We start from the raw sequence: 142,920 nt of genomic DNA on the forward strand, positions 1-142,920 counted from the left end.
GGCTAAAGTTTAATTTTTCTGCTACCAGTAACATGTAGAAAGCTATTTAACCACTTAGGGGCCAGTTACACATCAGTAATCTAACCCATTGGGAGCAAATTAAAAAAATTAGATGTTAAAACGCCAATTTGTTTTTTTTTTTTTTGTTTTTTTTTGCATACCAACATCAAGGCCCCATTAACTTAAATGAATTAGTGCCCGGTTTTTAAAAATACTATTAAAAACAGGGGCGCTTTCATTCATGAAAGTTTACATTGCAGCAAATTTTTACAAATACTTGGCTCTTTCTTCAGCAAAGCCAGATCAGCAATCCCCTGCCCGCTTCTCATGCTGTACTTACACAGCAATGATTAAATAGGCTTCGTCCAATCACTGCGTGGCCTCATGAGATGGACCCTCTGGGGGCGAAGCCATGATTGGCGGAAGCCTGTTTCGTCATTGGTACAGAGGAGCTGCAGGCGGGGGATCGCTGGTCTGGCTTTGCTGATCTTTCATGAATGAAAGTGCCCCTGTTTTTAACAGCATTTTAAAAACATGAACAGTTTACATTCACTTATTTTTCTAAAAAAAAACAACAAAAACTTAAAGGTTAAAAATATAACACGACTAATGCAGAGGTTGCTCACTGTACTACCATTTTTAAAATGTGAGACAAAAGGGAGTGGAGCTGGCTTTTAAACTGCAGTATTACAATCAATATCCTACCTGTAAGTAAATATTAAAAGCACTTACTACAGCACTCTAACAATGAAGTTGACTTAAAAGTTTATACCTGCAGCATAATTATTGCTAATTTCTACAGTTAATAAGTAAAATACACTGAAGGTAGCATGGGAAACCAGGATGGCCATGTTTTTTATTGCAGTGAGTTTATAATTTTATAAAATTCCATACATATGTTCCAGATCATGAAAACTGGATATGGCTTGGCTCCATTTTTGGCTGGATCCTAGACTTTGAAAATATTAAGCTGATTTAAGGGAGGTCTTAGACATACACCATGCAATGCATCTCACAAATGTTTCTTCTTTTGCTCTGATCTAAGGTTTTTGTTTTTTCCCCTCTGTGCAATAGTGGGGCGACCATAAATGTTGGAAACATTATACATTAATGCAGCCAAGTGTTTACTTTTCATCCCCTTCAGCGATGCAGCTTTTTTAAAATTCATGTTCCAAGCTTGCTGTCAAATCAACTGCGCCATTCAACTTTAATGTAGCTTGCTCCTGCGCTGGGTAAAGCTGTTGGCTGATAACATCTGACTGCATAAATTTCTTAAGTTTTTAAATCTCTTGTTTTATTTTTAAAAGGCTATCCTTATGATACAAAATTCTGCACATAGTGCGTAATTATGTAAAATGGTTTTCAGTGTTGACTGTTTTACAATCCTTTTACACTTTTTGATTTTTAATGTATGACTGCTGTGGGATAGAAGCTCACAGGCTAACAAGGAATACTCCCTTTGTTTGTTTTTGGTGGTCAGTGGCATGCCCGGCAAGCATGACAAATATATTAATTGTTGCCTTTTTTAAAAAAAAACAAAAAACTTTTAGATGCCACAATTTAATTTGAAATGAAACCAATACCCAGTATCGTCAGTTAAGGGCCAGTCTAGTCAAAGTTATTAAACTTTCAAACAACTTTCCAATTTACTTTTATCAAATTTTCTTTGTTATCTTGGTTTTCTTTGTGGAATTGGAAAGCTAAACCTAGTTAACCTCATATGCTAATTTCTAAGCCATTGAATTGCCTCTTATATCAGTGCAGTTTGACATTTTTTAAGTTAGACACTTAAGTTTGTGTCATATAGATAACATTGTGCTCACTCCTGTGGAGTTATTTAAGAGTCGGCACTGGCTAAAATGTCAAAAGAACTGAGATAAGAGGGCAGTCTACAGAGGCTTAATTACAAGGTAATCAGGTTAACAGTATATTAATATAGCAGTGTTGGTTATGTAAATCTGGGGAATGGGTAATAAAGAGATTATCTATCTTTTTAAACAAATTCTGGAGTAGACTGTCCCTTTAAGCGCTGCATTGCAACAGATATTCTGTTCTGTGTTGCAAGATTTGCACTAAAACAAAATTCAGATGTATTTTACAGCAAGATATTGTGTATTGTAAAGTTTAAATTTTAACTAAAAATGTTATGGGGGGGTTATTAAATGTAGAGTTTATAGCTGCTTCAAAGGAATTGCCCAATTTTATTTTTCTTTGTATGTGAAAAGGGTATTAAAATGCATAACATTCCTTCCCTTTTAAAGCATACAATTTTTATTTACTTCTGAGCACTTGCAGCATGGAGCAACAGCCTCCATGTGTGTAGTCTTCCTTGGACCCTGCAATCTCTCTGCTGAGGACCCATTTAGTTGCTAAAGGGTGTGACAGCTTGTTGTGATAAGTCTCCTACAGCAGTGTTTTTCAACCACAGTCCTCAAGTACACCCAACAGGCCATGTTTTCATTATAGCTGCGCTAGAGCACAGGTGAAGTAATCAGCTGATGGGTGAAAGTAGGTTAGTAACCATGGCTACTGATCAGCTGATTATTTCATCTGTGCTCTAGTTCAGCTATAATGAAAACCTGGCCTGTTGGGTTTACTTGAGGACCGTGATTGAGAAACAAACTGTTGGCATGTGCAAGAATTCACTGTATAGGTATTATTATTTTGTGATTGGCTAAGTGATGTTGATTGATATAGGGGTTAGGAAATGTAAGTACATTTTGAAATTGACAGAAAAACTGCTCGCTAGCACTTGCTCTGAATTTCAGTTACATTGTATAAAATATTAGTATAAAATATTGGAAATTGCTCCTTTTTAAAGTGATGGTAAATCCTAGAGTTTGTGAAACGCTAGGATTTAACCTTGGAACAAATAAAGGGGGCTTTCAGTCATGAAGTGTAAAATACTAAATGCTGAAAGTTCTGTTTGTTTGAAGTGTTCGCCGCCCCGAGCTTCTCAAGCAGCCCACGGCAGAATACTATTTTGCTAAAGGTGGAAATGTCACCTCTCAGCAAAATAGCGTTCTGCCGTGGGTTGCCTGAGGCGCTCAGCACAGCGAACGCTTTATACAAATAAAGGAACTTTCAGCATCAAGTATTTTATACTTCATGACTGAAAATCCCCTTTATTTGTTCCAATAGTAAATCCTAGTGTTTCACAAACTTAAAGTGGATGTAAAGTCAATGGTATCGCACAATCTGAAAATGTTTATCAATAAAAATTAACTTAAGTTTAAGTCATCGTTTATTTTAAAAAGTTCAATTATATCGATCTATATACTTATTTAATGTGAATCTTCTTGCTTGCTTCCTCCGCCTGCCATTTTGGACCGCGTTTATTACCTTGACACTGTAGTCAACTAATAGGTCATACCTCGTGGCCTCCAGCTCCTTTTCGTGTACGTCACTATTTATGCGCATGCGTCTTTCTGTATGCGCATGCGTAAACAAACTGCTCTTTGATTTAGAAGCGCTGCACGTCCACAATTAGGCAGTGGTTGTTAAATGCATGCGCAAAAGAACAATACATCTTGAACGACCATTTCAAATGCATCATATAGCGGGTGGGATCGCTCTAAGTTATGAGGAATAAATAGAGGAAGTAATGGATGGGAGGAGCTACAAGCGAAAACGGAGAAGTTTTAAAATAAAATATATAGTGATATTTTGCAAATTTGGTAAAAAAAATAATGCATTTTGACTAATACACTGACTATGAATAAATATACTTTAAAACTGCAGAATTTACATTCACTTTAAGGATTTACCATCACTTTAAAAGTTTTTGTTTTGTTTTTTCTCATCGTTGAAATCTCATGATCGTATGCACAAGAGCATGATTGCAGTTTGTTTACATAAGAACGTTGTTCCGATTTAGACAAATTAGACCCGACATGAAAGAGTTAATTGGCTTAGCTTGTAAGCAAACAGACAAAATTGCAAATTACCATTTTAGCACCCATTTCCCACACCTCTACTGGACATGATTTCTTTGGCTTGTTCACATAGCTTTTCTTTATCCATTACTGCTGTACTGAAAGTTGTTGTATAGGTGGTTTCAACAGGAAAAAGCTGTTATTTCAAATAATAAAAAAGTAAACGATGAAACGGGGATCATATTAATCCTTTCCCGCCTTTAGGACGTTCCATGTCGCCCTAACTGAGCTGGGCTTTAGTGCCATTAGGACGGCATGGAACGTCCTAGTCATTTGGGCTGTCCTGAAGCCATAGCGGCTTGGTAAATAGGATCGTGGGCTGGAGGGCGTGCCTAGTGTCAAGGGCACTCCCCCCTTGACCCAATCCCATAATTGAAATTACGTGATCGCATGACTGCGTGATTTTCAATTTTACATTGAAATTTAGTTCAGATGTTTACTGTTTAGTCCAGGCAAGAAAGGGTTAAAGAATCTTACCGTAAACTGTTGCTTTAATGCCAAGTCACCCGTCCCCCAGTTTCAAACCCAAACTGTGTGCAGTGTGAGTATACAATAAAGTTTTTAACCTCTTTGTGGCCATACACTAGTGTTCAAATCGGAACGAATTTCTGATGTAAACACTTTGTTGATGCGTGATTTCATTTTTACAATCAGTGTGATTTCAAGGCCAGGATCGGATCATTGGGGACTACCTACACTGCTAGGGACGACCTCCAGGCCAATCTTTGCCTTATTAAAAGGGAGAAACTGCAAGACACCATATATGGTAGGGGGTTTCATTCCATCCGAACAGCGTTAAAGCCCAGCTCTGTTAGAACAGCATAGAACGTCCTTGTTTTGAAGCCCCTCTTGATTAAAGCTGCTGTATAGCTTTTAATAGCCAGGTGATCACACTAGTAATAGTGTTCACCTGGTGTAAATAAATGTGCATCTATTTGAGTGGAGGTTCATGGGAGCTCCTGTGAGGATAAACCTTTTCTTTGATTATAGATTAAAAATGCACGCTGTTTACATACAGCATTGCATATTTTTAGCTGAATTGTAATACTTTTTTTTTTTTTTTTTTTCACTTTTTTTTTTTTTCTTCTCGCATATCTATCTCTCGCTCGCTCAATCTTACCGATTAGTTGTTGCAGCCCTAGCTATATCATAAAATGTGAGAGATCTGCAACAAAAACTGTGAAAAGTGTATATACAAAATGAAGATTTAAGCTAAAGCATTAGTCTGCTGAATAACCATATATAGTTTGTGTGGGTTTCTCATCACAGTAATTAAAGTGCCATAAAAAAAGAATACGTGCTGTAAAGGGGTTACACACATGGCACTCAGGACCGGAGTTGCCTGATGAGCAGTGCCAGTTACACATGAGACGGACATGCGATTAGCACTGTTGATTGGATCAATCACAGGTTCTGCTTGGGTTCCAGTGCTCTGCAGGTCCTGAGTGGCACTTCTACTGTGTGTTTAACTCCGTTGTAGTGGTTAAACACATGGGGCGGTTTATCAAGCTGAGGCGGACAGGGGAGCACATACGTGCCCCTGTCTGCCACAGCTCGCCTCTGGCAGGCTGAATTTCCCTAGCGGAATTCAGCATTGCACACGAGCGCTATATTGTGTTTGTGTGCAATCCCACGCACAGCCAATCGCGGGCAGGAGCTCACTAGACTGGGGATATTGAAATTCACCACCTAAGAGGTAGGGAAGCAGCGGGTCTGACTGCTGCATGTTAAAGGGACATAAAACCAATTGGGATAGACAAAATATATGTACTTTAATTACTTTACCTGCAAAGTTATACTGCTGTGCCTCACCATTAGCCATTTCTTTTTAGTTTCTGAATTGTAAAGCTCTAACTCCCCCCATACAAATACTTTTATGGCTGTATCTGTTTGTTGTTCTTTTGGTAAAATGCAAAAGTGAATAGGGATTATCTGCTGGAGGCATGCCTAGCTGGGCACTCAATTGAAATACAATGTCTGTGTCTAAACACTGATAAGAGGGGTTGAGTTAGCTGCTCCATTCAGTTTAACTATGTAATTCATTTTGCTTAATTTTGAAAATACTTGCCAGCATTTTTTTTTATTCAAACTATTTTAAATTATCCCTTTTTAGGATATGCACAGATCGCAACCTGTCTTATGGCACTTTAAATACAGCGTGCAGGTTCTTTTGTGAGAATCTGCAGTCGTAGGCAGGCTTCGTCTGCCGAAAAGTGTTTATAAAATCGACCCCAAAGTAGTTTGTCTAGAGTTGATGGTAAAAAAAAAAAAAAATTACATGCTCTAATTTGTTAGCGTATAATTTCAAGACTGTTGTGGCAGCATCTGAAAGCTCCAAAACATTAAAACCACCTTGCAAATAAAACCACTTTTATCCTAATTAGTTTGACAAAGCAATTTAATATTTGAGCCATATGCTGCATAAGGATCTAGATTAGAACACGTCCAACATAATTCAATTTATTTTTTATTTGGTTACATCAGATTTATCTATTTCCCTGGAGAAAGTGAAATAAAAATGAATTTACTTTTACCATTGCCCTATTTCTTGTATCCGTGTCTGGTATCTCACACTTTGCAATCAGTGATGCCTTGTTCATAGGGTTGTAGGGTACTAGTTTATCTTGTCCCACTATCACCTATTACCTTACCATCAACAGTTTGATGCAAATAAGGGGTAATTAATGGTGGTGTGTGTTTTATCGGTTACAGGAGTCCTATGCTTTCGAACAGGTAACAGAAGTCACTGCTAAAAAAAAAATTTTTTTTTTTGTGAAAGCCTCACTTCGCTCATGTATTTTATGTAACACAAAACAATGAATATTTGGGTTACTGCTTATTGACACTTGTCTGTTATCCCAATAGTACCTTGCTTGCTGAGGGGGGGGGGGTTAGCTAACAGACAAATTGTTTTTAAATTAGAGGTGTGTTCATAGTATGTTGAAACAGTGTTGTAGAAAATTTTGTATTCAGCTTTTATATATGGCCATTTTAACTTTTTTTTTTTTTTTTTTTTTTTTTTTTTTTTTAAACTTTTTCACCTTTTTAGGTGGTGATTACAAGACTAAAACTGGACAAAGATCGCAAGAAGATCTTAGAACGCAAGGCCAAATCTCGCCAAGTTGGCAAAGAGAAGGGCAAATACAAGGAAGAAACTATAGAGAAGATGCAGGAGTAACACTCTAAATAAAAATGCTGTTAAATTTCTACCAACCATGTGTCTGTATTTCTTTCAAAATATATTTTTATAGCTTACAGATTCATTTAAAGGGGCATAATACTCCTACTGTATCAGTTTCAAGTGATTTAGCATATAACTGTCAAAAGCTAACAAGAAAATATCACCTGAGCATCTGAGGTAAAATCTTTTTTACATAATTTCCTCAGCTCACCAGAGTAAGTTCTGTGTAAAAAGTTATACTTCAGCTGCAGGTAAAAAAAAAATTGAAGTAATGAACAGCAGCCAATCAGCATCAACGGATGAGTGCACAAAGCTCGCTCCTTTGCCTGTCCTGGGACAGACATACTGATTTGAGCTCAGAAGTCCTTTACAATGGAATGTGGCTACTGAGGAATTTTTGAGGTAAAATATCTTTCTTTTTTACATAGAGATGTTCAGGTGCGATTTTCTAGTCAGATTTTTACAGCGATGCTGCATCGCTTTCAAGTGTTTCAACATTTGGGTATCATGGCCCTTTAATGACACCTTGGAAAGTGAAGGCACTTCTGAAGTTGTTTGAATTATTTTTGGTGGGAGGCATGCAATTCAGATTTTTTTTTTATTTTTTTTATCGCATGTCTATTATAGATGTTGGTATACATGTACACTACATTGATTGTATTCCTGTGATACAAGACTTTTATATGGCAACAAGAACTGTATTTCTTGACCAAACAATGCATTTGGCTAAGCAGATATTCAAAGTGTTAAAGTGAATGCAAGTGCTTAGGTTACCCTAATGGGTTTTTTTTTATTATTAAGGTTCTTTTCCAAACAAAAAATTAGTAATTGTCAAAACATATAAAGGTAAAGAAATTGTTACAGGGTAGGCTGTCAACAAGTACACAATACAGTTAAATGACGAATTACATATTAAATACAAACATTAAGCGCTGTTCAAGCAGTACACCCACCATAAGATTTAAGCGGCCACTCTTGGACCACAAAGATGCTGTAAACATAATATAAAGCAGGTAAACTGGTGTGACAGGAGAACCTCTTTTTCTTCTACAAGATATGACGAGTCCACGGATTCATCCTTGTGGGATATTATCCTCCTGCTAACAGGAAGTGGCAAAGAGCACCACAGCAGAGCTGTATATAGCTCCTCCCTTCTCTCCACCCCCAGTCATTCTCTTTGCCTATACTAGTAATAGGAAGAGGTAAAGTGAAAGAGGTGTTAAAATACACTGCTACAACATAAAAATAGTTCCCAAAAATTAAGTAACCACATATAAACGGACTTCAAAAACGTTCTGAATCTTCTATATATAGTAGGTGGAGGGTGCTAGGAAATAATGGCACTTCTGAGGAAAATATTCCAGTAAAGTTCCAATACATAGATTAGAGATTGGTATGCAAACACCCCACAATCACGGTCACGCTAAACCCCAAACTTTTAATGGCATCCTCTATGCGGAACAAGGGGTACTTGAAACTCACCCTACTGCCATCCGGATACACCGGTTACATGTATATCAGCTGTTGGAACTCTTCGGAGTAGAAACCACAGCGTGGGGATTAACTTCAGCAGAACCGCCGGATCTCTCATGCATGCTGTCTCCTCTTCGTTCCTGGATGCTGAACGACTTCCGGTTTCCTACGTCGTGACGGACATCATCCTAGGGGGGCGTGTAAAGAATAGAGGGGGGGGGGTGTTGCGCTGGACCAATCAAAGAGCGGGAATCCTGATCCTCCGTCCTAGTACTCACAGCCACCGAAGTTAAAACAGAACGTGAAGATCCACTGGAAGTAGCTGCCAAAATGGGGGACTCCTTGTAATCCCGGAGATAAAGGCAAGTTCAAAAGATGAGGCAGCAAACATTCCTTCAATAGCATAAAAGTATAAATCTATATTGCCCACAATTTAAAACATCTCAGCTCAGGATAAAAGTTGCAGGTAGTCTGACTAGTTTCGGCAAGCCATAATTATAGACCTGAGGTCTATGATTACGGCATTGCCGAAACTAGTCAGACTAACTGCAACTTTTATGCTGAGATGTTTTAAATTGTGGACAATATAGATTTATACTTTTATGCTATTGAAGGAATGTTTGCTGCCTTATCTTTTGAACTTGCCTTAGGTGTTAAAAGTTTTTTTTTTTTTTTTTCAATCAATAATTTTTTATTTTAATTGGTACCAGTGAGTACTATTTTCCTCAGGCAGCATCTAGAAGATTTCTGCCCTGGAGAACTTTCAGACTCAGGAAATGTGTTGCCTCAGACAGATTCGGACATGTCCTTTAAATTTAGGCTTGAACACCTCCGCCTGTTACTCCGGGAGGTTTTAGCGACTCTATTGTGATACCACCAGAGAAATAGTGTAAGATGGACAAATATCTAGAGGTGCCTACTTACACTGATTTTTTTTTTTTTATTCATCAGGGTTTTCTTTTACAACCTATAGCTTGCATTGTTCCAGTTACTACTGCAGCAGCTTTTTGATTTGATGCTCTAGAAGAGTCTCTTAAGGTTGAGACCCCATTAGATGACATTTTGGATAGAATTAAGGCTTTCAAGCTAGCTAATTTTTATTACCGATGCCGCTTTTCAAATGGCTATATTAACGGCGAAAAATGCAGGTTTTGCCATTTTAGCACGTAGAGCGTTATGGATCAAATCTTGGTCTGCTGATGTGTCATCAAAATCTAAGCTTTTAGCTATTCCTTTTAAGGGTAAGACCCTATTCGGGCCTGAATTGAAGGAAATCATTTCTGATATTACTGGAGGTAAAGGTCATTCCCTGCCTCAGGATAAGGCTGTTAAGATGAGGGGTAAACAAAATAATTTTCGTTCCTTTCGAAACTTTTAAAGGAGGACCCTCTGCTTCCTCTTCCGCCACAAAGCAGAAAGGGATTTTTGCTCAATCCAAGTCAGTCTGGAGACCTAACCAGGCCTGGAATAAAGGTAAACAAGTCAAGAAGCCAACTGCTCCTGCCAAGACAGCATGAAGGGGCAGCCCCCGATCCGAGACCGGATTTAGTAGGGGGCAGACTTTTTCTCTTTGCTCAGGCTTGGGCAAGGGATGTTCAGGATCCCTGGGCATTGGCAATTGTGACCCAGGGCTATCGGCTGGAATTCAAGTATTTTCTCCTAAGAGGGAGATTTAATCTTTCACGTTTGTCTGTAGACCAGACAAAAAGAGAGGCGTTCTTACGCTGTGTAAAAGACTTCTATACCATGGGAGTAATTTGCCCAGTTCCAAAACTGGGACAGGGGTTTTACTAAAATCTGTTTGTGGTTCCCAATAAAGAGGGAACTTTGAGAAATTTGTTTAGGCATTTGAGATCTAAAATTGGTCTGAGAGTCCCATCGTTCAAGATGGAGACTATACGAACAATTTTGCCAATGATCCTGGAGGGTCAATATATGACCACCGTGGACCTGAAGGATGTGTATCTTCACATTCCTATCCACAAGGATCATCATCAGTTTCTAAGGTTTGCCTTTCTGGACGAACACTATCAGTTTGTGGCCCTTCCTTTCGGGTTGGCCACAGCTCCCAGAATCTTCACAAAGGTTCTCAGGCCGTGGGGCATATAGCAGTGGCGCCCTATCTGGACGATATTTTGATCCAGGCGTCAACTTATCATCTGACCAAATCTCACACTGACATAGTGTTGGCATTTCTAAGAACTCACGGTTGGAAAGTGAATATAGAAAAGAGTTCACTAGTTACACTAACAAGAGTTTCATTGGGAACTCTGATAGACTTGGTAGACATGAAAATATTTCTGACGGAGGTCAGAAAGTCAAAGATTCTAAATACTTGCCGAGCACTTCAGTCCATTACTCGGCCATCAGTGGCTCAGTGTATGGAGGTCATTGGATTAATGGTAGCGGCAATGGACATCATTCCGTTTGCTCGCTTTCATCTCAGACCACTGCAGCTGTGCATGCTCAGACAGTGGAATGGGGATTATGCAAATTTATTTCCTCAGATAAATCTGGATCAAGAGACCAGAGAGACTCATCTTTGGTGGTTGTCACAGGATCATCTGTCCCAGGGAATGTGCTTCCGCAGGCTAGCATGGGTAATAGACGGACGCCAGCCTCTTGGGCTGGGGTGCAGTTTGGAATTCCCTGAAGGTTCAGGGTGTTTGGACTCAGGAGGAGTCTCTACTACCATTCAATATTCTGGAACTGAGAGCAATCTTCAACGCGCTTCGGGCGTGGCCTCAGTTGGTTTTGGCCAAATTCATAAGATTCCAGTCGGACAATATCACAACTGTTTCATATATCAATCATCAAGGAGTTCTCTAGAGATGATAGAGGTTTCAAAAATAATCCGATGGGCGGAGGCTCACTCTTGCCATCTATCGGCAATCTATATCCCAGGAGTAGAGAACTGGGAAGCGGATTTTCCAAGTCGTCAGACTTTTCATCTGGGGGAGTGGGAACTCCATCCGGAGGTGTTTGCATCATTGATTCGTCAATGGGGCACACCGGAATTGGATCCGATGGCATCTCGTCAGAATGCCAAACTTCCTCGTTACGGGTCCAGGTCAAGGGATCCCCAAGCTGTACTGATAGATGCTCTAGCAGTACCTTGGTCATTCAACCTGGCTTATGTGTTTCCACCATTTCCTCTCCTGCCTCGTGTGATTGCAAGAATCAAACAGGAGAGAGCTTCGGTAATCCTAATAGCGCCTGCATGGCCACGCAGGACTTGGTATGCAGATCTAGTGGACATGTCCTCTCTGCCACCGTGGAAACTTCCGTTGAGACAGGACCTTCTCATTCAAGGTCTGTTCCAACATCCAAATCTAAATTCTTCAGCTGACTGCCTGGAGATTGAACGCTTGATTTTATCTAAGCGGGGATTTTCTGAGTCGGTCATTGATACTTTGATTCAGGCTCGCAAGCCTGTCACCAGAAAGATTTACCATAAGATATAGCGTAAATATCTTTATTGGTGCGAATCCAAGGGCTACTCATGGAGTAGGGTTAGGATTCTTAGGATTTTGTCCTTTCCAAGAAGGATTGGAGAAGGGATTATCAGCTAGTTCCTTAAAGGGACAAATTTCTGCTTTGTCAATTTTACTACACAAGCGTCTGGCGGATGTCACAGACGTTCAGGCTTTAATCAGAATCAAGCCTGTGTTTAAACCTATTGCTCCGCCATGGAGTTTGAATTTAGTTCTCAATGTTCTTCAAGGGGTTCTGTTTGAACCCATGCATTCCATAGATATTAAGCTTTTATCTTGGAAAGTTTTGTTTTTAGTTGCTATCTCTTCTGCTTGAAGAGTTTCTGAGCTTTTTTGCATTACAATGTGATTCGCCTTATCTTATATTCCATACAAAGCCATTTGTTTGGCGAAATGCGCATCAGGCGCTCACCATGAATGCTTTAAACTTGCCTTATGTGTGTTAACTTGATATATGGATCAGGAGATACGATATGTATATATGCATTATTGGTCAGAGACGCTTACCACGTATGCTAGATACTTGCCTTATGTGGGTTAACACTATATATGGATTAAGAGATATGTATATATGCAATTAGACTGATTGTCTGGGACTCTGACAGGGCTTGGCACCGCACTAGTATTGCACTAGCAATAGATAATTTTGTGTGAGGTCAATCCTCTTTGTAGATTAGCAATCCGCAAGCATTTTTGGGTGCTTTCCTGCCAGACATACCCACTTAACACTCATTTCATGGTACATACCTGGGCATGCTAGCATTCATTCTCTATTTTAATTGATTTTAAAATACACGTTGATAGTGTTACTTTTCACTACCAAACTTTTATTATCAAATATTAAGTTATGTTTTATTATTTACTGGCTCTAACCAAGCCATTCTGCTTACACATCAAATTAACATAATTTAGTAGTTACTGTGTGCTCTGACCATATCCAATTTTCTTTCTCCTTGTTTTTGACTTTATTCTGGAAGACGTAGGGGTCAAAAAGCTACAGTTACCTCTTTCTTTTTGGCTGAAAAGCATCATCCGCATGGCATACGAGACTGCTGGACAGCAGCCCCCTGAAAAGGTTACGGCTCATTCTACTAAAACAATGCTTCTGTTGAACAGATTTGTAAGGCTGTGACTTGGTCCTCCCTTCATACTTTTTCCAAATTTGATACTTTTGCTTCTTCTGAGGCTATTTTTGGGAGAAAAGTTCTTCAAGCAGTAGTGCCTTCCGTTTAGGTATCTGTCTTGTCCCTCCCGTTCATCCGTGTCCTGTTGCTTTGGTATTGTATCCCACAAGTAAGGATGAATCTGTGGACTCGTCGTATCTAGTAGAAGAAAAGGAAATTTATGCTTACCTGATAAATTGATTTCTTCTACGATAGGACGAGTCCACTGCCCTCCCTGTCATTTTAAGACAGATTATATTTTATTTTAAAACTACAGTCACCTCTGCACCTTTTAGCTTTTCTTTTCTCTTCCTATACCTTCGGTCGAATGACTGGGGGTGGAGAGAAGGGAGGAGCTATATATACAGCTCTGCTGTGGTGCTCTTTGCCACTTCCTGTTAGCAGGAGGATAATATCCCACAAGTAAGGATGAATCCGTGGACTCGTCGTATCGAAGAAATCAATTTATCAGGTAAGCATAATTTTTTTTCTGTTTAGAACTATAGTTGGTAAGATATGTAATAATGTTGCATGGAATTCAAGATTGTAATTGAACTAGTGTGAAAAAAAAAAAAGTATGGGCATATTAGGTTGTGGTATAAACAGGATAGAAAGCAGAGTTAGCCCTCCTAAACTAAGAGGTTCATTATGTAAAATGGGGGGAGAGGGTGATGGGTTAGATGCAATAAACAAGGTTTATCAGAGAGTTGTGCATTTCCAAAGAATACAAAATATGCTACTATGTTCTAACTCAGGAGACACGAGCTACAATAATACAAAATGTAAGCTAAAAACTATGTCTAGTATTGTGAGACCTAAGGCTTTAAGGCGATATGTTACAGGGGTCATGCACCTCAAGTATGATGGTATGAATAGAGGGGCTGTACATTAAGACACCAGTGCAGGTCCAGCCTGCATTCGGTCAATAGTAGCACTTAATTTTTTTAGTCGTATGGGGGCATAAAGGTGTTCTCTGGGCAAAGATAACAGGGAAAAAACAAAGACTAGTATCAATTAATTCCTCAGTATACAAATCTAGAACTCTTGTGTGAAGAACTATTGAAACATAACCATCCTTCATATACACATAAGGAGTTTGGGGAATTGATGCAAAGCAACACAAGTGGAAAGCATAGGCCACATGTTCCCTCATAAGGCTAATGGCATCAGCAAGAATAATTTAGGAATACAATTGTCTGTGGTCTTCAAGTGAGAAGTACCTAGGGAGAGGGGGCGCAGCACAATACTTTATGAGCTAAAAAACAGTCCAAAAAGTTTATATAAGTGTTAATTAACAAAGAGAGTAGTATAGGTTGTAGAACATCTGGAAGATCTCACCAGGGTGCATAGATCTGTATGGGACTGCCCTGTGTCGAGTCATAGCCATGGGGTAGCCACTGGATGAATCTGACTGTATCTATACTAGTGGTGTTAAATGTGGGGACACTAGATGGAGTACAATTGATAAAGCGGCAGAATATGAATGTAACACAATTAGACCGAAACTAGTCAATTATCAAATAGGCTCAGATCAGTTTAATAGGCCTTCAGTTTATCCTAAATGTCTGCAGCTATAAAACTATCACCCCTTAACATACATACTGGTTTATTAATCAGTATGAAACTATTCGCTCGCTTTCATCAAATGCCAATAAATAGGGTATCTGTAACTATATACAAAATAGACTCTAATAGGACCCCCCACTATGTATCTGTTGAGCTTGTAGATATACTCCGACTAGACAGCTCAGTTCAGTTTAGGGCCTATATAAAATACAGTACTCTCCAATATGCACCTATTACACTTATAAATATATTCTAACTGAGCAGCTCGGTTTAGGACCATTATAAAATACGATGACGGTATTAGTATGCACATTCCCAACATTAAACTCTGTACTACACCATTTAAGCAAGCTAAAAAACTAATAATTGAATATAGAGAGGAAACCGTCCATCCAATTCAAGATATATATAACATGTTTAAGGGTATAGTTCTCCTGTTGTGAGTTCCCTTATTTAGGAAAATGTGATAACAAATAGTCAATTTAACCCACTCCTGTCTTGCTTAATGTCCAGTTTGTTTGGTGATGAGTTACTCCCAGAGCTTCAGACCTAACCGGGGAGCCTCTGAACGATAAAACAGAGCCAGAAAATAGCAGAGATTTCCAGGAATATGAGCTCACATCTCGGCAGCTGGATACAGTTAGTCCGCTGAAATGCCGCGGTTGCAGAGATGCAGGTAAGTTTAAATGAGTATCTACCTTGGCCCTGTTCGGGATGTTCAGCTCACGGGTGACTCCTTTACTCCTAAACGGCGTGGCTCCATCTTGTTCGTTCTTGTTGGAGGTCGGCTCAGAGTTCTCCCAAATGGTGTCAACGAAAGGAGGATGTAGCTCCACTGAAGGCCCTAAACAGTCATCAAACAGAAGGTTCCTATTGCGGATGTCCAGAAGAACCGTCCTCAGCTTTCAGAACTGTGCATGTTACCGCTGCAGGATCTCCTCACTCCACGAGGCAGTCGCCATCTTGGATCTCAGCACGGATCACCCGCAACCACGGAGTCCGTAATATCTCACGGATAGATCTTCAAAACCAGTGAAGACTGTTCCAACCGTTACTTAGGTAGTATTTTTCAGCAGTTTATAGCTCCCCTAGATTTCTGGCTGTAGCCCTTAGGTTAGTTGTTTGAACACATGAATATCCAAATGTGTTGTTCAACTGGTGCAGTTATTCTCTCCATATCTCCAATCCACTAGAATTCTCTGCTGATGAATATCCATCTGTTTATGCAGAACTATGATAGCTTTTTTATTCTGCAGGTAGAAGGAGCTTATGAGTAGGTAAAAGTAATAAAAAATTTTTATAAAGCTGTAATATTGAGACGGAGCTCTTGGAAAGCACGTCTGTTCTCTCTGGATGCCAACTCCGCCCCCCAGATTTTTACCTTTTTAATGCTATAACGATAAACGCTGTTCCTCCACCCAACATATTGATCAATGAAATGACAATGACGAATCTGCAATCCACTAATTGTCGTCTTCCCCCCCCCCATAATTCTATCCTATGACTTGAGAGAGTATGCTCAAGTTTAAATTCACTTTAACCTTTTTCCGGGGTGGAAAGATATTTACTAGTCTGGTTAAAAACGACTATCCTAGGTGGAAAATGCTATTAGTCCACTTAAAGGGACACTGAACAATATTTTTTTTCCTTTCGTGATTCAGATAGAGAATGCATTTTTAAGCAACTTTCTAATTTACGCTCATTAATTTTTCTTCGTTCTCTTGCTATCTTTATTTGAAAAAGAAGGCATCTAAGCTTTATTTTTGGTTCAGACCTCTGGACAGCACTTTTTTATATTGGAGGATGAATTTATCCACCAATCAGCAAGGACAACCCAGGTTGTTCACAAAAAAAGGGCCGGCATCTAAATGTACATTCTTGCATTTAAAATAAAGATACCAAGAGAATTAAGAAAATTTGATAATAGGAGTAAATTAGAAAGTTGCTTAAAATGTCATGCTCTATCTGAATCATGAAAGAAAACATTTGGGTTCTGTGTCCCTTTAATGTTAGTTGGAAAAAGTAATTGTTTTTTCTTATTTGGTGCCATTTCTTAGTCATCTGGGACTAGTGGAAATTTCAACCCTGCTTTTCCTGCAAAAATGTTTGTGCGGAGTTGCTTCACACCCCTGTGTTAGAGCTATTTACACACAAATATATCTTGCGCTCTAAAAGTAAGCCTCCATCAGACAATGCATGGGTGCTTACTAATGATGATCACATGAAAATGACAGGGTATTACTTTTCCCTCTAGCACGAACTGGGGATTGGCTCCATTGTTATGCTGCTATTACATAAATTGCCTGCATCTTACACTGGCTTGTGACCATGTGAAAGGGCAAACTCACTGCTTGTAGTGCACCGCTTCAAGTGCTCTGGTTTCTGAGATAAGGGACTTTATTGTAATGTCATCACGTGTGTGCACACGTGATGTCACAAGACTTCCCACAACATAGCTGGGGGGGTCTCCACCATCTGCATTAAAGGGACAGTCAAGTTTCCAAAAAAAACTTAAGTGATTCAAATAGGGCATGTCATTTTAAACAACTTTCCAATTTACTTTTATCACCAATTTTGCTTTGTTCTCTTGGCTTTCTTAGTTGAAAGCTAAACCTAGGTAGGCTCATATGCTAATTTCTTAGACATTAAAGGCTGCTTCTTATCTGAATTCAATTTGACAGTTTTTCAGTTTTTGCCACTAGAGGGCATTAGTTCATGTGTCATATAGATAACATGCATGTGGAGTTACCTAAGAGTCAGCACTGATTGGCTAAAATGCAAGTATATCAAAAGAACTGAATTAAGGGGGCAATTTGCAGAGACTTGGATATGAGGTAATCAGAGCTAAAAAAAAGTGTATTAATATAATTGTGTTGGTTATGCAAAACTGGGGAATGGGTAATAAAGGGATTATTTATCTTTAACCCCTTAATGACCGCAGCACTTTTCCATTTTCTGTCCGTTTGGGACCAAGGCTATTTTTACATTTTTGCGGTGTTTGTGTTTAGCTGTAATTTTCGTCTTACTCCTTTACTGTACCCACACATATTATATACTGTTTTTCTCGCCATTAAATGGACTTTCTAAAGATACCATTATTTTCATCATATCTTATAATTTACTATAAAAAAATTATAAAATATGAGGAAAAATTGAAAAAAAAACCCACTTTTTCTAACTTTGACCCCCAAAATCTGTTACACATCTACAACCACCAAAAAACACCCATGCTAAATAGTTTCTAAATTTTGTCCTGAGTTTAGAAATACCCAATGTTTACATCTTCTTTGCTTTTTTTGTAAGTTATAGGGCCATAAATACAAGTAGCACTTTGCTATTTCCAAACCATTTTTTTATTCAAAATTAGCGCTAGTTACATTAGAACACTGATATCTTTTAGGAATCTCTGAATATTCATTGACATGTATATATTTTTTTTTAGTAGACAACCCAAAGTATTGATCTAGGCCCATTTTGGTATATTTCATGCCACCATTTCACCGCCAAATGCGATCAAATAAAAAAAATCGTTCACTTTTTCAAATTTTTTTTCACAAACTTTAGGTTTCTCACTGAAATTATTTACAAACAGTTTGTGCAATTATGGCACAAATGGTTGTAAATTCTTCTCTGGGATCCCCTTTGTTCAGAAATAGCAGACTTATATGGCTTTGGTGTTGCTTTTTGGTAATTAGAATGCCACTAAATGCCACTGCGCACCACACGTGTATTATGCCCAGCAGTGAAGGGGTTAATTAGGGAGCATGTAGGGTTAATTTTAGCTGTAGTGTAGTAGACAACCCCAAGTATTGATCTAGGCCCATTTTGGTATATTTCATGCCACCATTTCACCGCCAAATGCGATCAAATTAAAAAAAACGTAAAATTTTTCACAATTTTAGGTTTCTCACTGAAATCATTTACAAACAGCTTGTGCAGTTATGGCACAAATGGTTGTAAATGCTTCTCTGGGATCCCCTTTGTTGAGAAATAGCAGACATATATGGCTTTGGCGTTGCTTTTTGGTATTTAGAAGGCCGCTAAATGCCGCTGCGCATCACACGTGTATTATGGCTAGCAGTGAAGGGGTTAATTAGGTAGCTTGTAGGGTTAATATTAGATTTAGTGTAGAGCTCAGCCCCCCACCTGAAACATCAGACCCCCTGATCCCTCCCAAACAGCTCTCTTCCCTCCCCCACCCCACAATTGTCCCCGCCATCTTAAGTACTGGCAGAAAGTCTGCCAGTACTAAAATAAAAGCTATTTTTTTTTAATAATTTTTTTAAGCATATTTACATATGCTTCTGTGTACGATCCCCCCTTAGCCCCCAACCTCACTGATCCCCCCCCCACAAACAGCTCTATCCCCTCCCACTCTAACTTAATGGGCGCCATCTTGGGTACTGGCAGCTGTCTGCCAGTACCCAGTTTAGAAGAAAAAATTGTTTTTTTTTTTAAATTTGTTAAAAGTTTCTGTAGTGTAGCTTCCCCACACACAAAACCAACCCCCCACCCCTCCACGATCACTTTTTGTGCTTTTGCACAAACAAGATTAGGCCAGTTTTATTAAAACATTTTCCGTAGTGTAGCGGTTCCCACCCGCTCCCGCCCCGTGCACGCGCCCGCCCGCCCGCCACCCTCCGTGCACGCACGCGCGTCCGTGCGCGCTCCCGACGGTCCCGCCCCCTATCCCGCCCCCCTTGATGTCACGCGGCACACCGATGGCCGCCCACCCGCCTCCCAATTCGGCTCCCACCCACCAACGATACCGGCCATCGATGTCCGGTGCAGAGAGGGCCACAGAGTGGCTCTCTCTGCATCGGATGGCCATGTGAGGTTATTGCAGGATGCCTCCATATCGAGGCATCACTGCAATAACCGGAAAGCAGCTGGAAGCGAGCAGGATCGCTTCCAGCTGCTTTCCACACCGAGGACGTGCAGGGTACGTCCTCAGGCGTTAACTGCCTTTTTTTTGAGGACGTACCCTGCACGTCCTCGGTCATTAAGGGGTTAAACAAATTCTGGTGTTGCCTGTCCCTTTTTTTAAATGTGTGTAAAACTGATTCAATACTAGTTATTGTTTGCTCACTGGCTGATACTATCAGGCCCATTTATCAAGCTCCGTATGGAGCTTGAAGGGCCGTGTTTCTGGCGAGTCTTCAGACTCGCCAGAAACACAAGTTATGAAGCAGCGGTCTAAAGACCGCTGCTTCATAACCCTGTCCGCCTGCTCTGAGCAGGCGGACAGGAACCGCCGGAAATCAACCCGATCGAATACGATCGGGTTGATTGACAGCTCCCTGCTGGCGGCCGATTGGCCGCGAGTCAGCAGGGGGCGGCGTTGCACCAGCAGCTCTTGTGAGCTGCTGGTGCAATGTTAAATGTGGAGAGCGTATTGCTCTCCGCATTTAGCGAGGTCTTGCGGACCTGATCCGCAGTGTCGGATCAGGTCCGCAAGCCCTTTGATAAATGGGCCCCATTGAGATGTCTGTTTTAAAAATGGTAAATCAGCAATTAAAGGGACAGTAAACACCTTGATACAGGTATACCCCGCTAATACAGCGGGTTAGGAACCGGAGCCCCGCTGTAAAGTGAAACGAAACGAGGCAGTTTTAGCTTTCTTTTCACTTACCATTGTGTTTTAAAACTTGAAAACGTGTTTGCACTAACATAAATTAAAGGTGCAATAGTTCTAGGTTTAGTTTAACACTAGCACAGTATTCAATTAGTATTCAATAAATACTGTACCTGTAAAATAGTGACAATTACTGTAGTAAAATTTGCCAGACTATAGCACTGAGACACAGATTGCACTGTAAAGCTGTAAACAGAATGAACTAAGCATAACAAAATGGTTCCATTTACTTTTCTCGCAATCTCACAAAGATTACAGCACTGTTTCAAAATCATTGGAGGTTGAACTTCAGCTCCACAAAGGGCTGGCGAATTGCTGTAAAATGAAGCGCTGTAAAGTGAGGTATACCTGTAATTTAAATGCTTTGTTAAAAGTGGTAAATAATCTTTACAATATCCACTATTTGTCCCTTTTCATGTTTAGCTTTGAAAATTGCGTATTTTCTTAGATGGGTAACTTCACGCTGAAGTCTTTTCATGACTAACCCTGCTAAACTTTTTTTCTCTATTTAGCTTTAGCTGATTAACTGCAAAACAAGGCTGTTCCAAATAAGGCAAATGGCGGTTGTAGTTTAGCTATTGAAAAACAAATTGGCAAACATGCTGTTAAAATTGTTCTATAGCAATACATTTTAAAATGTATATTAATAGAATGCTTCAATATGTCAGTTATAAATACTGCTAAGGCTAGTATTTAAGGGATAATATACACAGGCAAAATAATGCACAAATAGGAAAAATACTTAGCTCAAAAAGTTAAATGCATAGGTAAATAAATCCCAACTAAGTTTAAAAGTGTAAGATCTGTTGCAGTAATCCCTAATAATGTCTCTGAATTAATGACAATTAATAATATCATAATAGCTTGGCAGAAATTTTGTATTCTTTTAAAGAGTCAATATCATATTTCTCAATATTGCCCCATAATAGGTATGCCTGACTTCCTGCCGGGCCTATATGACCCGGTATTTAAAGTATGGAAAGAAAGGGTTAATGAGATGGTCCCAGCTTAAGCAAGAGGGCACAATATATATATACAATCTTTTTTAGAAATTGTGAACAAGTTTCAATTACTGTCAAAAAAAAATGTATGCCTATTTACAGAGTAGGAGTTACTTCCATCAACTATGCCAATTATTTGGTACAGAGTGGGATTGGCAAGAGATAGAATCTGGATTGAAAATGTATAAAGCAGGGAAGAGATCAATCTCAATATGGTATAATATGTTAATCTCTAAGTCTGGGGTAACGCAAATTGAAAGTATTACAACCTATATGACCAAGTTTTTTTCCATAGATACAGACACAAGAGGTTAAAAAGTTCCTTATTAACATGGAAGCCGCTACGGCAGTCTGTAGCTGGAGGGAGTCACAATGTAAATTATTGAATAACTATTATTTAACCCCTGACAGAATAAATAAATGGGCAAATATAACATCACAATGTAAATGCTATAAATGCAGAGCTGAGAAAGCTGATGTCATGCATTGTCTCTGGTTCAGTCCGAAGATCATACAGTTCTGGGGTAAAGTAAATTTCTGGCTCAATAAATTCTTACGGATTAGAATATCCTTGTCTGCAGTCAATGTTTTCTTGTTATATGATGAAGGTGAATGTAAAAATGAAGCAAGAGGAGCGGACAGTCCATATGTAAAACAAAAGCTTTATTGTGCAATTAGCGCTTAAAATGCAGGAACAAGCAGGTATAGACAGAGTAGGTGTATCACCTAAGCTGGCTTACGCGTTTCGGTGTTTGCCGTAGTCATAGCCATAGGTGTAGGGTGTTTCCCCTGTCTTATATAATACGTTTTAAAATGTCATTGGTTAATAGATATTCAGGTTAAGAACAACAAAAGAATACGCCTACTCATTTGTTAAAGACCTTTCACAGTGAAGATTATTAACAAGGTACTTTGGAAAGACAAATTATTTTAAACATGTGCATATAAAAAGAAATATATGCATTCCATCTGTCTATTCAATAATAAAAATAAAGGTAATAGTAATAATAATGTTGGGAAGAGGTATATTAGTAAACCTATTGAACAATACTTTTCATAGTGAACGATAACTCACATTTCAACCAAGACATGAATAGAATGGTAGTAAAAATGTATGTCAATATGTATAGACATTACCATTCAGTATAAGAACATCAAGATAGAATATCTAGATAGATATATACAAAATCATGATCAATGGTGACTTCTGAGCAATCAAAAATATTTAACAATTACATACACATAGTGTATGTCTACAAACAGAAGTGTATCTTGGAGCATAAGAATGTTTAAAGATTCAGGATAGTTGCATGAATGTATTGTATCTGATTCAATGATCACTTGTAAAGAGTAACAATCCTAAGCTTATAGCCACTGTATTTACCTAAGTCGCTAATATGAAAATATATGCTAAACCTTGTAAAAATCAAGTAGCAAATTTAGCTAGAACTATGTCTTTCTTACATGTGAGGTATGCTAATATGTAGAAGTTACTCCATATGAAGCTATTTTGGACACAAACTAATCCCTTAAAAGTAGCATTAAATAGAAGTTATAGATCTAAAGTTAAAATTTTACAGATAACCAACATAAAATATGGGTGTCAAGTATAAAGCATATTGACACTCAACTTTAAACCAGTGTACTACAAAGCATGAATGATGAATATTTTTTACATAATATGTAAGATGTAAAATAGAACTAGTAGTAGGAGAAGAAAATGTAAAAAAGGACTATTGGATGTGAGATCAAACAAAAGATGTACTGGACGAAACTATTCCCAAAAATTGATTAGATCATATTTGGAGTTAAGACATTTGGGAATATGTGTCTCCAATTTAAAAATCCAGTACATCTCTCGTTTTGCCAAAATCTGGTCTCTATCACCCCTCTTTTGGGCGGTACTACCTTTTCAATAATGCACCATCTAAGGGAGTCAACACTCTTGTTATGCCTGGTTGCAAAGTGTTGCACCAAAGGTGTAGCTGCTTTCCCTAGTGACAGAGTGGACAGGTGTTCCCTGATCCTAGAGTTAGCATCTCTCCCAGTGAGTCCTACATACTGAATGCGACATAGTATGCATTCTAAGAGATACACTATACACTCAGTAGTACAATTCAAACAAGATTTGATATCAAAGCTCTCCCCTGTCACACAAGATCTAAACCTTGTGGTAATAAAAGCAAAATTACAGGGCCTACACTTTTTGTGCCCACATCTAAACATACCCGGATGTCTTAACCATGAAGATTCCGAGTTGTTAATTTGTTTCAACTGAGTGGGTGCCAATCTTGTACCCAATGTGTGATTTTTGCGGTATGAACACTTGAGGCCTTTTCTGGCTGTATCTTGTAAGGCATCATCAGCCACTAATAGTGCAAAGTGCTTCTTGATTATTGCACAAATTTGGGAATACTGGGAACTATACCCTGTCACAAAATAAACACCTTCTGTACCTGTAGATTTACAAGGCACTCTGTCCCTGGTAATTAGAGATTGTCTATCAATAGAATCTACCTCTCTCCTGTCTCTCAAGATGTCTTTTTTTGGGTATTTTCTTTCTTTTAATCTTATCACCAAGTCATCTGCAGCTACTAAGTAATCTCTAGGGTTGCTACAATTGCGCTTAAGCCTCGTAAATTGCCCCTTTGCTACCGCATATTTTACATGCTCAGGATGGCTGCTAGTAGCGTGAAGAAGGGTATTCCTAGATATAGGTTTGCGGTAAACAGTAGAATCAATAGTACCATCCTCATTACCAATAAGAGTCAAATCCAAAAAATTAATGGATGCCGTATTGTATTCGAATGTGAACCGCAAACCGTCACTGTTATTATTGAGATAACCTACAAAATCCGGAATAAGATGTTGTGGGCCACACCATATCATTAGCAGGTCATCTATAAAACGTCTGTACATTTTGATGTACTGTCGGTAAGGATTTCTCTCTCCAAAGATGTGGGCCATTTCCCACCACCCCAGCACAAGATTGGCATAGGATGGTGCGAACTTGGCACCCATGGCCGTACCACATCTTTGGAGAAAGAAATCCGCTTGAATCGAAAAAAGTTGTGGGTTAGCAAAAACCTGGCCATCTCCACAACAAATCTCTGAAAGTCTTCGGAATAGTTAGTGAAATGTAAAAGAAAGAACTGTATGGTCTTCAACCCCATACCATGGGGAATGGAGGAGTACAGTGACACTGCATCTATAGTGAGCCACAAGTTCGCACCATCCTATGCCAATCTTGTGCTGGGGTGGTGGGAAATGGCCCACATCTTTGGAGAGAGAAATCCTTACCGACAGTACATCAAAATGTACAGACGTTTTATAGATGACCTGCTAATGATATGGTGTGGCCCACAGCATCTTATTCCGGATTTTGTAGGTTATCTCAATAATAACAGTGACGGTTTGCGGTTCACATTCGAATACAATACTGCCTCCATTCATTTTTTGGATTTGACTCTTATTGGTAATGAGGATGGTACTATTGATTCTACTGTTTACCGCAAACCTAAATCTGGGAATACCCTTCTTCACGCTACTAGCAGCCATCCTGAGCATGTAAGATATGCGGTAGCAAAGGGGCAATTTACAAGGCTTAAGCGCAATTGTAGCAACCCTAGAGATTACTTAGTAGCTGTAGACGACTTGGTGATAAGATTAAAAGAAAGAAAATACCCCTAAAAAGACATCTTGAGAGACAGGAGAGAGGTAGATTCTATTGATAGACAATCTCTAATTACCAGGTACAGAGTGCCTTGTAAATCTACAGGTACAGAAGGTGTTTATTTTGTGACAGGGTATAGTTCCCAGTATTCCCAAATTTGTGCAATAATCAAGAAGCACTTTGCACTATTAGTGGCTGATGATGCCTTACAAGATTCAGCCAGAAAAGGCCTCAAGTGTTCATACCGCAAAAATCACACATTGGGTACAAGATTGGCACCCACTCAGTTGAAACAAATTAACAACTCGGAATCTTCATGGTTAAGACATCCGGGTATGTTTAGATGTGGGCACAAAAAGTGTAGGCCCTGTGATTTTGCTTTTATTACCACAAGGTTTAGATCTTGTGTGACAGGGGAGAGCTTTGATATCAAATCTTGTTTGAATGTACACTACTGAGTGTATAGTGTATCTCTTAGAATGCATACTTTGTCGCATTCAGTATGTAGGACTCACTGGGAGAGATGCTAACTCTAGGATCAGGGAACACCTGTCCACTCTGTCACTAGGGAAAGCAGCTACACCTTTGGTGCAACACTTTGCAACCAGACACAACAAGAGTGTTGACTCCCTTAGATGGTGCATTATTGAAAAAGGTAGTACCACCCAAAAGAGGGGGTGATAGAGACCAGATTTTGGCAAAACGAGAGATGTACTGGATTTTTAAATTGGAGACACATATTCCCAAATGTCTTAACTCCAAATATCATCTAATCAATTTTTGGGAATAGTTTCGTCCAGTACATCTTTTGTTTGATCTCACATCCAATAGTCCTTTTTTACATTTTCTTCTCCTACTACTAGTTCTATTTTACATCTTACATATTATGTAAAAAATATTCATCATTCATGCTTTGTGGTACACTGGTCTAAAGTTGAGTGTCAATATGCTTTATACTTGACACCCATATTTTATGTTGGTTATCTGTAAAATTTTAACTTTAGATCTATAACTTCTATTTAATGCTACTTTTAAGGGATTAGTTTGTGTCCAAAATAGCTTCATATGGAGTAACTTCTACATATTAGCATACCTCACATGTAAGAAAGACATAGTTCTAGCTAAATTTGCTACTAGATTTTTACAAGGTTTAGCATATATTTTCATATTAGCGACTTAGGTAAATACAGTGGCTATAAGCTTAGGATTGTTACTCTATACAGGTGATCATTGAATCAGATACAATACATTCATGCAACTATCCTGAATCTTTAAACATTCTTATGATCCAAGATACACTTCTGTTTGTAGACATACACTATTTTTGTATATGATAATGAAAGGGGTATTGTATGTAATTGTTAAATATTTTTGATTACTCAGAAGTCACCATTGATCATGATTTTGTATATATCTATCTAGATATTCTATCTTGATGTTCTTATACTGAATGGTAATGTCTATACATATTGACATACATTTTTACTACCATTCTATTCATGTCTTGGTTGAAATGTGAGTTATCGTTCACTATGAAAAGTATTGTTCAATAGGTTTACTAATATACCTCTTCCCAACATTATTATTACTATTACCTTTATTTTTATTATTGAATAGACAGATGGAATGCATATATTTCTTTTTATATGCACATGTTTAAAATAATTTGTCTTTCCAAAGTACCTTGTTAATAATCTTCACTGTGAAAGGTCTTTAACAAATGAGTAGGCGTATTCTTTTGTTGTTCTTAACCTGAATATCTATTAACCAATGACATTTTAAAACGTATTATATAAGACAGGGGAAACACCCTACACCTATGGCTATGACTACGGCAAACGCCGAAACGCGTAAGCCAGCTTAGGTGATACACCTACTCTGTCTATACCTGCTTGTTCCTGCATTTTAAGCGCTAATTGCACAATAAAGCTTTTGTTTTACATATGGACTGTCCGCTCCTCTTGCTTCATTTTTGGATTTGCACCACTTAGGACAGTCCATTGCTTTATTGAGCTGATTGACTTCGCTTTACCCTGCACTTTGACGAGCACTTTGAAGAGACTGTGGATTCTCATCCAATCCCATCTGGAGCTGGGATACACACCTTTCTTTTGCTGGTTCCTATTGGATGTTTGCATACTGACCCGCTATTTGCCTATGTCACCTTCCTCCCCTTCTTCGGAAACCAGTCGGATGAAAGTGCGGCTTGATTGAAGTGGTGAGTTATCCAGCTAAGCGGCTACGCTATGCAAGCGTTGGGAGCGGTTACAAGTTTGGAGAGCTGTAACTGTCCCTGAGGTCGGCGGATACACCTGAAGCAGCCGCGCTGGGTGATGATTTGGGGGCCAGCCTGGACTGGTTATTAGGTGAGAAAACATTTGCTGTTTATTGATACTACGGGTCAGTGCAAACTTGAGGCCAAGAGGGACTGATTGTTACTATTATTATATTATTGATAGTGTGCCCAACAGTGGCTCGTGATGCAGTGATGCTAAGAATTGATAAATTTTGCATTGGATGTTTGGACCTACACAGATGTTACATTGATAGGTCATAAAGATACGCCCCATTCCTTTTCACTATGAAGGTGAATGTAAAGCAGATAAACTCCTTATAAACTTGGCCATCTTGGTAGCGCGTAATATAATATTTAAAAAGTAAAATCTGCTGAAGCGCCAAATTTAAAAGAATTTATAAATAATATGAATACACAGATGACGATTGAGCTATTCAATATTAAACCGTATTCTGAAAAGAGACTTACAGTCTTTTTTTCTAAATGGCTAAATTTAATCAGGGAATGACCACTAACTGTACAAATGCAATTTATACTTCCCATACAAAATTCTCCTGAGTTCATGTTACTCATATTAAAAAATGTTATGCCCCAACAATAGGGTTGGGTACATCCGTAGTGATAAGCATGTAGGTCGGTGGGGTTATATGTGGAGAGTTTGGTGAGAGAGGTAGATCTGTTACATTATATTGGTATTACCTACTCATGGATCGAAACAATGTTTAAGAGTACATGACCCAGATGCCAATAAACAGACTGTAAAAAAAACAAACAGCTATTAAAAATGTATAGGCAACTGTCCAGGCAAATGTGTTCCGTGTACCCCTTATCTATCCATAACACAGGAAATATATACTTAAACATAAAATCCTATAATTTCGTCTATTCCCAGTAGTTAATTATATTGTATCTCAAATTTAGTCCATGTGGAACTCTGGTCCCACGTGTAAAGATCCAATATGCCTCACGTTTAGCCAGAAGCAGGTCCAGATCTCCCCCCCCCCCCTTTTTTGGTCTCTGCACCTTCTCATCGGCGCACAATTCTAATGTTCTCAAGTCCCCATTATGTTTAAGCACAAAGTGTTCGACCAAAATAGTGGAGGATCTGCCTGTATTGAATGAGGAAAAATACTCCCTTATTCTTTTAACATTTCTAGTCATGAGACCTACATATTGGATCCTACACTTGGTACAGCAGCTGAGATATATCACATAAATTGAGGTGCAGTTTAAACAAGATTCTATCTTGTAGGTTTTGTTTGTGACCATTGATGTAAAACTCTTGGTCACTTAAACGTGTTTACATTTACTGTGACCACATCTATACATGCCCGCCCACATGTTTTAGCTAAGAACTAGAAGTAGTTTGTATGGGTCTTAATTTAGTAGGGGATTATATATATCCTAAAGTGGGACATTTTTTTTTGTATGAACATTTTAAGTCCCTCTTTGACTAACCCCACCAATTGGTCATCCGTGGCCAGTATTTGAAAATGTTTATGTATGTCACAGATCTCTGAATATTGGGCACTATAACCAGTTACTAAGGTAACTTCTCCAAAGTCTCTATGATGCTCACTATCTGATAGTTGGCTTTCTCTTGAGCATGATTAAACAGCCAGCCTTGCTTTCCTAATATCTCTGTAGGGATATTTTTTTTTCCTTCAATCTCATTTCCAACTGATTTGCCTCATCGCAATAGTCTCTGTAATCCGAGCAATTATGTTTAGGGCAAGTACATTGACCCTTAGCTACTGCTTACGACACATGCCTGAGATGAAAGCTCGCTCCATGCAACAATGTATTCCCTAAAATAGGTTTCTGAAACACCTTTGATCTGATTTTACCATTCTCTTGTCCCCTTAGGGTGAGATCCAGGAATATAATCTGTACTGGATTATACTCTAAAGTGAACCGAAGACCCACATCATTAGTATTGAGCCAATCTACAAAAGACTAATCTCCTCAGCCCCAAGCCATACAAAGAGCAAGTCATCAAAGCCCTTATACTCCTTAATATAAGACCTAAAGGGGTTTCTATCTCCAAAGATGTGAGATTTCCCACCAGCCTAAATAAAAATTGTCGAAAGAGGGAGCAAATTTGGTACTCATGGCTGTGCTACACCTTTGAAGATGGAAAACTCCCTCAAACTGAAAGAAGTTGTGAGTTAACAGAAAAATCACAATCCTAATGATAACTAGTTGAAACTCATCTAAATAGTCTAGAATTCTGTAAGAAAAAAACATTGCCTCAATCCCTTTGTCGAGGTATAGATGAATATAAGGAAACTGCATCTATAGTGAACCAAAATGACCCCTGATTCCATTCCAGATTCTGAATAAGCTTCAATACATGTTTGGTGTGTCTCAAGTAAGATGGAAGGGATACGACCAGAGGCTGTAGTATGGAATCCAACCATTGGGAGAGATGTTCTAAGAGGGAGTCGATGCCACTAACTATTTGCTGTCCCTGTACATTACCAGTAGACTTGTGTACTTTTGGGAAAGGGAACTTTTGGATGTTCGCCATACAGATACTCGACCATATCCTCATCCATTACACCTAGTTCCAAACCGTTGTCCAAAATCTGCCGTAACTCACTCTTGAACTTAGTAGTAGGATCCCCTTTCAGTACCATATAATCACGTTCATTGTGTAATTGACGTAATGCCTCCTGTAAGTAATATTATTATTATTGGTTATTTGTAGAGTGCTAACAGATTCCGCAATGTTCACGATCCATCACTATTACAGTACCACCATTATTAGCTGGATTTATAAACTCATTTTTATTTTCTCGTAGTGATCTAAGAGGATCCCTTTCCACCTTATTGAAGTTGTATTTCACTTGTCCAGATATTGCCTTAAGGGCAACAAGATCTGATTATACTCTGTTGAAAAAGGTTTCTACAATAGTGCCCCTACTCTGTATGGGGTAAAACCTATATTTGTTTTTAAAAGATTGCCCTCTGCTCACAGTGCCAGAGCTTAAATCTGCTTCAATCTAAAGTTGTTGTAGTATAGCCATGTTGCATGATTCCTCAAAAGTATTGAGCTCTGTCACTGTACCACAGGGATCCCCTATAGATATACCCATCATTACCAGAGAAATGTTTCATAAGGGTAATATTTCTAACTAACTTGTTGACATCTGTTAAAGTTTGAAAAATATCAAAATTAGTGGTGGGAGCAAAACTAAAAATGACACAGAAGATGGGCACAGAGAGATAAAAGTTCATCACTTTAATGCAGACATTGAAACAGATAAAAACAAAATGGTAGAGGCACACAGTCTTTCGCGTTATGGCTGTCACACACCTTAATCATAGACTGCTGAGCAAAACTAAGCCCATAACTCAGGACTTTACTCTGATCAGGAATAAGCTGAAGGGAGGACAGATTAATTACATTATTTATCTGCTTTGGGGTTGACCTCCACGCGGGTGATTTCTCTCTTGAATACTGCTTGTATTTCCCCCCACTCCTGTCATATCTTTATCTACGAGAAAAACCTGATCTACTTTTTCCTGATCTTCTCTAGTCCTGGTTATCTGTGATCCACTAGGGGTACCAGGGTTAGCTAACGTTTGGTAGCCTTTAGTGTGTTCCCTATTGGTAATCCTCTTTTTAGGTCCTACTTCCGGTTCCACCGGTATTTTGGAAACCAAATGCTGGGTATTAGAGTGTTTCAGAATGCCAGTAGTTTGAGTAATGGCCTCTTCATTACCAGACTGTCTATCATCTGATGAGCAGTCAGTTTCACTTCCAGAAAATGACACTGAGTTAGGCTTAATATCACTATGTTTACGGTTACCCATCTTTCTGCCAAATTGTGGCTGATTATGTCTACACATGACACGTTGTTTTCTATCCCAGATATACACAGTATTGGAAGTATAATCAAATGTATCCCTTAGATACTTTGTGTGCGTATTTTCCATGATAGATACCTTTCCCTGTGCTACAGATTTATGCAGTATGGCATAAAGCTTAGCAAACTCAAGATCTGTGCTACTTTTATTCATTTCAGATTGTAAATCTATTTTTTTCCTAACCTTGGCAAGTGATTTAATTTTATAATCAATCAATAATTGGATTTGTTAGCCATTGGTAAGTTACCAGCCAAGGGTTAAATGTGAATAAATAGCCGCATAGAATATAAACTATTAAAAATCATTATACATACGGTAAAAAAACAGATATATGGATTATTTAGAATATTTTATAGTATGTATAATCGAAATTTTTATTTTTTACTAATTTATATTTAATATTTCAAGAACGCGCATTGAAGATAGCAATTCTTTGTGCGTTAACCTGACCCTGTTAGTCCTAAATTACTAACCCCGACGTGCGTTACGCTTATTTTCCATTCCTATGTTCTTCACATAAAATAATGTACTTTTTATTATTAAATATATGTTTCTATATACATCTGATAGTTAATGTAAAATATGTATCTATACCTACATATATCGATAGGCAAAGATATACAGGTATAGGTATAAATAGAAATATGTATTTACAATAAAAAGTATATTTTTCTGTATATGAAGAACATTAGAATGTGAACTATTAATAGTATAGGTGTTGTTTTTTTCCAGTTTGCGCTCCCAATTGACTTCTATGGGGAGAATAAGTTAGTGGGTGTCAGGTTTCACTTGCACGCAAATGTTTTACTTTCAACTTGAAATACGTGTGCAACCCGACTCAAGCAAAAAGCTTCTGTCTAGCGAAGTTAACGTGTGAGTGGGAGCGCAAAATAGTGCTCCACTTGTAATGTAGCCCTATGTTAGTATAGAGGGCATTGTTTTGCAGTTCACTTTATTAATTGTGTCCCTTAGCTCTATTGCTAGTTTCATTGCCCCAATTTATTTTGGTATTATTAGCAGCCTTTCCTATTTGTAATAGCAGTTTGAGATTTTTTTCCATACTCTTTCAACCCACGTCTGAATTATCACCTGTATCATCATCATTATCTTCCCTTATTGTAGGTGAAGGGGATATGAAACTCACAATTTTTCTTTCATGATTTAGATAGACCATATAGTTTTTTTTGTTGTTGTTGTTTTGTTTTGTTTTTTATTATAGGTATTTTTATTGAAAATTGCACAGAATACACTTAAAATAATCTCAACATGGGATAAACCAGGTGCATCTTGTGAGTACATTAGTCATATATACGACATGTAAATCAGAACAAATATCCAAAACACTAGAAATAAAGTCATAGCTATGTAGACACTCTTGGACCTCACATAAATACAAAACAATAAACCATTAGAGAGGTGGATGTCACCACTTTTACAAGCCTTAAAGAGGAAAAAATAAAATAACTGGGCTACCTCTGCTGGGTTATCTTTACCAGTTATGTACTTAAGAAATTACACCAAAATATAACTGCTGTTGCCTGTGCTCACAAACATAGACAGCTAGGGATCAATAAACTCTGGGGTATATTATCATTTATGGGTAGGCTAGGGCCAAATATTCGTCCCTCTATAGGCCTAAAGGCCTAAGAATCTATTCGGGTAAATAAGCGTCTCGGTAACCAATGCTGATTTTAGGGGCTTCTATACTCTGTCCTGGCTAAATTTCTCTAATTCCCTAGAAAAACTAGGCATTGGTTCAGCAAATATCCTAGAGGTTTACTTATGTTCTCAGTCTTGGGACTTGCCGTTTATCATTTATAACTACTGTGGTAAAAAATAAAAATAACGCCAGGTAGCAGTGAAGCAAAATATAAATCACATTTGTGTCTCATTGTATTTCCATATAATTAGGACTTTGCTAGAAGCTTTCTTATGAATTATGGATATTTGCAAAGCCCAAGTTTATTTTATTTTATTTATTTACGTATGGTATATAAATACCTCACATCCCTAACCTCTCTTTTATTATATAATGATGGATCAAACTAGGTAAAAATGGGTTAATTATTAGTACAGTATAATTCTGGCAATAAGAGATACCTCTAAAGACACTTATAATATGCACTACATAGGGAATTGGGGACTGTGTTTCTTTATCCCTTCTTACTATGGGATCAGCGAAAATGTAGGTAGTTAAATGAGTATTAACAATTGTAAATTCAGGGTGAAAAATATAGTAAGGCAAAAAAATATAGCATACAAAATGTGGTTTAACATTATAACTATATGCATAAACAGTATAGGAAATATCACATCAGGTTATCCTTGGTTGTAACATGAATGAGTCCAGACCCAAAAGCACATTACATGAAGCTGGTGTTAAATAACTTTGTATTGCAAACATAACGTCTACATATATAGTCCGATTAAGTGACCCATAGATGGTATAGTACTATATGGGTACCTGTACATAGAGAGAGGAGTCATAAAAACATACCAGCAGCTTTCAATCACACTTATCCCACTCCAGATTTGTGGAAGCAACTTGAGTACTTGGGCCAAGATGTATCCGTGCAGGCTACTGAAATGTGAAATGAAGGGAATTACCCATGACCCTACCGGAACCCAATGTCTGCAACCCCTGGTGGAAATGACCAAGGAAATCATTAAAGATTCCAAACCTCGGCCTCCTAATCTAGCTAATGAAGCGCAGTGGTCTGAAGCACTGGCCCCTCAAGAGGAGAGGCACAAAGCAACTGCCGACATCCCGCAGCAAAAAATTGTGTCAGGAATCTCCACTACAAACATCATAGGTACCCAGCAGAGGGAACTTAAAATAATAGGAAAAGAATCTGTTACCAAGGCGCAAGTGATAGGTCCAGTCGCCAAGAATCTGGGCTACCACTTCAAGGGTGCTGTGCAGCGACACAGGATCCGGGGATGACAGCTTACAAGAGGCGCACACATTGAACGGTATTTGCTCGAAGCTGGCTCAGACTTGGAACACTACATTCTATATGCAGTATGTCTGAGCGCATTTTGGTCGCCAAATCTTATTTTAGTAGACCATATAGTTTTAAACAACTTTACAATTTACTTCTGTCATTAAATTTGCTTCATTAAACTTAACACATCAAGTGAGCCAAAGACAACAGTCATATGTGCGGGCACCAAGCATACCTAGGTATGCTTTTCAACAAAGGTTACCAACAGAATAAAGCAGATTAGATAATATAAGCAAATTGTATGCACTATCTGAATCATGAAATCTTAAAGTAATGGTAAATCTGAGCACCTTGCTAAAATTAGAGTCTCCAGCCGCCCACGGCACAGCGCTCTTTACCAATGAGGTGTTGTTTCCACCTCTAAACCAATAGCCGTGCTAACATACAGAACACTGTCAGGTGACTAGCATGGCTATTGGTTTAGAGGTGGAAATGTCACCTCATTGAGAGAAGAGTGCTGTGCCGTGGGCGGCCTGAGGATCTGACTTTCAACTGTCATGTCCTTTCTGTGGCAATTTAGTGCTCTTCCCTCCAAACTTTGTAATGTGACATTACCTAAGTGTACCCTTATATCATCCCTGCTTTGAAATATTCCAGATATATATTCACAGACAAATATGTTACATTATTATTAGACTGACTGTCCCCGTTACCTAGTTTAAAACACTATCTAATCAGGTTACCACCCTCTTCCCCAACACACCTGCACCGCATGTCATTCACGTGCAATCCATCCTTTCTGTGCAAATTGTACCCTATTGTAAAGTCAACCCAATACTCTAAAAACATCATAGCTGTCTGCACCATTATGCTCTAATTGTGTAGCTGTCTGCACCATTATGCTCTAATTGTGTAGCTGTCTGCACCATTGTGCTCTAATTGTGTAGCTCTCTGCACCATTATGCTCTAATTGTGTAGCTGTCTGCACCATTATGCTCTAATTGTGTAGCTGTCTGCACCATTATGCTCTAATTGTGTAGCTGTCTGCACCATTATGCTCTAATTGTGTAGCTGTCTGCACCATTATGCTCTAATTGTGTAGCTGTCTACACCATTATGCTCTAATTGTGTAGCTGTCTGCACCATTATGCTCTAATTGTGTAACTGTCTGCACCATTATGCTCTAATTGTGTAGCTGTCTGCACCATTATGCTCTAATTGTGTAGCTGTCTGCACCATTATGCTCTAATTGTGTAGCTGTCTGCACCATTGTGCTCTAATTGTGTAGCTCTCTGCACCATTATGCTCTAATTGTGTAGCTGTCTGCACCATTATGCTCTAATTGTGTAGCTGTCTGCACCATTATGCTCTAATTGTGTAGCTGTCTGCACCATTGTGCTCTAATTGTGTAGCTGTCTGCACCATTATGATCTAATTGTGTAGCTGTCTGCACCATTATGCTCTAATTGTGTAGCTGTCTGCACCATTATGCTCTAATTGTGTAGCTGTCTGCACCATTATGCTCTAATTGTGTAGCTGTCTGCACCATTGTGCTCTAATTGTGTAGCTGTCTGCACCATTATGCTCTAATTGTGTAGCTGTCTGCACCATTATGCTCTAATTGTGTAGCTGTCTGCACCATTATGCTCTAATTGTGTAGCTGTCTGCACCATTATGCTCTAATTGTGTAGCTGTCTGCACCATTATGCTCTAATTGTGTAGCTGTCTGCACCATTATGATCTAATTGTGTAGCTGTCTGCACCAGTATGCTCTAATTGTGTAACTTCCAGAAAAATAATAATAATAGATATTTTAGATGACATTGTGAAAAACAGTCATTTTAACAAATCCAGGGAGCTAAATTCAAGATTATTCTCATTACCCTGCAGAGATCAATCTATTTGTCACAAAACATTGCTCCTACATACAGAGGTATGCTGGCAATTGTGGGGAAATTTCTTAGGTCATATTTTTTTTTACTTAAATAAAAGATAACTTTTGCTCAATATGACATAGCATATGGTTTCATATTATGGCGTACCTTGCAGATATATTTTCCGTTTTAAATGTAACTATATCCCTCCCCTCTCCCACAGCGTGCAGACGGCACCACCGCAACCTTTATACTTCCCCCTCCTACAGCATACATTGGTCTGCACTGCAGCGCCAACGCAATTTTATGACTGGACAAATGCTGAACTGAGTACTAGGCAGGACCAACCAGGTACTGAAAATAATATATATTATAAAGTAATTCTAACGGCTAGATTTGGAGTTTTGTCGGTAACGACCCGAAAAGCTAACGCAGGCTTTTTTCTGGCCGCACCATAAAAATAACTCTGGTATTGAGAGTCCACATAAAGGCTGTGTTAGGCTCCAAAAAAGGAGCGTAGAGCATATTTAACGCAGCTTCAACTCTCGATACCAGAGATGCTTACACAAGCGGCCAGCCTCAAAAACGTGCTCGTGAACGATTCCCCCATAGGAAACAATGGGGCTGTTTGAGCTGGAAAAAAAACCTAACACCTGCAAAAAAGCCGCGTTCAGCTCCTAACGCAGCCCCATTGTTTGCTATGCGGAAACACTTCCTACGTCTGCACCTAACACTCTAACATGTACCCCGAGTCTAAACACCCCTAACCTTACACTTATTAACCCCTAATCTGCCGCCCCCGCTATCGCTGACCCCTGCATATTATTATTAACCCCTAATCTGCCGCTCCGTAAACCGCCGCTACTTACATTATCCCTATGTACCCCTAATCTGCTGCCCTAACATCGCCAACCCCTATATTATATTTATTAACCCCTAATCTGCCCCCCACAACGTCGCCTCCACCTGCCTACACTTATTAACCCCTAATCTGCCGAGCGGACCTGAGCGCTACTATAATAAAGTTATTAACCCCTAATCCGCCTCACTAACCCTATAATAAATAGTATTAACCCCTAATCTGCCCTCCCTAACATCGCCGACACCTAACTTCAATTATTAACCCCTAATCTGCCGACTGGAGCTCACCGCTATTCTAATAAATGTATTAACCCCTAAAGCTAAGTCTAACCCTAACACTAACACCCCCCTAACTTAAATATAATTTACATCTAACGAAATTAATTATCTCTTATTAAATAAATTATTCCTATTTAAAGCTAAATACTTACCTGTAAAATAAATACTAATATAGCTACAATATAAATTATAATTACATTGTAGCTATTTTAGGATTAATATTTATTTTACAGGCAACTTTGTAATTATTTTAACCATGTACAATAGCTATTAAATAGTTAAGAACTATTTAATAGTTACCTAGTTAAAATAATTACAAAATTACCTGTAAAATAAATCCTAACCTAAGTTAGAATTAAACCTAACACTATACTATCATTAAATTAATTAAATAAAATACCTACAATTACCTACAATTAAACCTAACACTACACTATCAATAAATAAATTAAATACAATTCCTACAAATAACTACAATGAAATAAACTAACTAAAGTACAAAAAATAAAAAAGAACTAAGTTACAAAAAATAAAAAAATATTTACAAACATAAGAAAAATATTACAACAATTTTAAACAAGTTAGTAGGGGTAAGCAAGTCCCTATACTATAATATTAAGTGTTTTCAATAGGTACCACAATCTGAATTTTTCAGGGGTTTTATACCATTGTGGGGGTCTTACTTCTAGCTACATGCATAATATATCCTCTTTCCCAAATTGTACTTTACTATATATGGACATATTTTCCCTTGTAATATATATTTTTGGATATTGTGACTCTCACGTAGCACTCAAAATGGCTATATTGTTATTATAAATTCATTGTGCGGGGGTGTGGGGCTTGCGGCCGGGGCTGCACATCCTGTGCATACTTACATAACCAGCCAGTACAGGTGAATGAGGGTGCAGTATATTATTTAGTTTAAGCTAAGGCTGCAGATATTAGTTAGTAGTTTTAGTAGTACAATTTTTGATAACACATTCCCCAGTCAGGTAACCGGTTTCAGTTTATCCTTGCCCTCGCCGAACTGCCCTGGAAATAGCCCTGAGATTGTTCATTTTTTTGTATAAGCTGCCAGGTCAGCACAGTAAATATATAACACAGAATATGTCAACACCATGATTCTATTTAGCTGGCGCCAATAAAAACCAACTTACAAAATTTTTAACTCAGTATACCTACTCAAAAAGCATAGCTAAAAAACAGAAAATCTGAGGTTACATTAAAGAGATCCATGAGTGGTCTCCTATAAACCAGATTGCTCTCAATAATTGTCACTATTCTATATGATGTGAGGTCCAAGAGAGGCCTTCTGCATGTATTTGAGGGCTCAATTCTTCTTATTGGCTAGTATTCCCTTAACCCACCCTATTCTCTACAGCAAACATGTAAATTACCGATAAGTTACTGTACATCACCTATACGCTTATAGTATGCGCCTTGGGTTTTACTCTTCTTGGATGATACCTATTGCTCATCTCATGTATTTTATTTTCTATCTTACTATGTCGATGTGTCCTATAAGATACACCTTGTCATAAGTATTTTTGAAGAGCATTTGTATTATGCTGTACAGTTTATTGTGTATGCCAATATTTTTACCTCAATAAAAAATATATATAAAAAAAAAAAAAAAAAAATTAGTTTATTGCGATGTGGGGGCTTTCGGTTTAGGGGGTAATAGTTTATTATATTTCGTTGTGGGGGGCTTTTGGTTTAGGGGTTAATAGTTTTATTATAGTGGGGGTGATGTGGGCTGACGGCAGATTAGGGTTAATAATATTTAAATAGTGTTTGCGATGCGGGAGGGCGGCAGTTTAGGGATTAATAACTTTAGTATAGTGGTGACGATGTTGAGGAGCGTCGGAATAGGGGTTAATAAATTTTATTAGTGGCGGCGATGTCGGGAGCGGCAGATTAGGGGTTAATAAATGTATTATAGTGTTTGTGATGCAGGAGGGCCTCGGTTTAGGGGTTAAAAGGTAGTTTATGTGTGTTAGTGAATTTTGTAACAGTTTAGTTATGAGTTTTATGCTACAGCTTTGTAGCGTAAAACTCATAACTACTGACTTTAGATGGCGGTACGGATCTTGTGGTTTTAGGCTGTAACGCTGTTTTTTTAGCCAGAACGCAAAACTCATAATACCAGCACTATGGAAATCCCATGAAAAAACGTAATTTTTAAGAGTGCTGTACTGACGTTGTGTTACAGGCTAAAAGGCTTGCGGTATACCTATACCGACAAGACTCGTAATGGCTGCGTTAGGGAAAATGATGCGTTACAAGTCACAACACTGCTATTTGACTCATAATGCCCAACTCGTAATCTAGCTGAAAGTGACTTTTTAAAACAAAATTAACTGAACACTTATAATTGATGTTGATTGCGTTCCAAATATTATAATAGCTGCAAGATTTGTTTTAGAAAATACCGTTGTTCTTCCTTCAAAGCCTCCCTAGAACACCCTAAGCTCACTCATTTTTCTACTATAAATTCCTATTGGTTGAAAAATCCAATAACAGAGCCCTTGCCCGAATCCTCAAAAGCACGTGGCAACCCTACTAATGTGGGAGTGCGCTACATGTAGTTGAATGGTGTGATCAGGCACTGTGAGCAGACAATGAGCTAGTTAAAAAAAATGCTGTGCCGAACAGGATGGTTTCACTTAAAAGGTAAGTATAGTTTGAGCCTGCAAATGAGATATTTTGACAAATGTTTTCACAAGAAAGGCTATTCTTATGTTACATAATTCTGCACATAGTGTAGAATTATGTAACATCTTCAAATACATTTACTCTCCCTTTTAGAGTAAAATTGTTTAACATCTTGAACAACATTTACTCTCCCTTTTTTTTTTTTTTTTATATATCTTTTTATTTTGCCAAGAAAATAAACAGTTAACAATAGGTGATTCCAACAAAAAAAGCAGATGACAAAATACTTCCAAAAATAAACGTTAATACAAAACAGAATACAATCTCGCTTAGAAATAAAAAGGCACCTTAAGTGGGTGGAGATATTCACCTAACCACTCGAGAAAAGAAAAAGACGGCTCTGACCTGGCAATTTTTCTTAATGCATAAAAACCCTACCAAAGCTATGATCTCCATTAATGCTATATACTCTAGATCCTATCTAACACACACACAAAGAAGAGAAAGAAAAGAAGAAAAAGAAAAGAAGAAGAGAGAGAAAAAAAAAAAAAAAAAAAAAGGGGGCACACAACCCCCCCCTCTCCCCTACCAGTTTCCACCATAATCTTTCACGCAAGCAGCCACTCACCTCTAAGATTAGCTTCCAATAAGAAAAGAGAGTTCTTAAATGGCTGCAAGATCAATTTTTGGGTTTCCTGATCCAAAGATTTAATAAAAATCCCCCATTTGTTTAAAAAGAGCCTGATATTATTATCTATCTGTGCCTGTACTGAGGCTTGTTCTAGAAACATTTGGTATGTTATCCCATTTTTAAATTCAGAAAATTTGGGTTCTTTATTAGACTGCCAATATTTTAATACCAGTTTCCTACCGAGCAGTATCATTGTATTTATTAATAAATGGCTAGGACCAACTTCTTCCTGGTTTGCTAGGAAAAAGACTGCATGCTTACTTACTTGAAAGTGTTGATTTAAGATTTTAGTGACCCAAAATGAGATTTTCCCCCAAAATCTTTGAATTACAGGACAGGACCAGAAAAGATGGAACATATCTGCTGCAAGGTACTTGCACTTACTACAAACTATATTCTCATGTTTTTTGTCCCACCGAGCCTGCCAACTGGGTGTATAATAACATTGATACCAGATCTTTAACTGTTGTTCTTTAAAATATTCCCCTCTCATTGCCTTTGCTACCCTATCTCCAGAGTTCTTAAATAAATCTGAATCTTGTAAGTTGTCACCTGCTATGTCCCATTTAAGTTCCAAATATCTTTTATTGCTTTGTTCTTGAGAGGTGAGTAGAGCATAATAAGAGTGCGTGATAGAATAATTTCCTGCTTGAAACATAATAGTTATCTGCCTTAATATATCATTGTCCCATTCTATTGCCTCTATTTTCCTACACTGATCAGCATAGTGACGTAATTGTAAGTAAGAAAAGAATAGGCGATTTGGTATGTTAAATTCAGATTTACATTCATTAAAAGTTTTAATCAAATTATCTTCTTTTTTGAGTAACTGTGCGATGTAGTTGATCCCTAGATCTGACCAGGCATTAAATCTAGCTGAGTCATAGCCTACCTCGAATTCAGGGTTACCTTTAATTGAGAGGAAAGCTGAACCTCGATGGCTTATCCCAATTTTAGCACAGAATTGACGCCAGGCCCGTATTGGTTGGTCTATAATAAGCATCCCCCTTGTTTCTATAGGAATTAGTTTTAAGGGCATGTGTGTTAATGCTTTAAGGGCATAAGGTGCTACTAGGGCTCCTTCAATTTCAAGCAAGGAGAAATGTCCTTTCTCAGAAAACCAGTCCCAAACAAATTTTAGATTGGAAGCTATATTATACATCTCAAAATCGGGAAGAGCCATGCCTGCAGCCTCTTTCCTGGCACTCAAACGTTTCAACGCTATCCTCGATTTTTTTTTGCACCAAATAAATTGCGATATTAGTTTATTGATTAACTGACAGTCTTTCCTCAGTAATAGGAGTGGGAGGGCCTGAAAAATGTATAAAAATTTGGGGAGAGAAATCATTTTTATTAAATGTATTCGACCCATAAGAGATAGGGGCAGGTTCTTCCATCTTTCTAAATCTGCCTGGAGTGATGCGATAGCTGGTACAAAATTTAACTTATACCAACTCTTAGAGTTAGATGCAAATTTTATCCCTAGATATGTAATGTGATCTTTGGTTACTTTAAAAGGGATTTCTGGAGAACTTTTTAGTTTAATAAGCCACATAAGTTCCGATTTTTCTTTATTAATTGCAAAGCCGGAAAAAGCCTGGAAAGATTCTAAAGCTTCCATAATTATAGGCAGATTATATTGGAGATTTTGAGCAAAGATAAGCAGATCATCGGCATATATGGCTTGAGTTATTCTGTGTCCTTCGATATTTATCCCTAGCAGTTCTTGTCTAAACAATATTGCCAGAGGCTCTAGCGCTAGATTAAAAAGCAACGGGGATAGCGGACATCCTTGTCTCGTTCCTCGCTGGAGCCTAAATTGTTCTGAGGTTAGGGAGTTAACACTTAGACTCGCCCCTGGATTAGAGTAAAGTAAGGCAATAATATGGGAGAATTTACCCCAGATACCAAACTTATTAATAGTTGTCAGCATATGATCCCAGAGTAGCGTATCGAACGCTTTCTGTGTATCAATCGAAATAATTGCAGCGTCTTCTGTGAGCTTTTCTCCCCTTTCTTTTTTTTGTTCACAATAATTAATTGCTATCTCTAGTTTCCTAAGATTTTTAATAAGTGTCCTTCCTTTAATAAAGCCGGTTTGGTCAGGATGGACCAATTCGCTAATCACTTTTTGAAATCTGTCTGCTAAGATGTGGGTTAGGATTTTGTAATCCACATTTAGCAAAGAGATGGGTCTATAAGACTCCATTAATTCTTTATTTTTACCTTGTTTATAGATTAAGATTATTCTAGATTCTGTAAAATATTTAGAAGGTATTTGATTATCTTGTAGGAAACCATTAAAAAGCTCACATAGAATGGGGGTGATCGAATCTGCAAGAATTTTGTATAATTCTCCAGGAAGATCATCCGGACCTGGCGCTTTGTTTAGCTTCAGTTTCATAATAGAGTTTTTAATCTCCTCTTCCTTGATTGGAGAGTTGAGGAGATCCAGGTCATCCTTGGCTATTTGAGGTATTTTAATCCTGTCCCAAAAGAGATCTTTTTTTATTTTATCTATAGGTTGAGCCTGATATAGTTGTTTAAAGTAGTGCGTAAATTCCTCTAAAATATCATGAGGGAGAGTGCAAGTTTTGTGTTTAGTTTTTATTATTGATATGATACTGTTAGTTTTCCTGGTACTTACCAATCTGGCTAAGAATTTCCCTATCTTATTACCGAACTGCATGTAATTGCTATTTCTTTTCAGCTCGTGCTGAATTTCTTTTGATATATGCCAATTGTCCCTTTGTTTTTTGGCTTCCAGATAGTTTCGCCAGTTCTCTTGACTGTTATCTGCAACATATTTTTGAAATTTGTTAATAATCTGCTTAGAAAGTTGGATCCAATAAGCGTCATTTTTCCTTTTGACTTTTATCATATAAGCCAGAATTTCTCCCCTTATCACAGCTTTGAAAGCTTGCCATAAAGATTCTGTATTCAATACTGATCCTCTATTCTCATTATAATAAAGATTCCATTTCTCTAGCAAAAAGCCTCGAAATTTTAAATTATTATAAAAATATGTTGGAAAATATAATCTGTGGTTCCCTAGTTTGGGATTCAAGATTGACATAGAAATAGTAATAGGGGCGTGATCCGAAATTGTGATAGGCAAGATTTCGACTTTTTTTGCCAGAGAAAACAATTTGTCACTAATTAGGAACATATCGATTCGTGAAAAAGATTTATACGCTTTAGATAAACACGTATATTCTTTACTGTCTGGATAGATATTCCTCCAGATATCTAATAAGCCTAAATTGAAGCAGAATTTTTTAAAAATTTTTGTATCCTTACAGCCTGATATAGCCTCTTTCCCCCTCCGATTTCTATCTAGGATGCTAGATGCTACCAGATTCAGGTCTCCTCCTAGTATTATGTTTTGGTTATATTCCAATAATTTGTTTTGGAGAGGTTCCCAGAACTCGTTTTTTTTTTGCATTTGGACCATAAACATTGCATAACACGAATCTTTTTAAGCCTAGTTCTACCTCTAGTATAATAAATCTCCCTTGTTGATCAATTTCTTGTTTCAGAATTTTATATTTTAATGATTTCCTGAAAATTATAGCTACCCCTCTTTTTCTCTGTACTCCTGCCGAATAGATAACTTCGCCCACCCATCCCCATTTAAGTTTTTGACTTTCTGACTCATTTAAATGAGTCTCTTGTAAGAAGCCAATATCAATTTTAAGTTTATTAAAGTGTTGTAATATTGCTTTCCTTTTGACCGGGGAGGTAAACCCTCCCACGTTCCATGATCCAAATTTACATGATTCCGTCATATCTTATGCTTCTTTCCTACTTCTAGGGAGAGACATAAGAAAACTAAGAGAAGGGGGGGGGGGGAAGAAAGGAGAGAAAGAAAAAGGAGAGAGAGAAAAAAAAAAAAAAGAGGAAAGAGAAGAGTCCCATTCACACGTACACCTGACCTTCCTATATTGACCCCTACTTATAATATTTAGCTTCTTACTTGACCGCATTTCTGCACCTAGAAATATATTTCCTTCCTCCTCCCTTCTCCTATTCCACTTTTTACTCAGCATGACTACCCATGATACAGAGCTTGTATCCCCCATCTGATCACTTTTACCTTTGCTCTGTTCTCAAGAAGTCCTCTAGGTCCTGAGGATTATCAAAAATCCTAAAACCTTCTTTAGTCTGTATACTGATTCTGGCTGGATATAGTAGCCTAACTATCCTGCCTTCCTGGATCAGGCGTGAGCAGATGGGGGCACATAGCTTCCTCTTACTAGCTGTTTCAAATGCAAAATCTTGGAAGATTAATATTTTCTTATTTTGGAAGAGGACTATTTTTTGTGCCCTATAAGCTTGCATAATCTTGACCTTTTCTTGAAAGTTCAGGTATTTGATAATAATTGGTCTAGGTCTACTCTTATCATCCTCTTGATCTCTTACCCTGCCTAACCTATGGGCTCTTTCTACTGTAAATGTACATGTTGGCTCATTGATGTTTAATAAGGAGGGCAGTTGGTTTGAAGCAAAATGAATTAACTCTCTTTCAGATACTGTTTCAGAGACTCCAATCACTCTTACATTATTCCTCCTAGATCTATTTTCCATATCCTCAGCTTTGTCACTAAGATATTTGACTTGTTTCTGAATATATGTTAAGTCCTTATCTTTCTCTATGTCTCTATCTTCCAGATCTGATATTCGCTGTTCTGCTAGACCAATTCTGGTAACCATCTGCTTGATATCTTGTGACACTGAGTCTATGCTTAGTTGGATTGCCTCAAATTTAGGAAGAAATAATTCACTTATTTGTTTTAATAAATCAGGATTATTAACTGTTTCAACCACATTTTCTTGTGCTATCTCCTGACTGTTTTCAGTGCTGCGTCTTATTAGCTTTTTTTCCTGCTGCCTTCTACTCGCCATGCTTGCTGTTTTATTGTTAACTGAAGGGAGAAGGAATTTATCCATAAAGAATGGTTATGAGAAACTTAAAACTTTCTATTTACCCCTATTTACTCCTAGTCAGGAGACCTTACCTTAATTAACTAGTTTGAATTTAACTAGAGGCATTTGCATTAGTGGTGACTTAAAGCTATTGGTCTTATCGTTATCTCCTTCTCAACAATTCTTATAACAAAATGCCATTAGTGAAAAAAATCCAAAAAATGCAGTAATATATAGAGCAGTACAAAGAGAGAGATGAGGAGAAAAAAATAGAGACCAGAATCATTCAGATATTCAAGTGAGTTCACTTCCAAATCTTGCAAGGATTTTCCTATCTGTTACTTCTGCATCTTATTTGTCTAGTTTGAAATTGACTGTAGACTTTTAAGTAAATAGTGACCTAGAACTGTTGGTCTAATCATTAACCCCTGCACAACCCTGCTTATAACAAAATGCCATTAGTAAGAATTGCCCAAAAAATGCATAAATATAAAAAACAAATACAAAATTTAAAGCAAGAGTCAATCAGATACTCAAGTGGATTCTCTTCCAAATCTGCACGAATTTTCTGTCTGTTGATTCTCCCCAGATTCCCCCTCTGAATTGGCAAAAGTTAAGGAGACTATGTCCACTTGTTATCCTCAGAAAATTTAGAGAGGTTCCAGACTTCGATATCTAATCTGTGCAGGGAGAGAAAGAAGACAAGGCCTCCTCATGTGTGTATCTGTCACTCCCCCTTTTATCCCATCATAGAGTAAACACAGGGTACTCACATTTTAATAAGGCACTCTCTTGTGCCGTTAGTTTCAGGCTGGACCTTCAGCAGCAGTCCAGCTCGCTGTTTCCCCAGGATGTCTTTACAGCTGACTTACTTCTGGCGTGAAGTGCACGGCCGTAGGGGCATAAAGTAAGACACAAAGTACAAAAAATCATGTGTAAATCTGTTTAAAGTGCATCTGAAGATTCAGCTTAAACTTTCACAGAATACTCACAAAAGTTGCGGCACCCAAATGTGCCTAGTGAGGCAGGCTAGGCCTTTTTTAGCAGCCCAGCTCGCTGTTTTCACGTTTAGCTACGTTGTAGAAATAGAGCAGCCTCAGGAAATGCCAGGTAAGCCCGTCTGAACCTTTTGCAGTAACCCAGCACCCTTTATAGCACCGTCTCCTATTCGTGGTATCAGCGAAGGGGGTAAAGTAAAATCGCTCTTACACTTCCAGGCCACTTATCAATTAGATTTTCCAGCACAGGAGTCCTATTAGTATAACTTTAAATATATGTGCATTGGGCCATGGCATATTAAACTTACATTCCCCTGTTTTCCACAGACCTAATAGTAATAGGGGGTTTCAACACTGCTAGCTGTTGCAGTGAGAATACGGCAAGCCTCTAAGAAATAAAAAGTTAAGAGCCAGATCCTGGAAGGCTACGCAGGGGGGACCAAACAGCTACATGGTGGTGTCAGAATTGTTGCTTGAAACACATCTTTAGAGAAAATCAATTTGAATTTTACCTTGCATTGTCCTCCCCCTTGCTCGCCTCACCTAAGGATCTGGACTGATATGCCTGAGTAGATGGCCTTGTAGGTGGGACTGAGTCGACCGGCTGTGGATCCCGGTCCGTAGCCCACTTCCACCCCGTAGCCAAACTTTGTAGCGGACTCTAGCGTGTGCGAGGACGCCGAACCAGTGGCGTCTCGCTCAGCCCCACTTGGCGCGGCTCTCAATGCGTCACGTCACGCATACGTCAGTGCTTGCCCTCCCCCTCCTTGAAAGCTCATTTAAGCTATCCATTTACTCTCCCTTTAACAAAAACTCTTGTGCCTAATAAATAAAAAACAAAGTCTTAAAAAGTTTTCATATTCATTATTGATATTACATTACAGATAGAGCTACCATACCTGAGTCCTCACAGGCAGAGAGAACCCCACAACCAACATCTACTGTTTGCAATAATGTAATTACTCTCTAGTGAGCATAAATGAATTAGGGTGACAAACTTAAAGGAGACACTCAAGTCAAAATGAAACTTTCATGATTCAGATAGAGCATGCTATTTTAAACAACTTTCACATTTACTTCCACTAAAGGGACATTGTAATGTACACTAGATTTTTCTTGTCATAAATGTTTTGTAGATGATCCATTTATATAGCCCATCTGGTAGTGGTTTTGTAAAAATGTATAGTTTTGCTTATTTTTTAATAACATTGTGCTAATTAACAAGACTCCTGACCAAGCCCCACAGTACCAGATGTATACGTGCGTTTACAGACTCCTGCTGGCCCATGATTATGTTATCTGTCTTTTCATATGCAGGGGAGTGTCTGCTATTCTTGTTTTCCCAGCCCCTTTCACTGGGTGTCCCAAGATAACCTCATCAACAGTGCTAAACTGGGAGCTTCTAAATATATTTTTTTAAAGTTTTATACTGTATTTTTAAATCAGCATATGTGCATATTCTTATTTATAGTAGTGTGTAAATTACATGCAGTTATATGAAAACTGGTGTACACTGTCCCTTTAACAAAATATGCAGTCTTTTTATTCACTTTTTGAGTCACCAGCTACTAATGAGCATTTGCAAGAATTTACCGAATATACGTATATGCATTTGTGATTGGCTGATGACTGTCACATAATACAGGAGTGGAAATAGACATAACTGAAATTTGTCACAAAACAAACTACTACTCATTTGAAGTTCAGTCTTTTTATCATGCATTTGTTGATTATGCAAATCTACTGTATTTCTGTAAACGAGCGTATACATCTGACACTTTGGGGCTTAGTTAGGAGTCTAAAAATCAGCACAATGTTATTAAAAAAATAAGCAAAACTATACATTGCTACAAAAACACTCCCAGGTGGGCTATATAAATGGATAATTTACAAAACATTTATGCAAAGAAATATCTAATGTACAATGTCCCTTTAAAGATAATTACTTTACAGTCTGTGCCATAAGTCTTCACAGGCAGAGCACTACCTCAGAATAGCTACTGTCTGTTAAACAATAGTGCAGTTACTGATGTCTGCCACTAGGCTCCAGCCTAACGTTAGATAGATAATGAATTAGAGATGAGTCAGAGGTCAGTGAGCAGGAAGGAATGGAGAAAGCTACGGGCTGGAGAAAATGATATTGAGTCTGACTAGTGTATATGTAACCTGCACACTATTAGGTTAAATAAAGCTAAAAAGAATGCACACAACTGGCCACATTTTCCTACAACTCATTTAAAAAAAAAAAAACAGCACAATTGTGTGTAAAATCGACCTAACTGGCAACACTGGAATGGGGGGTGGGAGATAAAATAATTGTGGGACAAACTGACAGTTTAGTGGTGGCCAGACCTGCGTATTGTAAGGAAATTAATAAACTAAAATGAAGTATGGATCTGGTTAAACATGGCAATATGTATTAAAATTATTTACAGCTATGGAGAATATTTGTAATGCTAAATAAAAAATACTATGTTTACGGTCACTTTAAAGGGACACAAGTCAAAATTTAACATGCAATTTTAAACATCTTTCCAATTTACTTCTATTGACAAAATCTGTGCAGTCTTTTTTATATTTACACGTTTTGAGTCACCAGCTCCTACAGAAATGTATATGTATTTGTGATTAACTGATGGCTATCACGTGATACAGTAGGAGTGGAAATATATATAACATTGAAATTTGACAGAAAAAAATCTACAACTCATTCATACAAAGGGCTATTGCATTGCATTTTTAGCATGCATTTGTTTATTATGTAAATCTACTGTGTTTACTGATGCTTTAAACTTCACTATCTGGAGGACAATCCTGTTTTTCTCTGTGTTCTCATAGTCCTAGGAATCAGGAGCTTATTTTTTTCTTATGCAAATCTATGTATACTTTATTATAAACACATTCCATTGTCAATACAAAAATCTCTACCCAGTTCCTTTCAACCAGCATGAAACTGTTACCATTCTTCACTGTGTATGAGGTGTTGGCAGTCAAGGTTGTTTTCAAATATTAAAATCCACTGCGGTTAATTTAACAAAATGCCCTAAAACTACTAATATATGTTCTTGTCATGAGAACACCAACCTTTTACATTTTATACTAGAGCCTGTTAGTCTATGTGGGTGATTAGAGAATAATTTAGTACAGTTGTGCTCAAATGCTAGAATGTGGTTTCTAGGTAGATCTCTAAGGGGGCGATTTATCAAGCTGAGGCAGACAGGGGTGCACATACGTGCCCCTCTCCACTGCAGCTCACCTCTGGCGGGCTGAATTCCCCTAGGGGAATTCATCATTGCACACAAACGCTATTTTGCGCTTGCGTGCAATCCCGCCCCCTGCCCGCACACAGCCAATCACGCACGGGCAGGAGCTGTCAATCACTAGAGGTCGGACTAGACCGCGGAGATTGAATTTGCAGCAGTAGTGGGTTGAAAGGCTTGCAAAGCCTTTGATAAATCGGCCCCTAAGGGCTGACCCATAAATCACAAGATTTGGTGATTTCCCTGTTTCTCCACAGCAAATAGTTATAATATGGCATTACGTTAAAATCAAATATTTTAATGAATTTTGCTCAAGTATATTCTGAGTCACAATTAATGGAACATTGAAGTCAAAATTAAACTTTCATGGTTCAAATAAATCATGTAACTTTAAACAACTTTCCAATTTGCTTGTATTATCAAATTTGCTTCTTTCTCCTGGTATCGTTTGTTGAATAGTAAACACAAGTTGGCTCATAGGAGCTCGAGATTGTGTACGTCGCTTTAACATTCTATGGCATCAGTGTTTGTAGTTATAACATTATTACAAATATTGTTTTAAACACTGCTGCCTGAAGACACGCGTATACACTTGAGGTCCCTTGAACCAAATCTGATGTTATAAGTAAATTGGATAGTTGTTTAAAATTGCATCTTTATTTAATTTTGACTTTACTGTTCCTAGTAGTCCACAAGTAAAAAACATGTTTTGTATGAGTAGCCCTGCGCGTTACAAAATACATATTGAGTACACTGCTAAACATCTTAGGCAAGCAACTTACTAAGGTTAAGATAGCCCAGCCTTAGAAAGTAGCTATATCAATGGTGTCTAATGCAAGTGTTACTATTTATATTGGTTACATAACATAATTTTACTGATCTGCATCCCATCATAGATTTATAGGGCCAAATTATTTTGAGTTGCATGCAAATCCCTTCCTCAATGTATTTAATATGGATTGGCATTAAAGGGACACTGAACCCAATTTTTTTCTTTTGTGATTCAGATAGAGCATGAAATTTTAAGCAACTTTATAATTTACTCCTACTATCAAATTTTCTTAATTCTCTTGGTATCTTTATTTGAAATGCAATAATGTAAGTTTAGATGCCAGACTATTTTTGGTGAACAACCTGGGTTGTTCTTGCTGATTGGTGGATACATTCATCCACCAATAAAAAAAAGTGCTGTCCAGAGTCTGCACCAATAAAAAAGCTTAAATGCCTTCTTGATAATAGGAGTAAATTAGAAAGTTGCTTAAAATTGCATGCTCTATCTGAATCATGAAAGAAAAAATTTGGGTTCAGTATCCCTTTAAGTTGTATGGAAACTTGGAATCATCATGGATAATTAAAAGACATTTGAGTAACAAGCATTTACATTGCAATACTGGTTCATAAACTAACCAATGTAAAAAGCAAAATACACTGACAAACAGCCTGTGACTCATAAATGCTCACTAGGAACTTGCATAGAGCTGCAGTATTACTTAGGGTTACCAGCTTAGGTTTGCCACCTTGGCCATGTTTTCCTGGACACTTATGAGTTGCGCATGGTGCAGGGTATGCAGGGAGGAACATGAATTGTGCTGTCCAGGATCACTATTTGTGTGCTGTCCAGGGGTGCAATTCATGTTGCACTCTGCACACCTGCAGCATGTGTAACTTATAAATGTCCAGGAAAACATGGCCGAAGTGGCAACCCTATACAAGCTCCTTAAAACAGCACCAACAGTTAAAATGATAGAGCATACAATTTTAGACAAATTTTCAGTTTACTTTTCAAATGTAATTTGTTCTTTTGATAACCATTGCTGAAAAGCATACCTTTGTAGGATCAGGAATAGCAATGGGAGCTAGTTGGTGATTGGTAGCTAGAAAGAATGCAACAATAAAATGCTTTAAGAAAATCCCTTTTCTTTTTGCACTTTTATGTCCCATTATCGCTTTTCAGGTAGCGCAGGTGACTAATTTACTTATTTTATCAAATGTACTTTCTTTTCTTGTTATCCTTTATTGAAGAGCATATCTAGGTAGGGTTAGTAGCGTGCTCATTTTGTGGGGACTAAATGACAGCACAGTTGGCAAGAAGGTGTAAAATTGTTATAAACATTTTTGCACTCCTGCCAGAGAGTGCTAAAGACACATTTCTTTTTCTGAGCCTATAGATATATCACATTTCTCTAGTAGGGCTCCAAGATACAATTGATTGGAGTTGAAACTTCTTACTGAAACTAATTAACAATGTAAATGCTTAAAAAACAAAAACAATGTATCCTGCATTCGGTCTTAAAAATAAAGTCAATCCTAGTGTTTTAAAATTGCTAGGAATGACCATTGAAATAAATAAAGGGGAGTTTTATTCACGGGGGGATATTTATCAAACGTCTGGCGGACCTGATCTGACAGTGCGGATCATGACCGCCAGACCTCGCTGAATGCGGAGTGCAATGCGCTCTCAGTATTCAGCATTGCACCACCCCCTGCAGATTCGCGGCCAGCAGGAGGGTGTCAATCAACCCGATCGTACTCGATCGGGTTGAATTGCAGCGATTTCTGTCTGCCTGCTCAGAGCAGGTGGACAGGTTATGGAGCAGCGGTCTGCAGGCTCGCCAGAAACACGGGCCCTCAAGCTTGATCCGGAGCTTGATAAATGGGCCCCATAAAGTAGAACATACTTCATGCAGAAAGCTCCTTTATTTGTTTCAAGCATTGCCGCACTGAGCTGCTTAGGCAGCCCACGGCAGAACGCTGTTTTGCTACGAGGTGACCTTTCCACCCCTTAGCAAATAGCGTGCGGGAGACAAGCCGGATTTCCCACATGGCTATATCTCTCGACTTACAGAATTAATGCAAACTAAACATAGTAATACCAGCATTAATTTATTATAAATATACAACCAAGGGAGTTTTTATGAAAATTATCTCCATATGATAAATTACATCTATTTACTATATATAATCCCTGGCATAGGGATTAGTGATATTATTGTAACAATTTCAACTAACTCTCACCAAGAACAATTAAATGTAACCACTATTTTAGAGTGATTTAATACTCTATTATTTGAGATTATAATATATTATTTATAGGCATATGAGTGCTTCCCTACCTACTAGCTACTTACTCCAGCTTACTATAGACTGTGATTAAAATATCAGATTCACTAATATAGGTGGAATACTTATTCGATTTAAAAGCATAGCTGCTCCACTCATACCACTTTGCCTATGTGTTTAATACAGGCTTTATTTTTATGAGGCTATTTGTAAAATTCCTGTAGCTATAATTTATCTCACCTTTGATGTATCATACATTATTTGGATTACACATGAACCATTTATAAACTTATACTTGGCTCTATGCCAACTTGATAATAGTGTATTGAATCTGTTATTTTAGAGATAGTTTATTACTATATCTCTGAACCTCTTGATTATAACCGAATATCTAGGGATTTTCAATCTCAGCCAATGTCCTATTAATCTGCTATTGGACAGCATGCTCTATATTATATTAGGTCTTAGTCTTAGATATCCAGTTTTCTAACTGGGAATTTTGTGCCAGCATTTTAGTTTTAACTTACCCGATTTTAATTTATTCTAATAAAAATGTATGTTTTAATTGATGTGATTCTTTTTCTAACTCCATTATTTAGGGGTCCTTTTTGACTGCTTATTTAGTATCATTTTGTGGTTAGTTCCTCAAGCTAACCAGTATGTAATGCAGCTTTTTGGATACATAGCACCTTAACCACACATAATTGTGCAATTCCTGGGCCATTAACCCTATTAGGAACGGTAACAGACCCGATATCACATTTAATGAGTGGTGCCATCAGTTCAATCTGAATTCAAGTAGCTTTTACCTAGTAATAGGTTTTCTTGATAGAGCACACTCTAATTGAATAGTACTCAGTATGGCCAATACATATGAATTAGATAGACAGAACAGACACCAAAAGAGGTTGACTGATCTCAATGAGGTCTTCAATGTCTCGAGTACAGGAGAATGTGGAAATCTAAACAACCAAATGGAATATACACTAAGGGATTTACATAAAACATATTGCAAACAAGATTGAATATGGTGGAATAAACACTTTTTTGAAAAATACCTTGAAAGGAATTTAATCCCAAGGGGCTTAAGAATTCAGCTATTCCCAGCTTTCCAGTTTAAAAATCCAGATTTAAGTGTGGAATGGAAGGACGCACTCTCTGAATGCTCTAATAAGCTTATGAGGATACTTATTAAACATGATACCTCAGAATACGATATACTCGAAGCAGAAATTAAAGAATTAAATGAGAAACTGAAAAACTATGAGACATTAAGTGAATTTGAAGCCAGATATAAGAAATATCAAAGTGAATTAGATAAATATGAGGCTGAAATCAAACTAACCAAACAAACTAAACTTAACAGGGACATCAGCGATTTCAAAAATAAAAGAGTATATAAATGGGGAAAAAAGTTTAATAAAGATATCCCAAAAAAAGATACACCACGATTACTTAAGACACATGTAATCAATAGTGAGGCATCAGAGGTAGATACCAACGAATCGGATACTACCGATAATGAGTCAACAACACCTTCTACCTCAACACAAATGAGGACAAGACAAGACACACGTAAAAGAAAAGATTTTTTAGAGGATGGCCCAAATTCCCAAGGAGAACCACCAGGAGAGGAGGTAGGTTCAAAACCAAAAATAAAAATAAACAAAAACAAACAAGACCACAAGAGGTGGAAACCCTACAAGAGATCGACGAGTCCCTTATCCCAAATCAGGATGACCTAATGCAAGTTGTTAATCTATCTACAAAAATTTTAAGTAGTGAACATAGAAATATTCTTGCAAAAGGTCTGTCATTTTGCCCCACCAGTCAATTAGATAAATTCGAAATTACTAAAGATTTACAACTATTCCTTAGGAAAATACTCCTGAAAAAACAATACACAAAACATGGGGAAACAACAGATGGAAGCAACATGCAGAACCCTATATGGACCAACGAAGAATACATCACGCTGCAAATAATGGAGGAATTACTAGATGGTGAGGAGATATCGAGCAGTCAAGAGTGGAGAACTAATATCAGGAATAAGTCCACATATGTTCCTAAAATGTCGACCTCTAAACACATTGAACTTTACAATGAAATAGTATGTAAAGAAATAGCCCAACTTCCTGTTAAGCCTACTACTAAGAATCTTTCAAAACAAGAATTACAAGCTCTCAAGGATATGAAGCAGTGGGATGATGTGATAATCAGGAATTCAGACAAGGGGGGCAATGTGGTCATTTGGCCCAAAGAAATGTACCTTATGGAGGCACATAAACAATTGAGAAACCAGGATTGCTACAAAAAATTATTCTCAAACCGTACAGAGCAATTTCTTAATCAATACAATCAAATCATATTGGAGGCTTTGGATGATAACGTAATAACCTCCAAAGAAAAGAAATTCCTATGGGTAGAGAATCCAAAGGTGGCAACCTTTTATATAATACCCAAATTTCATAAGAATGCCACCTCTCCACCGGGAAGGGGATTAACAACATTACTGAAAAGGCAAGTCAATACATTGACTACAGACTTTGCGAATTTATGATACCGATGCCTTCATACGTGAAAGACACGATGGAAGTGCTTCAGCAACTGGATAATCTCAAACTCAATTCCAACACTATCCTAATAACAGCGGATGTAGAATCTCTATACACAAGTATAGACCACAAATTAGGATTCCAGGCAGTTCAGAGTTTTCAATCTACATCCTCTGATGAGAATAAATGCCATGATGAATTTATAATTAGACTCCTTAATTTTGTGTTGTATCACAACTATTTTGTATTTGATCAGCAGTTTTATCTGCAAATCCAGGGAACAGCAATTGGGACGGCATGTGCTCCCACCTATGCCAATTTATTTCTAGGCTGGTGGGAGCAACATGTCGTCTTCTCGGATGTGAATGCAATGTATGTGGAGCACATACCGCTGTGGCTAAGATACATCGATGATGTGTTCTTCATCTGGGAAGGCCCTCAAAATAAATTAGATGAATTCCTGAGTATTTTAAACACAAATACCCATAACATCAAACTTACGTGGGAACAAAGCAAAGAGAGTATCACTTTCTTGGATTTAAAAATCATGAAGAGTCAAGATGGAGAAATTATTACAGATGTGTACAGTAAAGAAACGGCTACCAACAGCCTTCACCACTCAGATAGTGCTCACTGCCCCCACACTGTAAGATCTCTTCCAATCGGAGAATTCCTCCGAATGAAAAGGAACTGCTCAGATCCCAAATTATACAAACAGAGAGCAACTGAACTGCAAAATAGATTACAAGCAAGAGGATACAGTAATCGGTCTATAAAAAAAGCCAAACAGAGAGCTGAAAAAAAATACAGAAAACAATTACTGTACAAAAAGAAAAAGGCTAAGGATGATACAACCAGAATCATTGTAACCTATTCACCTCAAGTGAAAGAGGTAGTCAATATCTTACACAAACATCTGGGGATACTTAAATCTGACCCGACACTGAAAGATATCGTGGAGGACAGAATTCAAGTGGGATACAGAAGATCAAATAATCTTAAAGATCTTTTAAGTCCCAGCCACTTTGAAAAAAGAAGACGTAAACTAAACCCCATCGCGCTAGGAAATTTTAAGTGCAGAAACTGTCTTTCAATATCTTCTACCACTCAAATCTGTTAATGATAGATTTAATAAAATCCACACCATCAATTCCCACATTAACTGCAATACAGAATCTGTAGTTTATGGAATTACCTGTAGTTGCAAAAAATATTATGTTGGCATGACGACACGCAAGTTCAGGATTCGGATGTTGGAACATTTCAGTAACATCAGAAATGCTGACAAAGATTTGAAAGAGAAGAAAATGATTACAACGGTTGCATCCCATTTCCACAAAAAACAAAGATCCAAGACCTCTGATTTCCGCTGTTTTGGGATACAGACAGTAACACTTGGAATCAGAGGGGGTGACATTGAACAACAACTTTTGCGAGCAGAGAGTCGTTGGATTTACCTTCTCAATTCTTTACAACCCTATGGATTAAATGAAAATAACAACTTTTTTTACATATCTGTAAAGAGTTCAACAGTTATTAATAAATATATAATTTTTTATCCATGAACATACATGTGTATATGCATTCACATATATATATGTGCAGATATGTATCATACCTACAAGGAACCTGAGATAGCAATATTTCACTTCAAATCAAAAACTTGGGGGCCTTAATGACCCCTTACTTTATACTTTTTATTTATTAATTTTTATTTTATTATCAATAAAAAATTAATTTTTATTTTTTAATTTTCTTCTCATTATTAGTCACTAATTACCTGCTATGGTAATATAAAATGTAGGGGTTTCGCTACTAGCATGGGTTTTTTTTGCCACCATGTTTTTTTCTCATTTTTTGCACATTAATACTCACAGTATAAGATCTAACACATTACGTATACCAATTTAAGCATCACAGTATCAACCAACGTATCACATATTCCGATTTAATCATCAAAACCATTATTAATTTATTATACAATAACACTTAACCACAAAAGGCACATTTTGCACTTTATTAAGACACACAATAATTAATTTCAAAACTTACACATTATGAAATTTATTTATTTTTTTATATATATTTCCACATTAAACTTTCCACCATCACAATAGGTGACATTTTTAATTTAATATATTTGAACTACATTATAAGTTATATATCAATTCTGTTACAATGGCACTCAGAGGCATTCACTCTTTAAGAATTTATGTTTAACTTATAGGCTGTCACGTCAATAAAATCTAACAATATTATCATCATCCTTGAACGTTACTTGAACTAAGTATACAGAATCCACATAATCCAGTAATGCTTCAAAGATTTTATTGTAGCTGTATGTATTATTCACAGTATGTATCAATTATTTATAATCACAGTGATTATATACTTATTATGATGTTCAGTTTTCTTTTGTTCAACAATATTCCCATCCGAACGATATTTAATCCAATAATGTAACGATAGGGCTGTACTGTATGGTAACGTTAATATACCTCTGCAGAATATACTCTTTTGCACACGTCCTGTCTTTGCATGATTCCTCCTTTATGACACTACAATACTGGAGGATCCTGATTGGCTGTGCGTAAACCAAGGAGGAGGAGCGAGACTCATAAATAGCCGCGATGTCCGCGGCGCCTCGCCTTTTGATAAAGCCGGAAACCCACCGAAACATGTCAAGGGAGGAGGGGGAGCTGATGGGAGCTTGTTGTGTTTTTTAAAGCCTATACTTGCTGGCACCATTTAGTGATAATATAATACGTTGCTCGTTCTAAGATTTAGATATTATTTGGCGGCACAATAATGATAATACCCTAATATTTACTTAAGACTGCAATGAAGCAGCTAAATAATCATTTTGTGTCCCGACCCATACTACTGATAAAGACAAAGCAGTCATTGGGTGTTTAATGTAATTTGTGAGCACTCCGGGCAAACAGTATTTAAATATATATAATATAGGAGTTATTATTGGGCTTATTTTTAGCTCTTGAAATATAATAATTTTATACTATCGTACCTGTTGTGCTACTAAAAACTGGGTAAATAAATCCGGGTCATAGTTTGGGGAAATCCAGACATAGCCAAGTTGGAAAGTTAACACCAAGCACTAAAACGTTGTCCCTGTTGCCTTACACTATATCTCTCAATTTACAGAATTAATGCAAATGAAACATAGTAATACCAGCATTAATTTATTATAAATATACAACCAAGGGAGTTTTTATGAAAATTATCTCCATATGATAAATTACATCTATTTACTATATATAATCCCTGGCATAGGAATTAATGATATTATTGTAACAATTTCAACTAACTCTCACCAAGAACAATTAAATGTAACCACTATTTTAGAGTGATTTAATACTACTATATGAGATTATAATATATTATTTATAGGCATATGAGTGCTTCCCTACCTACTAGCTACTTACCCCAGCTTACTATAGACTGTGATTAAGATATCAGATTCACTAATATAGGTGGAATACTTATTTGATTTAAAAGCATAGCTGCTCCACTCATACCACTTTGCCTATGTGTTTAATACAGGCATTATTTTTATGAGGCTATTTGTAAAATTCATGTAGCTATAATTTATCTCACATTTGATGTATCATACATTATTTGGATTACACATGAACCATTTATAAACTTATACTTGGCTCTATGCCAACTTGATAATAGTGTATTGAATCTGTTATTTTAGAGATAGTTTATTACTATATCTCTGAACCTCTTGATTATAACCGAATATCTAGGGATTTTCAATCTCAGCCAATGTCCTATTAATCTGCTATTGGACAGCGTACTCTATATTATATTAGGTCTTAGTCTTAGATATCTAGTTTTCTAACTGGGAATTTTGTGCCAGCATTTTAGTTTTAACTTACCCAGATTTTAATTTATTCTAATAAAGATTTATGTTTTAATTGATGTGATTCTTTTTCTAACTCCATTATTTAGGGGTCCTTTTTGAGTGCTTATTTAGTATCATTTTGTGGTTAGTTCCTCAAGCTAACAAGTATGTAATGCAACTTTTTGGATACATAGCACCTTAACCACACATAATTGTGCAATTCCTGGGCCATTAACCCTATTAGGAATGGTAACAGACCCGATATCACATTTAATGAGTGGTACCATCAGTACAATCTGAATTTAAGAGGTGAAAACGTCATCTCTCCAGCAAAACAGAGTTCTGCCGTGGGCTGCCTTAGCAGCTCAGTGCGGTAACGCTTGAAGCAGATAAAGGAGCTTTCAGCATGAAGTATTTTATACTTCATGAATGAAAGTCCATTTTATTTGTTTCGATGGTCAATCCTAGCGTTTCACAAATACTAGGATTGACTTTCACTTTAAATTATATTTTCAGATCTTGCTAGGAAGATGTTTTGTATTAGAGATCTTGGTCTGACTTTCAATACTTTTTGTATTGGGTGTGATGATTGTCCATCTATCTATTGTTTCACTAGCCTGTCTTCCATATGATTACAAAACTATCTTTCTATAAATTAAAGAGACAGTCTACTCTACACCAGAATTGTTATTGTTTTAAAAGATAGATAATCCCTATAATATCCATTCCCCAATTTTGCATAACCAACACTGTTATATTAATACACTTTTTAACTCTGTGGTTACCTTGTATCTAAGCATCTTCTGACAGCCCCCTGATCACATGACTTTTTATTTATTATCTATTGACTTACATTTTAGCCAATTAGTGCTGTGTTGTGCTGACTCTTAAATAACTCCACAGTCATTAGCACAATGTTATTTTTATGGCCCACATGAACTAGCAGTCTCCTGTTGTGAAATGCAAATAAAACAGCATGTAATTAAGAGGCTGTCTGTAGTGGCTTAGAAACAGGCAGAAATTTAGGTTTAAATGTTATAAAGTATATTAATAGAACAATGTTGGTTGTGCAAAGCTAGGAATGGGTAGTAAAGCTGTATGTGCTGCTGTTAAAGCTGGGCTGCGTTTTTATTTTGGATGTCTGATGGTCCTCTTTAAAAGTGATAAAATTGTATGTATCATCAATTTTAACAATCACACAATTATGAGTATAATTATCTATAGATAAATAACTAGCTGAAGGGGGGCCTTGGTTCTAGTTTTTGCAGCCCTTTGGGAAAAGCAGAACTAACAGAATATGCCGTCGTTTTTGCGGCCCTAGAAAAAAATAGAACTAAAAATGTGTGCTTTAGAGTGACCACAACTCAAAAGAGCCCTCTTGAAGAAAGAGCAGCAGAGATTCAGCGTTACCTAAATCTGGCCTTGTGCTACTGAACATTTTAGGGAATATATTGTTTAATAAACATAAATTTATATATGGCCCTTAAATATTGATCTGCTGCTCCCATAAGCTAAGAAGTTGACTATCAATGACATAGGGGAACTAATAATAGTTACATTGTCTGATTGTACATTAAAGGGACAGTATACACTCATTTTCATATAACTGCATGTAATAGACACTACTATAAAGAATAAGATGCACAGATACTGATATAAAAATCCAGTATAAAATGGTTTAAAGACTTACTTAGAAGCTCTCAGTTTAGCTCTGTTTAAAAGGTAGCCGGAAAGCCCACTGCAAGTGGGAAATAAGACACTCCCCCCTCTCCCTTCTTTTGCATATGAAAAGACCCTTTACACAAACAGGAGCAAGCTGGAGTAGATAGCTGGCGGTATTCTCATAAAACTTTGGGGCTTGGTTAGGAGTCTAAAAATCAGAGCAATGTTATTTAAAAATAAGCAAAACTATACATTTTTTTAAAAAAAAAACAACTTTATGGGCTATATAAAAAGATAAACTACAAAACATTTATGCAAATAAAAAATGAGTGTATAATGTCCCTTTAGCGTCAGATACAATATACAGTAGTGCAATTACAAAGTGCCCTTTCACTTGGTGATTGTGTTCAGAATATTCTGCTCCAAAAGGTGCTTACATTCAAATCGAAACTTCATGAATAGCTTGTTTTGATACCAAGTATCTACTGCTCTCCAGATGATAGGAGCAATTTTCACATTTGTATTGGTAGCCAGGGCAAACCTTCACAAACTTGACAGATAATAATGTAAAAAGCCAAGCGTGCAGGTGTATTACAAGACTGTATCCCCATTCTACTCAGCGAATTCCCCTCAAATTCCACCCCTTTATTATATCTGTGCCATATTTAAACTAAAAATAATGTATTTATCTCTGTTTTCTTATACTTTTAAAACGTAAAAAACAATTAATTCAATGCTCTGAGACGTGACATTTTCTCGGCAGAAATAACATAGAAGACCGAACCAAGCTGGTACAGCCTCAGGGCAGCTACGTGTCACGAAGGGGACGTTCCCGTCACACGTCACGTGACAAGGCATTTTATCACATGACTTCGCTGGGTCAGCCTGAGACAGTTTCCAAAGTTGTTAGCTCTGTAGTTGCCCGTATTCGGTGATCGTGATCAGGAGTTGCGATCATGGCTTACCCCGGACTGCTGATCCCGATCATAGTTATGACTGTATTTTGGGGTTTCATCGGTGCCGTGTTGCCCTGGTTCATTCCCAAAGGCCCAAACCGAGGGTGAGTATGGGGCAATAAGTTATTGTCCTTACGGAAACGCCTCACACCCTTGTGTGGGAGTTACGTTGTAGCTGGCAATCGTACCTTCACGTACTGTATCTAAGAAGAAACGTTTTTAAAAAATAAAAATAAAAAAGTCTTGAAATTTAGAAACCTAAAGGACATTTATGATGTTGCGTAAGCTGAAATGATGTATTCAAGATTTGTTTTTTAAATATTTGTAGCCTTATTAATTATTATTAGAAGCTATGAGAAAATTATCTTGGGAATCCTATATAATAGTGAAGGGAATCTATAGAATAATGAATAGTGTTGGTATCCATTCCTAACTTCTTCAAAGGAACATTTGATAAATTCATATTTGGCAACAAGTAAACAATATTTTGCAAAAGGTTTTCAAGAAAGATATTTTTATAAGTATTTACAACTCGGCTCAATGGGCAGAGGTTTGCAAATGTCGAATATTCTTTGAAAACCCTGGTGAGTGTTTTTTCTCCTGATCATTGATTTAGGACAATTAGTACACATAGTAAAATAGAGCACTGCTCTGAGCATTCACTGTGTAGTATGTAGCAGGCTTTTGTTGCACATTAGTTATGGTATCTATATATTATTTATAGATAGCACTGCTTTTGCAACTGAGAAGGGTAATTTCTTTTACTTATGTTCTTATTTTGTTATGTATTTGTCTCTTTAACATTTTTAATTAGATATCAATTTTAAATATGTTTTATTAGTTTGCATCTGGCATTGATGTAGGTATTAATTTTCTGTTTCATAAACCATCTGGTTTGGACATGAAAGTCAATAGAATATTATGGCCAAGCCTTCTGCTTTCTTACATGCTATCAAAATCATTGTTACTCTGATGCCACTGGTTTCCACTGGGTAGCAAATACATTTTGGGCCCACAACTGGATTGTGAAGGTCAAATAAAGAATAAAAAGGAACTTGTTGATAAGCAAGGAAGCATTCTGAATACTTCCCCATTACTGTTGATACTAAACAAGCTTACAAAATAGCTTTGTGTAAGGAGATTTTAATAGAAATGTCTTACCCAAATCTGATTTTTAGTAACACGTCTTATCATCATTTAGTTTGTTAGTGCTGACAAAGATATTAGGTGCATGATGGCAGGGTAATAGTTAAAAGATGACAGAAAAACCATTTTTTTAAACTGTTAAGAGAAAATAATGCTGTATTTAATGTTTACTGTTTTGAAAATGTTATAATGGCTGCTATCGTTATTATTAAACAAATTATTTTAGGCTTTTTTTTTTGTGTGTTGTAAACCTTTGACTGATTTTGTCATATTGCTGCTCTGAATTTGGAGTTGACAAATCAAATTCAAAATTAAAGGGACACAAAACCCAAAACTTTTCTTTCATGATTCAGATAGAGCATGCAATTTTAATCAATTTTCTAATTTACTTCTATTATCAAATTGTCTTTGTTTTCTTGGCATCTTTTGTTGAAAAGCATTGGATGTAAGCTCAGGAGCAATATATGGAAGCAGTTTTGCAAGAATGCTATCCATTTGCAAGAGCACTCGATGGATACACTATTTCCTGCCATCTAGTGCTCTAAAAATCTACCTAGGTATCTGTCCAACAAAGAATACCATGTGAACGAAGAAAATCATAATAGAAATTAAATTGGAAACTTTTTTTATTTTTTGTCGGCTCTTTGAATCACAAAATACTTTGTTTCCTATACCTTAAAGTGTTTAAAATAAAAAAAAATATTGAGGATTCAGTCATATATCTGTTTTTTTTTTTTTTTTTTAATAAATTAAAATGTTTAAAACTGTGCCAGACACATCAAAGGAGCACAGTAGCTTCACCACAAACATTTTCTTTTGGCTCTGAACAGTGTGGAATGTTTTACATCTATCTATATACAAACACCTAAGCTGGTTCTTAAAGGGACAGTACGCTATAAAATTATTTCTCCCTTAATGTTTTTCCAATAACTTTTTTTTATCAGATGCAGAGTATAAAATGCATGCAATTTGCTTTTTTAAGGCTTATTTGTGTATATGAATTAGCCGATTTTGTGTTTTGAAGCCACAACCTAATAAAATGGGTTGAGCTTGTAGGTATAATCAGATCTCATTACTTTATCACATTGTGTTCATATACCTGCTTCTTTCTTATATATGTTCATAAATCAATCACCAATACTTGGAGAGAACAATGGAAGTTTAACATTTTATTACCTTATCTCTTCTATAACCCACTGGGAGTGTAATTTCTTCTACTGGCTGTGTTTACACAGCTTGGCCTCAAAGCCAAAAACTTTCAGGATAGGTGGGGATACCACAGGCTAAATAAACTATTTCAAATGCCAATATGAGGGTAAAGGAAATACTTGTAAACAATTTAATACACTCCAGCAGGTAAAGTGGATCATTGGGAACAAATTAAAGGGGAGAACGTTTTTGAGTAAACTGTCCCTTTTTAATAGCGCTTGTAACCTTGTGATGTCATGGGCCCCCACAATTTTGCCTGTCAATTACATTCTGCCCTCTCATTCTTTTACAGGGTCATTAATACGATGCTGGTGACGTGTGCTGTGTGCTGCTATCTATTGTAAGTATAAACAGTTCCTATGTTTGAGCCAGATTGGACTGGCCTAACCTTCTCAACCTAGTATTCGTAGTAAACAGGTCTATCTGCTAAACCTGTCCTGGTGTAAGCCTTTAGTACGCTTCATTACCTACCTTTTCACTTTTAATACAAAATCTTCGTCTAAAAGAAAGATTGTGTGTTCTCCAATTTTGCCGGTAAAATGTAATTTGAAACAACTTAAATTTGAAAGTTGTTTTTCTCTGATTTATTATATTGTGAAATTCTTGAGTCCCTGCAAATGTTAGTTTGATTGACTGTCCTTCTATTACATCAAATTGTACATTGTAGGCTGTAGTATTTTTAAATTTATAGTAACTCACATAACCTTTATTTAGCAGCATAGCTATTTCATATTAAAATAGAACTGGGACTGAACAATTTATTTAGTCTTAATTTTGGGCTACTTGCTGCCGGTGTTGTAATCAGTTATCTGCAAAAGGCAATCTATTTTTAATGACCCCTATATAAATGTACGTTACTTTTTATGAATTATGCAAATGTATCCCCTTCTTAGCTACAGTGCCATTTTTAAAGGGACACTGAAGTCAAAATTAAACTTTCATGATTCGGATAGAGCAGGCAATTTTTAAACAACTTTCCAATTTACTCCATTAACACAAAGTGCACAGTCTTTTTATATTTACACTTTTTAAATCACCAGTTCCTACTGAGCATGTGCAAGAATTCAGACTATACGTATCTGCATTTGTGATTGGTTGATGGCTGTCACATGATGGAGGGGGAGTGGAAATAGACATAACTGAAAGTTGTCAGAAAAAATCTACTTCTCATTTGAAGTTCAGACTAAGGGCTAGATTTATCAAAGCTGAGGCTGACAGGGGCGCGTATACGCGCCAATGTACAGCTCAGCTCGCCTGTGGCGAGGTGAAATTACCCGCAGGTAATCACCATTGCACACAAGCGCAATTTTGCACTCGCGCACAGCCAATCATGCGCACGCAGGAGCTGTCAATCTCCTCGGTCGGACTCGACTGCAGAGATTGAATTTCGCCACCTTAGAGGTGGCAAAGAGGTTAGGGAAGCGGCGGTCTGGTGACCGCTGCTTGTTTAAATTACGGCGAACAAGTTCTTGTGAGAACTTGCAGCCGTAGGGCTTTGATAAATCGAGCCCTAAGTTCTATTGCATTGTCGTGTTATCATGCATTTGTTGATTATGCAAATCTACTGGTCCTTTAAGTGTCATAAAGCTACAATAAATATGTAGTGTACATTATATACATTTTTTAAACTAGCCACATTCGTAGTATGTTTTTCTGTTAAACCTTGATATTGAAGTTTTCTTTCTAATGACCTATTACATCAGGATTTTTTATAAGACCGGGATATCAGCATTGGCTTATATTAGAAATGCTGGATGTCATTTGACCCCGAATGTTGCTCAGACAAGTCAAACCATACATTTCTTTCATATCCCATAAAACTATATTTTCTAATATATGGACTTAGTGAAGTTAACTTAGGTGTTAAATGTCCCTTTTAACACCTAATAAAAGTTGAGCATTCAAATGCCTTTCCACATGAGGTAAATACAGGAGTTTGGTCTGTCTGTCTGTCTCTCTGTCTATCTATCTATATCTCTCTATCCATAGCCAGCAGAAGGAATTCCAATCCTGGCGGGGTGTCGAAGAGATAACTAATAAAATAGTTCTCTCTAAGGGGCCTATCTATCAAGCTCCGAATGGAGCTTGATGCCCCGTGTTTCTGGCGAGCCTGCAGGCTCACCAGAAACAGCAGTTATGAAGCAGCGGTCACCAAGAACGCTACTCCATAACCTGTCCGCCTGCTCTGAGCAGGCGGACAGACATCGCTGGAAATCAACCCGATCAAGTACGATCGTGTTGATTGACACCCCCGTGCCGACGGCCCATTGGCCGCGAGTCTGCAGGGGGCGGCGTTGCACCAGCAGCTCTTGTGAGCTGCTGGTGCAATGCTGAATACGGTGAGCGTATTGCTTGCCGTATTCGGCGAGGTCTGGCGGATCTGATCTGCACTGTCGGATCAGGTCCGCCAGACTTTCTTAAATAGGGGCCTAAGTGTTGGGCTTTAACGTTTGCTTATGTTGTCTGCTGCACACTGTGCATTTCTGTGTAAGAGCAGCAGTTGATATTGGAAGATAAATTGTGCGCTTATGCTGCACACTACCGTTTTCCTACCTAGGCAGCCTTCTGTTAAAGGGACAGTCTACTTGATTTTTTTTATTGTTTAAAAAGATAACGCCTTATACTGTACCTCCTAAATCTCTGTCTGTTTCTAAGCCTCTGCAGGCCGCCTCTTATCTTAGTGCAGTTAGACAGGCTAGTTCATGTGTGCCATATAGATAACATTCTGTTCACTCCTGTGGAGTTATACATGAACCAGCACTAACTATTTAAAATGCAAGTTAATAAAAAAGCATTGAGATAAGGGGGCAGTCTGCAGGATCTTAGATACAAAGTAATCACAGAGGTAAAAAAGTATATTAATATAACAGTGTTGGATTTGCAAAACTTGGAAATGGGTAATAAAGAGCTTATCTACCTTTTTAAAATACAGGGATTATCTATTTATTTTTTATTTTTTTTTAATTACTACAATTTTCATGTAGTCTTCCCCTTTAAATGTCTTCTATAATGAACCTTATGGAGGGCTGGGAATAGGAGTTTATCTTTAAGTGCAAATTATTAGGAAACTATACAGAACTGAAATAGAGGAATTTATATACAAATAAAATACTCTAACAAAGCAGATAATTAATTTTTACAATAAAACATCCCTTTTAATTGCACTGAGATGTACGTTTTATTGGCGGCATTGGCTAATGAAAAAGGCTGGCAAAGCTAACGCTACCTGTTTGTTTGTTTTTCAGTGCTGCTGTAGTGTCAGCTATGACAACCGTAGTATCTTTGATTTTTGAATACTTCACCAATACAGACAAGGGTTCTGCTGTGAGCCTGAACGTCAAAAGAAGATTAGTGACGAAACCGCATATCTTATAGCAATTCAATTGCTTATTTTTCCTTGAAGTATTCATCATTTCCATTGCCCTCACATTAGTCCTTTGCTAGGGACGTATTTGTTTTCTGCAAACAGTTTAAGGAGAGGGGATATTTAAAAGTGACTCCACACAAATACCTCCCCTCCTGGAATTGTCTGAATGCCCCAGGTAATTTCTGCTCAGTTCTGGCTTTATCTTGCAGACCACTGTTTGTGGATAAACAGCTTTGCTATTTCATTTATCTGGCCGGTTTTTACTTGCTAGGGCACCATGTTTATACTTTAATCATTTGTCCTTTTGACGCCTATAGAGTAATTTTCAGTTTGGTAATTCTCTAGCTCGGTTTTAAATTTTTTTATTTTTCTTATGCTCCTGATACTTCAGAGATTCCATTAATGGAATGGAATTATTTATTTTTTTCCTCCCTCATTTTTGCATCTTTATTCTTAAAGTGACGGTAAAGTCAAAATTAAGCTTTCATGATTCAGATGGAGCATTCAATTTTAAACAACTTTCCAATCTACTTCTGTTATAAAATTTGCTTAGTTCTCTTGGTATCATTTATTGAAGAGTAAAACTAGGTAGGCTCACAATAGCGTTTAGGAGTGTGCACATGTCTTTAGTAATCTATGGCAGCAGTGGTTTGCAACATTGTATAACAAACCTACACATAATGTTGGAAAACACTGCTGCCATAGAGTACTAAAGACACGTGCACACTCCTGAGCTCTTATAAAGCTACCTAGTTTTACTCTTCAATAAAAGATGCCAAGAGAACAAATCAAATTTGATAACAGAAGTAAATTTAAAAAGTTGTTTAAAATTACATGCTCTTATGCGAATCATGAAAGTTTTCATTTTCACTTGAAACTTTATTTATTCAGATAGACTCTCCAATTTTACTTTAGATAATTTTCTTTGTTTTCATTGAAAAGCATACCTAGATACGCTCAGGAGCAGCAATGAACTACTGGGAGATTGCTGTTGATTGATGGTTATACATATATTCCTCTTGTCATTGGCTCACCCAATGAGGAATGTATAAAGTTATTTAAAATTGTATGCTTTATCTGAATCATATTAAAAATTGGGTTTCATGGGGCAGAGCTAGCTCTGCAACAGAATGGTCGCACATTACTAGAGCTCCATATAACTTATCTTTTTATGTCAAAAAATGACCACTCAGTTGAACGACTAACACTTCAAAAGTGAGACAGAAGTCTGACAAGACATAACTAACGGTGCAACCTACACTTTAAAGGGACACTGAACACAATTTTTTTCTTTCGTGATTCAGATAGAGCATGCAATTTTAAGGAACTTTCTAATTTACTCCTATTAATTTTTTTTCGTTCTCTTGTTATCTTTATTTGAAAAAGAAGGCATCTAAGCTTTTTTTTTTTTTTTGGTTGAGTACTCTGGACAGCATCTGAATCAAGAAAGAGAAAACATTTGGGTTCAGTGTCCCTTTAAGCTAATGGGACAGCCAAGCTGTATACTTTGTTAGTGGACCATCCGGTGCAGAAGCCATTGGGAAGCGGCCATCTCTTTGCCCTCGTGGCACATCATAGCCCTAATAACTCAAGCTCCTTCATATACTGCCTATCAGAACTATTGCAAAAAAACTCTACAAAGCAGCCTATTTTTTTTCTCTATTCTCCCTATTACTATAACGGATTACATGGCTTTTTCCACTCATAGCCATGGAAGAACTCTTTAATACCATGGATACAGTGTTCAAGAATATGAAGAGAGAGCTTTTCCATATGATAGTCAGATATAACTATCCTCAACAACCCGCTAATGAGCAACATGTGAAGCTGGAGAAGGAGCCCGCTTATAGGGCCGAAGGATTCAAGACACAGAGCCAGCAGGAACCGCAGCCATATGTCTTACCATTGTTGGATGGTACTTCTGTTGCGGAACAGGTGATCGAAGCAGAGCGTGTGCCATGAGGAGTCACTACAGTCTCTGTCGCCCGCTAGAGTAGTTAACTCCGTGGATAGACGTCTGCCTGCGCCGACTGCGACTTGGAGGCTGGCAGATACCGGAATTGTGCCGGAGGTGAACATCTTTAGAGCGACAGGGGCCCAGACAGTCATCCTATTGCAAAGTGTATATATCTATATGTCCGCTCTCTCAAAAATATGCCAGTGAACTCTATGTGACGTGGAGAATTTTATATTTATATATTTTCAAATGATCTTCAGTATTAGTGCTAAACATTTTGGTATCATGTCCTGAAGATTGGTAGATTTGTTGTGAGACATTGGTTAAGTTCCGATATTTTTGTGAGAATTATGATCTCAATGACACTCTCCCATTTTTACCCTATCAAGCCAAAGCCGGTATCTTCCCTGGATCTCATTGGCCAGAAGTATATTTGCACGCATGCGCTCTGAGCGGCATTAAAAGTCGTGAATGTTCATTGTTACCTTATACACCTGATGAAGCGGTCAGTGTGACCGGGAAACGCGTTGTGTATGCTATATTTTATATGTTTTTAATAAAGCCTATAATACTTTTAGTCATTTGGCTTCACTGCTTTTTACAAACATCTGTATAATGTCGTTGGAGGTTATTTGCTGGAGCTGCCCTTTACCCAGTTTCACAGCTGGCTTTAAGGATACAGGAACCCCATACTTTATCAAGTGGAGCAGGGGGTTAAAAGACGAGCTATCACCTGAGTCCAGACTGCTTGAATCTGTTGGAGCCTCGCTGTTCGGCGTGAGGGCACCTATCTGGACAGCTGCTAAAGGTCCAGGAGGCTTTTGTGGCACTTATCAAGTGCTTTTTATATTGTAAGTACGTTTCTTTTGCGTGTGTGGAGACCTAGTCACACTGATGTGCACTATTGTGGCGCCTTCTTCTGCTTTATTTTATCTGTAGATCTGCTGTACTTGAATTGCCGTCAAGGTTTTGGAAGAAGCATTGCAGCCGTGGGTCTGATACATCTGAGGATTACTGTTGTGGACTTTACGTCTAAAAGTATTGATCTATATTATTCATGAACTATCTTTGCACACAGTATATCGTTACTGTTGGGTATTTATAGTGCAGAGTTGAACTATTAGATCTTTGTGTTATATGTACTGTTATATGTATTATGCTGTATTGAACACTTTTTGCTATCTCATCACTAGAGATTATTTATGCTTTGAATCTGGTATATTCCAGTCATAGATTGATGACACGTTATTATATTTATTTTACTAATAGTATCATATGGTGGTTCTATTTGATTTTTTGTTTAAAAGTAACAGTCACTTTTTTGTTACACTATTATCATCATTACGATATTGACACTATTTTAGGCGCATCTAACTTTTTTTTTTTTTTTTTTTTTTTATCTATTAAATCCTATTCCAAAGACTGGTTTGGTCCTGAGAGGAGCGCTGGACACGCTTTGTATTGCAGGAGATCAGCTGGATATCTCGCTTGGCTCTGAAACTAATGTGCTATATCTACTTATATTAATGACAATGCCCTGAGACAGCTGCCTGTACTGTGCAGACAGTTGGGGTAGGATAGCATCCATAATTGAAGGACATATATATGGAGCTATTTTATCTACTAGCTGATATAGGTCTGTCTCCTGCAGTTTTGGAATGTTTATGCCGCAATATTTTTAGTTATTAATATCCCTCTACATACTATCTGTACTAACATATTCAGTTTTACATAATAGGATAGTTCAGTTTTACATAATAGGATAGTTCAGTTTTACATAATAGGATAGTTCAGTTTTACATAATAGGATAGTTCAGTTTTACATAATAGGATAGTTCAGTTTTACATAATAGGATAGTTCACAACGTTTTTAGGAATTGGTTTTGTATGTCTTTTCCTGTTATAGGAAATGTGCCTAGGATCTAATTTGATATTTCAGCTCTGCTAAAATGGGACAGCCAAGCTGTATACTTTGTTAGTGGACCATCCGGTGCAGAAGCCATTGGGAAGCGGCCATCTCTTTGCCCTCGTGGCACATCATAGCCCTAATAACTCAAGCTCCTTCATATACTGCCTATCAGAACTATTGCAAAAAAACTCTACAAAGCAGCCTATTTTTTTTCTCTATTCTCCCTATTACTATAACTGATTACATGGCTTTTTCCACTCATAGCCATGGAAGAACTCTGTAATACCATGGATACAGTGTTCAAGAATATGAAGAGAGCTTTTCCATATGATAGTCAGATATAACTATCCTCAACAACCCGCTAATGAGCAACATGTGAAGCTGGAGAAGGAGCCCGCTTATAGGGCCGAAGGATTCAAGACACAGAGCCAGCAGGAACCGCAGCCATATGTCTTACCATTGTTGGATGGTACTTCTGTTGCGGAACAGGTGATCGAAGCAGAGCGTGTGCCATGAGGAGTCACTACAGTCTCTCAGTCGCCCGCTAGAGTAGTAAACTCCGTGGATAGACGTCTGCCTGCGCCGACTGCGACTTGGAGGCTGGCAGATACCGGAATGGTGCCGGAGGTGAACATCTTTAGAGCGACAGGGGCCCAGACAGTCATCCTATTGCAAAGTGTATATATCTATATGTCCGCTCTCTCAAAAATATGCCAGTGAACTCTATGTGACGTGGAGAATTTTATATTTATATATTTTCAAATGATCTTCAGTATTAGTGCTAAACATTTTGGTATCATGTCCTGGAGATTGGTAGATTTGTTGTGAGACATTGGTTAAGTTCCGATATTTTTGTGAGAATTATGATCTCAATGACAATATGATCTCTCCCATTTTTACCCTATCAAGCCAAAGCCGGTATCTTCCCTGGATCTCATTGGCCAGAAGTATATTTGCACGCATGCGCTCTGAGCGGCATTAAAAGTCGTGAATGTTCATTGTTACCTTATACACCTGATGAAGCGGTCAGTGTGACCGGGAAACGCGTTGTGTATGCTATATTTTATATGTTTTTAATAAAGCCTATAATACTTTTAGTCATTTGGCTTCACTGCTTTTTACAAACATTTGTATAATGTCGTTGGAGGTTATTTGCTGGAGCTGCCCTTTACCCAGTTTCACAGCTGGCTTTAAGGATACAGGAACCCCATACTTTATCAAGTGGAGCAGGGGGTTAAAAGACGAGCTATCACCTGAGTCCAGACTGCTTGAATCTGTTGGAGCCTCGCTGTTCGGCATGAGGGCACCTATCTGGACAGCTGCTAAAGGTCCAGGAGGCTTTTGTGGCACTTATCAAGTGCTTTTTATATTGTAAGTACGTTTCTTTTGCGTGTGTGGAGACCTAGTCACACTGATGTGCACTATTGTGGCGCCTTCTTCTGCTTTATTTTATCTGTAGATCTGCTGTACTTGAATTGCCGTCAAGGTTTTGGAAGAAGCATTGCAGCCGTGGGTCTGATACATCTGAGGATTACTGTTGTGGACTTTACGTCTAAAAGTATTGATCTATATTATTCATGAACTATCTTTGCACACAGTATATCGTTACTGTTGGGTATTTATAGTGCAGAGTTGAACTATTAGATCTTTGTGTTATATGTACTGTTATATGTATAATGCTGTATTGAACACTTTTTGCTATCTCATCACTAGAGATTATTTATGCTTTGAATCTGGTATATTCCAGTCATAGATTGATGACACGTTATTATATTTATTTTACTAATAGTATCATATGGTGGTTCTATTTGCTTTTTGTTTAAAAGTAACAGTCACTTTTTTGTTACACTATTATCATCATTACGATATTGACACTATTTTAGGCGCATCTAACTTTTTTTTTTTTTTTTTTATCTATTAAATCCTATTGCAAAGACTGGTTTGGTCCTGAGAGGAGCGCTGGACACGCTTTGTATTGCAGGAGATCAGCTGGATATCTCGCTTGGCTCTGAAACTAATGTGCTATATCTACTTATATTAATGACAATGCCCTGAGACAGCTGCCTGTACTGTGCAGACAGTTGGGGTAGGATAGCATCCATAATTGAAGGACATATATATGGAGCTATTTTATCTACTAGCTGATATAGGTCTGTCTCCTGCAGTTTTGGAATGTTTATGCCGCAATATTTTTAGTTATTAATATCCCTCTACATACTATCTGTACTAACATATTCAGTTTTACATAATAGGATAGTTCAGTTTTACATAATAGGATAGTTCACAACGTTTTTAGGAATTGGTTTTGTATGTCTTTTCCTGTTATAGGAAATGTGCCTAGGATCTAATTTGATATTTCAGCTCTGCTAAAATAGTTATGGGTATCCTTAGCCTATTGGGAACTTCTTGTCCTATATCTGATATCTACGTGTATGTGTAGCATTATAGAACATATTTATCTGTATGAGGGTGTGCAAAAATTTCTTATGTGTTCAAGCTGAGCGGGAATATGTGCTGCTGTAGATATACCCAATTTTAATAATCTTGTTTCTGCTACTACTGTATGTGTTCAAATAATAGATCTGCCTATTAGGTTTTATATATATTTATTGTAACAAGGGAGATGGTGGATATATAAGCACAGTAATAGTGTATATACTCAATTAACCATATGAAGCCAGTACTGTAATCTTCACTACTTTGATGCCTACAGAGCTATCTGCAGCCAGGACAGCAAACGTGGGCTTAGCCTACATACATTTTAGTAATTTATTGCATATCAACGGTATACCGGGTACTTAAACATATACCCTTTTATCGATCTAGCTTTGAGGTTTACTACATCTTGCTATCATGGCTTTAGCTAAAAGACACTCTTAAGAAACATAGCACTCTGTTTTTGTCGGTGAATATAATTTTCAGATATTATTCTATATACAACTGAAATATGTTTGAATCTAGATCTTACCTATGGGATACAAGTTTGTATTTTTTTTTCTCTGCTTTGAATAATATAATACAGCTCCTTTCCTATGCAGTCACTATAACCCCATAGTTTTAACCCGCCAACTTAACTTTCTCCCTCCCCCTCACTTATTGCTTACTAGGTGAGCATTGGAAAATGCATCCTACGAAAACCTTTTCTTTCCTAATTTCCCACAAAATCCCCTCAGATACAAGTAACAATGAGAGACCCTTGTAAACTATATGGGGATAACATCTCACTAGCGGCCTACTTATATTTTGAGGAGATATATGACCATGTTTATTGTAGAAAAACACGAGGCTAACCCCGTTATACTATCCTTTAGTCACCCCATATTACTCAAACTTAGTGTAGATGGTCCAAGTGTGGCCACCAATTGTCGTCAGGGGTGGGATGCGTTTTTTTGTTTTTATCACTATTGATAAGGGGACGCATAGTTTGGGATATATATATATATATATATATATATATATATATATATATATATATATATATATATATATATATATATATATATATATATATATATATATATATATATATATATATATATATATATATATATATATATATATATATATATATATATATATATTACACACATACTCACAGGAATGAACATCCAGCTCAAGTGTGTGTGTGTATGTGTATATATATATATATATATATATATATATATATATATATATATACTCTATATCAAGGTTTGTTTATTTTTCTTTATCGGTGAATATAGTGTTTGTTCAGAGCAACTTGCAACAACAACATATATGACTTGAATCTGATTTTACATGGCAAATATGTTATGATCTGAAAAATGTCTTCTTACTCTGTACTCTTGACGACTTTATTTTGTATTATGCAATTTGCCTGTTATTGTTTGTAACCTCAATAAAAATATATTTAAAAAATGTGGTATTTAAAGGGACATGGAGGCCAAATTTTTAACTTTTATGATTCAGATAGAGCATACTGTGGTAGGCTCAATACCTGTCTTGAGCACTATATGACAGTGGTATTGTTTCAAGTGCTGCTGCCATGTAGTGCTGAAAAATGTATACATTTGCTTTTTAATAAAGGTTACCAAGAGAATGAAGTAAATGTTATAATAGAAAGTTGTTTAAAGTGAAAGTCAATCCTAGCATTTGTGAATCTCTAGGATTGACCATTGAAACAAATAAAGGAGACTTTCATTCATGAAGTATAAAATACTTCATGCAGAAAGCTCCTTTATTTGTTTCAAGCGTTCTCAGGTGACGTTTTCACCTCTTTAGCCAATAGATGTGTGGCAAATCCGGCGTTTTGCTAAGTGGTGGAAACGTCACCTCTTAGCAAAACAGCGTTCTGCCGTGGGCTGCCTGAGCAGCTCAGAATGGCGAACACTTGAAACAAATAAAGGAGCTTTCTGCATGAAGTATTTTTCAATGGTCAATCCTTTCACAAACGCTAGGATTGATTTTCACTTTAAAATTGCATACTCCACTTTGAGTCTTTTTTTTATTTTGGAACCTGTTATTGAAAATTCTAACTTTTTTCAGCCATGAATCTTTAAAAGACCTTTATTCTTTTAAGCAGGGTCCATAGGTACAAACAGCAACGTTTCAAGCCTGCAATAGGCTCTTAGTCATGTCATCCTGGATTATGCCTATACATCATCATCATTATTATTATTATTATTATTATTATTATTATTATTATTAGTTATTTGTAGAGCGCCAACAGATTCCGCAGCCGGGATCAAATAGGTAGAAGGCCCTGCCGAGAGTCGCACTGTTGTAGTCAGCTCTTATGAAGGTGATCTGCAAACAGTTGGGCTCTTAGGCTTACATTCTAATGAGGTTCAAGGGGACAGCAATGGAGGAGATGAACTGGTATAAGGAAAGGTTAGTGTAGGTTGTATGCATCCCTGAATAGTACAGTTTTTAGGGAGCGCTTGAAGCTTTCAAAACTAGGGGAGAGGCTTGTGGAGCGAGGCAGAGAGTTCCACAAGATGGGAGCCAATCTGGAGAAGTCCTGTAAATGGGACTGTGAGGAGGTAACAAGAGGAGGAGAGTAGGAAGTTGTGAGCAGAGCGAAGGGGACGGGAGGGAGAGTATCTGGAGACAAGGTCTGAGATATAGGGGGGAGCAGTGCAGTTGAGGGCCTTGTATGTCAGAGACAGACTTTTGTGTTTAATCCTGGAGGCAAGAGGAAGCCAGTGAAGTGATTGGCAGAGAGGGGCAGCAGATGAAGAGCAACGTGTAAGGACGATGAGCCCCGCAGAGGCGTTCATTATGGATTGTAAAGGATCTAGGCGGCAGCTAGGGAGATCAGAGAGGACAAAGTTTGAGTAGTCAGGGCGGGAAAGGATGAGAGTGGATTAAAATCTTAGTTGTGTTTTGTGTAAGGAAATGTCTAATTTTAGAGAGAGTTTTTAAGGTGGAAGCGGCAGGATTTAGCGAAGGACTGAATGTGAGGAGGTAAAGAAAGATCGGAGTCAAATGTGACCCCAAGACATCGGCCATGCGTGGTAGGGGTAATGATGGAGTTGTCGACAGTTATAGAGAGATTGGAGGTGGAGCTTTTGGAAGAAGGGGGTGAAAATAAGGAGCTCCGTTTTGGAGAGATTTAGCTTAATGTAGTGAGAGGACATCCAGGATGAGATGTGAGAAAGACAGTTAGGGAATCCAAATGCCAAAGTTCTACACACTTTGTTGTAAACTATGTAACAAGTAGCACAGTAATATAGTGTACTCTTCGTGGTTTTTACTGCTCTGTCAAGTGCTTACAACCCAAGGCAAGTATATATGCAGCTACAGTCAATAAATGGAGGCTGACTTACCGCGTCCGGTCCTGGGGTGCGATCTAATGATCTAAAGGTTGTTAGGAGTAAAGGGACACTTAAGCATTTTGCAGATAGTTATAGTAAAGAAATGTAATTACATGTGCTTGAATTATTCGGAATTGTCCTTGTCATATTACTTTATTTTCAAACATGCTAATCTATTAGGTGTATTGTAATAAATGAATTAGAGGCTCGCATTTGCTAAAAGTGTAATGATTGGCTTAACTGGTTGACCAATAAGAAGGATAGCCCTTGATAAAGGGCACCTGTTTTTAACTTTTTATTCAGCTAGGACTACGGCTGGGAAGCCGAAACTCGTCAGCTGTTAAATTCTTCCTCACACTATTGACCAACCAGCTGCTGTCAATGTTCCAAAAGCATTGTGTATATACGCTATTTGGCATTCTCACAGCATGTGAGTATGTAGCGATATTGTGGAGAATAAACGCTACTTGCACATCTACCGGTGCTCCTGTTTCTCATTTATTTTGAATTGAACGAGGATTCCCCCACTGTGAGCAGGGACGTAGGCACCTGAAGTTGTGGAGTGCCTCCTCCCCCCTCCAATCCGGATTGGATCACAAGGCAAATCGGAGAGTGACATCTGGTAATCACAGCCAATGGAGTAAGCTGCACGCGTCTGAGGAGGGCGTGATCTAAGCGGTGACGTGTCCGGCCAGCTTACGGAGCTAAGTGGAACACTACTGGACACCACGGGCGATAAAAGATCATGGGATCACAAGGGGTCTTTTACAAGTATGGACTAGCAAGATCCTGTGTCTAAAAGCCGGACTCGCATTAGATCGCACCCCAGGACCGGACGCAGTAATTCAGCCTCCATTTATTGATTTGTCTGTACCTGGATATATACTTGCCTTGGGTTGTAAGCACTTGACGGAGCAGTAAAAACACGAAGAGTACACTATATTACTGTGCTACTTGTTACATAGTTTACCACACAGTGTGTAGAACTTTGGTATTTGGATTTACATTCGGAGCGTGGAATCCCGCTCATACTACACACCAGGTCAACTAGTATCAACACTCCGGACTATAGAGGGGATCTGTGAGTTTATTAGAGATGTCTGACACGGACAGCAGTTTGCAAATGCAAGCACATACATTTTATTCCCTAAAGACAGCTTCAGAGTAATGAGCACACTAGAGAAATAGAGGCCATCTTTACCACGGACCCAACTAAGTTTACCCTGACCGCCCTGTTTGAGGACATGGAACAATTATTAATCAAAGAAAACAGACTGAAGTGGGACATTATTACTTTGAATAAATATATTGAGTTGGGACTTATTCTCAGGGGTCTACGTATTAACAAATTCCCCACATTCCTAACTGAAGACAGAGAGTTTATACAATTGTGGAATGTTGTGTTGTCTGAGTGCTCAGCAAAACGTATGGTATTACTAGTGCAATATAAGACTGCTCAATTAAAAGTAATCACAGATAAAATCGTTTTCATACAAAATTAGTTTAATACACGTAGTGGTGACATGGATTATCCAGCACTAGATCAGATTTTACATGATACCATAGCTGAGGCAAAGCAAGTGTTGTTAGAGAGGAAACATAATAAGTATGTACGAGATCAAACAGATTTCAATAATAACTTAGTTTATGTCTGGAACCGGAAGGAACGGTTCTCTAGAAGAAAGGAGTATAATGTCAGAAGTGGCACAAGAAATCAAAGGAGAGGAAATAGACAGAGAAATAGGGGCAGGGGCAGGAGAGGACAGCGCAGAATCCAATTCTCAGATGATGAAATGGATTCCCAAGGGGACAGTTCAGGAGGGGAGGATACAGACCATAATTACACCCCTTATCCTCTTAGTGTTACCATACCTCAACAAGGTCATTATGTTACAACACAAGTAGTTAGGCCAAAAGAAGGCAGTATGCCTGTAGTCCCTATACTAAAAAATGCAAAACCCTATGCGTATTCCAAATACAATGTACAAAGAACAGAAACAATGGTGGGCAGTACACGTAGCAATGTAACTAATGTAGAAAGAGCACAGGTCAATCAGGTTTTTTCAATTGCCCCCCCAGGAGGAGACGTGGGGGGCAAGACACAAGAGATACTCACAAAGGAAGGTACACGCTAAGGAAGAAATGAAGGATTCAGTGGTTATGAGCATCATTAATTTACCCACGAGTTAAGTGAGCAAGAAAAGAAGGTTTTGGAATTAGGCTTGGGGTATGTTCCAACTGTGGGTTTCAACCTCTTCAATACACTCCTAGACGTAAACAAGCTAATTAGGAAATTGACACTTTATAAACATTTTCAGAAAACACACAGGGGGGAAATGGACAGGAAGGTCTCATACGAGAGGATGAATTGGATTTTGGGGAGCAGTGTGACGTGAGGGTCCTGCAATCACTCCTAACAGGAGGAGGACTGGACTCAGATTGGGGCCATACTGCTCTATCGAAATTAAAAAAAACCCTCTAAGTTTTACCCCATTCAGGACAGAGGCCCTGTGATAGAAAAATTCTATTCAAGGGTTGAAGAAGATCTCACTAATCTTTACTATCAGGAGAGACAACATAAACCTAACATCGCATTAGCAGAGAGGCAGGCATTACAAAACCTAGGTAAGAACCAGGAATTGGGGATTCGATCTGCGGACAAGGGGGGGTCGGTTGTTATTTTGAACAAGAATGATTTTGTTAAAGAGGCATAAAGACAGCTCTCAAATACACAGGAGTATAAGGTGCTGAGCTCAGATCCAACAAGAGCATTTCAAAGACAACTGAGATCTGATAGATGATGGCCTTTAACTGGGATTACTAGACAAGGGAACCAGTGAGTTCCTATACATTAGTCACCCCAGAATGCCTGTATTCAACCACCTCCCTAAGGTGCACATATCACTATGACGTCAAGGGGAGGCCCATTGTCAGTGGCATTGGGTCTCTCCTTGAACCTTTGTCGGAGTGGTTGGATGCATTACTGCAACCTATGATTAGACTATTGACAAGTTTTGTCTTGGACACCAAACATATTCTCAATTTGGTACCCAACATTGATTGGAATGACAGCTATATGTGGGTAACGGTAGACGTTAAGTCACTATACTCATCAATTCCCCATGAACAGGGATTGAAAGCTGTGAACTATTATATGAGAAAATACTGCATGGATGACCCTATATTATGTGAATTCGTACATAGGGTCACGGATTTTCTGTTGACCTATAACTTCTTCAAATTCAATGGCCAATTCTTTCTCCAAATGTGTGGTACGGCCATGGGGGCTACGTTTGCCCCCTCCTACGCCAACCTATTCATGGGTTGGTGGGAGGAGGACCACATATTTGGAGAGAGGAATCTACACAGACAGAACATTGTCTTCTATAAAATTATTTATAGACGACCTTCTGTTTGTGTGGAAAGGGGACCCGCTTGATGTACCCATTTTTATCAACTATTTGAACAAAAATGATAAGGGCATAGAATTCACCTTTTGAATGTAACAACGATAGTATTAACTATCTTGATGTCTCCCTATTGGGTACACCGGGTAAAAAGGTGACTTCTTCCATCTACTGAAAACCCATAACAGGGAACACATTGTTACACGCAAAAAGCTGCCACCCACAAAATGTGTTCAAAGCGGTAGCTAAGGGACAGTACATACGGGTCAAGAGAAATTGTACACATCAAGACCAGTATGAAAAGGAGAGTAAAGAGTTAACATATTTAGGAACAGGGGCTATGGACACAAGATAATCAAAAGGGCCAGAGAATCTGTTGAGAATATAGACAGAGAAGTCCTATTGTTGCCCAAGAGTGAAACAGCGAGTACAAAGAAACCTTTTAATAAAGGCCTTCTCTTTGTAACAGATTACTCAGTGGAATATGCAGAAATCTGCAATATCCTTAGGAGACACTTTAGAATGCTCTTTGCTGATGATGATTTGGCAGACGCATCCAAACAGGGCTGTCATTTTTCATACAAGAAAAATAAAACCATTGGTAATATGGTAGCCCCTACCAAACTCAAAAAGGCTGAACCAGGGGGATCAGCTTGGCTAATGGTAAAAGGAATGCACAGGTGTAATTACAGAGACTGTGTGTACTGTGAAAAAGTAGTTTGTGGTGGGACCTTTCAATCAACCAACAGAGGACAGCAATTTGACGTCAATTCTTGCATAACTTGCAGGTCAAAATTTGTCATTTATCTGATAACCTGTGTAAAATACAGTATGTAGGCCTAACTACCAGGGGATAAGATCCCGCATTAGGGAGCATCTCCCCACGATCAGGACGGGTAAATTGAATACCCCACTGGTACAACATTTTGTACAAACCCACGAAAAAAGCACGGAAAGATTTAAATGGACAGCCATTGAACATGTTCATATTCCCTCTAGAGGAGGGGACAGGGAAAGGGTTTTGGGCAGACAGGAGGTGTTCTGGATCTTTAAATTAAAGCCCAGAACACCTTCAGGACTTAACTCAACCTATGATTTGATAAATTATTGGCAGTAAACAAATCCTTTGGTCACACATTATTGGCTAAACCAACTAAAATAAACATTTTGTAATGTGACCATCCTTTAGGGCATTATTAAGGTAATATATGCCATTTTAAGGGACTTTGGCAATAATATATACGAAAGAATACAGGAAGACAAGCATATATACGTCTCAAGATTAAAGTTATTTATATTCCTGACCATTAGGATGGGTGCAACAATATGGGTAATACATATATTACCTCATGAAGCTGTATCTGTATGTCCACACTGTTTACTTCAGATACATAGATATAACCTATAGCTTTAAATACATATAAGCTGCATTTATCTAGTATGCTAGGGTACCACACCATAATTGGATATATATCTGTAAAAATCCAGACCGTAATTAACAGTATCTACTATTGAGAAAATTAGGTACTAATGAATACACATAGGTCGACGTCTTTTTCTTTTTTTCTTTCTCCTATATTTTTTCAATGTATTAAGGTTGTTAGGAGTAAAGGGACACTTAAGTGTTTTGCAGATAGTTATAGTAAAGAAATTTAATTGCATGTGCTTGAATTATTCGGGATTGTCCTTGTCATATTACTTTATTTTCAAACATGCTAATCTATTAGATGTATTGTAATAAATGAATTAGAGGCTTGCATTTGCTAAAAGTGTAATGATTGGCTTAACTGGTTGACCAATAAGAAGGATAGCCCTTGAAAAAGGGCGCCTGTTTTTAACTTTTTATTCAGCTAGGACTACGGCTGGGAAGCCGAAACGCGTCAGCTGTTAAATTCTTCCTCACACTATTAACCAACCAGCTGCTGTCAATGTTCCAAAAGCATTGAATATACGCTGATATTTGACATTCTCACAGCATGAGCGTACAGCTTTTTTTATATGTAGCGATATTGTGGAGAATAAATGCTACTTGCACATCTACCGGTGCTCCTGTTTCTCATTTATTTTTACTTTATCAGGAAACGATGACATGTAGATTGAGAAGAGAAGGGGACCGATGTAAGAGCCTTGCGGTACCCCAACAGAAAGTGGTAACAGTGCAGAGGAAGCCTCAGAGAAGGCTACACTAAAGGTGCGGTTAGACAGGTAGGAAGAGAACCACAAGAGGGCTGTGTCACAAATACCAAAGGATTGGAGGGTTTGGAGCAAAAGAGGTTGGTCAACAGTATCAAAGGCTGCAGACAGATCAAGGAGGATAAGCAGAGAGAAGTGGCCTTTGGATTTTGCTGTAAGTAGATCGTTGGTAACCTTAACGATTGCTGTCTCTGTGGATTGATGGGGACAAAATCCAGATTACAGTGGGTCAAGGAGTGAGTTTAATGTAATAAAATAGGATATCCGTGCATATACTAGCTTTTCGAGACAAGAGGGAGTAGGGAAATAGGGCGGTAGTTAGATGGGGAGGTTGGATCGAGACACGTTTTTTTTTGAGGATAAGTGTGACCAGTGCTTGTTTTAGAGATGAGGGAAATATAACGGTGCTGAGGGAGAGGTTGAAAATGTGTGTCAGTATAGGGGTAAGGGTAGAAGAGACGAGGGGAGTAGCTGTGAGGGGATGGGGTCGAGGGGATAGGTAGTGAGGTGAGAGCACAGTATAAGTGCAGAAACTTCTTCCTCAGTAACAGGGGAAAAAGAGCTACGTTTATGGCTATGTGGGTTGTGGTTGATTGTGAGCTTTTGAGGGGGTGAGAGACTGGAGTTATGTTGAGAGCTTATTTCGTTTCTGATGGAGTCAATTTTGTTATTGAAGTGGCTGGAAAAATCTTGAGCTGACAGAAGTTTTTATTAGGGGGTGGGCAGAGAAGAGTATTGAAAGTGGAGACCAGACATTTTGGGTTTGAAGAAAGTAGAGAAGTAATGTTGCTTATAAAGATTAAAGGGACAGTTTACTCAAAATTTTTCTCCCCTTTAATTTGATTTGTTCCCAATGATCCACTTGCTGGAGTGTATTAAATTGTTTACAAGTAGCTCCTTTACCCTTATATTGGCATTTGAAACAGTTGATTTAGCATGTGGTATCCCCACCTATTCTGAAAGTTTGTGGCCGCAGGTCCAAGCTATAGATAAGCTTTGTAAACACAGCCATCAGAAGAAATTACACTCCCAGTGGGATATAGCAGAGATAAGGTAATAAAATGTTGATTTTCCATTGTTCTCTCCAAGTACTGGTGATTGGATTATGGACAGACATAAGATAAAGAAGCAGGTATATGTACACAATGTGATACAGTAATGAGATCTGATTATACCTACAAGCTCAACCCATTTTATTAGGTTGTGGCTTCTAAACACAAAATCAGAGCTTTAATATACACAAATAAACCTTAAAAAGCAAATCTCATACATTTTATACTCTGCAGTTGGTAAAAAAAGCAATTGTAAACACATTAATCAAAAAACTATTTTACAGTATACTGTCCCTTTAAGGGCAGAATAGTACGAGTTCAAGATGAACTTGTGGTAAAAAAAAGTCGGCTGTACTCCGAGATTTTCTCCAGTGCCGCTCAGCAGTACGAGAACATCTGCATAGGTATCATGTTAGAGGAGTATGCCAGGGCTGAGGATGAGTGTGTGATTTCCAAGCTATGGTAGGAGGGCCAGATTGTCAAGGACCGATGTAAGGGTGGAATTATAGTGGCAGATTGGGCAGGGCAGGAAAAAGAGGAGATGGATGAGAGAATTAGCGAGCTGCTGCTGATCTAATGACATAATGTTTCCATGAAGTAGAGGGGTAGGAGGAGGGAGAGTTGTAGGGAGGGATGTGATGGTCAAAAAGAGGAAAAGGGGAGTTTGTGAAGTTTGAAATAGTGCATCGATAGCTTAAAGATCAGATCAAGGGAGTGACCATCTTTGTGAGTGGGAGAGTCAGTCCATTGTGATAGAAAGAGGAAGTGAGTTGCAGAAGTTGTTTTGCAGAGGAGGCAGTGAGATTGTCGAGGGATTTTGAAGTCGCCAAGAATGAGGGCAGGGGTGACTGAGGAAAGGAAATAAGGTATGCAAAACAGAATGAGAAGCAGTCTGCCAGGAACGAACAGCAGCATCAATAGCTTGTTCTATGGCCTGGTTGCCAACTGGTAGTAGCTTCTTTTTGCCCAATTGTGCTTTTCACAGAGGAAAACTTTCCTATAGTATATCAGTCTGATCGTCTCGGCCTCCTTTGGGTCTCGTCAGTGAGGTGCAGCCATATCCCTCTAAGCACATTGGGCAAGGAGTCCACGTCTGGTTTCCCCCATCACCCTTAGGGAGACTATTCCCAGGGTCATATTTACATATGCAAAACAGAAGAATGAGAAGCAGTCTGCCAGGAACGAACAGCAGCATCAATAGCTTGTTCTATGGCCCGGTTGCCACCTGGTAGTAGCTTCTTTTTGTTTTGCATAAGGAAATAAGGTAGCTAGGAAGCAAAGTGATCTAGAAATTGAGTTGATGAGCCAGGGGGTCGGTATATGACTGCAACACGTATAGAGAGGGGAGAGAATAAGCTAATCATGTGGGTTTCGAATGAGGAAAATGTGAGGGAAGAGATGGGTTGTATTTGTTGAAAGGTGCAACGAGAGGAAAGTAAAATACCTGCACCACTTCCTTGTCTATTAACAAACCTAGGAGTGTGGCTAAATAGGAGACCCCCATGTGACAGTGCAGCAGTGAATGCTGTGTCTAAAGAAGAGAGACAGGTTTCTGTAAAAGCCAGAAGGTCGAAGGGGTGGGAGATAAAGAGGTCATGGATAGAAGTTAACTTGTTGCAAACAGAGCAAGAGTTCCAGAGTGCACAAGTGAAGTGGGTAGTGCCTTAAGATACAAGAGGAATGTGAATAAGGTTACCAGAGTTTTGGTTTGAGTCGATGGTAAGGTACACATGGATGTGCATTGCTAGGAAGTTGTCGGAGACCAGGATTGGGGGAGATGTCACCAGCAGCTAGTATAAGCAAGAGGGAGATTGACATAAGGGATGCAGATTTGCGGTAATGAGATAAGGTGCGGGGGGGGGGGGGAGAGTGTTTAGGAATGTGTAAGTTCATGAGTACAAAACAAAAGTAAGGTGAGTTTAAGAGAGATGGGCTAATAGAACAGTGCAGGTATTGAGGGGGAAGGAGTAATTGAATATAGTAGTTTGTTATAGCAACAAGAGGTAGCAAAAAGGAATATGAAGATATTGAGCATTTTTACGAAAGTGGGAACGAATTAAAATGCAGTATTACAGCAGCACTTGCATATGGAAACAATGAGATACATTAAACACAATGTTACATAGTACATAGTACTTGCCTTGTGTCTTGACCCCTTATTCAATTCTTGTATAATTCTTATCTTAATGCCTCACTTTTATAAAATGTCCATATGTGAAATATGCTATGGTTTCTGTAGCTGGAAGGGTTGCATGCTCTTGTACTTTTCTTCATTTTTATAAGGAAGAGAAAACTGTTACCACTAGTGTGTGTATCTATCACAGAAGCTGTAATGTACATGCGCCATCATAAATATAGTATCACACTCCTGTATGAACATTAAACGGAAGCTATGTCAGAGTTATTGCTTTAAAGTCTGTCATTGAAATAAAGCATTATTTAATGCTGTAGACAGGGCTGTACCGCTTGGTCAGTGCATTTCCCCCCCCCCCCCCCCCCCCCCCTGTAATTCTTGTTTTCATATGGGCACACATCTTATTAAAGGACTACTAAATACAGTATAATTGGATAATTAATACACAATAAAAAAAAAATGCAAAAACACGTTGCATTTGAATCAAGTGGTAGAATATTTTCTGTCAAATTTCAAAGTGAATCCAATTTTCCCTCCCCCTGTATCATGTGATAGTCATCAACCAATCAGAAAATGCATATATGTATATACTGTGCACTTTTGCACATGCTCAGTAGGTGCTGGGGTCTGGGAAAGTGTGCATATAAAAATAATGTGCACATTTTGATAATGGAAGTATATTGGAAAGGTTTTTTTTTGTTTTGTTTTTTTAAACTGCATGTCATGAAATTCTAATTTTGTCTTTAGTAAGACGCAGAGAGCCAGCTTGCATTTTAGTGAGTGTTTTTACAGAATGATGTAGGACTATGCTGCATTTCATTGTATAACTGCATCGGTTTACTGTACTTGGTTTAAAAACTAAGCATGGTTGTATTGAAATGTAAAGTAAGCTTTACTAGACTTTTAAACACATGCTTAAAATCCTTAAATCTTGCTCCTTCTAATCGATCAAAATCAAGTTAGCATGAATGTCTATGCCCACTTGTCATCTTACCCCAAATTGTTCAAAAAAAGTGTTTTCAATAACAATGGTATACCTGTGCTCTATGGGTGTATGCATGCCGCCATATTGTGACGTGCGTTACACACAGGTACACCAGTCACATGACACACACGCATAGTGTTCTATTATGTATTTGCTGCTTACTTGGAAGGAATCACATCTGCAGCACACGCTCACTGCTGTAATGCATACAACAGCAGCACATGCGATTCTTGCAGAGCGTGTGCTGCAGTGTTTGTGGAGATAATGTTTAAAATGTGACAACACAGCAATACATACGTTAGTAAATGCACGGCGTCATGAACAGTGTAGCACTATACAAAACATATCTATATTAAAGCTATTTATACCGGTGTGTATTTAGTACCATGGGAAATAACATATAGCATGATGCTACAGCGATTCTATATATTGTAACATAAGGATTGTGAAAGCCAGAACTGTAAATCATGGGGGAGGGGAGCGGATTGTCTCATGCGAGAAAAGGCCACACAGGGATTAATTACACCGGATCCTACTGCCCTGTATATCTGTACACCCTGGATTAAGCCTGGTGACCCTGGTGTAAATGTTAGCCAGGAGCTCACTGCAATGTACAAGTCCCCATTCAGTGCCCGAGATCACCTTGACTCCCAGGATTCGCGCACACATACATCCGGCGGTGACATGATGATGGCTGGTGTAGTCTGAAGGGGAGCAAACGATACGAACAAGACAGGACAGAGAGATCACACAGAGCAGTTGTAATCGGCTAAGCTGACGGTGCCTGAAAGGCTGACTGTGCCTGAAAGGCCGGAGCCGGGACAAGGTTGAAAAGAATGTCACTCCACACACTAATGTCACTCCACAAGCCCGCTAACAAAAGGCAGTCTAGTCTGTCACTGCCGGCTTGTGGAGTGACATTAGTGTGTGGAGTGACATTAATTTTGTTGACCAAGAGGCGTGGTTCACGACTTCCTTTTCAACCTTGTCCCGGCTCCGGCCTTTCAGGCACCGTCAGCTTAGCCGATTACAACTGCTCTGTGTGATCTCTCTGTCCTGTCTTGTTCGTATCGTTTGCTCCCCTTCAGACTACACCAGCCATCATCATGTCACCGCCGGACGTATGTGTGCGCGAATCCTGGGAGTCAAGGTGATCTCGGGCACTGAATGGGGACTTGTACATTGCAGTGAGCTCCTGGCTAACATTTACACCAGGGTCACCAGTCTTAATCCAGTGTGTACAGATATACAGGGCAGTAGGATCCGGTGTAATTAATCCCTGTGTGGCCTTTTCTCTTGTTAAGTGTATCCAGTCCACGGATCATCCATTACTTATGGGATATTAACTCCTCCCCAACAGGAAGTGCAAGAGGATTCACCCAGCAGAGCTGCTATATAGCTCCTCCCCTAACTGCCATTACCAGTCATTACCAGGACTGTGGTGATTATACTTAGTTTCATACCTTCAATCAAAAGTTTGTTATTTTATAATAGCACTGGAGTGTGTTATTCCTTCTCTGGTAGAATTTGAAGAAGAATCTACCTGAGTTTTTCTATGATTTTAGCCGGAGTAGTTAAGATCATATTGCTGTTTCTCGGCCATCTGAGGAGAGGTAAACTTCAGATCAGGGGACAGCGGGCAGATTAATCTGCAAAGAGGTATGTAGCAGCTTATTATTTTCTGACAATGGAATTGATGAGAAAATTCTGCCATACCGATATAATGTAAACTCAGCCTTAAATGCAGTAGCAGCAACTGGTATCAGGCTGTCATGTATGTATATTTTACACTTCAGTATTCTGGGGAATGGCACTTCACTGGAATTATACTGTATGCATAAAACTTTAGCCTAATTTGCAGGGACTAGCAACAGGCTTTTTAATAACACTCAATTTATTAATGTTAAACGTTTTTTGCTGGCATGTAAAATCGTTTAATTTTCTGAGGTACTGGGTGAAAAAATGTTTTGGGCACTATTTTTTTCCACTTGGCAGTCGTTTTATTTAATTTATGACAGTTTACTGATCTCTCTCACTGTTATGTGTGAGGGGGAGAGGTGCTTTTGCTACGCATCAAAAAATTCAGTCAGAAGTTTGTCTTCCCTGCATGATCCAGTTCAGAACTCAGGGGTCTTCAAAACTTGTTTTGAGTGAGGTAATCACTCACAGCAGAGCTGTGAGATTGTAGTTGACTGTGATAAAAAAACGTTTATTTCTGTATTTTTTTTTTTCTGCTATCAGGGTTAGTTAACCTTTGCTAATGGGAGCAATCCTTTGCTAAAATTGTGTTTTTTACAAAGATTTGATGCTATAACTTTTCAGTTTATTAATTTTCAACTGTCATAACTTTTTCTGTGCTTCTTATAGGCACAGTACGTTTTCATATTATAGTAAATTACTTGAAAAGTATTTCCAAGTTGCTAGTTTATTTGCTAGTGTGTTAAACATGTCTGATTCAGAGGAAGATATCTGTGCTATATGTGCTAAAGCCAAAGTGGAGCCCAATAGAAATTTATGTACTAACTGCATTGATGCTACTTTAAATAAAAGTCAATCTGTACAAATTGAACATATTTCACCAAACAACGAGGGGAGAGTTATGCCGACTAACTCGCCTCACAAGTCAGTACCTGCATCTCCCGCTCGGGAGGTGCGTGATATTGTAGCGCCGAGTACATCTGGGCGGCCATTACAAATCACATTACAGGATATGGCTACTGTTATGACTGAAGTTTTGGCTAAATTACCAGAACTAAGAGGTAAGCGTGATCACTCTGGGGTGAGAACAGAGTGCGCTGATAATATTAGGGCCATGTCAGACACTGCGTCACAATTTGCAGAACATGAGGACGGAGAGCTTCATTCTGCGGGTGACGGTTCTGATCCAAACAAACTGGATTCAGATATTTCAAATTTTAAATTTAAGCTGGAAAACCTCCGTGTATTACTAGGGGAGGTGTTAGCGGCTCTGAATGATTGTAACACAGTTGCAATACCAGAGAAAATGTGTAGGTTGGATAAATATTTTGCGGTACCGGCGAGTACTGACGTTTTTCCTATACCTAAGAGACTTACTGAAATTGTTACTAAGGAGTGGGATAGACCCGGTGTGCCGTTCTCACCCCCTCCGATATTTAGAAAGATGTTTCCAATAGACGCCACCACACGGGACTTATGGCAAACGGTCCCTAAGGTGGAGGGAGCAGTTTCTACTTTAGCTAAGCGTACCACTATCCCGGTGGAGGATAGCTGTGCCTTTTCAGATCCAATGGATAAAAAGTTAGAGGGTTACCTTAAGAAAATGTTTGTTCAACAAGGTTTTATATTGCAACCTCTTGCATGCATTGCGCCTGTCACGGCTGCAGCAGCATTTTGGTTTGAGTCTCTGGAAGAGACACTTGAATCGGCTCCATTAGATGAGATTACACACAAGCTTAAAGCCCTTAAGTTAGCTAACTCATTTATTTCAGATGCCGTAGTACATTTAACTAAACTTACGGCTAAGAATTCCGGATTCGCCATTCAGGCACGCAGAGCACTGTGGCTAAAATCCTGGTCAGCTGACGTTACTTCTAAATCTAAATTGCTTAATATACCTTTCAAAGGGCAGACCTTATTCGGGCCCGGGTTGAAAGAAATTATCGCTGACATTACAGGAGGTAAAGGCCATGCCCTGCCTCAAGACAGAGCCAAACCTAAGGCTAGACAGTCTAATTTTCGTTCCTTTCGTAATTTCAAAGCAGGAGCAGCATCAACTTCCTCTGCACCAAAACAGGAAGGAGCTGTTGCTCGCTACAGACAAGGCTGGAGACCTAACCAGTCCTGGAACAAGGGCAAGCAGGCCAGGAAACCTGCTGCTGCCCCTAAGACAGCATGAATCGAGGGCCCCCGATCCGGGAACGGATCTAGTGGGGGGCAGACTTTCTCTCTTCGCCCAGGCTTGGGCAAGAGATGTCCAGGATCCCTGGGCGTTAGAGATCATATCTCAGGGATACCTTCTAGACTTCAAATTCTCTCCCCCAAGAGGGAGATTTCATCTGTCAAGGTTGTCAACAAACCAAATAAAGAAAGAGGCGTTTCTACGCTGCGTACAAGATCTTTTATTAATGGGAGTGATCCATCCGGTTCCGCGGTCGGAACAAGGACAAGGGTTTTACTCAAATCTGTTTGTGGTTCCCAAAAAAGAGGGAACTTTCAGGCCTATCTTGGATTTAAAGATCCTAAACAAATTCCTAAGAGTTCCATCGTTCAAAATGGAAACTATTCGGACAATTTTACCCATGATCCAAAAGGGTCAGTACATGACCACAGTGGATTTAAAGGATGCTTACCTTCACATACCGATTCACAAAGATCATTACCGGTATCTAAGGTTTGCCTTTCTAGACAGGCATTACATGTTTGTAGCTCTTCCATTCGGATTGGCTACGGCTCCGAGAATCTTCACAAAGGTTCTGGGTGCTCTTCTGGCGGTACTAAGACCGCGAGGAATTGCGGTAGCTCCGTACCTAGACGACATTCTGATACAAGCTTCAAGCTTTCAAACTGCCAAGTCTCATACAGAGTTAGTACTGGCATTTCTAAGGTCGCATGGATGGAAGGTGAACGAAAAGAAGAGTTCTCTCTTTCCACTCACAAGAGTTCCCTTCTTGGGGACTCTTATAGATTCTGTAGAAATGAAGATTTACCTGACAGAAGACAGGTTAACAAAGCTTCAAAATGCATGCCGTGTCCTTCATTCCATTCAACACCCGTCAGTAGCTCAATGCATGGAGGTGATCGGCTTAATGGTAGCAGCAATGGACATAGTACCCTTTGCACGCCTACATCTCAGACCGCTGCAATTGTGCATGCTAAGTCAGTGGAATGGGGATTACTCAGACTTGTCCCCTACTCTGAATCTGGATCAAGAGACCAGAAATTCTCTTCTATGGTGGCTTTCTCGGCCACATCTGTCCAGGGTGATGCCATTCAGCAGGCCAGACTGGACAATTGTAACAACAGACGCCAGCCTACTAGGTTGGGGCGCTGTCTGGAATTCTCTGAAGGCTCAGGGACAATGGAATCAGGAGGAGAGTCTCCTACCAATAAACATTCTGGAATTGAGAGCAGTTCTCAATGCCCTTCTGGCTTGGCCCCAGTTAACAACTCGGGGGTTCATCAGGTTTCAGTCGGACAACATCACGACTGTAGCTTACATCAACCATCAGGGAGGGACAAGAAGCTCCCTAGCAATGATGGAAGTATCAAAGATAATTCGCTGGGCAGAGTCTCACTCTTGCCACCTGTCAGCAATCCACATCCCGGGAGTGGAGAACTGGGAGGCGGATTTCTTAAGTCGTCAGACTTTTCATCCGGGGGAGTGGGAACTTCATCCGGAGGTCTTTGCCCAAATACTTCGACGTTGGGGCAAACCAGAGATAGATCTCATGGCGTCTCGACAGAACGCCAAGCTTCCTCGTTACGGGTCCAGATCCAGGGATCCGGGAGCGGTTCTGATAGATGCTTTGACAGCACCTTGGACCTTCGGGATGGCTTATGTGTTTCCACCCTTCCCGATGCTTCCACGATTGATTGCCAGAATCAAACAGGAGAGAGCATCAGTGATTCTAATAGCACCTGCATGGCCACGCAGGACTTGGTATGCAGATCTAGTGGACATGTCATCCTGTCCACCTTGGTCGCTACCTCTGAAACAGGACCTTCTGACATCAAAATCTAATTTCTCTGAAGCTGACTGCTTGGAAATTGAACGCTTGATTTTATCAAAACGTGGTTTTTCTGAGTCAGTTATTGATACCTTAATACAGGCTAGAAAGCCTGTTACCAGAAAGATTTACCATAAGATATGGCGCAAATACTTATATTGGTGCGAATCCAAGAGTTACTCATGGAGTAAGGTTAGGATTCCGAGGATATTGTCTTTTCTACAAGAAGGTTTAGAAAAGGGTTTATCCGCTAGTTCCTTAAAGGGACAGATTTCAGCTCTGTCCATTCTTTTACACAAACGTCTGTCAGAAGTTCCGGACGTTCAAGCTTTTTGTCAGGCTTTAGCTAGGATCAAGCCTGTGTTTAAAACTGTTGCTCCACCATGGAGTTTGAACTTAGTTCTTAATGTTTTACAGGGGGTTCCGTTTGAACCCCTTCATTCCATTGATATCAAGTTGTTATCTTGGAAAGTTCTGTTTTTAATGGCGATTTCCTCGGCTCGAAGAGTCTCTGAGTTATCTACCTTACATTGTGATTCTCCTTATCTGATTTTTCATTCAGACAAGGTAGTTCTGCGTACTAAACCTGGGTTCCTACCTAAGGTGGTCACTAACAGGAATATCAATCAAGAGATTGTGGTTCCATCTTTGTGTCCTAATCCTTCTTCGAAAAAGGAACGTCTGCTACACAATCTAGATGTAGTCCGTGCCCTGAAATTTTATCTACAGGCAACTAAGGATTTTCGACAAAGGTCTTCCCTGTTTGTCGTTTATTCTGGTCAGAGGAGAGGTCAAAAAGCTTCGGCTACCTCTCTCTCCTTTTGGCTTCGTAGCATAATACGGTTAGCCTATGAGACTGCTGGACAGCAGCCTCCTGAAAGAATTACAGCACATTCTACTAGAGCTGTGGCTTCCACTTGGGCCTTTAAGAATGAGGCTTCTGTTGAACAGATTTGCAAGGCTGCAACTTGGTCTTCTCTTCATACTTTTTCCAAATTTTACAAATTTGACACTTTTGCTTCTTCGGAGGCTGTTTTTGGGAGAAAGGTTCTTCAGGCAGTGGTTCCTTCCGTATAAAGAGCCTGCCTGTCCCTCCCGTCATCCGTGTACTTTAGCTTTGGTATTGGTATCCCATAAGTAATGGATGATCCGTGGACTGGATACACTTAACAAGAGAAAACATAATTTATGCTTACCTGATAAATTTATTTCTCTTGTAGCGTATCCAGTCCACGGCCCGCCCTGTCACTTTAAGGCAGGTAATTTTTCCATTAAACTACAGTCACCACTGCACCCTATGGTTTTCCTTTCTCTACATGTTTTCGGTCGAATGACTGGTAATGGCAGTTAGGGGAGGAGCTATATAGCAGCTCTGCTGGGTGAATCCTCTTGCACTTCCTGTTGGGGAGGAGTTAATATCCCATAAGTAATGGATGATCCGTGGACTGGATACACTACAAGAGAAATAAATTTATCAGGTAAGCATAAATTATGTTTTTCTCGCATGAGACAGTCCGCTCCCCTCCTCCCTGATTTACAGTTCTGGCTTTCACAATCCTTATCACGTTACAATATATAGAATCGCTGTAGCATCATGCTATATGTTATTTACTTTCCCATGGTACTAAATACACACCGGTATAAATAGCTTTAATATAGATATGTTTTGAATAGTGCTACACTGTTCATGACGCCGTGCATTTACTAACTTATGTATTGCTGTGTTGTCACATTTTAAACATTATCTCCACAAACACTGCAGCACACGCTCTGCAAGAATCACATGTGCTGCTGTTGTATGCATCACAGCAGTGAGCGTGTGCTGCAGATGTGATTCCTTCTAAGTAAGCAGCAAATACATAATAGAACACTATGCGTGCGTGTCATGTGACTGGTGTACCTGTGTGTAACGCACGTCACAAATATGGCGGCATGCATACAACCATAGAGCACACAGAAGCACAGGTATACCATTGTTATTGAAAACACTTTTTTTTAACAATTTGGGGTAAGATGACAAGTGGGCATAGACATTCATGCTAACTTGATTTTGATTGATTAGAAGGAGCAAGATTTAAGGATTTTAACAGGCAGGTGTTAAGTGTCCCTTTAATTTCTTGCACTTATAATAATAATAATATCCTTTTAAGTTCTCTAATTTTTTAAATCTAAAAGTGTTAGTTTTTTTTGTTTGTTTTTTAATTATGTTCCGGTTATTAAATATATAAATGTCTACCAATGTTGCTGTTTCACTTTTATGCCACAAACTGTGGACTTACTGGTAGATTCAATATCAGACTAAAAAGCTGTGAACTTATTTATTTGTTATTAAAAGTTTAAATAGTGACATTTTTATATGCCTGTTCAAAAAATGAGTTGTATGTTCTTTTAAGGGGACGATATATATTCTTTCGCTCGCTCTCGTTTTCTCTCTCTCCCGCTCTTCTTTTTTTTTTTTTTTTTTTTTTTTTTTTTTTTTTTTTGTCACACACACCAACTAAATTACAATGGTTGCAACTCGCCACGCTCCTGGGTTTTTTTTTTGTGTGTTTTTTTTTTTTTACCCCTTACAATTATCAGTTAGTGAATCTGGATCTTTACAGTTGGCACCACTGGAGCTTATAATTGTTATTTAACTTTTAAACTGTGTCAAAAAACTGCAAAGATATACGACTTCTGCTCTCTATTATGTGAGCTAAACTGAAGTGATAGGTACAGCTGTTAGAAGCAGTGCACTTGCACAGATCTGCTTTTTATCACCGATTTAACGATTACACGAGCTACAACATGGCAGCGCCCAGTATAAAATGCAGAGCTTTACCAACTGGATTATGTAATGAGTTAAAATAAGACCATGGCTTTAAAGAGAGCTGCAGGTACAGGAGGAAAAACTATAGTATGCAAAGTAGTAACAATGGCACTGTAGTTCAATGCCCCTTATAAGGAGTAGTAAGAGTTGTCATTAAGCATACTGTTCCTACGGGCATATGGTATAACGTTTGAGATTACTTTCCATGTAAAATTATAAAAGGAGTGTGATGTACACCTTTGCATTCTTTTTCTTTGCACAAAGAGTGGGTTACAGGGCTGCACTGTTGGTTTTTTAATTGGTTTTTATTACTAAACCTGGATATGCTGGTAATTTGGAGCTACTAGTATCTATTTTGTAATAGCAGTAGATGTTGGTTGGTTGTTTTTTACCATTACACAATGTCACCTTATTGGAGTACACCTCTCTATACTTTGTATGAATAACCCTTGATTTAAAACAAAATCCTGCTGGCATCATCTTATTAGATACTGCTTCTGTTCCTGTAACATACCAATACAGAACAAGGGCTTGCCATTCTTTCTATATTAACAATACACTTCCACTGAATTTGTAGCCCATCTTATCTCATCCTTCACTCCTAATGAATCTGCATGAATTTCAAGTAGTTGGCGTTTCTAGGGCATGATTATATAACCTTGTTCATTTCAGCTGATCTGCAATTACTAGCTTGCTATTTTTTCCCTAAACCCTGCAATGCAACAAAACAAGCTGCATAAAGAGATTTGGGGTGGGGGGCGGGTGTGTAACAACATTTTGGAGTATTGGATATATTTTATAACTTTATACTAGATAGTCCAGATTTGAGTGATATTTGTCTCCTAAGCATATTGGCTTTTACATTTCTAATCCTCATCTTTTATATATATATCTTGCAGCTGGCTTATTGCTATCCTGGCTCAGTTAAATCCACTTTTTGGCCCACAGTTGACCTCTGATGTCATTTACTACCTAAGATATCACTGGCCTTAAGAAGATAGTTTTTCTGCTGCTCTGATATCTCCAGGTAAATTGCAAGTATTGCAAATCTTATTGTTGTTATGCTGACATATGCCTCTGTTTATGTAACCATGCTTTATTAATGTATTATTTTTTGTATTTACAATAATTGCCATCCATTTATGAATGGGACGTAATAATGTAATATTATTGTTTATTTGTATAGCGCCACCAAATTCCGTAGCTATGTAATAATAAAATGCTGTATTATGTTAACAGCATTTTATTATTGCACAAATGCTTGTAAATATTTTTCACCCCTGTTAACTTTTAAATACATTTCTCACTGCCAAAGCTGATCCTGAACAGGACATGGATGATGATTGGTGGCTATGTGCATATACTGCTGCTGATTGGCTCAGCCACCATATATTGCATCTCCCTTACAGATTTGGTCTGGGTGTTTTTAACCTATTTGCAGGGGTTAAAGGGACACTCAAGTTAAAATTAAACTTCATGATTCAGATAGAGCATTCAATTTTAAACAACTTTCCAATTTGCTTCCATTAACAAAATGTGCACAGTCTTTTTATATTTACACTTTTTGAGTCACCAGCTCCTACTGAGCATGTGCAAGAATTCACAGCATATACGTATATGCATTTGTGATTGGCTGATGGCTGTCACATGATACAGTGGGAGTGGAAATAGACATAACTTTGCAATTTATTTAACAAAAATCTACTACTCATTTGAAGTTCAGACTAAGTGCTATTGCATTGTCTTCTTATCATGCATTTGTTGATTATGCAAATCTACAGTGTTGACTGGTCCTTTAAGCAAAATTACATGCAAGCATTTGTCCAATAATTACATTCTCTTTTATTTTTTCTTCTTAAACGGGGAGAGGCCACAGCTGCATTCATTACTTTTGGGAATTCAGAACCTGGCCACCAGGAGGAGGCAAAGACACCCCAGCTAAAGGCTTAAATACCTCCCCCACTTCCCTCATCCCCCAGTCATTCTGCCGAGGGAACAAGGAACAGTAGGAGAAATATAAGGTCAAAGGTGCCAGAAGAACAAATAAAATGTAAGTCCGCCTCATAGATAAAAATGGGCGGGGAGCTGTGGCCTCTCCCCGTCAGAAGAAAAGAAAATTATCAGGTAAGCATAATTTATGTTTTTCTTCTTAAACTGGTAGAGGCCACAGCTCCATTCATTACTTTTGGGAAAACAATACCCAAGCTATAGAGGACACTGAATGCAAAACGGGAGGGAAAAAAAGAGAGGTGGACCCCAGTCATTCTTTGCCTTTCGTCATAGGAGGTTGGCAGAGAAGTGTCGGAGGATTTCGGAGTAGTCTCTTATGTAGGGTAGTACTCTTTGAGATGGCACTGAGGTTTTAAGTAGTCCTGTTAGCCTCTCAGTGAGAAGTTGAAAGAAAGTTAGAGTCCAGAGATGCAGGGAGAGTATTTCTGCAAAACCATCCCGACTCATATTAACAGCTCCTTAAAAAATAGTCGTTGACCAGTTTCGCTGCCTTTTTTCTTCACTCATGTCCATGTCAGAAGTGATCCTACTATATGTCACACTTGAAGGGCCATGTCACTGTTCCACGGCATAGATTCTGGTAAGATCATTTAATTTTTTTATACATGTATGATAACGCAACAAGACAGGGGGTCACAGTGTGACTCCTTTTATCTGTATAGAATCAAGGGTTAATATCTCCTGAGGGGGATTATTGAACAGTTGGGAATAATCCTATGTTTTTATGCTGCTTTTATGTTTGAGATGTTATGGGCTCATAGGCTGTTATGGAATGTACAGGTTTCACTTTCACTTTGAGAGCCATGCAGCGTACAATCTTGGCGCGCTTTTTCTTATCGCAGGGACGGTCCTGCATTGTGCACCATGTGATTCCTTCCCTTTTTCCTGACAGGGTGTCTATCAGAGAGAAGTCCTAAATCTCTGTACTGTCTGGGTCATGGGAGGGGGTGAGTGCCCCAGCCATTGGGATATAAAGGTGCATTTTTTTTTTTAAATAAAATAAAATGTTTTATTTCTATAGTTCTCCGGTTATTGCACTAGCGATGGAGGATTCTACTAAAGAGTAATTCCTGTTTATATCGTGAGGAGGCCTTAGTTCCGCTACCCTTAATTATGTTCCATATGCCTTGATAATGTGATAATATCAAACATGTATGATCCACTGAGCCGTCCACCTCTGAGTTATCGTCCAGTGAGGTGCGTACCCTACATTCTTATCTCTCCACACATGCAGTTTCCCCTAGAATTGCTGATCCTCCATCTGGAGGGGGCCATTTTTTCACCAGATGTTACTGCACAGACGGCGGTGTCTACGGCCTTTAATGCTTTACCTCGCTCTGGTAAGCGCAAGCGAAAGGTTCCATATTGCACTCCTTTCCAGAGTACATCAGATAATTTATTGGATTTAACTGATAGGGTTATGCGGGGATGAAGTTCTTTCTTCTACAAGATACGACGAGTCCACGGATTTCATCCTTGTGGGATATTATCCTCCTGCTAACAGGAAGTGGCAAAGAGCACCACAGCAGAGCTGTATATATAGCTCCTCCCTTCCCCTCCACCTCCAGTCATTCTCTTTGCCTGTGTTGTACTAGGAAGAGGTAAAGTGAGGTGTTAGTTTTAGTTGCTTCAATCAAGAAGTTTTTTATTTTAAATGGTACCGGTGTGTACTATTTTCCTCAGGGGGTTATGAAAGAAGATTTCTGCCCTGAGGTTGATGATCTTAGCAGCTGTAACTAAGATCCACGTTGGTTCCCACAAGACTTCTGAAGGTAACACGAGACATCTTCAATGTGGAGACGGTTTCATGCTACAAGCAGCATTGAGGTATGTGCAGCCCTTTTTTTTCTGAGGAGACTTGATATATCAGAACTGCCTGGCATTTCCCTGTAAGGGAATGGGGTAAGCAGTAGACCTGTTATACAGAGGGGTGGTACTGGAGTCCCTTACTTTTATTTTTTCTAAGTTGACATTATAAGGGCATTATATGACACTCTGGGAGAGGCAAAAACGGTTGATGGAGTTTTTTAATTTCATCAGATAACCAGTATGACTTGCTGGGATGTGTTTGGGGTGTTTATTTGTTCCACTTAGCTTTGTGTGCAAAACCGCTTCACCATGCGGTTGTTTTTAGGCCTACTCCGGCATCGCCCATAAGGGGCGGGGCTTGTTTTTGCGTGCTCAAATGCACACTTCCTTCTGACTGAGAAGCAGCAAGCAGTAACTCTGGTTGCTCCTGGACAGTGATTCTCTGGTCCGGAGTGTTGGCAAGTCATTTTGAAGTATCCTGGGGGCAGGTAGGCGCCACAGCAGAGCTGTGGCGAGGTGCAGGGGGTATTTTTGTGTAAACTGACATTTCTCTTGTAAGGTGTATCCAGTCCACGGATTCATCCTTTACTTGTGGGATATTCTCCTTCCCAACAGGAAGTGGCAAAGAGAGCACACAGCAGAGCTGTCCATATAGCTCCCCCTCTAGCTCCACCCCCAGTCATTCTCTTTGCCGGCTCTAAGCAATAGGGTCTCTCTCGGAAGGGTAAAGTGAATGTGGTGTTGATAGATGCTCTAGCAGCGCCTTGGTCCTTCAATCTGGCCTATGTGTTTCCACCGTTTCCTCTCCTTCCTCGTCTGGTTGCCAGAATCAAGCAGGAGAGGGCGTTGGTGCTTCTAATAGCGCCTGCGTGGCTACGCAGGACTTGGTATGCAGACCTAGTGGATATGTCATCCGTTCCACCATGGACTCTGCCAATGAGACAGGACCTTCTACTTCAAGGTCCTTTCAAACATCCAAATCTAATTTCTCTGCGTCTGACTGCTTGGAGATTGAACGCCTAATTCTATCTAAGCGTGGTTTCTCTGAGTCGGTTATCGATACCCTGATTCAGGCTAGAAAGCCTGTCACCAGGAAAATCTACCATAAGATTTGGCGAAAATATCTTTGTTGGTGCGAATCCAAGGGTTACTCATGGAGTAAGATTAGGATTCCTAGGATATTGTCCTTTCTCCAAGAAGGATTGGAGAAAGGATTATCAGCTAGTTCCTTAAAAGGACAGATATCTGCTTTGTCTATTCTTTTACACAAACGTCTGGCAGAGGTACCAGACGTTCAAGCGTTTAGTCAGGCTTTAGTCAGAATCAAGCCTGTTTATAGACCTGTGGCTCCGCCATGGAGTCTGAATTTAGTTCTTTCAGTTCTGCAAGGGGTTCCGTTTGAACCTTTACATTCCATAGATATTAAACTTTTATCTTGGAAAGTTTTGTTCTTGGTAGCTATCTCTTCTGCTCGAAGAGTTTCAGAGTTATCTGCTTTGCAGTGTGACTCACCTTACTTGGTGTTCCACGCGGATAAGGTAGTTTGCGTACCAAACCCGGTTTTATTCCTAAGGTTGTGTCTAATAAGAATATTAATCAGGAAATTGTTGTTCCTTCTCTGTGTCCTAATCCTTCTTCGAAGAAGGAACGTCTGTTACACAATCTTGATGTGGTTTGTGCTTTAAAGTTCTATTTACAAGCAACTAAGGATTTCAGACAAACGACTTCATTGTTTGTCATCTATTCTGGTAAGAGGAGAGGTCAGAAGGCGACTGCTACCTCTCTTTCCTTTTGGCTGAAAAGCATCATCCGTCTGGCCTATGAAACTGCTGGCCAGCAGCCTCCTGAAACAATTACTGCTCATTCTACCAGAGCAGTGGCTTCCACATGGGCTTTTAAAAATGAGGCTTCTGTTGAACAGATTTGTAAGGCAGCGACTTGGTCTTCGCTGCATACTTTTTCCAAATTTTACAAATTCGATACTTTTGCTTCTTCGGAGGCTATTTTTGGGAGAAAGGTTTTGCAAGCAGTGGTGCCTTCCGTTTAAGGTACCTGTCTTGTTCCCTCCCTTCACCCGTGTCCTAAAGCTTTGGTATTGGTATCCCACAAGTAAAGGATGAATCCGTGGACTGGATACACCTTACAAGAGAAAACAGAATTTATGCTTACCCATTAAATGACTTTCTCTTGTGAAGTATCCAGTCCACGGCCCGCCCTAGCTATTAAGTCAAGTAGAGTTTTTTGTTTAAACTACAGTCACCACTGCACCCTATGGTTTCTCCTTTTTCTTCCTAACCTCCGGTCGAATGACTGGGGGGTGGAGCTAGAGGGGGAGCTATATGGGGAGCTCTGCTGTGTGCTCTCTTTGCCACTTCCTGTTGGGAAGGAGAATATCCCACAAGTAAAGGATGAATCCGTGGACTGGATACACCACAAGAGAAAGTAATTTATCAGGTAAGCATAAATTCTGTTTTTTCTGATCTAAGTTAACTTTAGAGCTTTATTACTCCCCTTACTCCTGGGGTGCAGTAATTTTTGGAGCAAACAATAAGTTAATTTTTTAGACAAATTAACGTTATTTAAGCAGTTTTGGAAAAATTCTTCACTTTTTTTTATTTCTTAAAGGCGCAGTACATGTTTTTCAAAAAAATATTTAAAGCAATAAATGAAGTGTTTTAACGACTTCTGTGGTTATTACTAGTCTGTTCAACATGTCTGACATTGAGGAATCTCATTGTTCTATGTGTTTAGAAGCTATTGTGGGAACCCCCTATTACATTGTGTACCTCTTGTACTGAAAAGACCTTACATTGTAAAGTCCATATTTTAGGTCAGGAAAGTGTGCCTAAGGATGATTCTCAGTCTGAAGAGAATCAGGATATGCCATCCAATTCTCCCCAAGTGTCACAACCTTTAACACCCACACAAGTGACGCCAAGTACCTCTAGTGCGTCTAATTCCTTTACTCTGCAGGAGTTGGCTACAGTTATGTCAACTACCCTTACAGAGGTGTTATCTAAATTACCAGTGTTACAGGGTAAACGCAGTAGGTCAGGTATTAATGCGAATACTGAATCCTCTGATGCTTTATTAGCTATTTCCGGTGTACCCTCACAGTGTTCTGAGGTGGGGGTCAGGGAATTGCTGTCTGAGGGAGAGCTTTCAGACTCAGGGAATGTGTTACCTCAGACAGATTCGGAAGTTACGTCCTTTAAATTTAAGCTTGAACACCTCCGCCTGTTACTTCGGGAGGTTTTAGTGACTCCATTGTGATACCACCAGAGAAATTGTGTTAGATGGACAAATATCTAGAGGTGCCTACTTACACTGATGTTTTTCCGGTTCTTAAAAGAATTTCGGAAATTATAAAAAAAAAGGAATGGGATAGACCAGGTATACCGTTTTCTCCCCCCTCCTAATTTTAAGAAAATGTTTCCCATATCAAACACCATTCGGGACTCGTGGCAAACGGTCCCTAAGGTAGAGGGAGCTATATCTACCCTGGCTAAGCGTACAACTATACCCATCGAGGACAGTTGTGCTTTCAAAGACCCTATGGATAAAAAGTTAGAGGGTCTTCTAAAGAAATTATTTATTAATCAGGGTTTTCTTTTACAACCTACGGCCTGCATTTTTCCAGTAACTACTACAGCAGCTTTTTGGTTTGAGGCTCTGGAAGAGTCTCTAAAGGTTGAGACTCCGTTAGATGACATTTTGGATAGAATTAAGGCTCTTAAGCTAGCTAATTCTTTCATTACTGATGCTGCTTTTAAAATTGCTAAATTAGCGGCGAAAAATGCAGGTTTTGCTATTCTAGCGCGTAGAGCGTTATAGCTCAAATCTTGGTCTGCTGATGTTTCATCAAAAACTAAGCTTTTAGCTATTCCCTTTAAAGGTAAGACCCTTTTCGGGCCGAAATTGAAGGAAATAATTTCTGACATTACTGGAGGCAAAGGTCATGCCCTACCTCCAGGATAAGTCTGTTAAGATGAGGGGTAAACAAAATAATTTTCGCTCCTTTCGGAATTATAAAGGAGGACCCTCTGCTTCCTCTTCCTCCACAAAGCAGGAAGGGAATTTTGCCCAATCTAAGTCAGTCTGGAGACCCAACCAGACATGGAATAAAGGTAAACAATCCAAGAAGCCCGCTGCTACTACAAAGACAGCATGAAGGGGCGGCCTCCCGATCCGGGACTGGATCTAGTAGGGGGCAGACTGTCTGTCTTTCTTTGCCCAGGCTTGGGCAAGAGAGATGTTCAGGACCCCTGGGCGCTGTAAATAGTGACCCACGGTTATCGATTGGAATTCAAGGATTTTCTCCCAAGAGGGAGATTTCATCTTTCAAGATTATCTGCAGACCAGATAAAAAGAGAGGCGTTCTTACCCTGTGTAAATGTCATGTTCCGGTGTACATGCGCTCAGGATACAGACCCTCAGGGCGGTGGTAGGGATTTGAAGACACCGACCCCTGACCCGGGGAACAGTATCCTGGACGTGGATAGATGATATTCTGTGATTCATAGTTGCTAGAAGTTATTGTAGAATAAATGGAGAGTGCAAAATTTGTATACAATATATTCTGTCTTCACTGTGACTTATAGTTAGTTACTAGGAGTAGCTGCAGGATTCAATGAGAGAAAAATATAGCAATGTGGAATGTTCAGGCTTCAGAGTAAACTGGTAAAAGATTGACACTTAGATGCAAACTAAGGTTTGTTGCAAGGTTCACAGTACATAATATTATATAGAGCTGTATGTCAGAATTAAACAGAGCAGCACAGGTGATAGACAAGTTGCAAGTTTTAGGCATTAATTACATTTGTGCATATATATGCAAACTAAGGTTTGTTGCAGGTTCACAGTACATAATATTATATAGAGCTGTATGTCTGTAATAATCAGAGCAGCACAGGTGATAGTCAAGTTGCAAGTTAAAGGCATCAATTACTGTTTGTGCATATATTGGGGAATCACATGAAAGCTTTTAACTGAACACATAGATGCAGAGTTCTGAATATGTTAACATATTTGTAGAAGGATATTTCAGCTGTGACAACTTGTTGCAGAGAATAGTTATAAAGTTCTGAGTAAGATGCAGTTGTTATAATTAGAGAGTGATGATAACCAAAAGTATGCTTGATTTATAATAAAGTTCAGAGTTTAAGTAGCAGTGTCCAGGTAACAAAATGGAATTATTTGGATACTTGCGATTTGATGATTGTAGGCAGAGGAAATAGGAAAAACTGAAGCTTGAATATGTTGGTAGGATTCATGCAGGATCAACCACAGATCTCAGTTGTTTTCAGGAACCAACTTCAAAGTGAATGCAAAGCACATTAGACCCGAGAAGGCTTAAAAAGAGGCTGAGGGAATCGGGTGCATGAATGATTAATCAGGCAGGCAAACTGAATGTAAATACTGCTCAAAACAGCATGAGTGTCAGAATCAGGAAAGGCAGTCTTAAAGGGATAGTGACATTAGGCTGAGCTATGTTACAGTAAAAGACCTTTTTACCATGGGAGTAATTTGTCCCGTTCCAAGATCGGAACAGGGACAGGGGTTTTACTCAAATCTATTTGTGGTTCCCAAAAAAGAGGGAACTTTCCGACCCATCTTAGACCTCAAGTGTCTAAACAAGTTTCTAAACAATTCCCATCGTTCAAAATGGAGACTATACGAACAATCTTACCAATGATCCAGGACGGTCAATATATGACTACCGTGGACTTGAAGGATGCATACCTTCATATTCCTATCCACAAGGATCATCATCAGTTTCTAAGGTTTGCCTTCCTGGACAAACATTATCAGTTTGTGGCTTTTCCCTTCGGGTTGGCCACAGCACCCAGAATCTTCACAAAGGTTCTAGGGTCTTTTCTGGCGGTTCTCCGACCGCGAGGCATAGCAGTGGCGCCTTATCTGGACGATATTCTGATCCAGGTGTCAACGTATCAATTGACAAAATCTCACACGGACACAGTGTTGTCTTTCCTGAGAACTCATGGTTGGAAGGTGAACACAGAGAAAAGTTCACTAGTTCCACAGACAAGGGTTCCTTTCTTGGGAACTCTGACTCGGTAGCCATGAAAATATTTCTAACTGAGGTCAGAAAGTCAAAGATTCTAAATACTTGCCGAGCATTTCAGTCCATTCCTTGGCCATCAGTGGCTCAGTGTATGGAGGTAATTGGATTAATGGTAGCAGCAATGGACATCATTCCGTTTGCTCGCTTTCATCTCAGACCGCTGCAGCTGTGCATGCTCGGACAGTGGAATGGGGATTATGCGGATTTATCTCCTCAGATAAATCTAAATCAAGAAACCAGAGACTCTCTCTTCTTTGGTGGTTGTCGCCGGATCATCTGTCCCAGAGGACTTGTTTCCACAGACCCTCGTGGGTGATAGTGACAATGGACGCCAGCCTTCTGGGCTGGTGTGCAGTTTGGAATTCCCTGAAGGCTCAGGGTGTTTGGACTCAATTCATCAGATTCCAGTCGGACAACATCACGACTGTGGCCTATATCAATCATCAGGGGGGAACAAGAAGTTCCTTAGCGATGAGAGAAGTATCCAAGATAATCCGATGGGCGGAGGCCCACTCTTGTTATCTGTCAGCAATCTACATCCCAGGAGTAGAGAACTGAGAAGCGGATTTTCTAAGTCGACAGACCTTTCATCCGGGGGAGTGGGAACTCCACCCGGAGGTATTTGCCTCATTGATTCACCGATGGGGCAGACCGGAATTGGATCTGATGGCATCTCGACAGAATGCCAAGCTCCCAAGATACGGATCCAGGTCGAGGGATTCTCAGGCCAAACTGATAGATGCCTTGGCAGTGCCTTGGTTTTTCAGCCTAGCTTATGTGTTTCCACCGTTTCCTCTCCTTCCACGCGTGATTGCTTGAATCAAACAGGAGAGAGCTTCAGTAATCCTGATAGCGCCTGCGTGGCCACGCAGGACTTGGTATGCGGATCTAGTGGACATGTCCTCTCTGCCACCATGGAAACTTCCTTTGAGACAGGACCTTCTCATTCAAGGTCCTTTCCAACATCCAAATCTAATTTCTCTGCAGCTGACTGCGTGGAGATTGAACGCTTGATTTTATCGAAGCGAGGATTCTCTGATTTGGTTATCAGTACTTTGATACAGGCTAGAAAGCCTGTCACTAGAAAAATCTATCATAAGATATGGCGTAAATATCTTTATTGGTGTGAAGCCAAGGGTTACTCATAGAGTTAAGTTAGGATTCCTAGGATTCTGTCTTTTCTCCTAGAAGGATTGGAGAAAGGGTTATCAGCAAGTTCCTTAAAGGGACAATTTTTTGCTTTGTCAATTTTGTTTCACAAACGTTTGGCAGATGTGCCAGATGTTCAATCTTTTTGTCAGGCTCTATTTAGAATTAAGCCTGTATTTAGACCAATTACTCCTCCCTGGAGTTTGAATTTATTTCTTGGTGTTCTTCAAGGGGTTCCGTTTGAACCTATGCATTCCATAGATATTAAATTGTTATCTTGGAAAGTTCTGTTTTTGGTTGCTATTTCTTCTGCTCGAAGAGTTTCTGAGCTTTCAGCGTTAGTGTGATTCGCCTTATCTCATTTTTCATTCTGATAAGGTGGTTTTACGTACCAAACCTGGATTTCTTCCTAAGGTTGTTTCTAATAAGAATATTAATCAGGAAATTGTTGTTCCTTCATTGTGTCCTAATCCTTCTTCTAAGAAGGAGCGTCAGTTACATAACTTGGACGTGGTCCGTGCCTTAAAGTTCTATTTACAGGCAACTAAGGATTTTCGTCAATCATCTTCATTATTCATTGTTTATTCTGGAAAGCGTACGGCTACCTCTTTCTTTTTGGCTGAGAAGTATCATTCGCCTGGCCTATGAGACTGCTGGACAGCAGCCACCTGAAAGAATTACGGCTCATTCTACTAGGGCTGTGGCTTCCACATGGGCTTTTAAAAACGATGCATCTGTTGAACAGATTTGTAAGGCTTCGACTTGGTCGTCCCTTCATACTTTTTCCAAATTTGATACTTTTGCTTCTTCTGAGGATATTTTTTGGGGAAAAGTTCTTCAAGCAGTGGTGCCATCTCTGTCTTGTCCCTCCCTTTCATCCGTGTCCTGTAGCTTTGGTATTGTATCCCACAAGTAAGGATGAAATCTGTGGACACGTTGTATCTTGTAGAAGAAAAGGAAATTTATGTTTACCTGATAAATTGATTTCTTCTACGATACGACAAGACCACGACCCTCCCTGTCAATTTAAGACAGATTGTATTTTTTTTTTTTTTATTATTATTTACAACTTCAGTCACCTCTGCACCTTTTAGCTTTTCCTTTCTCTTCCTATAACATTCGGTCAAATGACTGGTGGTCCTGTTAGCAGGAGGATAATATCCCACAAGTAAGGATGAAATCCGTGGACTCGTCGTATCGTAGAAGAAATACAATTTATCAGGTAAGCATAAATTTCCTTTTCTGAGACTTCAGAGTATGAACATTCTGGGTCAGAGTCTGCTGCCTCTAAACCTCCAGCTTCGGAGGAACCAGACTTTAGTTTTAGGAATTTGCGCTTCGTTTTAGTTTTTGGCTAATTTAGAGGCCTAATGCCTGATGAACCTTTGATTCCTAGATTGGATAGAGTTTGGGGACAGGGTGATACCTTATCCTTCCCTTCTCCTGTTAGATGGCGAACATTATTAAGACTGAATGGGACAGGATTGGATTCCTTGTTCCCCCTCTTCTCCCTTTTTAACAAATTGTTCCCGGTCCTGGACTCTCAATTGAGTTGTGAGGTTCCGTCCCTAAAAGGGATGGTGCTATCTTCACCCTTGCTAAACATATTACTATCCCGCTTGAGGATAACTCTTCATTTAAGGAGCCCATGGATAAAGGATGGAAACTCTGTTAAGAAAGATATTTCAGCATACAGGATATTTGTTTCAACCGGCAGAGGCTGTTGCCGCGGTTGCTGGAGAAACTACCTATGGGTGTGTCTCCTTATAGGTTTTGATCGGGGTAGCGGGTCCCCTCAACGTTACTCAGGAAAGATTTACGGCCTTGAGGGTTGCTAATTCTTTGATCTGTGATTCTATTAGGCAGATTATTCGCCTGAATGCTAAGGCTTCAGCTTTTTCTTTTCCGGCTCTGGCTCAAGTCATGGTCTGTGGATATGACTTCTAAGTCTAGACTTCTTTCCCTCCCATTTTAAGGGAATGATTTTGTTTGGTCCAGGCCTGGACACAATTATCTCCTCGGTCTCAGGGTGCAAGGGTGCCCTCCTACCGCAAGAAAATATGAGTCTAAGGGACAATTTTTGTTCTTTTCATTCTGATAAAGCCCATGTCAGCAGTCCTCCGCTAAGCCTGTGCAATCCAAGAGCTCTTGGAAGCCGGCTCAGTCATGGAATAAATCCAAGCAGAGGAAGAAGCCCGCCGAGTCTACGTCTGCATGAATGGGCGGTCCCCGGTCCTCTTCCAGATCATGTAGGGGGCAGACTGGCGCTCTTTTGAGTCGCTTGGTTCAGGGACGTGCAAGGTCCTGGGTCAAAGTTCAGGGTTACGAGAGAGGTTTCAAGTCTCTCTCTCTCTCTCTCTCTTTTTCTCTTTTTTTCTCTTTTTTTCTCTTTTTTCTCTTTTTTCTCTTTTTTCTCTTTTTTCTCTTTTTTCTCTTTTTTCTCTTTTTTCTCTTTTTTTCTCTTTTTTTCTCTTTTTTCTCTTTTTTCTCTTTTTTCTCTTTTTTCTCTTTTTTCTCTTTTTTTTTCTCTTTTTTTTCTCTTTTTTTTCTCTTTTTTCTCTTATTTCTCTTTTTTTCTCTTTTTTTCTCTTTTTTTCTCTTTTTTTCTCTTTTTTCTCTTTTTTTCTCTTTTTTTCTCTCTTTTTCTCTTTTTTCTCTTTTTTTCTCTTTTTTTCTCTTTTTTTCTCTTTTTTTCTCTTTTTTTCTCTTTTTTCTCTTTTTTTCTCTTTTTTCTCTTTTTTCTCTTTTTTCTCTTTTTTCTCTTTTTTCTCTTTTTTCTCTTTTTTCTCTTTTTTCTCTTTTGTCCCGGTGCCTATCGCAGTGAGAGGTTTGGGATACTATTCAAACCTTTTCGTGGTCCCAAAGAAGGAGGGAACCTTCTGTCCGATTTGGACTTAAAGTGCTTAAACAGGTTTTTAAATGCCCCCTCGTTCAAGAGGGAGACAATAGGTCCATTCTTCCCTTTGTTCGAGAGGGCAGTTCATGACCACGATAGATCGGAAGGATGCTCCCGTACCAATCCTCAAGGACCACTTCCAGTTCCCAAGGTTTGTGTTTCTGGACCAGCACTTTGTTTATTGATCTTCCGTTTGGTCTAGCTACGGCTCCAAGAAATGAGAACCAGGGTAGAATTCTCGGGTACTATAATAGAAATATTCTCATGTCTATGGAGTCTAACAGACCAGAGATGTTGCAAGCTAGCTTCAACACGTCTTGCCCTCCAGACCTCCTTAAGGCCATCTGTGGCTCGGTGTGTGGAGGCGATTGGTCTCATGGTGTCCAGCATGGACATCATTTCCTTTGCCAGGTTTCACCTCAAACTGTTGCAACTGTGCATGCTAAGCTGTGGAACGATGATCATTTGGATCTGTCTCAAAAGATTCTCTGGACAACCGACCGAGAGAATCGCTCTCTTGGTGTTTGTCTGGATCACTTATCCCAAGGGACGTCCATCTCAAGACCATCCTGGCTAATTGTGACTACGGTTGCGAGTCTGTCAGGATGCGGAGCCGTTTGGGGTGCCAGGAAGGCACAGAGCCTATGGACTCAGGAGAAATAGCTCCTTCCTGATCGCATTTTGGATCTTCAGGCAATATACAATGATCTGATGGCTTGGCCTCTGCTGGGTTCGTCCCAGTTTATCAGATTCCAATCAGACAATATATCCTTGGTGGCTTACATCAACCATCACGGGGGAACAAGAAGCTCCCTAGTTATGAGGGAAGTATCTCTGATTCTGGAGTGGGCGGAGACCCCTGTTTGTTCACTGTCAGCGATCCACATTACGGGTGTGGACAACTGGGAAGCAGATTTCCTCAGCAGTCAATCCTTTCATCCCGGGGAATGGTCTCCATCCTGAGTGTTTGCAGACATTTGCAAGAGGTGGATCTTATGACGTCTCAATACCAAGCTACCCAGATATGGGTCGAGGTACAGGGATCCTCAAGCGGAGCTAACAGATGTATTAGCGGTGCCTTGGAGGTTCAATCCAATTGATCTTACCCGGCCGTTACCACTACTTCCTACTGTAGTGGCTCGAATCAAGCGGGCGTCAGTGATACTGATTGCTCCGTCTTGGCCACGAAGGATATGGTTTGCGGACTAGTGGGGATGTCATTTTCTCCTCCGTGGAAGTTACCTTGTCGCAGGGATCTGCTGACCAAGGTCTCTTTGTTCATCTATGTCTAGTTTCTATGAGGCTGACTGCGTGAAGATTGAATGTTTAGTCTTAGCCAAGAGAGGGTTTCTGAGAGTGTTATTTTTACTCTCATTCAAGCTTGTAGCTGGTTACTCGTCGCATCTATCATAAGGTGTGGAGGACCTACTTATTCTGTTCTCCAGGATGAACTGGAGAAGGGCCTTTTTGCAAGTCCCCTGAGGTGACAGATTTCGACCCTGTCTGTGTTACTGCACAAGAGGTTTGCTGAGCTTCCTGATGTGCAGTCATTTGTTTAGGCTCTGCTAGGATCAGACCTGTGTTTAGATCTATTGCTCCTCCTTGGAGTTTAAATCTTGTTTTTTAAGTTTTGCACAGGCTCTGTTGGAGCCTATGCATGAAGTAGACATTTAAATTATTGTCTTGGAAGGTTCCTTTTCTACGGGCTATTGCTTCTGCGCACAGTATCTGTGATTGCTGCCTTGCAATGCGTCCCTCCTTATCTGGTTTTCCATGCTGATAAGGCTGTTCTACGTACCAAGTTAGGTTTTCTTCCTAAGGTTGTGTCACTTCGCAACATCAATCAAGAGATTGTGGTTTCTTTCTTATGTCCTACTCCTTCATCGAAGGAACATTTTCAACATAATTCTGGATGTGGTTTGTGACTTGAAGTCCTATCTTCAGACCGCGTAGGAATTTAGACAAACATCTTATCTCTATTTGTTCTCTTTTCCGGGAAGCATGGGGGTCAGAGGGCCTCCTTATCTTTTTGGCTGAGAAGTGTCATCCGTTTAGCATAGAAACAGTGGGATATAAGACTCCTCTGAGGATTACCACTCATTCTACGAGAGCAGTGGTTTCCTCTTGGGCCTTCAAGAATGAGGCCTCTATGGATCAGATTTGTAAGGCCCCCTTGCATACTGGTCCTCCTTGCATACTTTTTCCAGACTTAACAAAGTTTGATGTTTTTGCTTCTGCTGAAGCAGCCTTTGGGAGAGAGGTTTTGCAGATTGTGGTCCGTCTTTTTTTTTTTTTTTCCCTCCCGTATTGCATTCAGTGTCCTCTATAGCTTGGGTATTGTTTTCCCAAAAGTAATGAATGGAGCTGTGGCCTCTCCCGTTTAAGAAGAAAAACATAAATTATGCTTACCTGATCATTTTCTTTTCTTCTGACGGGGAGAGGCCACAGCTCCCCGCCCATTTTTATCTGAGGCAGTCTTATATTTTATTTGTTCTTCTGGCACCTTTTTCACCCTGATATTTCTCCTACTGTTCCTTGTTCCCTCGGCAGAATGACTGGGGGATGAGGGAAGTGGGGGAGGTATTTAAGCGTTTGGCTGGGGTGTCTTTGCCTCCTCCTGGTGGCCAGGTTCTGAATTCTCAAAAGTAATGAATGCAGCTGTGGCCTCTCCCCGTCAGAAGTAAAGAAAATGATCAGTTAAGCATAATTTATGTTTTTTTAATATTCTTGTTTATTCAAGTTTTAAGGGACGTGAGAGTTAAAAATTAAATTTTTATGTTTCTAAAATTTTGAGACTTCAATTTACTTTTGTTCTCAAATTTACTTTTGTTCTTTCGGTCTCCTTTGCTAAAAAATATACCTAGGTAGGCTCGATCGCAGCACTGCACTAATGGGAACTGGTAACACATTTTATGCTTTGTCACCAGATGTGTTCTGCTACCTAGTAGTTAATTTCTGCTTTAGAGCTAACACAACGGTTAAATAGACAAAACATTTCATTACTGCACTGTTAACTTGCATATAATATTGCACTTTTTTTCCACTTTAACAACAAGAAACACAAACATTTGAAAGATTAATAATGGGGTTAAATATGAATTGGTATATTGCTTTTTTAAGCAATCACCATGGCTCATTAGAAACAAAAAATAAACAATTTTGCTTTATAACATTCCTTTTTTTTCCCCCTAATATAAATGTTAAATGCAAGTAGGGCTTTTATTGTGTGTTATGAGCAGCAATGTTCTGTTTGTTAGCAGCAGCAATATTCTCTAGCTTATACTTGACCCATTTATAAAGCACTTCATTACATATCCTAAGCCTGCTAGAATATGATGTACTTGATGGTCTTTGCAGAATTGGTTGATTAAATATGATCGCTTTTTAGTTGTTTTTTTTTAGTCATCTCTAAATTGTTTAGTCAAGTACAGGTAGCCCTCAGTTTACGCCAGGGTTAGGTTCCAGAAGGAATGGTTGTAAATCGAAACCGTTGTAAATTGAAACCCAGTTTATAATGTAAGTCAATGGGAAGTGAGGGAGTTAGGTTCCAGGCCCCTCTCAAAATTGGCATAAGTAACACCTGATACATTATTTTTAAAGCTTTGAAATGAAGACTTTAAATGCTAAACAGCATTATAAACCTAATAAAATAATCACACAACACAGAATATATAATTAAACTAAGTTAAATGAACAAAAACATTTACTAAACGGCATTATAAAGCTAATAAAATAATCACACAACATAGACTTCACTTGCATTTTTCTGCAAACAGTTCTTTCTATGCATTCCAATCTGGACTGATTTATAGACAGGAAGATCTTGTTCCTTTGAAATCTGCTCGATAGCTCAGGTCTGGTTAAACTGAGTAATTTCAGCTTGCTTGGCTTTGCTGCAACACAAGCGGACAGCTCCACGTACTGGCTATTTTAATAAATGCACTGCTTCTCAATGCTTTTTAATAGCAGTCACATGACTGGAAAAAAAGGTTGTTCTGAAACGGTGTAAATTGAACCGTTGTAAAACGAGGGCCACCTGTATTTTTATTATGCCACCATTTCTCCTGTTAAGTGTGATCAGTCCACGGGTCATCATTACTTCTGGGATATTACTCCTCCCCAACAGGAAGTGCAAGAGGATTCACCCAGCAGAGCTGCCATATAGCTCCTCCCCTCTACGTCACCCCCAGTCATTCTCTTGCACCCAACGACTAGATAGGATGTGTGAGAGGACTGTGGTGATTATACTTGGTTTTATACCTTCAATCAAAAGTTTGTTATTTTATAATAGCACCGGAGTGTGTTATTCCTTCTCTGGTAGAATTTGAAGAAGAATCTACCTGAGTTTTTACTATGATTTTAGCCGGAGTAGTTAAGATCATATTGCTGTTTCTCGGCCATCTGAGGAGAGGTAAACTTCAGATCAGGGGACAGCGGGCAGATTAATCTGCAAAGAGGTATGTAGCAGCTTATTATTTTCTGACAATGGAATTGATGAGAAAATTCTGCCATACCGATATAATGTAAACTCAGCCTTAAATGCAGTAGCAGCAACTGGTATCAGGCTGTCATGTATGTATATTTTACACTTCAGTATTCTGGGGAATGGCACTTCACTGGAATTATACTGTGTGCATAAGACTTTAGCCTAATTTGCAGGGACTAGCAACAGGCTTTTTAATAACACTTAATTTATGTTAAACGTTTTTTGCTGGCATGTAAAATCGTTTCATTTTCTGAGGTACTGGGTGAATAAAATATTTTGGGCACTATTTTTTTCCACTTGGCAGTTGTTTTATTTAATTTATGACAGTTTACTGATCTCTCTCACTGTTGTGTGTGAGGGGGAGGGGCCTTTTTTGGCGCTTTTGCTACGCATCAAAAAATTCAGTCAGAAGCTCATTGTATTTCCTGCATGATCCGGTTCATCTCTACAGAACTCAGGGGTCTTCAAAACTTGTTTTGAGGGAGGTAATCACTCACAGCAGAGCTGTGAGATTGTAGTTGTCTGTGATAAAAAAGTTTATTTCTGTAACTTTTTTTCTGCTATCAGGGCTAGTTATCCTTTGCTAATGGGAACAAGCCTTTGCTAAAATTGTGTTTTTTACAAAGATTTGATGCTATAACCTTTCAGTTTATTAACTTTCAACTGTCATAACTCTTTCTGTGCTTCTTATAGGCACAGTACGTTTTCATATTATAGTAAATTACTTGAAAAGTATTTCCAAGTTGCTAGTTTATTTGCTAGTGTGTTAAACATGTCTGATTCAGAGGAAGACATCTGTGCTATATGTGCTAATGCCAAAGTGGAGCCCAATAGAAATTTATGTACTAACTGTATTGATGCTACTTTAAATAAAAGTCAATCTGTACAAATTGAACACATTTCACCAAACAACGAGGGGAGAGTTATGCCGACTAACTCGCCTCACGTGTCAGTACCTGCATCTCCCGCTCGGGAGGTGCGTGATATTGTGGCGCCGAGTACATCTGGGCGGCCATTACAAATCACATTACAGGATATGGCTACTGTTATGACTGAAGTTTTGGCTAAATTACCAGAACTAAGAGGTAAGCGTGATCACTCTGGGGTGAGAACAGAGTGCGCTGATAATGTTAGGGCCATGTCAGATACTGCGTCACAACTTGCAGAACATGAGGACGGAGAGCTTCATTCTGCGGCTGACGGTTCTGATCCAAACAGATTGGATTCAGATATTTCAAATTTTAAATTTAAGCTGGAAAACCTCCGTGTATTACTAGGGGAGGTGTTATCGGCTCTGAATGATTGTAACACAGTTGCAATACCAGAGAAAATGTGTAGGTTGGATAAATATTTTGCGGTACCGTCGAGTACTGACGTTTTTCCTATACCTAAGAGACTTACTGAAATTGTTACTAAGGAGTGGGATAGACCCGGTGTGCCGTTCTCACCCCCTCCGATATTTAGAAAGATGTTTCCAATAGACACCACCACACGGGACTTATGGCAAACGGTCCCTAAGGTGGAGGGAGCAGTTTCTACTTTAGCTAAGCGTACCACTATCCCGGTGGAGGATAGCTGTGCCTTTTCAGATCCAATGGATAAAAAGTTAGAGGGTTACCTTAAGAAAATGTTTGTTCAACAAGGTTTTATATTGCAACCCCTTGCGTGCATTGCGCCTGTCACGGCTGCAGCAGCGTTTTGGTTTGAGTCTCTGGAAGAGACACTTGAATCAGCTCCGTTAGATGAGATTACACACAAGCTTAAAGCTCTTAAGTTAGCTAACTCATTTATTTCAGATGCCGTAGTACATTTAACTAAGCTTACGGCTAAGAATTCCGGATTCGCCATTCAGGCGCGCAGAGCACTGTGGCTAAAATCCTGGTCAGCTGACGTTACTTCTAAGTCTAAATTACTTAATATACCTTTCAAAGGGCAGACCTTATTCGGGCCCGGATTGAAAGAGATTATCGCTGACATTACAGGAGGTAAAGGCCATGCCCTGCCTCAAGACAGAGCCAAACCTAAGGCTAGACAGTCTAATTTTCGTTCCTTTCGGAATTTCAAAGCAGGAGCAGCATCAACTTCCTCTGCTCCAAAACAAGAAGGATCTGTTGCTCGCTACAGACAAGGCTGGAGACCTAACCAGTCCTGGAACAAGGGCAAGCAGGCCAGGAAACCTGCTGCTGCCCCTAAAACAGCATGAATTGAGGGCCCCCGATCCGGGAACGGATCTAGTGGGGGGCAGACTTTCTCTCTTCGCCCAGGCTTGGGCAAGAGATGTCCAGGATCCCTGGGCGCTAGAGATAATATCTCAGGGATACCTTCTGGACTTCAAATACTCTCCCCCAAGAGAGAGATTTCATCTGTCAAGGTTGTCAACAAACCAAATAAAGAAAGAGGCGTTTCTACGCTGCGTACAAGAGCTTTTATTAATGGGAGTAATCCATCCAGTTCCACGGTCGGAACAGGGACAAGGGTTTTACTCAAATCTGTTTGTAGTTCCCAAAAAAGAGGGAACTTTCAGGCCAATTCTGGATTTAAAGATCCTAAACAAGTTCCATCGTTCAAAATGGAGACTATTCGGACAATTTTACCCATGATCCAAAAGGGTCAGTACATGACCACAGTGGATTTAAAAGATGCTTACCTTCACATACCGATCCACAAAGATCATTACCGGTATCTAAGGTTTGCCTTTCTAGACAGGCATTACCAGTTTGTAGCTCTTCCATTCGGATTGGCTACGGCTCCAAGAATCTTCACAAAGGTTCTGGGTGCTCTTCTGGTGGTACTAAGACCGCGAGGAATTTCGGTAGCTCCGTACCTAGACGACATTCTGATACAAGCTTCAAGCTTTCAAACTGCCAAGTCTCATACAGAGTTAGTACTGGCATTTCTAAGGTCGCATGGATGGAAGGTGAACGAAAAGAAGAGTTCTCTCTTTCCACTCACAAGAGTTCCCTTCCTGGGGACTCTTATAGATTCTGTAGAAATGAAAATTTACCTGACAGAAGACAGGTTAACAAAACTTCAAAGTGCATGCCGTGTCCTTCATTCCATTCAACACCCGTCAGTGGCTCAATGCATGGAGGTAATCGGCTTAATGGTAGCGGCAATGGACATAGTACCCTTTGCACGCCTACACCTCAGACCGCTGCAATTGTGCATGCTAAGTCAGTGGAATGGGGATTACTCAGACTTGTCCCCTTCTCTGAATCTGGATCAAGAGACCAGAAATTCTCTTCTATGGTGGCTTTCTCGGCCACATCTGTCCAGGGGGATGCCATTCAGCAGGCCAGACTGGACAATTGTAACAACAGACGCCAGCCTACTAGGTTGGGGCGCCGTCTGGAATTCTCTGAAGGCTCAGGGACAATGGAATCAGGAGGAGAGTCTCCTACCAATAAACATTCTGGAATTGAGAGCAGTTCTCAATGCCCTTCTGGCTTGGCCCCAGTTGACAACTCGGGGGTTCATCAGGTTTCAGTCGGACAACATCACGACTGTAGCTTACATCAACCATCAGGGAGGGACTAGAAGCTCCCTAGCAATGATGGAAGTATCAAAAATAATTTGCTGGGCAGAGTCTCACTCTTGCCACCTTTCAGCAATCCACATCCCGGGAGTGGAGAACTGGGAGGCGGATTTTTTTAAGTCGTCAGACTTTTCATCCGGGGGAGTGGGAACTTCATCCGGAGGTCTTTGCCCAAATACTTCGACTTTGGGGCAAACCAGAGATAGATCTCATGGCGTCTCGACAGAACGCCAAGCTTCCTCGTTACGGGTCCAGATCCAGGGATCCGGGAGCGGTCCTGATAGATGCCTTGACAGCACCTTGGACCTTCAGGATGGCTTATGTGTTTCCACCCTTCCCGATGCTTCCTCGATTGATTGCCAGAATCAAACAGGAGAGAGCATCAGTGATTCTAATAGCGCCTGCATGGCCACGCAGGACTTGGTATGCAGATCTGGTGGACATGTCATCCTGTCCACCTTGGTCTCTACCTCTGAAACAGGACCTTCTGATACAGGGTCCTTTCAAACATCAAAATCTAACTTCTCTGAAGCTGACTGCTTGGAAATTGAACGCTTGATTTTATCAAAACGTGGTTTTTCTGAGTCAGTTATTGATACCTTAATACAGGCTAGGAAGCCTGTTACCAGAAAGATTTACCATAAAATATGGCGTAAATACCTATATTGTTGCGAATCCAAAGGTTACTCTTGGAGTAAGGTTAGGATTCCCAGGATATTGTCTTTTCTACAAGAAGGTTTAGAAAAGGGTTTATCCGCTAGTTCCTTAAAGGGACAGATCTCAGCTCTGTCCATTCTGTTGCACAAACGTCTGTCAGAAGTTCCAGACGTTCAGGCTTTTTGTCAGGCTTTGGCCAGGATTAAGCCTGTGTTTAAAACTGTTGCTCCGCCATGGAGTTTAAACCTTGTTCTTAACGTTTTACAGGGCGTTCCGTTTGAACCCCTTCATTCCATTGATATAAAGTTGTTATCTTGGAAAGTTCTATTTTTAATGGCTATTTCCTCGGCTCGAAGAGTCTCTGAGTTATCAGCCTTACATTGTGATTCTCCTTATTTGATTTTTCACTCGGATAAGGTAGTTCTGCGTACTAGACCTGGGTTCTTACCTAAGGTAGTCACTAACAGGAATATCAATCAAGAGATTGTTGTTCCATCCTTGTGTCCAAATCCTTCTTCAAGGAAGGAACGACTTCTGCACAATCTGGATGTAGTTCGTGCCCTAAAATTTTATTTACAGGTAACTAAAGATTTTCGACAAACGTCTTCCCTGTTTTTCGTTTACTCTGGTCAGAGGAGAGGTCAAAAAGCTTCTGCTACCTCTCTCTCTTTTTGGCTTCGTAGCATAATACGTTTAGCTTATGAGACTGCTGGACAGCAGCCTCCTGAAAGAATTACAGCTCATTCTACTAGAGCTGTGGCTTCCACTTGGGCCTTTAAGAATGAGGCCTCTGTTGAACAGATTTGCAAGGCTGCAACTTGGTCTTCGCTTCATACTTTTTCCAAATTTTACAAATTTGACACTTTTGCTTCTTCGGAGGCTATTTTTGGGAGAAAGGTTCTTCAGGCAGTGGTTCCTTCTGTATAAAGAGCCTGCCTGTCCCTCCCGTCATCCGTGTACATTTGCTTTGGTATTGGTATCCCAGAAGTAATGATGACCCGTGGACTGATCACACTTAACAGGAGAAAACATAATTTATGCTTACCTGATAAATTCCTTTCTCCTGTAGTGTGATCAGTCCACGGCCCGCCCTGTTTTTTACGGCAGGTAAATATTTTTTAAATTATACTCCAGTCACCACTACACCCTTTGGCTTCTCCTTTCTCGTTGGTCCTTGGTCGAATGACTGGAGGTGACGTAGAGGGGAGGAGCTATATGGCAGCTCTGCTGGGTGAATCCTCTTGCACTTCCTGTTGGGGAGGAGTAATATCCCAGAAGTAATGATGACCCGTGGACTGATCACACTACAGGAGAAAGGAATTTATCAGGTAAGCATAAATTATGTTTTTCTGGGTAGACTTAAACCTTGCATACAGTTCTAACAAATTAATATGTTATAATCTTATCTGGTTGATAGATTTTGTAGCAATACTTTACCTATCTTCTCATTATAACATTGGCAAAGCTTAGAACATTTAATTGTCCTAGTTATTGGTAGCTTTCTAATTGTAGTAAACCCCCTTCATCTATATTTGGGGGGGGGGATCATTTATTTATAGTGCTTCACTTTCAAATTGTCAAAAAAAATCTTCTGCTCACTTGAAATTCAGAGTAACCTTAATTAGATTCTTATTATGGATTTGTTGATTAGGCAGTCTTACTGTATTTAAAGTGATAGTAAATTTATGGCGCTAGAATTTACTAGTGCTACAGATGAAGGGGACTTTGCAATGAAGCATAGAAAACTTCATGCTGTAAGTACTTTTATTTGCAGCGAGTTTATTCCGGTCAGTGAGGTGATGTTTCCTCCTCTTAGACAATAGCCGTGCTAACCAATAGGCATTATGCTGTATGGCTAGCACGTTATTGGCTAAGAAGACGCTATTGACAAAAAGTTTTGCCATGGGTGGCTGGAGGCGCTCAGATCAGCATAAACTCGCTGCAAATAAAGGAACTTTCAGCATGAATGTTTTTTTTTTTTTTGTTTTTTTTTAAATACTTCATGACTGAAAATCCCCTTAATTTGTAGCACTGGTAAATCTTAGCGTTTCAAAAACGATTTACCATCACTTTAATGGTTCTACTTTCTTGATTCAAGGAATACACATTAGACCAAAATGGTCAAATTTATAAAACGTTTAACTTTTTCTTTAGATTTGTTCCAGATATACACTCAAATAGAAAATGCGTTCAGCTTTTATTCGCCATGATCGGTCAGCTGAAAAGATATTGTACATACGCATGTCTTGGGCACAACTTCTTAAAGGGACATGAAACCCCAAAACTATTGTTCTTGCAAATGAATGTTATAAAACTGCTGCCATATAATGCCTCTGTCACGTGCATGCCTTCCGACCTGCTTTTTAACAAAGGATACCAAAAGAGCAAAGTGGATTTGATAACAGATGTAAATTGGAAGGAAAAAAATGTAATATTACACTCTGTGAATCATGAAATATTTTTTTGGTATTTTTTTTCATCTTCCTGCTGCAAAACTTTTAATTTATTTTGATTTTTTTTTTTTCCAGGAGAATGAAGAGTCTTAAAGTTGCCAGTTCCTCGCATACCAAAAATACAAAACTATTCACAAATGCCTTAATGTTGTATTATGTAGATCATCTCTGGTGTTACGCAAGAAAATGTTCTTGCAAAAAGGTCAAAGTTGAGATGTGCATTTCAATTTTAAATGAAATTTTGCAATATACTTTCATTCGCAAAAATGCATCTAGTAATTTATTACTGTTTCAGCAAGCATATGCACCATGCCTCTTCAGAGAGCTAAGGGTGGTGTGTATTGCATCATTAAACACTGCCACCACTGACACTGAGAAGGTTCACAGAGCTCTCACAGCATATGTGTGTGCATCTTAAAAATAGTAACTTTTTTTTCTAGATGGTTCTAATTTAAAATTTTAATTCACCTATGCACATTTAAATTTTGTCCTTTCTATCCCTTTTATCGTGCTAAATTTAACCATTCCACCCCCCCATGTGTTGTGGCGTGGTTGTGTTTTTTTGTTGTTTTTTTTTTTTTAAATAATTTATTTGTGATTTTGACACTCTGTAATATGTAAAGCCGTATTTCTCATTTCAAACAGGCTATTTTTTTGCAAGGAAACTGCTGCGTAAATTTTTACTTGAAGATACATTTTTAAACTTCTTCGCACCAAAACCCAATCTTCAGCTGGATATCAGCAGACCTCATCTCTCCAATAGTGAAAGAATGTCTAAATAAGCAAAGCTAGTGTATTTATCTGTATAGATCTTTATCACAATGATGTCAAATATCTTATGCCCCTCCCCTTTCTGTGCCTTAGTACATATGCTTTAGGTATGTGCCTTTCAATATGCTGATCCTGAATGTTTTTATGAAAATAAAAGGTTCCATGAAAAAAACATTGTGCAGAAATTTTTACTGTCTTTCTGGCTTTCAAATTCATATTGAGTAAACCCATATCAAATATATTATATCAATTGTCCTCTCTTTAACCTTTTTATTACTGAATATACAATTTTTTTTTATTTATTTTTTTGCATTTGGCAAAGATTTCTGTTTGTGTTGTGTTTTTTTTTGTGTGGTGTTTTTTTTCTTTTCTTTCATGTAATTAGCAAGAGTCCATGAGCTAGTGACGTATGGGATATACAATCCTACCAGGAGGGGCGAAGTTTCCCAAACCTCAAAATGCCTATAAATACACCCCTCACCACATCCACAATTCAGTTTTACAAACTTTGCCTCCTATGGAGGTGGTGAAGTAAGTTTGTGCTAGATTTCTACGTTGATATGCGCTTATCAGCATGATGAAGCCCGGGTCCTCTCAGAGTACAGTGAATGTCAGAGGGATGTGAGGGGAGTATCACCTATTGAATACAATGGTCTTCCTAATGGGGATCTATTTCATAGGTTTTCTGTTATCGGTCGTAGAGATTAATCTCCTACCTCCCTTTTCAGATCGACGATATACTCTTATATACCATTACCTCTACTGATTCTCGTTTCAGTACTGGTTTGGCTATCTGCTTTATGTGGATGGGTGTCTTTTAGTAAGTATGTTTCATTTACTTAAGACACTCTCAGCTATTGTTTGGCAATTTACATATAAAGTTCTAAAATATGTTTGTACTTATATTTGCCATGATTCAGGTTTATCAGTATATTTCCTTTTTTGCAGACTGTCTGGGAAATGCTTTATAAAAAAAATTCTTTTTTTCTTACCTGAGGTTTTCAAATTGACTTTCTAAATTGCGGGCTGTATTAGGCTCGCGAGAGCGCAAAATGCTATAATTTATTGCGTCATTCTTGGCGCAAGACTTTGATGACGCAAATTAGTCATTTCCGGCGTCTTAGTTGGCGCTGAGTCTTTTTTCGAGGTTGCGTCATCTATGACGCTCAAGTTTCGTTCCGGATGTTTTTGGCGCCAAAAAATGTTTTTCCGTTTGTGGTGCGTCATACTTGGACATTTGGTTTTTGTTATCCACATACCTCTCAAGGACATTGTCTGGTAGATATAGTGTAACTGGAATTGTCATTCACTTTAACATCCATATTATTTTTGTGATTTGTATTTGGAGGCACCCCCTAAAAGTGTGGTGTATGCTGGGATATACCACACTTACACTATCAATGGTGCGTCATACTTGGTACCAAACATTTTTTTTCATTCCTTTTGCCTCTGGTCTTTTTTCTCTTGTTAAGTGTGTTCAGTCCACGGGTCATCCATTACTTATGGGATATATTCTCCTTCCCAACAGGAAGTTGCAAGAGGATCACCCAAGCAGAGCTGCTATATAGCTCCTCCCCTCACATGTCATACCCAGTCATTCTCTTGCAACCCTCAACAAAGAAGGAGGTTGCGAGAGGAGCTGGAGTTTTTACTTAATTATTCTTCAATCAAAAGTTTGTTATTTTAAATGGCACCGGAGTGTGCTGTTTCTCTTGTTAAGTCTAGTCAGTCCACGGGTCATCCATTACTTATGGAATATATCTCTTCCTAACAGGAAGCTGCAAGAGGATCACCCAAGCAGAGCTGCTATATAGCTCCTCCCCTAACATGTCATATTCAGTCATTCTCTTGCAGCCTAACTAAAGATAGGTCGCTGTGAGAGGTCTGTGGTGTTTTTTAACTTAGTTTATTTCTTCAATCAAAAGTTTGTTATTTTAAATGGCACCGGAGTGTGCTGTTTGTTCTCAGGCAGCATTAGAAGAAGAATCTGCCTGCGTTTTCTATGATCTTAGCAGACGTAACTAAGATCCACTGGCTGTTCTCATCTGACGAGTGAGGTAACTTCAGAAAAGGGGAATAGCATGCAGGGCCCCCCTGCAAATGAGGTATGTGCAGTAAATTATTTTTCTGAGGAATGGAATTGACTGAGAAAATACTGCTGATACCAATGTAACGTAAGTTCAGCCTTAAATGCAGTGATAGCGACTGGTATTCGGCTGATGAGTGTGTGTACACTGAATGTATTTTTCTAAGGAATGGAATTGACTCTGAAAATACTGTTAATACTGAAATAATGTATGAGCCTTAACTGCAGTAAAAGCGACTGGTAGCAGGCTTATTAATAACACTTCATAACTTTTCAAATGTATGTTTAAAACGTTTACTGGCATGTTAATCGTTTTTTGTGAGGTACTTGGTGATAAAACTTATTGGGGCATGATTTTTACCACATGGCCATCTTTGTTTTCTGCATAGAAACAGTTATCTGAGCTTCCCCACTGTTGTAATATGAGTGGGAGGGGCCTATTTTAGCGCTTTTTTGCGCAGTAAAAATTCAGTCACAATCTGTCTACTTCATCCTCCATGATCCAGATCGTCTCTAGAGAGTTCAGGGGTCTTCAAAATTCATTTTGAGGGAGGTAATCAGTCACAACAGACCTGTGACAGTGTGTTTTGACTGTGATAAAAACGTTAATTATTAAATTGTTATCCGTTTTTGGGTATTAAGGGGTTAATCATCCATTTGCTGGTGGGTGCAATCCTTTGCTAACTTAATACATTTACTGTGAAAAATTGGTTGCTATAACTATTTTGGTTCATTGTTATTTCAACTGTGACAGCTTTTTGTGCTTCTTAAAGGCACAGTAGCGTTTTTTATATTGCTTGTAAATTTATTTAGAAAAGTATTTCCAAGCTTGCTAGTCTCATTGCTAGTCTCATTGCTAGTCTGTTTAAACATGTCTGACACAGATGAATCTCTTTGTTCACTATGTTTAAAGGCCAATGTGGAGCCCAATAGAAATTTGTGTACTAATTGCATTGATGTTACTTTAAATAAAAGTCAATCTTTACATGTAAAGAAATTATCACCAGACAACGAGGGGGAAGTTATGCCGACTAACTCTCGTCACGTGTCAGTACCTTCGCCTCCCGCTCAGGAGGTGCGTGATTTTGTGGCGCCAAGTACATCAGGGAGGCCCTTACAAATCACTTTGCAAGACATGGCTACTGTTATGACAGAAGTATTATCTAAATTGCCAGAATTAAGAGGCAAGCGCGATAGCTCTGGGTTAAGGACAGAGCGCGCGGATGAGGTGAGAGCCATGTCAGATACTGCGTCACAGTTAGCAGAACATGAAGACGGAGAGCTTCATTCTGTGGGTGACGGATCTGATCCAGGGAGACTGGATTCAGAGATTTCTAATTTTAAATTTAAGCTTGAGAACCTCCGCATATTGCTAGGGGAGGTATTAGCGGCTCTGAATGATTGTAACACGGTTGCAATTCCAGAAAAATTATGTAGGTTGGATAGATACTATGCGGTACCGGTGTGTACTGACGTGTTTCCTATACCTAAAAGGCTAAAAGAGATTATTAGCAAGGAGTGGGATAGACCTGGTGTGCCTTTTTCCCCTCCTCCCATATTTAGGAAAATGTTTCCTATAGACGCCACCACACGAGACTTATGGCAGACGGTCCCTAAGGTGGAGGGAGCAGTTTCTACTTTAGCTAAGCGTACCACTATCCCGGTGGAGGATAGTTGTGCCTTTTCAGATCCAATGGATAAGAAATTAGAGGGTTACCTTAAGAAAATGTTTGTTCAACAAGGTTTTATCTTACAGCCCCTTGCATGCATTGCGCCTGTCACTGCTGCGGCGGCATTCTGGTTTGAGTCTCTGGAAGAGGCCATTCGCACAGCTCCATTGGATGAAATTATGAACAAGCTTAAAGCACTTAAGCTAGCTATCGCATTTGTTTCTGATGCCGTCGTACATTTAACCAAACTTACGGCTAAGAACTCCGGATTCGCCATCCAAGCGCGCAGAGCGCTATGGCTTAAATCCTGGTCAGCTGACGTGACTTCTAAATCTAAATTGCTTAATATTCCTTTCAAAGGGCAGACCTTATTCGGGCCCGGCTTGAAAGAAATTATAGCTGACATTACGGGAGGTAAGGGCCATGCTCTACCTCAGGACAGGGCCAAATCAAAGGCCAAACAGTCTAATTTTCGTGCCTTTCGTAACTTCAAGGCAGGAGCAGCATCAACTTCCTCCGCTCCAAAACAGGAAGGAGCTGTTGCTCGTTACAGGCAGTGCTGGAAAGTTAACCAGTCCTGGAACAAGGGCAAGCAGGCCAAGAAACCTGATGCTGCCCCTAAGACAGCATGAAGAGAGGGCCCCCTATCCGGAAACGGATCTAGTGGGGGGCAGACTTTCTCTCTTCGCCCAGGCTTGGGCAAGAGATGTCCAGGATCCCTGGGCGTTGGAGATCATATCTCAGGGATATCTCCTGGACTTCAAAACTTCTCCTCCACGAGGGAGATTTCATCTTTCAAGGTTATCAGCAAACCAAATAAAGAAAGAGGCGTTTCTATGCTGTGTACAAGACCTCTTACTAATGGGGGTGATCCACCCAGTTCCGCGGATGGAACACGGGCAAGGATTCTATTCAAATCTATTTGTGGTTCCCAAGAAAGAGGGAACCTTCAGACCAATCTTGGACTTAAAAATCCTAAACAAATTTCTAAGAGTTCCATCATTCAAAATGGAAACTATTCGAACCATCCTTCCCATGATCCAAGAGGGTCAGTACATGACCACAGTGGACTTAAAGGATGCCTACCTTCACATACCGATTCACAAGGATCATTATCGGTACCTAAGATTTGCTTTCCTAGACGGGCATTACCAGTTTGTAGCTCTTCCCTTCGGATTAGCTACGGCTCAGAGAATCTTTACAAAAGTTCTGGGCTCACTTCTGGCGGTACTAAGACCGCGAGCCATAGCGGTGACTCCGTACCTAGACGACATTCTGATACAAGCGTCAAGTTTTCAAACTGCCAAGTCTCATACAGAGATAGTTCTGGCATTTCTGAGGTCGCATGGGTGGAAGGTGAACGTGGAAAAGAGTTCTCTATTACCACTTACAAGGGTTCCCTTTCTAGGGACTCTTATAGATTCTGTAGAGATGAAAATTTACCTGACAGAGGCCAGGTTATCAAAACTTCTAAATGCTTGCCGTGTCCTTCATTCCATTCCACACCCGTCAGTAGCTCAGTGCATGGAAGTAATCGGCTTAATGGTAGCGGCATGGGACATAGTACCATTTGCGCGCCTGCATCTCAGACCTCTGCAATTGTGCATGCTAAGTCAGTGGAACGGGGATTACTCAGATTTGTCCCCCCTACTAAATCTGGATCAAGAGACCAGAGATTCTCTTCTATGGTGGCTTTCTCGGCCACATCTGTCCAAGGGGATGACCTTTCGCAGGCCAGATTGGACGATTGTAACAACAGACGCCAGCCTTCTAGGCTGGGGCGCAGTCTGGAACTCCCTGAAGGTTCAGGGATTATGGACTCAGGAGGAGAAACTCCTCCCAATAAATATTCTGGAATTAAGAGCAATATTCAATGCTCTCCTAGCTTGGCCTCAGTTAGCAACTCTGAGGTTCATCAGATTTCAGTCGGACAACATCACGACTGTGGCTTACATCAACCATCAAGGGGGAACCAGAAGTTCCCTAGCGATGTTGGAAGTCTCAAAGATAATTCGCTGGGCAGAGTCTCACTCTTGCCACCTGTCAGCGATTTACATCCCAGGCGTGGAGAACTGGGAGGCGGATTTTCTAAGTCGCCAGACTTTTCATCCGGGGGAGTGGGAACTTCATCCAGAGGTCTTTGCTCAACTGATTCATCGTTGGGGCAAACCAGATCTGGATCTCATGGCGTCTCGCCAGAACGCCAAGCTTCCTTGTTACGGATCCAGGTCCAGGGACCCGGGAGCGGTGCTGATAGATGCTCTGACAGCCCCTTGGGTCTTCAACATGGCTTATGTGTTTCCACCATTTCCGATGCTTCCTCGTTTGATTGCCAAGATCAAACAGGAGAGAGCTTCGGTGATTCTGATAGCGCCTGCGTGGCCACGCAGGACCTGGTATGCAGACCTAGTGGACATGTCGTCCTGTCCACCGTGGTCTCTGCCTCTGAGACAGGACCTTCTAATTCAGGGTCCTTTCAACCATCCAAATCTAATTTCTCTGAGGCTGACTGCATGGAGATTGAACGCTTGATTCTATCAAAGCGTGGCTTCTCGGAGTCGGTTATTGATACCTTAATACAGGCTAGGAAGCCTGTTACCAGAAAAATTTACCATAAGATATGGCGTAAATATTTATATTGGTGCGAATCCAAGTGTTACTCATGGAGTAAGGTTAGGATTCCTAGGATATTGTCCTTTCTACAAGAGGGTTTAGAAAAGGGCTTATCTGCTAGTTCGTTAAAGGGACAGATTTCTGCTCTGTCTATTCTTCTACACAAACGTCTGGCTGAAGTTCCAGACGTTCAGGCTTTTTGTCAGGCTTTAGCTAGGATTAAGCCTGTGTTTAAGACTGTGGCTCCGCCGTGGAGCTTAAACTTAGTTCTTAATGTTCTTCAAGGCGTTCCATTTGAACCCCTTCATTCCATTGATATCAAGCTGTTATCCTGGAATGTTCTGTTTTTGATGGCTATTTCCTCGGCTCGAAGAGTCTCTGAGTTATCTGCCTTACATTGTGATTCTCCTTATCTGATTTTTCATTCAGACAAGGTAGTTCTGCGTACTAAACCTGGGTTCTTACCTAAGGTAGTTACTAACAGGAATATCAATCAAGAGATTGTTGTTCCATCACTGTGTCCTAACCCTTCTTCAAAGAAGGAACGACTTTTGCATAATCTGGACGTAGTCCGTGCCCTGAAGTTCTATTTGCAGGCAACTAAAGATTTTCGTCAAACTTCTTCCCTGTTTGTCGTTTACTCTGGACAGAGAAGAGGTCAAAAGGCTTCGGCTACCTCTCTCTCTTTTTGGCTTCGTAGCATAATACGTTTAGCCTATGAGACTACTGGACAGCAGCCTCCTGAAAGGATTACAGCTCATTCTACTAGAGCTGTGGCTTCCACCTGGGCCTTTAAAAATGAGGCCTCTGTTGAACAGATTTGCAAGGATGCAACTTGGTCTTCACTTCACACTTTTTCAAAATTTTACAAATTTGACACTTTTGCTTCTTCGGAGGCTATTTTTGGGAGAAAGGTACTTCAGGCAGTGGTTCCTTCTGTTTAATGTTCCTGCCTTGTCCCTCCCTTCATCCGTGTACTTTAGCTTTGGTATTGGTATTCCATAAGTAATGGATGACCCGTGGACTGGATACACTTAACAAGAGAAAACATAATTTATGCTTACCTGATAAATTTATTTCTCTTGTAGTGTAGTCAGTCCACGGCCCGCCCTGTCTTTAAGGCAGATCTAAATTTTAATTAAACTCCAGTCACCACTGCACCCTATGGTTTCTCCTTTCTCGTCTGGTTTTGGTCGAATGACTGAATATGACATGTGAGGGGAGGAGCTATATAGCAGCTCTGCTTGGGTGATCCTCTTGCAGCTTCCTGTTAGGAAGAGATATATTCCATAAGTAATGGATGACCCGTGGACTGACTACACTACAAGAGAAATAAATTTATCAGGTAAGCATAAATTATGTTTTTTCTATCTCAGGCAGTATTTGGAAGAAGAAACTGCCTGTGTTTTCTATGATCTTAGCAGGCGTAACTAAGATCCACTGACTGTTTTCGACATTCTGAGGAGTGGGGTAACTTCAGAAAATGGGAATAGCATGCGGGGTCTCCCGCAAATGAGGTATGTGCAGTACAATATTTTCTGGGAATGGAATTGACTAAGAAAACACTGCTGTTACCCGTATGATGTAAGTACAGCCTTAAATGCAGTAGTAGTGACTGGTATCAGGCTGATAAATGTATGCACAGTAGAGTTATTTTCTAGGGACTAGAATTTGACTGAAAAAATACTGTTAATACTGATATAATGTGTGAGCCTTAACTGCAGTAGAAGCGACTGGTAGCAGGCTTAGTAATAACTTTACACAGCATCTGAAATGTTGTTTTTTAAAACGTTTACTGGCATGTTAATCGTTTTGTGAGGTACTTTGGTGATAAATCTTTTTGGGCATGATTTTTTTCCACACGGCTAACGTATATTTCTGCATAGAAACCGTTATATCAGGTCTCCCACTGTTGTAATAGGAGTGGGAGGGACCTTTTTTTAGCGCTTTGTTGTGCAGTTAAAATTCTAGCACAGTCTTCCTGCTTCTTCCTCTTTGATCCAGGACGTCTCCAGAGAGCTCAGGGATCTTTAAAATTCATTTCTCCAACATTGGTGTGTCCGGTCCACGGCGTCATCCTTACTTGTGGGATATTCTCTTCCCCAACAGGAAATGGCAAAGAGTCCCAGCAAAGCTGGTCACATGATCCCTCCTAGGCTCCGCCCACCCCAGTCATTCTCTTTGCCGTTGCACAGGCAACATCTCCACGGAGATGGTTGAGTTTTTTGTAGTTTTATTCTTCTATCAATTGTTTGTTATTTTAAAATAGTGCTGGTATGTACTATTTACTCTGAAACAGAAAAGGATGAAGATTTCTGTTTGTAAGAGGAAGATGATTTTTAGCAGACAGTAACTAAAATCGATTGCTGTTTCCACACAGGACTGTTGAGATGAAGTAACTTCAGTTGGGGGAAACAGTTAGCAGTCTTTTCTGCTTAAGGTATGACTAGCCATATTTCTAACAAGACCATGTAATGCTGGAAGGCTGTCATTTCCCCTCATGGGGACCGGTAAGCCATTTTCTTAGTTAAACATAAAAGAATAAAGGGCTTCAAAAAGGGCTTTAAAACTGGTAGACATTTTTCTGGGCTAAAACAATTGCTTTACTAGGCATATTATGCAGATTCTAACTAATTATTGGTATTATAATCTTGGGGAACGTTTAGAAAAACGGCAGGCACTGTGTTGGACACCTTTTTCAGATGGGGGCCTTTCTAGTTATAGACAGAGCCTCATTCTGGGACTGTATAGGGGTTAAATGTCAAAACGGCTCCGGTTCCGTTAATTTAAGGGTTAAAGCTCTGAAATTTGGTGTGCAATACTTTTAATGCTTTAAGACACTGTGGTGAAATTTTGGTGAATTTTGAACAATTCCTTCATACTTTTTCACATATTCAGTAATAAAGTGTTTTCAGTTTGAAATTTAAAGTGACAGTAACGGTTTTATTTTAAAACGTTTTTTTGTGCTTTGTTGACAAGTTTAAGCCTGTTTAACATGTCTGTACCATCAGATAAGCTATGTTCTATATGTATGAAAGCCAATGTGTCTCCCCTATTAAATTTATGTGATAATTGTGCCATAGTGTCCAAACAAAGTAAGGACAGTAATGCAACAGATAATGATATTGCCCAAGATGATTCCTCAAATGAGGGGAGTAAACATGATACTACATCATCCCCTACTGTGTCTACACCAGTTATGCCCACACAGGAGGCCCCTAGTACATCTAGTGCGCCAATACTTATTACCATGCAACAATTAACGGCTGTAATGGATAACTCCATAGCAAATCTTTTATCCAAAATGCCTACTTATCAGAGAAAGCGCGATTGCTCTGTTTTAAACACTGAAGAGCAAGAGGACGCTGATGATAACTGTTCTGACATACCCTCACACCAATCTCAAGGGGCCATGAGGGAGGTTTTGTCTGATGGAGAAATTTCAGATTCAGGAAAAATTTCTCATCAAGCTGAACCTGATGTTGTGACATTTAAATTTAAATTAGAACATCTCCGCGCATGGACAAGTTCCTAGAGGTTCCGGTGCCCCCCAACGCTTTTCCTATACCCAAGCGGGTGGCGGACATAGTAAATAAAGAGTGGGAAAGGCCCGGCATACCTTTTGTTCCCCCCCCCTATATTTAAGAAATTATTTCCTATAGTCGACCCCAGAAAGGACTTATGGCAGACAGTCCCCAAGGTCGAGGGGGCGGTTTCTACTCTAAACAAACGCACTACTATTCCTATCGAAGATAGTTGTGCTTTCAAAGATCCTATGGATAAGAAATTAGAGGGTTTGCTTAAAAAGATTTTTGTACAGCAAGGTTACCTTCTACAACCAATTTCATGCATTGTTCCTGTCACTACGGCAGCGTGTTTCTGGTTCGAGGAACTAGAAAAATCGCTCAGTAAAGAATCTTCGTATGAGGAGGTTATGGACAGAGTTCAAGCACTTAAATTGGCTAACTCTTTTGTTTTAGATGCCGCTTTGCAATTAGCTAGATTAGCGGCGAAAAATTCAGGGTTTGCTTTCGTGGCGCGCAGAGTGCTTTGGCTAAAGTCTTGGTCAGCGGATGTGTCTTCCAAGACAAAATTGCTTAACATTCCTTTCAAAGGTAAAACATTATTTGGACCTGATTTGAAAGAGATTATTTCAGACATCACTGGGGGAAAGGGCCACGCCCTCCCACAGGATAGGTCTTTTAAGGCTAATAATAAGCCTAATTTTCGTCCCTTTCGCAGAAACGGACCAGTCTCTAATTCTGTATCCTCTAAGCAAGAGGGCAATACTTCACAACCCAAACCAGCCTGGAAACCAATGCAAGGCTGGAACAAGGGTAAGCAGGCCAAGAAGCCTACCACTGCTACCAAAACAGCATGAAGGGATAGCCCCCGATCCGGGACCGGATCTAGTGGGGGGCAGACTTTCTCTCTTTGCTCAGGCTTGGGCAAGAGATGTTCAGGATCCTTGGGCGCTAGAAATAGTTTCTCAAGGTTATCTCCTGGAATTCAAGGAACTACCCCCAAGGGGAAGGTTCCACAGGTCTCAATTATCTTCAAACCAAATAAAGAGACAGGCATTCTTACATTGTGTAGAAGACCTGTTAAAGATGGGAGTGATACATCCAGTTCCAATAAGAGAACAAGGAATGGGATTTTATTCCAATCTGTTCATAGTTCCCAAAAAAGAGGGAACATTCAGACCAATTTTGGATCTAAAGATCCTAAACAAATTTCTCAGGGTACCATCGTTCAAAATGGAAACTATTCGAACGATCCTACCTACTATCCAGGAAAATCAATTTATGACTACCGTGGATTTAAAGGATGCGTACCTACATATTCCTATCCACAAGGAACATCATCAGTTCCTAAGGTTCGCTTTTCTGGACAAGCATTACCAGTTTATGGCACTTCCATTTGGATTAGCCACTGCTCCAAGGATTTTCACAAAGGTACTAGGGTCCCTTCTAGCGGTTCTAAGACCAAGGGGCATTGCAGTAGTACCTTACTTGGACGACATCCTGATTCAAGCGTCGTCCCTGTCAAAAGCAAAGGCTCATACGGACATCGTCCTAGCCTTTCTCAGATCTCACGGATGGAAGGTGAACAAAGAAAAAAGTTCTCTGTCCCCGTCAACAAGAGTTCCCTTCTTGGGAACAATAATAGATTCCTTAGAAATGAGGATTTTTCTGACAGAGGTCAGAAAATCAAAACTTCTAAGCTCTTGTCAAGTACTTCATTCTGTTCCTCGTCCTTCCATAGCGCAGTGCATGGAAGTAATAGGATTGATGGTTGCAACAATGGACATAGTTCCTTTTGCACGAATTTATCTAAGACCATTACAACTGTGCATGCTCAGACAGTGGAATGGGGATTATACAGACTTGTCTCCGACGATTCAAGTAGATCAAAAGACCAGAGATTCACTCCGTTGGTGGCTGACCCTGGACAATCTGTCACAGGGAATGAGCTTCCGCAGACCAGAGTGGGTCATTGTCACGACCGACTCCAGCCTAGTGGGCTGGGGCGCGGTCTGGGAATCCCTGAAAGCTCAGGGTCTATGGTCTCAGGAAGAGTCTCTTCTCCCGATAAACATTCTGGAACTGAGAGCGATATTCAATGCTCTCAGAGCTTGGCCTCAACTAGCAAAGGCCAAATTCATAAGGTTTCAGTCAGACAACATGACGACCGTTGCATATATCAATCATCAGGGGGGAACAAGGACTTCCCTGGCGATGAAAGAAGTGACCAAGATAATTCAATGGGCGGAGGATCACTCCTGCCACTTCTCTGCGATCCACATCCCAGGAGTGGAAAATTGGGAAGCGAATTTTCTGAGTCGTCAGACATTCCATCCGGGGGAGTGGGAACTCCATCCGGAAATCTTTGCCCAAATAACTCAATTATGGGGCATTCCAGACATGGATCTGATGGCGTCTCGTCAGAACTTCAAGGTTCCTTGCTACGGGTCCAGATCCAGGGATCCCAAGGCGACCCTAGTAGATGCACTAGTAGCACCTTGGACCTTCAACCTAGCTTATGTATTCCCACCGTTTCCTCTCATCCCCAGGCTGGTAGCCAGGATCAATCAGGAGAGGGCCTCTGTGATCTTGATAGCTCCTGCGTGGCCACGCAGGACTTGGTATGCAGACCTGGTGAATATGTCATCGGCTCCACCATGGAAGCTACCTTTGAGACAGGACCTTCTTGTTCAGGGTCCATTCGAACATCCGAATCTGGTTTCCCTCCAACTGACGGCTTGGAGATTGAACGCTTGATTTTATCAAAGCGTGGGTTTTCAGATTCTGTAATAGATACTCTGATTCAGGCTAGAAAGCCTGTAACTAGAAAAATTTACCATAAAATATGGAAAAAATATATTTGTTGGTGTGAATCTAAAGGATTCCCATGGAACAAGATACAAATTCCTAAGATTCTATCCTTTCTACAAGAAGGTTTGGAGAAAGGATTATCTGCAAGTTCTCTGAAGGGACAGATCTCTGCTTTATCTGTTTTACTTCACAAAAGACTGGCAGCTGTGCCAGATGTTCAAGCATTTGTTCAGGCTCTGGTTAGGATCAAGCCTGTTTACAGACCTTTGACTCCTCCCTGGAGTCTAAATCTAGTTCTTTCAGTTCTTCTTCAAGGGGTTCCGTTTGAACCCTTACATTCCGTAGATATTAAGTTATTATCTTGGAAAGTTTTGTTTTTGGTTGCAATTTCTTCTGCTAGAAGAGTTTCAGAGTTATCTGCTCTGCAGTGTTCTCCGCCCTATCTGGTGTTCCATGCAGATAAGGTGGTTTTGCGTACTAAGCCTGGTTTTCTTCCGAAAGTTGTTTCCAACAAAAATATTAACCAGGAGATAGTTGTACCTTCTTTGTGTCCGAATCCAGTTTCAAAGAAGGAACGTTTGTTACACAATTTGGACGTAGTCCGTGCTCTAAAATTCTATTTAGAGGCTACAAAAGATTTCAGACAAACATCTTCCTTGTTTGTTGTTTATTCTGGTAAAAGGAGAGGTCAAAAAGCGACTTCTACCTCTCTTTCCTTTTGGCTTAAAAGCATTATCCGATTGGCTTATGAGACTGCCGGACGGCAGCCTCCTGAAAGAATCACAGCTCACTCCACTAGGGCTGTGGCTTCCACATGGGCCTTCAAGAACGAGGCTTCTGTTGACCAGATATGTAAGGCAGCGACTTGGTCTTCACTGCACACTTTTGCCAAATTTTACAAATTTCATACTTTTGCTTCTTCGGAGGCTATTTTTGGGAGAAAGGTTTTGCAAGCTGTGGTGCCTTCCATTTAGGTGACCTGATTTGCTCCCTCCCTTCATCCGTGTCCTAAAGCTTTGGTATTGGTTCCCACAAGTAAGGATGACTCCGTGGACCGGGCACACCAATGTTGGAGAAAACAGAATTTATGCTTACCTGATAAATTACTTTCTCCAACGGTGTGTCCGGTCCACGGCCCGCCCTGGTTTTTTAATCAGGTCTGATGAATTATTTTCTCTAACTACAGTCACCACGGTATCATATGGTTTCTCCTATATATATTTCCTCCTGTCCGTCGGTCGAATGACTGGGGTGGACGGAGCCTAGGAGGGATCATGTGACCAGCTTTGCTGGGACTCTTTGCCATTTCCTGTTGGGGAAGAGAATATCCCACAAGTAAGGATGACGCCATGGACCGGACACACCGTTGGAGAAAGTAATTTATCAGGTAAGCATAAATTCTGTTTTTTGAGGGAGGTAATCAGTCACAGCAGACCTGTGACAGTGTGTTCTATGTCAGAGGCCTATAATGTTTGCATTTTCTCTTGTTAAGTGTATCCAGTCCACGGATCATCCATTACTTGTGGGATATTCTCCTTCCCAACAGGAAGTTGCAAGAGGATCACCCACAGCAGAGCTGCTATATAGCTCCTCCCCTCACTGCCATATCCAGTCATTCTCTTGCAACTCTCAACTAAGATGGAGGTCGTAAGAGGACTGTGGTGTTTTATACTTAGTTTATTTCTTCAATCAAAAGTTTGTTATTTTTAAATGGTACCGGAGTGTACTGTTTATCTCAGGCAGTATTTAGAAGAAGAATCTGCCTGCGATTTCTATGATCTTAGCAGAAGTAACTAAGATCCTTTGCTGTTCTCACATATTCTGAGGAGTGAGGTAACTTCAGAGGGGGAATTTGCTAGAAAATGCTGCTGATACCGAAGTAATGTAAGTAAAGCCTTAAATGCAGTGATAGCGACTGGTATCAGGCTTATTAATAGAGATACATACTCTTTTATAAAAGTGCATTTTAAAACGTTTGCTGGCATGTTTAATCGTTTTTTACATATGTTTGGTGATAAAACTTCTTGGGGCCTAGTTTTTTCCACATGGCTGGCTTGAATTTTGCCTAGAAACCGTTCCCTGAGGCTTCCCACTGTTGTAATATGAGTGGGAGGGGCCTATTTTGGCGTTTTTTTCCACAGCAAAAATTACAGACACAGACATCCAGCTTCTTCCTGCATGATCCAGGACTTCTCTGAAGGGCTCAAAAGGCTTCAAAAGTCTCAAAAGTCGTATTGAGGGAGGTAAAAAGCCACAGTAGAGCTGTGGCAGTTGTTGTGACGGTTTCAAAAACGTTTTTGTCATTTGTTATTCCGTTTTTGGTATTAAGGGGTTAATCATCCATTTGCAAGTGGGTGCAATGCTCTGCTAACTTATTACATACACTGTAAAATTTTGTTAGTGTAACTGCATTTTTTCACTGTTATTTCAAAATTTGGGAAAATTTGTGTTTCTTAAAGGCGCAGTAACGTTTTTTATATTGCTTGTAAACTTGTTTTAAAGTGTTTTCCAAGCTTGCTAGTCTCATTGCTAGTCTGTTTAAACATGTCTGACACAGAGGAACCTACTTGTTCATTATGTTTGAAAGCCATGGTGGAGCCCCATAGGAGAATGTGTACTAAATGTATTGATTTCACCTTAAACAGTAAAGATCAGTCTTTATCTATAAAATAATTTTTACCAGAGGGTTCTGTCGAGGGGGAAGTTATGCCGACTAACTCTCCCCACGTGTCAGACCCTTCGCCTCCCACTCAGGGGACGCACGCTAATATGGCGCCAATTACATCAGGGACGTCCATAGCGATTACCTTGCAGGACATGTCTGCAATCATGAATAATACCCTGTCAGAGGTATTATCTAGATTGCCTGAATTAAGAGGCAAGCGCGATAGCTCTGGGGTTAGGAGAGATACAGAGTGCGCAAATGCTGTTAGAGCCATGTCTGATACTGCGTCACAGTATGCAGAACATGAGGACGGAGAGCTTCAGTCTGTGGGTGACATCTCCGACTCGGGGAAACTTGATTCAGAGATTTCTAATTTTAATTTAAGCTTGAGAACCTCCGTGTATTGCTTGGGGAGGTATTAGCTGCTCTGAATGACTGTAACACAGTTGCAATTCCAGAGAAATTGTGTAGGCTGGATAGATACTATGCGGTGCCTGTGTTTACTGACGTTTTTCCTATACCTAAAAGGCTTACAGAAATTATTAGCAAGGAGTGGGATAGACCCGGTGTGCCCTTTTCCCCACCTCCTATATTTAGAAAAATGTTTCCAATAGACGCCACTACACGGGACTTATGGCAGACGGTCCCTAAGGTGGAGGGAGCAGTTTCTACTTTAGCAAAGCGTACCACTATCCCGGTTGAGGACAGTTGTGCTTTTTTCAGATCCAATGGATAAAAAATTGGAGGGTTACCTTAAGAAAATATTTATTCAACAAGGTTTTATTTTACAGCCCCTTGCATGCATTGCGCCTGTCACTGCTGGGGCGGCATTCTGGTTTGAGGCCCTGGAAGAGGCCATCCAGACAACTCCATTGAATGAAATTATTGACAAGCTTAGAACGCTTAAGCTAGCTAACTCATTTTTTTCTGATGCCATTGTTCATTTGACTAAACTAACGGCTAAGAATTCCGGATTCGCCATCCAGGCGCATAGGGCGCTATGACTTAAATCCTGGTCAGCTGACGTGACTTCAAAGTCTAAATTACTCAACATTCCTTTCAAGGGGCAGACCTTATTCGGGCCTGGCTTGAAGGAATTTATTGCTGACATTACTGGAGGCAAGGGTCATACCCTTCCTCAGGACAGGGCCAAATCAAAGGCCAAACAGTCTAATTTTCGTGCCTTTCGAAATTTCAAGGCAGGAGCAGCATCAACTTCCTCCGCTTCAAAACAAGAGGGAACTGTTGCTCATTCCAGACAGGCCTGGAAACCTAACCAGTCCTGGAACAAGGGCAAGCAGGCCAGAAAGCCTGCTGCTGCCCCCAAGACAGCATGAAGGAACGGCCCCCTATCCGGAAACGGATCTAGTGGGGGGCAGACTTTCTCTCTTCGCCCAGGCGTGGGCAAGAGATGTTCAGGATCCCTGGGCGTTGGAGATCATATCTCAGGGATATCTTCTGGACTTCAAAGCTTCTCCTCCACAAGGGAGATTTCATCTTTCAAGGTTAGCAGCAAACCAGATAAAGAAAGAGGCATTCCTAAGCTGTGTGCAAGACCTCCTAGTAATGGGAGTGATCCATCCAGTTCCGCGGACGGAACAAGGACAGGGATTTTATTCAAATCTGTTTGTGGTTCCCAAGAAAGAGGGAACCTTCAGACCAATCTTGGATCTAAAGATCTTAAACAAATTCCTCAGAGTTCCATCATTCAAAATGGAAACTATTCGGACCATCCTACCCATGATCAAAGAGGGTCAGTACATGACCACAGTGGACTTAAAGGATGCCTACCTTCACATACCGATTCACAAAGATCATCATCGGTTCCTAAGGTTTGCCTTTCTAGACGGGCATTACCAATTTGTAGCTCTTCCCTTCGGGTTGGCCACTGCCCCGAGAATTTTTACAAAGGTTCTGGGCTCACTTCTGGCGGTTCTAAGACCGCGAGGCATAGCGGTGGCTCCGTATCTAGACGACATCCTGATACAGGCGTCAAGCTTTCGAATTGCCAAGTCTCATACAGAGATAGTTCTGGCATTTCTGAGGTCGCATGGGTGGAAAGTGAACGTGGAAAAGAGTTCTCTATCACCACTCACAAGAGTCTCCTTCCTAGGGACTCTTATAGATTCTGTAGAGATAAAAAATTTACCTGACCGAGTCCAGGTTATCAAAACTTCTAAATGCTTGCCGTGTCCTTCATTCCATTCCACGCCCGTCAGTGGCTCAGTGCATGGAAGTAATCGGCTTAATGGTAATGGCAATGGACATAGTGCCATTTGCGCGCCTGCATCTCAGACCGCTGCAATTATGCATGCTAAGTCAGTGGAATGGGGATTACTCAGATTTGTCCCCTCTACTAAATCTGGATCAAGAGACCAGAGATTCTCTTCTCTGGTGGCTTTCTCGGGTCCATCTGTCCAAGGGTATGACCTTTCGCAGGCCAGATTGGACGATTGTAACAGATGCCAGCCTTCTAGGTTGGGGCGCAGTCTGGAACTCCCTGAAGGCTCAGGGATCGTGGACTCAGGAGGAGAAACTCCTTCCAATAAATATTCTGGAGTTAAGAGCAATATTCAAGGCTCTTCTAGCTTGGCCTCAGTTAGCAACACTGAGGTTCATCAGATTTCAGTCGGACAACATCACGACTGTGGCTTACATCAACCATCAAGGGGGAACCAGGAGTTCCCTAGCGATGTTAGAAGTCTCAAAGATAATTCGCTGGGCAGAGTCTCACTCTTGCCACCTGTCAGCGATCCACATCCCAGGCGTAGAGAACTAGGAGGCGGATTTTCTAAGTAGTCAGACTTTTCATCCGGGGGAGTGGGAACTCCATCCGGAGGTGTTTGCTCAACTGGTTCATCGTTGGGGCAAACCAGAACTGGATCTCATGGCTTCTCGCCAGAATGCCAAGCTTCCTTGTTACGGATCCAGGTCCAGGGACCCGGGAGCAACACTGATAGATGCTCTAGCAGCTCCTTGGTTCTTCAACCTGGCCTATGTGTTTCCACCATTTCCTCTGCTCCCTCAACTGATTGCCAAAATCAAACAGGAGAGAGCATCGGTGATTCTGATAGCGCCTGCGTGGCCACGCAGGACCTGGTATGCAGACCTAGTGGACATGTCATCTCTTCCACCATGGACTCTGCCTCTGAGGCAGGACCTTCTAATACAAGGTCCTTTCAATCATCCAAATCTAATTTCTCTGAGACTGACTGCATGGAGATTGAACGCTTGATTCTATCAAGGCGTGGCTTCTCCGAGTCAGTCATTGATACCTTAATACAGGCTCGGAAGCCTGTCACTAGGAAAATCTACCATAAGATATGGCGTAAATATCTTTATTGGTGTGAATCCAAGAGTTACTCATGGAGTAAGGTTAGGATTCCTAGGATATTGTCCTTTCTCCAAGAGGGTTTGGACAAAGGCTTATCAGCTAGTTCTTTAAAGGGACAGATCTCTGCTCTGTCTATTCTTTTGCACAAGCCTCTGGCAGAAGTTCCAGACGTCCAGGCATTTTGTCAGGCTTTGGTTAGGATTAAGCCTGTGTTTAAAACTGTTGCTCCCCCGTGGAGCTTAAACTTGGTTCTTAAAGTTCTTCAGGGAGTTCCGTTTGAACCCCTTCATTCCATTGATATTAAACTTTTATCTTGGAAAGTTCTGTTTTTCATGGCTATTTCCTCGGCTCGAAGAGTCTCTGAGTTATCTGCCTTACATTGTGATTCTCCTTATCTGATTTTTCATTCAGACAAGGTAGTTCTGCGTACCAAACCTGGGTTTTTACCTAAGGTGGTTTCTAACAGGAATATCAATCAAGAGATTGTTGTTCCATCATTGTGTCCTAATCCTTCTTCAAAGAAGGAACGTCTTTTGCATAATCTGGACGTAGTCCGTGCCTTGAAGTTTTACTTACAGGCTACTAAAGATTTTCAGCAAACATCTGCCCTGTTTGTCGTTTACTCTGGACAGAGGAGAGGTCAAAAAGCTTCGGCAACCTCTCTCTCCTTTTGGCTTCGGAGCATAATACGCTTAGCCTATGAGACTGCTGGACAGCAGCCCCCTGAAAGGATTACAGCTCATTCTACTAGAGCTGTGGCTTCCACCTGGGCCTTTAAAAATGAGGCCTCTGTTGAACAGATTTGCAAGGCTGCGACTTGGTCTTCGCTTCACACCTTTTCAAAATTTTACAAATTTGACACTTTTGCTTCTTTGGAGGCTGTTTTTGGGAGAAAGGTTCTACAGGCAGTGGTTCCTTCCGTTTAAGTTCCTGCCTTGTCCCTCCCATCATCTGTGTACTTTAGCTTTGGTATTGGTATCCCACAGGTAATGGATGATCCGTGGACATGATACACTTAACAAGAGAAAACATAATTTATGCTTACCTGATAAATTTATTTCTCTTGTAGTGTATCCAGTCCACGGCCCGCCCTGTCCTTTTAAGGCAGGTCTAAATTTTAATTAAACTACAGTCACCACTGCATCCTATGGTTTCTCCTTTCTCGTCTTGTTTCGGTCGAATGACTGGATATGGCAGTGAGGGGAGGAGCTATATAGCAGTGGGTGATCCTCTTGCAACTTCCTGTTGGGAAGGAGAATATCCCACAAGTAATGGATGATCCGTGGACTGGATACACTACAAGAGAAATAAATTTATCAGGTAAGCATAAATTATGTTTTTTCCCATTCCTGAAACTTGTCATATAAGGAAATTGATAATTTTGCTTTATATGTTGTTTTTTCTTTTACATACTGCAAGATGTCTCAATCTGATCCTGTCTCAGAATCTACTACTGGAATCCTGCTGCCTGATATCGGTTCTACCAAAGCTAAGTGCATTTGTTGTAAACTTGTGGTAACTGTTCCTCCAGCTGTGGTTTGTAATAGTTGTCATGATAAACTTTTACATGCAGAGAATTTTTCCATCAGTAGTAGTTCATTACATGTTGCTGGTCCATCAACATCTTATGCTCAGGATATTCCTGTAAATTTAAGATAATTTATTTCTGATTCCATTCAGAAGGCTTTGTCTGCCATTCCGCCTTCTAATAAACGTAAAAGGTCTTTTAAAACTTCTCATAGAGTTGATGAATTTTCTAATGACCGACAACATACTGATTTATCTATCTCTGATGAGGATCTGTCTGATTCAGAGGATCCTGCCTCAGATATTGATACTGACAAATCCTCTTATTTATTTAAAATTGAGTATATTTGTTCTTTATTAAAAGAAGTGTTGATTGCATTAGATATGGAGGAGACTAGTCCTCTTGATACTAAAACTAGTAAAAGTTAAAATTAGGTTTATAAACCTCATGTAGTTATTCCAGTTCCTGATGCTATTTCAGATATGATTTCTAAGGAATGGAATAGACTGGGTACTTCTTTTACTCCTTCAAGGTTTAACAAATTGTATCCTTTGCCTACTGATAGATTGAAGTTTTGGGAAAAGATCCCCAAAGTTGATGGGGCCATCTCTACTCTTGCTAAACGTAGAACTATTCATACGGAAGATAGTACTTCTTTTAAGGATCCTTTAGATAGGAAGCTTGAATCTTATCTAAGGAAAGCTTATTTATGTTCAGACCATCTTCTTAGGCCTGCTATTTCTTTGGCTGATGTTGCAGCTACTTCAACTTTGTGGTTGGAAACTTTAGCGCAACAAGTATCAGATCATAATGTGTATAGCAATGTTAAATTAATTCAACATGCAAATTTAATTTGTGATGCCATTTTTTATATCATCCAAATTGATGTTAGATATATGTATTTAGCTATTTTAGCTAGGAGAGCTTTATGGCTTAAATCTTGGAATGCTGATATGACTTCTAAATCGACATTGCTATCTCTTTCTTTCCAAGGTAATAAATTATTTGGAAAACCAACAAAGATGAGTGGGAGAGATGTCACTAATACTGAATAAATATATATATATACAGGGAGTGCAGAATTATTAGGCAAATGAGTATTTTGACCACATCATCCTCTTTATGCATGTTGTCTTACTCCAAGCTGTATAGGCTCGAAAGCCTACTACCAATTAAGCATATTAGGTGATGTGCATCTCTGTAATGAGAAGGGGTGTGGTCTAATGACATCAACACCCTATATCAGGTGTGCATAATTATTAAGCAACTTCCTTTCCTTTGGCA

The 142,920-nt window shown here is 39.5% G+C and overlaps 2 protein-coding genes across 2 annotated transcripts in view; both read left to right on the top strand.

Annotated features, from left to right (window-relative positions):
• RPL26L1 (ribosomal protein L26 like 1) overlaps positions 1-7,148 on the top strand; it is a 15,387-nt gene extending 8,239 nt beyond the window's left edge. Inside the window, exon 4 of the mRNA XM_053717134.1 lies at positions 6,985-7,148. Within this exon, the coding sequence (XP_053573109.1) occupies positions 6,985-7,113 (129 nt within the window). The 3' untranslated portion in view covers positions 7,114-7,148. The remainder of the gene's footprint in view (positions 1-6,984) is intronic.
• Positions 7,149-61,773: 54,625 nt separating this feature from the next.
• On the top strand, positions 61,774-121,649 carry ATP6V0E1 (ATPase H+ transporting V0 subunit e1). The gene is made up of 4 exons (XM_053717135.1): positions 61,774-61,987; positions 64,531-64,578; positions 96,454-96,581; positions 120,710-121,649. The coding sequence occupies exons 1-3, from the start codon at positions 61,884-61,886 to the stop codon at positions 96,545-96,547; spliced, it is 246 nt and encodes an 81-aa protein (XP_053573110.1). The 5' UTR covers positions 61,774-61,883; the 3' UTR covers positions 96,548-96,581; positions 120,710-121,649.
• Positions 121,650-142,920: the final 21,271 nt, after the last annotated feature.

This window comes from Bombina bombina, chromosome 6 (genome assembly GCF_027579735.1).
Source record: "Bombina bombina isolate aBomBom1 chromosome 6, aBomBom1.pri, whole genome shotgun sequence".
NCBI lineage: Eukaryota > Metazoa > Chordata > Amphibia > Anura > Bombinatoridae > Bombina > Bombina bombina.

Excerpts from the sequence above, each read along its gene's own strand:
- ATP6V0E1 (XM_053717135.1), top strand. The coding sequence starts at position 61,884 with ATGGCTTACCCCGGACTGCTGATCCCGATCATAGTTATGACTGTATTT. Across the intron at positions 61,988-64,530 it reads CCCAAAGGCCCAAACCGAGG|GGTCATTAATACGATGCTGG; the intron begins GTGAGTATGGGG and ends ATTCTTTTACAG. Across the intron at positions 64,579-96,453 it reads GCTGTGTGCTGCTATCTATT|CTGGCTTATTGCTATCCTGG; the intron begins GTAAGTATAAAC and ends TATATCTTGCAG.